This window comes from Channa argus, chromosome 2 (assembly GCF_033026475.1).
Source record: "Channa argus isolate prfri chromosome 2, Channa argus male v1.0, whole genome shotgun sequence".
NCBI classification, from domain to species: domain Eukaryota; kingdom Metazoa; phylum Chordata; class Actinopteri; order Anabantiformes; family Channidae; genus Channa; species Channa argus.
This window is the reverse complement of record NC_090198.1, coordinates 30,387,984-30,532,162: the sequence shown is the minus strand read 5'-3', so window position 1 is coordinate 30,532,162 and position 144,179 is coordinate 30,387,984. Positions and strand designations below refer to the sequence as shown.

General features: G+C 41.6%; 1 protein-coding gene across 6 annotated transcripts; it reads left to right on the top strand.

The window, feature by feature from the left end:
• Nucleotides 1–50,660: 50,660 nt before the first annotated feature.
• On the top strand, nt 50,661–127,620 carry large2 (LARGE xylosyl- and glucuronyltransferase 2). 6 transcript variants are annotated; one of them, XM_067491446.1, is made up of 16 exons: nt 50,662–51,483; nt 79,250–79,331; nt 109,053–109,265; nt 114,998–115,287; nt 116,735–116,817; nt 117,960–118,083; nt 119,146–119,317; nt 119,643–119,747; nt 119,872–119,984; nt 120,649–120,774; nt 121,504–121,659; nt 121,993–122,156; nt 122,962–123,240; nt 123,371–123,517; nt 123,710–123,905; nt 124,756–127,620. In XM_067491446.1, the coding sequence occupies exons 3-16, from the start codon at nt 109,166–109,168 to the stop codon at nt 124,951–124,953; spliced, it is 2,253 nt and encodes a 750-aa protein (XP_067347547.1). In that variant the 5' UTR covers nt 50,662–51,483; nt 79,250–79,331; nt 109,053–109,165; the 3' UTR covers nt 124,954–127,620. The 6 variants fall into 6 exon arrangements, with proteins under 6 accessions (XP_067347573.1, XP_067347547.1, XP_067347594.1 ...); XM_067491455.1 differs by lacking the exon at nt 50,662–51,483 and adding an exon at nt 53,289–53,502; XM_067491472.1 differs by lacking the exon at nt 79,250–79,331 and having other exon boundaries at nt 50,661–51,483.
• Nucleotides 127,621–144,179: the final 16,559 nt, after the last annotated feature.

The following is a 144,179-nucleotide window of genomic DNA, read 5'->3' as shown; positions in this document are numbered from 1 at the left end:
TCTTTTAGAGACTGTTGTTTGATTTTTTTTTTTTTTTTTTTTTTTTACCTTTGCTTGTTTTAATTGTTAAGCTAGTTTTGGTTTGGCTAGATTTGGTTTTCTGAGCTTTCTGAGTAAGTGTTGACTGAACTAGCGTGAGTTACACAGGGAGACCGAGATGAGTGAGGAGGGGGGATATCGGAGATGAGTGAGGAGGGGGGATATCGGATAAAGGCTATGTCTTGTTGTGTTTGGTCTCTGCTAGCTTGGTTCTGCCAGTGTTATGCTACTGTATGCTAACTTAGCCCAGTATTAGCTTGATTCATGCACCAAATGTTACAATTCCTTTGTTTAAAATAAATCACTTTTGTCCCGAATAAAGAGGAGGATTGAAATTGTGGCATTAGAAAAAAAAACAAGAATCGACAGTTTATTTGTAGTTGTAAACATATTTAGGGAGTTTTTACTCACTTTTTGTTTCTTCCCACAGTGTGATTCCTCTCTCCCACCACGTCTTTTCCAATTACATGAACATGGTCAATTATGCAAATTACGTGATGACGTCATTTAGACGTCTAGCGACTTTTAGGGCTTTTGTAGCCAGTAGCTCTGTGTTTGGTTAGTTATTGCTGGATTCAGTTGTTAGTTATCTCCACTAATGTTGTTAGTTAGCAAATACATGCTAATGTTTTAGGCATTTGGTAGCTTACTCCTGCTATTGGCAGCTATGAAAATATTGATGGATCCCTGTGTTTTTAGTAAATGCTGAATTGATGTTATATACATTACATGTCTGGTTGCTTTGGTTCGAAACTGGTGAGCCAGAATAACAACACGTAAAAACTGGACTGCCGTCTGTGCAAAATACATCATCAGTAATGTAATTGCTTTTAAATTCCCTTTTAATGATCTTAAAGGCATCAGCAGTATTATTGAATGTCACCTGAATCACATTATATGAGCCTGAATTGCAGCCTAATGGCTAAGAACCAAATTGCTCTATGTGCTGTGTGTTATGGGATTTTTTGCTCTGTGGACAAGTTAAGAAACTGATGTCCTGAACATTATGATAGGGAAACAAATACACCGCCCAAATGGACAATTTTAGTGTCCAAAGCTGCCTGTGTTATACATCTATCATATCAATTTTCTGCTGCAGCTCCTGATTCCTGTGCATCCACACAATTGTGATGTTGAGCTTCAGAGCAAAGCTTTGAAAGGAGTCTTGTCATCTTTTTATTTTATTTTTTTTTTTAATTTGAAGGACGATTTTGTGTTTCAAAATGACAGTTATCGTATCTGCAGTGTTCTGCTGCCTCTGAGTTTCTGCTCACCAGTAGTCAGGCTCTATGTTCTTCCTCTTTTCAACATCTTGCTCATGTTTTTGATTATTTCTAATGAAAACATTTTTTCCATCTTCAGTCAATCTGCCAGCATATTTATTATTGGCAGCGTGCTGTCTCATACCTGGGTACTGCATGTCTCAACCATTTCTAATTAAAATGTAGTGTTTTCAGTTAAACCTCCTGGACATAGACATCAAAGTAGCTAAGAAATACAAGGATTATCAAATATGACAAAAATAATGTCTTAAATAACATGTTGGTCCTAGTTAGCTGACATTCACACTGGACTATTGATGATGTGGGGAAGCTGTTATTTTTTCATTAGGGAAATGTTGGTTTAATCATAATATTTAGATGAGTGTCGCCTTCATCCCTGTTCTCATCTGTCTGATTTAATAGAAAACAAGCCTATGATTATCCAAAAAGCAATAGAACGAGCTTGTGCATCCATTAATTTTCTTTTATGTACAGGAGATAATATGACAGACACTAGCAGTACACAAGATGAGAAACTCTCTCACTGTTTGGAGACAGCAAGCTGACATTTTCGTTGGTTACACGGTGCTGCTGTTGTTTTTTTCCCTTGCGTGCACCCGTTTGGTATTTAAACTTCGATGACTCATTGTGAACTCGACTGTGCTGCTGCATGAGAAGATGTGCAATGAACAGTGTTATTTAAGTGTTTGACCTGCACAGACTAGTTCAGAACAGGCGATTTCCATCTTAAGGCCTTGTATTGTGATGACTGTGGTAAGTTGTGTATTATGAAAAATGATGCAAATCGGACATAAAACTTCAATTAGTTCTGCATTTTGGTTGTGATGTGGTTTTGGATTGGATCAGCTGCAGCGTCCAATCACTTACAGTGCAGATGTCTCGATTGGATATGAGTGCTTACATTTGACTACTTGCCGATACAGATTTCCAATGCAAGTACCAGAGCGTTGTGCTTGTAATATACAGTTGGAGACACAACGGAACACTAGCTGAGATTCATAAAGACTGGGGACGTCCCACTCAATCACTGTTTCCACCAATTGTCACAGATTTGTAGTCTCTGACAGTCTGGAGGAGGCACAGACCTGATGACAACGTGCAGAACAGCCGGGCTGTAATGACTTGAACTTCTCAGGTAAATTTGCAGTTGCCATGTGTTCTGGTACTAAACCAAACATTGCTTTAACTTTTACTTTTTGTTTGTTTTTTGCTAATATTATTAAAAATGTAAAAATATGTGTAAAAAAATTATTTTGTAAAAAAAAAAAAAAACAAGTGGCAGAGACTACGTTACTTATGGCCGTGACACATCACGTCTGGCTAAACTAGTGGCGATAAAGGCCAACTGCTGCTTTAAATCCCTTAAAGGTGCCGACAAGTGGCACTTGAAAATGCCACAAAGACGACGGAAGTCATAGAAAGAGTGACAGAGTCTGCAGAGCCTCAGTGGACGGGAACATGATTTGTATTTATATCGTTATATCGTTCTTGGTGACACTGATTGCTGCAGGTAAATATAACTTTGCAGTTGTACAGTGACAAAAACTGTGAAACTAACTGACTAACTTTTTCCAGAAACACGAAAAAAAATCTCACTGACTGAAAATTGTCAGACAATTATAAATCAAATGCACCAAGCCATATCTATGCCTTTATGTCCTCCTGTATTGATTTGTAAGTCCATAGGTATTTGTATTGTCCAATATAAAGTGGAAATTGTCCATTTAGACAATCTGGCAAAAACATATTTCAACTGTAAGATGCCTTTGTTTTCCAAAGCAAATAATGAATAAATAAGCTACTACAGTACAGTAAAAGTACTTCACAGATCTTACTGAGAAAAGTATGTTGTCCCCTGGGGTGATGGGGGGGTTAACAGTGGCATAATAGCAGTACTTGGATAAAGTTTTCACCAGTTCTGAGCTTAGCTCCAACTCAACGATCTCTGGCTGGCATGCAGTGCATTCTGGGATATAGCTCGCTAACGAAAGTCCACACAAGTCAGCTACCAAAGCATCTTCAATGCAACAGGCAGCGTAAAAACACTTCCCATGCTGTAATAAAGAACACAGGGACAGAGAAGTTAGCAGGATGCTAAAGCACATGAAAACACACTCAGTCATCTACAGATCTGTGACTAATCCAATGTCGTGAAACGTGTTTTAAACATGACGGATTATCTGCAGAAACTCCTCTTGATATTTTGTAGATGTTTTATGATAATAGCAGTAAATGAAAGTGCTACTGCAGCAACTAACAATCTGACCTTGTCTGGGTTTGTGTTCTTTCTGTCGGGATGCTATGGCTCAGGAGGTGAAGTGGATCATCAGCTAATGTCAGCTCCTCCTATTCACACGTCAAGGCACTGAACTCAACTTTCCCCCAGCGTCCACAAGGGCAGCTACACCATCACTGGTGTGTTGTGAATTAATAAAAGAGCATCAATGTAAGTTTAATCCTCCAGTTTCTGTTCTCATTCCTCTCCTTGCTGAACAATCATGAAACAAATTCATCAAGCCTTGAGATGAATGCAAGTTCTTTTGCTCTGGTTGACTTGTGATTTATCAGATAGTGATACAGAAATTCTGAAGCTTTGCTCATGAAAGTTACCACAGTGACAGTCATGCATTTCTCTGTGAAAGGTAAACGGCAGAAAGGTTGCATTTCATCTGCCACAATGAGAACTTGCATGTACAATATCTGACTAGACTTGACTTATTTCAGCCTTGCTCCTTGGACTGCGTCTTTGTTTTCTAAATGTCCTGTCATCCTGTGGACACTCTTGTTAAACATGGAGCTACATCCACTTCTTTTCACATAGCAGCCATTACCTTACCAGGCAAAATGGTGATAGTCGCGAATGATGAATGAACGATGACAATTGTGGTTACTGGAATGCAGCACCAGGCTAGAGAGACTGTTACTGTGAATTAAAGTCTTGAGGGACATTTGTCCATTTTAAGACCAGCCTAACACACCTTAGCCTGTTCCATCAGCCCAGAGCTACATGAACGAACACATCTCTTTTTCAAACTGACGTAATGTGATTCTCTGCTACACTGGAGGATTAGTCTGGATCAGTTACCTTTAATTGTCTTGTTTCTCTGTATGTTAGGATTCATATGCCTCTAATTGTGTTTCCAACCAGACTTTAACCAGCCTCTGGCCTGTGTTTAATCATTTTCCCTTTTTCAAACCTCTGCAGTCAGTGTGATCTGACCTTTGTCTTAACTTTTTGGGACATGTGGTAGCAAGACATGGCCAGGTCTCAAATTGGCATCACAGCTCATTCTCTCTGACACAGTTGTCCTGAAGGGGAGAGGGGTGTGGGTGGTGGGTGTGGGGGGGGGGCAGCAGTGGGCTAATTGGAGCTGAGCTATTTTCAGCTAAGGCAGCTAGTGCTAGTTTTGGCCTTTCATCATAAGCTGCATCTAATGTCAGCTGATGAAAGAGTGTGTCAGTGTCTCGATGGAGAGGGAGGATTAAGCTCAGAAAGGGACAGATAAGTGGAGAGAGTCTGTTTTTAGAGGAGCTGGATCCTGTGAGGACTTGGTGGGGTCAGGACCTGCTGGAGTACCCCTCTGATGCCATGAAGCAGAAAAAACATGTCAGTTAAGAAGTGAATTTAGAATAGTTTGGGTCTGTGTGGGGAAAAATAAAAAAATACTAAAAAAATACACATTGAGAATAAAAGTGAAAGAAATAAAATAGTTAGAATAAATAGTTACTTTGTCTAATTTAATCTAATTTACCTTCAACAACTTCAATGTTGCCAAACCCTCCTGCACTTAAGACACTAACTTTAGACATAACAGAAAAACAAATAGGAAAGATAAATGGGCATGAAAGATGTGAATCCTCCAAACCTCAGGTTCAGTATTTATGCTTTTGCCAGGGTTCAAGAGAAAAAAAGGGGAGAAACTGGACGGAACTCAGTCAGTCTTCCTCATGAAGGTATTTTAAAAAATGTTTCATAATTGTGACTGACGTTGACCGTTGGGCCGATCAACCTGCAGAGCGTCTGTGGTTACTGAACATTGGTCCACTGTGCTGTTTAGACAATGACTAAAACATTGGCAAGTTGGCGGAAACAGTCCTTCAGTGTAGTTTGTCCATTCTTTCTCTTGTCTTGAGCATTGTCCCAGGCGTTAGGCTGGACCTTTTCCGTGTTATCTCTGCACTGGACACACTGGACAGTACCTGTCTGACTTTCCACAACATACCTGTATAGTCAGGTATGTGTTCTATTGTGGTCTATTTTTCTTTAATGTCCTATGGTTTTCTTTTTTTATTGTTATTATGTGAAGCACTTGTGAGCTCTTACTTACTTTACACAGATGAAACCAATACCTGTCTTCTAAACTAAGCATGAATGCACTTTTCCCAAAATCTCTGACTCTACCTAAATGTTGTGAAGATTAGTCTTTGCAGAGTCACTCAGCAGTCAAGTCCTCCAGCTGATCCGTCCAGTCACCTTTTATTCTGACAGTTGATGTCATATCAGACTAAGAATGATAGATGCCTCTAACACAGTGACTCACCGCTCCATATCACTGCTGTCTCCTTGGACTGTGTGTGCAGTCTGTGGGTAGGCAGGGCTGCTTATACGTATAATGTCCTCTATGGGCACAGTAATAAGTGAAAAGGCGTATAAAGCAGGGGAGTGAGGAAATTGGATGAATGAAGAGCCCTTCATCTCTCTCCACACCTCCACTCAGATCTATCTTTCTGTCATCACTCTCAAACAAACTAATTCAATTACTGAAGCTGTGGAGGACTCACGCTGACCTTTTGACCACGGCTAAGGTCAAATAAAGTTAATCATCAGGTGAAGGCAAATGAGACTGTGTTTTTTACACTTATTTGTCATATATACACGAAATAAGAGCTTATTTTCCCTTTTGGAGCTCCTCACAGTATTGGATCTCCAAGTGACAAGACTCTGAAAAAGGCCACATTTCTCTAAAAAAGTGTTTGTAATAATTTTGAAATAACATACCAGTCATTTTTCTTAACTGTTAAAACTGCAAAACTGCCTCATTTACAAATACTATGAAATGTGATTGTCTGGATATTTTTTCCAATAAGAATTTGATGATATTTTCTAGACCAGTGGTCACCAACTCCTATTTAAACCACAACATGGTTTCGTATTACAATGAAAAAGCCTTATTTGTGGAGCCATCTTAGCAGAGACTTGTGGGTCCTTTGCCCTCTGCATCTTACTCAATAAACCATGGGAGCATTAAGTGTATTAGTATAAATGCTTAGGTTATGGTTAGTGTCCCTGGAGTGTCCAGTAGTGATGGCAAAGCGTAACTGTGGCATCAATATTCTGAAGCATCATTATCTGACACTGTGGGATGAGAACCTGTTGGAAAATACAGACATCTCTTGCCCCACAATTTCCTCCTCAGCCTGAAGATATAAAGCTAAACATCAACAGAGATAAAGGGGGTAAGAGGAGGAGGAAGCTAGTTCAGAATTCTGTAAAGTTGACGGAATGTGTTCAAAAATGAGTGGAAACACCAAAAATTCAACTTCAATTCAACTCCGTTTATATGATGCAAATACACGATAAAATAACCCTGAAGTGCTTTAAATAATAAAAATCAGGACTTCACTGATTTATAGAGAAACCCCAACAAATCCCCCTTGAGTAGCACTAAGGGACAGTGAAGAGGAAAAATGCCTTTTTTTGATGGGAGAAACCTTTTACAGAACCAGGCTCAGGATGAGCTGCCATCTGCCTCGACCGGTTGCGGTGAGCGGAGAGAGAAAAGAAAAGCAGAGGAACAAGCAGCAACAACAGAAGACCGAGCAGGCGGCAGAATGATGAACTGGAGTTTTTAGACAAGGATTTTATTCGTCACACTTCCAAATGGCAAATGGGTTTGGACCTGGACTGGGCATCATGTACAGTGACTGGGCCCCCTAGTCTAGACGAACAGAAAGAAGCTGACTTAAACAGTGAGGACACGTCTTCTTTCTACTGTGTCATCGATAGTTGTCAGTTTCTGCACCTTTTACTCTTTGCAGCCATCCCTCCCTCCTTCCCTCCCTCCTTCCCTCCCTCCCTCCCTCGTTCCCTCCCTCCCTCCCTCGTTCCCTCCCTCCCTCCCTCTCTTCTGTAGCCAAGGAGTGAAGCATGCTTTCACCTCTGGGAGCCGAACCTCTTTAGAGTGAGAGACACTTCTATTCCAGCTGAGCTAATAGGACATGCCATCATTGGGCTAAAACTGTGTGTGTGTGTGTGTGTGTGTGTGTGTGTTCCTCTGGTAAAGCTCCATATGACCTTACTGAACACTGCCTTTATATGACCATGTGTCTGTGATGCCTTTTCCTGCACCTCAGAGAAGGATAAACTTCATTTCAGTCATTAGACCATTGGATAAGATAAATTTTCCAGCCTGGATTGTGTTGGGCTGTGTGCAAGCTCACCCTCCCTAAGACGGACGCCTTCAAGGAGCCACATAACCAAGGCCCAATTTGACACAAATCCACAGAGCTTAGCATCAAAGCCAAAGTCATTTCCAAGCAGCGTCCCCTTCAAAGTCTCCATAAATGGAAGGAAGGAAAGCTCCAGGTTTTTAAGAGTCGGCCTCAGCAGTAAAAGTGCTGGAGGGGCTTAGTCCCTCCCTCCACCGCTACATGAATGTCCAAGAGTTGAATCATCCAACAACCTTCTCATGGCCCCCACCATGTACTCATCAGCAACTAATTGCTGCTCATTATTTCCAGCGACTCGAAAGGATTGAAAACATTTCTTCCTTTTCTTTTCTTCCCTTCTGGAGGAGCAGCAAAGGGTCATGGACATTCAGGTCGTTGTCCATGTGATGTCTCTTTCAGACTCAGCAATGAATGAAGAGGCACATGGAGATACATGTTTAGGTTTATGTGTACATGCAGTAAGTACCACTTAGTCCACCGTAGGCCACTGCACAGCACTGAATCACGGGAACTTGACTGGATAGAGATTGATGTTGCAGCTCATCTGCCGTCTATATTGAGTTGTTGCTTATTAAACCTGCTCGGTTTTCTTATTATAACGGAAAAACAGGTGTTAATCAAATAGTGGGTGTTTGTAATTAAATGTAAGCCACCACAAATAAGCTGTGACTGTAGCTTCGGGTATTTGCAGAGTGTTTCTGAAAGACTATTTAAATGCCATGAAAAGCCTTCTTTGGGTTTCAGGAGAGTGAAGTGCACTTTTGAGGTGATTATATAAGAAAGCGTTTTAATATTTCTTATTCTTCTGTTTTGAAGAAATATTAGCCAGAAGATTCTTTATTTGTACCATGTTACAGATACTTCGGCTCAATCCGGGAAAAACTGAAAACTGATTCGACTCCAGACAGAAATAGACAGAAGTGCTCCCTGAGTCTAAACTGTCACTAATGTTAGTTTAGCTCTGTGTCTCTCTCACGAGGCTGAATTACAGGCTATTTATAGCATCATGACCTGTGAGAGTGAAAACAAGCCTGGTCAACTTTATTTAAACACCATACAGCCACCCATCCATTCATCTATCCATCTTCAGCTCCTTATCTGGAGTTGGGTTCCAGGGGCAGTGGGTTCATTGAGGTGCTTTCGCATAAATCCCACTCATCAACAGTTCACGACTGATTCGATCGGTTGAATTTTAAATTACTATGATTGATGGAGTGACACATCATCACTTGGGGCCATCTTCCTGATGTATTCATAGATCTTTGTTGTTTCATCCTGGATAGTGGCTCTGACTATCACTGGTCCTCGGCCTCCTTCCTTCCAGTCCGCGTGCAGTCTGGATGCTGGATTTGGGGTGAACCCCCCCAATGCATTGTAAGGAGACTTCTTGTCATTATGTCAGTGGCCTCTATCTCCCCCTTTGGTTAGCTACATATACCAGCAGGTACCTGATGACTTCTCAGGACTTGCCTTACTTACAACTACAAAACTACAGCCCATCTCCTCTGTATATTTCAAAGCCTCCTGTAATTCATACCCACTGAACATCACCGGCATCAATTTCATTTCATTTCATAAGAATTTATTTTGAGTTTTGACAATAAATGAACATTTGTCATACATGTCATTGCATCTTTGTGCAATTTACAGTCAGTGTTCTACTATATGATACTTATGTCCTCTCAAATGAGACTGAGACAGAGTAGGCTGAAGACAAAGCTTCATGCAAAGATTTTCTCTTTTAATAAGCAAGGCTCAGTTGTCTAACTAGTAAGAGAATCTTTCTGTTCGATTAGTGAGCTGCAGTTCCTTCTTTGTTGTAGTTTGATAAAAACGAATGGCTGAAGTGTTGGCAGAGTGTAGCAGTCAGTCAGAGCAGAGCAGAGTGGACGGTAATATCGGAATCATTACTTGCCACTGGGAATGTAATTACATTACTGTAATTAGATGATGAGATAATGGGGAAACTGGACCAATGTTACTGGACCATATACAGACTGCGAGTGACCCACTGGCTTTAAACTTACATGTGTGTAAATCTCACGTCTGATGGTGGTGATGAAGAAGATGATGATTATTATTAATAGGTGTGAGAATAAGAAAAATCCCAAATGTAATAAAAGTGATACTTTAAAACAGCGACTCATCGAAACATATTGATTAAAATATTAATAAGATCATACAAAGTGATCTATTCTCTGATTATGTTTCCTTTCCTCACTGTGAGTCTGTAACCTTGATGCTTTGACTGTTGTTAGGTAACAGCTCTCTTAATTCACATTTCTCTCAAGCCAAAACTGATTTGCAGGTGCTCTGAGATGTGTTGTAATCCACAATACATCCATTATAGTGTCAAGAGGTAATTCATTAAAAACACCCAAACTGAGGACAATAAGAGAAGGTCGGTCAAATAAATACAAGGAGGACAGCGGACGTCCTCAAGGACTTGTCTCATTGTTTGAGTGCTGCCTCAGTTTCATCAATTGGTATTTACATGCATTTGAAAGCTCTTGTTGATTTGTAATGAGCCTAATTCTGTGCCTCATCCAACGCAGTTGTGAGGTCGCTGCGGCTCCATGGCAACTGGCCAGAGAAATTAGAGTTTCTGCATGAATGCAATTTGCAATCAGCTGTTTCCACTCTGAAAGAGAGAGCCGTCAACAGGGAGAGTTAGACAAAAAAATAAAAGTAAAAAAGGAAGTGGGAGGGACCAGCAATTGAGAACACCGCAGGCTCTGTTGTGAGCGTGGAGCTGCAAACCAGCTGCTGTGACATTTCTAAAGTTTGAGGTTATTTTTGCCGAATGTGGGCGTTTGTAAAAAGTCTAAAATACTGCTAGCAGCTCCTGGAGAATAAAACACAAAGGAAGAGATTTTTAGTGTTTTTAATATTTCTGCTTGCGGTTTGATGAGAGGACTGAGGCGGTGAAGCAAACGATGAATGTTGAGTCTTAGAAGCAAAGGAAAAGTAATGAGAAGTGGTTCAACGTGGCTTCTGCTAATTGCAGTGACGTTATCACTCCTCGTTGGCTCTGCGTGATTCTGTATCTCGGTTTTTTTTGTTGACGTCATCATCGTCCTACAGAACAATAAGAGATGACGTTTCCATGTAGTCTGTGTTCGAAGTCGACACCTCTGTTTGAGACTTCGAATAAGCTGCTGCATGCACTTTTCCTCTAGTGCCACCAGCAAGGTGACATTTGGGATTTCGAATGAAATGTAAAAGCTATTGAAGGTTCTTGAGCTCCAAACTCAGCCTTCAGTGTCTGTTTTAAGAATCAGGAGTTGAACCACTGACGACAAGGTTCATAGACGACTTCCAAAGTGAGCGACAGCTGTTTGCGACCTGGACTTTTTTCAGTGGTGGGTTTTAACACAAATGGAAGCCGTTTACTGACTTCAACAAATTTCAGATATTCAGTCACAACAATTAAAAACCAAAAACCTTGTATACTGCATATTCACTTGTGAGACATTCTGAAAAGGGAGTTGATTTTTCCGTTGAACACAAATCTAAAATGTTTGATTTGAAGCAGTCTGCTGACACGAGCCAACTCCAGACAGTGCTGCAAGTTTAATGCCAGTCATAATAGCGTCTTCTCTGGCCTCTCCATCTGTCCTTACTCACGGTGGATGTGCTGCTTCATGTGCACTTTGGTAAAAACAGCTTTTCTTAGAGGACAAATGGCTGTGGTGAAGCAGAGGGAGGATGATGCACATCTACACATGTGTAAATACTGATCCTGCAGATGTGCTCTCCGTCCCTCTGTATACACTCTCGCCTGCTGTCTGGATGGTTGTGTATACTGTGTGGGTTTCCTGTCTTGTTTCACAGGTGAGGGATTTGTGCCAGTGATGCTTCAGTAATCTGACAGCTCACATTAAATCATTCTGAAGTTTGTCTGCTGTTCACTCAGCCCAGGCAGGCTCACTTTCCACTGTCTGTTAACAGCCTCTGTGCTTCCCTTCTGTCTTTCTGACGGCCTGGTGTGGTCCACACTGTTTGTCCTCATTACACCAGCAGCTGATTCAATCAAAAGATAACACGTCAGTGGTACAGGGTGAATAACTAAGAACTGGCTAAAGCTTTTCCTTGTAGCTCTCTAAGCTGTCATCCTCACTGTCTTGGCTCTAAAGTCTGGTGACCTAGTTTATCAGCTGCTAGACATAACAGGAACTAGTGTTGACGTAAAGGTGCAAATACACCAAGCTTAAATTACAAAGTTTGTAAAATATTCTAACAAAAAGACACAAATTCCCCAATTGTTGCTCTTGTGGGGATTTGCTGCCCATCCTGTGGAGGCGGTTCTCAGATTCATTCATTCACCAGTTACTCCAACCGAATGTCTTTGCACCGTGGCAGGAAAGTGGAATATCTGGAGGAAACCAGTGCAGAAGAGCTTCACCAGATGCTTTTCTGGATGCTTTTCCACAGCCTGGCTTCACATGTTGATGCATGTATTCTTTTTAGAATAACATGGATTCATTTAAGCTTTTTTTGTTGTTGTTAATAGTTGCATTTAAGATTTATGATTTAAGATTTCCTGTTTGTTTGAATCACATTTCAACAACTCATCCTCCTTAGAAAATAACATCACTGTGAGCCTGTCAAACATCTCCATGATGACTGTGACCAGTGTGTTTTACCACAAAATCAGCTCATAATTTCCTCAACGGGTTGAAGTCAATGATGTGTTGCAACAGTTTGTTGAAACTTGAGTAAAACTGCATCCTAATGTTTCTGGATTCAGCCAAAGTTCTGTGGTTGAGGATTTCACACCAGAAATTCCTGCCCAACTTTCCTCCTCCTTAAATTTGATTCTACTTGTGTCCTTCATGAAGAGAGAAACCAGAGAATAACTCAGCTTTTGATCTTTAAAACATCAAATCAGTGTTGTCAGGGTGAGAAAGAAGAAGAAAAATCATTTCAGAGCTCGTTACTGAGCCTCAAGCTTTCTCTGCTGTCACATATTTGATTCCTTACTCAGATTTTTCTTCTTTCTTCTTTTCAAGGTGAAGCATGCAACAGCCTGTCCTTATTACATTCTTTTATTTTGGAAGTCACATGGAAATAAATGAAAATGACAGGAGAGAAACCGTAGAAAACTGCAGCACATGTGCCTGATCTATTCAACATTTGTTTGATTTTACGTTCACTTTCTTCACCAATGTGTTGATACTTATCCTGCTACTAGAAAAACTCAGTAGTAATGAAAAAACATCAACATCTCTGATGGTAAATTGTTCTGCACTGATCCCTCCTCTGCATGATAACCATACATCTCCAGTGTTACATCTTAAAAAATTAAAATCAATGCATCACCATTTCTGAGAAAGTAATCTTCTTTTAGAAGGTTACTGGTGACAACGTTGGCCTGCAAAGAAATTTACTATGGACTATTTGATGAGTGTGGAGAGAGATTCATCCTGCAAAGACATTGGATCCAAAGCCTTTACGCACTTCTCTGATGAATTACACAAAAATCAGTGAATGAAAGAATCTATGATGGAGCACTTTTGCACTAATTTGCCATGCGGCTGCATTCTGTCCACATTAAGGACATTCAGTGAGTGTCCAGATTGCAAAGGTTTTGCCCCCCAAGAAGCAGAAAAGTCTAATCTTGTTAATTTTGTATTTACTGAACTTTTAGTCTGACCTTTGATGAAAAGAAGCTTCTCTGCCTTATAAGGTTTGAGCCTGTTTCGGTTTTTAACTACAAAATGTGACCGTGAGCTAAACGGCTGCTTCACGATACAGAAAGGTATCTTTCATGGGAGCGTCACTGTGTTAACCAGACAATATTGCAAAGCTTTATCTCTCTGGGAAACTTTAATCTTTCTTCGGGGTTGTGTCCTTAACTGCATGGAAGCATTTCGTCCATCTCACTACTGGCATGTTACCTCAGATCCAGCACGGCAGCAATGCAGTTTTTTCTCCAGAAAAGTAGTTCTTGACAGCTGCAACTAATGGTGTGTTCATTGTTCATTTATTGTCTTTCAGGCGGGAGTAGGCTACAGAGGGATGTTTAAAAAGCCAACTTTTTGTGCAACACATCTGATACACCTGCGATAGTTTGGCTGATGTGGGAACCCTGAAACTTCTGTTTAAAATCCTCATCAATCCACTGTGCAGTTAAGCTGACGAGAGACACTGGTTGACACCGCTGGTCCAAATAGTGTTTTCAGCTGAAGGCGGAAATGTCCTACAACTGCCTGTGAATGGGCTTCTTCAGGAAGTGATGTCCCATCGGTAAGACAGCATCATCGATGTGGTGACGGCTGGAACACAAGAAATCCAACTGTTTTCAATGGTTTTCTTAATGATAACGCAGAGCTGTTGGCTCTACATCTACTCGTTCAACCTCCATCTGTTAGATCCTGTTCCCTGAGTTTAGTTTGTCTGTGTTTCCCCAGCTTTACGTCCTGTCTGTTTGTTGTTATAATATAACAATGGAAAACAGCAATATTATGGTTATTACAGGTATAAGCAGTAAATCTATGGAGGTAACAGCAGGACAGAACACATTTAACAAAGTGACACACCAAGTCCTGCAGTGATTACCTGGAAACACACATGATAATAACCATGAAACAGCTCTACAAATCCCAACTGTTTCTACTTAATGTCGTGTTAATACCATGTTGATTAAATTAGCACAGCGTTGTCTCAAATTGTAATTGTAACACCTTCTGTTTGTGTGCTGCTTTTAGAGGATTTGTATAGATGAACATTTAGCAAAAAGTCTTAAAGCACCTCTAAGAGGGTTTTGTTTTGGCTGCTATTTTAAAGCTGTGGAAGAAGGCAGAGTGTTTTATGTCCGGGGGGAGACTGCTCCAAAGGGCGGAGGGGGGGCAGCTTCTGTTTTTATGCTGTTGCCCTTCACTGAAAACGCAGCTCTTCTAAGACGGTGCTCTGAGGGGGAAAAAAACAAGCCCTGTCCAGCATATCTGCTGTTTCATCTTCCCAGCATCCCGCTTGGCACTGAATTATTAAAGTGACCAGTACTTTGGGTGAGAAACGGAGTAAATTTCCACTACTTTCTGGAAAACCACTTCCCCTTCAAGCCTACAGACACACAGATGAACTCTCCACCTGAAAGACTTTCCAAATGGGTTGTGTAGCGGAGCGCTCATGCAGAAGGCTGCAACGGTCGACATCGTCCTCCCCCGTCCTTCTGTCCACCCCCTGGTTCACTAAGCCGAGTCCAGCAGAGGCCAGGACACTTACATAAGCTGACATAGAGCACTCAGTACGCATTTAAACTCCACCTTACTGCCCTCTCTCCCTTCTAAGCCCCAGACTTTGTCTGTTGATATGTTTTATATGCTCCAGATCCTGGAGGTGCTGTAAACGACTCCACTAAGAACCTCAGCAGCATCTTTGTCCTGCACATAAAGATCCCAATGGGCCTCGTGGGAAAAGAAGGAGACATACAGCTGTGTGACTGCACACACTTTACTAGCTTAAGCCCTCGGATCTCTGTGGAGACAGATGTTGCTCTGAAAACCTGTTAAACAGTGCTGAGACGTCAGAAGATGGAGGCAATAAAAAAAGCTCTCACAAGTCCACATTCTTGTTATTATTGGTTTGTCCCAGTAAATGTGCAATTCCACCTTCAGGCGGAAACTGTACCTATGATGACAAACATGGGTGTAAGTGCATGTGTTCACACTGCAGTGAAAATTAGAGGCGTCTCATCCAGCACAGATCCTGGAAAAGCCGGAATCCTTCATAGCAGCTGTCCAGTCATAGAGTACGGTGCATATAATAATTAATATATCCTAATTTGTCATTGCACACAAGATACAACAAAATTAAATGAGCTTTACTTAAGGTGTCACACATCTAATACATGCAGCCCCTCACTTACCAGTAACCGGTGTTGAGGTGTCACTTGCAAAGCTTAAAATATTCGCCAGAGAATAAATAAAATATATGCAGTCAGTAAATAAAGCACAATATCTACAATTTGAAAAGCGTGAGAGGGGAGCTGAGAATGGATAGATTACTAAACAGGCCTATCTGGCACAGACCCAGGGGCCCTGAAGTTGCTGTATATATTTCTTGTTAAAGTCTCAAAATGACCAAAAAGATGCACAACAACTATAGAAAGATTCAAAATGGAGAAAAAGCTAAAAACAACCAACCGAAAGAGACTAAACAAATATGAAATTACCGCAATCAGGCTGAAAATAACAAGCTCAAATAGGGTTTTCATTTATTGTTGATAGAAAAATATTGATGCATTGATGCTGTAACACAAACTGGAGCCATCGTGCAGACATTGGAGGTAAATGAGGTGCAGTTGCATTTAGGTGCTGATAACAACAAACCTACAGTATGTGATTAAACTGTCTTTTGCCGTTTTCATGTGCGGGAAACAAAAGGTGCAGGTGTTTTGATCAAAGAGAAACCTGAGTAGAATTGGTGCAGAAAACTGTTTAGTGATGTATTATATTGGCACTACATCCAGAAACTGCTCTGATTTTATTCAGGAGAAAACATTTCTGTTTGTTTGGTTTGAGGCACAACACGTAACAAGGCAGAGATGCATCCTGGGACATCTGGATCTTATGGCGAGTCAAGCAGCTAATTAGAGCCTGACTAAAGCTGCAGCATGGAACTTCTGTCCTCCAGGCAGGATGAATTAGTCTTAAATGTCCTCACCATCATGGGAAAATCGGTCACAGGCAGCCAGGCTGACAATCCGTCACCCAAGTTCAGCTCAATATGTGTTTTTTTTTTAAAGGGAAGGGTCATGCTTGTGTTTCCTGTTCTGAATTGCATACATATGCACATATATGCCTGTCTTAGTCATATATGTCAAGGACACACGTGGTGCGTGGGCTGGGCTCCACCCACTGATCCACCGGGCCGCTTTAACAAAGCCCAGCTACTGCAATGCTGTTTGAAACACACACCTGGGATATGTCAGCGATGCACAAGTTGTTTTGTCTTCAGCGCAGTCAAGACAGTATATTGTTTTCATACACACACTTTTTTTTTTTTTACCAGCTTTAATTTAGTTTGCAAGAGATTATATTACAGTTAGAAAACGGAAAAACAGATTTAATTATTCCACCCACACAGACCAACTAGCCTCTTGCTGCATTAGATTACATTAGATTCAACAAAAATACAGTTAGCAAAATAATTTACATATGTACATGACTATGATTTGGATGGGTATGAATAACATGGCAATGCTCCAAAAATCAGTACACGGGGTTATATACAATGGGATATTGTGTAAAAATATACAATTGGTTTGGACAGTGAAATGAAGGAGGCTATTAAATACATATTAAACATATTATATACCATTACAACCCATGTGCAGGATTCATGTAAAGTTGCCTCAAATTTCAGCCAATAAGCAGCTACGTCCTGAAAACGCAAGCAACGTTTCTGACGTTAAAAAAACCTCCACTGTATAAACTATGCAGCTGTTCTCCAACGAGCTTCAGTCACGTCAGTAAAAAAGACTTTCTTTCAGTTTCTTGGCAGATTCGGCGGCACGGTGGTGGTAAAGAGGTTCAGTGGAACTTCATTATATCATCCATTCAATGAAGAACATCTATTGCATTAGAAGTTGCCTTTTTTTAAATTTCTTTTTTAGAACAATAGAACGTCGTCTTTAAGAAGCTGGCTGAGTGATCCTAGTGATTTAAGGACAGATCAGCAGACAAACGGTGACACTGAGAGAAACTCCTGTGACGAACTATCAAACTAAACCATGGACATTGAGCTGAGCTGAATTTGTCTGAAATCTGCTACTTTAAGGGTTGGTGTCAACATGCTGGTTGGTGATGTATCTGTGGCGGAAATGACACTGTCGCCTGTCGCTCCAATGTGTGTGTCATGACTCTGTCACACAGCTCAGGTGGTCACAGTGCGGTGGGAAGACCCTGTCAAATGACTGGTTAAACTTCAGTGTCATGTCCTTTGCAGCGTTTTGCATGCTGCTGCAAAAAGATCAAGATTAAAATAACGATGATTTCAGGGAAAAATAAAACAAAAATATAAGAAACACAACTCCAGAAGCTTTTCATTATTAAAACAGTGCGTGTTGTGTTGCCGTGTGTGTTAATGTCACATTTTGCTCTCCCTGTCAGGGTGGATTAGTGCTGCACTGCTGCCCCCCCCCCCCCCCCCCCCCACACACACACACACACACACACACACACACAGAGGAACACTGTGGATACTTCAAGCTTCAGTCTGACTGAATCCGAATTCTGAGGGACATGGTGGGACAGCAGGTGGACAGAGACGCAGGATGGTGCCTCTGCAGTGCAGGACACACCTCCTCCAGACTGGTCTAAGCCTCTAATTTAGGTTAGAATTCCATTCGTGTCTCATTTAGTTTCAGCTGATTAATCACTGTTAAGCCTCATTTAGTTCTTGTGTTTTGCAGCAAGTGCTGTTTCATTATTATCTTTAAGTATTTGTTGTTAGTGTGGAAGCAGGCTGTGGCCCCTGCAGCATGGTCCCATCATACTGGGTCACTGGTTTCATTTTCAGCTACAGTGAACCCATTTTAGGTGATTAAATCACATAAGGCTCATTCATTTTATAATGATCTCATTTAATCTTCAAACAATATTGGACCATGTGCCTGTGTGCACAGAGATGCATAAACATCTGTAACAGCATCTGTGTCGTAATCATCAAACTAAGCTGATTTCAAACTAACATTCCAGGGTAAAAAGGTCCTAAGACGACGGTTCAGAGGACAGTAGGACATTGAAGCAGTTTTAGATCAGCTAAATTATAAAATACATATTTTATGTAACATTGTAAACTTTTGTTTTTCTGTACTACTGAGAAATGCTTCATAAGGGGACGTCGAGTACTGCAAGAAAAAAGTAAAAAAGCAAAATTTGAGAGTTCAAAAGCTCAACGCTCTCAGTCAATAGTTGACTCTTTAATTAATATCTTGTGACTGACGTATGGAGGCATTTAATGGAAGCATTTATCAAAAGATTAGCCTCTGACTGGATTTAAAAAGTGCTGTGAAAATGGTCAGAAGAAGGATAAGAGTGCTGGAGAGCAGTTGCATCACAGAGGTCTGAGCAGCTGATTGGAGCTCGTCACTGACGGGAATAACTGGTGTAATTCCCTTTTATTCTGCCTCTCAGATAAGACTGAATAAATTTCGTTTCCCTACTCACCGAGCGGACGGCTGAGTTGTGAATGAAGCACTGAGCCTCGATAACTCAGTTCCTGCCCTGATCATTGTTTCTGTCCACTGGTGGGAAGATGAGGGTGAAAGGTTGGTAAAAGATTTTTTTCTGTAGATATTCACGGAAAACGAATGAGATGTCTTTGTGTGTTCAGACTTTCATTAATAAAACAGCAAAGTGGGGCTAAGCAAGGGGGCTCAGAGGGAAAGACTCAGTCTTTAAGTCATTATTGAAACAGGATGGTATTCCCTCCTGGTTAATGTGGAGATGTGATACATTTATTCTTTAAATACATTTTAATTTTACAAACAATTCCCCATAATGACAACGTGAAAGAAGTTTGTTTGAAATCGTTGCAGCTTTATTAAAAATAAACCACATGTACATCAGTATTCACTGCCTTTGCTTTTATTGAAGCCCCTTTAGCACCAATTACAGCCTCAAGTCTTCCTTAGTATGATGCTACAAGTTTGAGACACCTATTTTATTTCCCCCATTCTTCTTTGCAGTACCTCTCAGGCTCCATCATGTTGGATTTTTTTAGATCTGTTCAGAGATGTTCAGTCGGGTTCAAGTCTGGGCTCTGGCTCAAGGACATTCACAGAGTTGTCCCGGAGCAACTCCTTTGTTATCATGGCTGTGTTCTTAGGGTCGTTGTCCTGTTGAAAGATAAACCGTCGCCCCAGTCTGAGGTCCAGATGCTCTAGAACAGGTTTTCATCAAGGATGCATCAGTACATTGCTGCATTGATCTGTCCCTCGATCCTGACTGATGTTCTAGTTCCTGCCGCTGAAAATCCTCCCCACAGCCTGATGCTGCCACCACCATGCTTCACTGTAGGGACGGTGTTGGCCTGGGGGTGAGCGGTGCCTGGTTTCCTCCAGACATGATGCTTGACATTCAGGTCAAAGAGTTCAATCTTTCTTTTATCAGAACAGAGAATGTGGTTTCTGAATAAAGCCATTGTTTTCCCAAGTGGCTTTGTGTTGCAATTGTGAATATGTATAATAAACATAAACCCCTTTCAGACATGCAGTGGAATCCGACATTATCCTGACTTTTTGATGGTTAGGGTGTATGTGTGAATGAAAGTGTCCTACAAGCCTCCTAGTGCAATGTCGTATGTGCAGCTTGTGCTCTGTGCCGAATTGTTTGGAGGATTAAAAGCGATCGAGTGGGCGTGTTAATGATGTTTGTATCACTCAACTGTCGCTGTAGTTGAGTGATTGAACCTTTTTTTATCAGTCGCTCCGATGTGCTGTAAACAATCCGCCAAAATGATTTTTTTTTTTTTTGTACTCTCAACAGCCAACTACAATCATTGCAACGTGACACTACAAAACACTGGCTGCACACAGCGTTTGCTCATTGGTCCATAGTGAAGCCTGCTGCCTTGTGCTTCCTGTGATGGATGACACACGACACTGTAAAGAAGATGACCCTGTGAAGAACACGGTGGAGAGGGTGGCACATAAAAGCTGTAGCAATCCCCAGAGATAATTACATCATCGACCTATGATATGATACGTAGATAGCGTTTTTTTGGAGCAACTTCAGTTGGATGCTGTGTGACAGATGCTAATCATCAAAGCTAATCAAACAGCTGATAAGTATTTCACTGTACCTTAAGAACTTCTAAAGAAAATGAAGCAAACGCAAATCAATGGCTGCAGCAAATGCATTTGGAAACAACTGTCCAGTTGTTGCAGCATGTATATCATGTTTAAATGCGCCGTAAAGGTCAGAAAGTTTAGTTTTGTTGTTGAAATGGAAGCAGATGGTCCCAGCGGCACAGAGCAATGGAGCTAAGGAGCATGTTAGGATTTTATCTCAGCTGTTATTAAACCAAGAAAAACAAGTTTGCATTCAGTTTGCATTTGCTGGAGTGACATAGGCGAGTAATCATTTAGAATCTGATTGGATTTTTCCATATTCTTTATTATTAAAGGTACAAAACACAAAATGAAAAACAGGCACCGTAATCTGCACTGTTTGATTAAAACTCGTATCTCAGCTGTGTTAGTATGCAGGAGTTAAATATGAACACACATCGTGGTTATCAGCAGTGTCCCAGCCCAACAAGCTGAGACACTTCACATTCAGCCTGTTTGCTTGAATTAAATCTCAGTGTTATCTGTGGAGAGCAAGTTTCTAATCCACGTTGAGAAACAAATTAAAAACACTTAAGGTTAAAATCCAGCCTCTCTCTTAACACATCAGCCATAAATGAGCGAAAGTAATGGGCCAAAGTAACCCTTCAAACTGCATGTTCCCCATGTTGTGCTGCTGACAACGTCACCTGTGGCTGATCCTTCTTGTCATGTGCATGTAAAATATGATTCATTATGCAAAATGCCACAAGACACACGAGTTTTTATCACGTGAACTTACATGCGATTCGTGTTTTCTCATGTGATGTCTTACGTGCCAGATGCGAAAGGATATGATGCATATGAAATGATGTCTTTATATAAGAGGTGGTGTTTCTGCAAAAAGAAAGTTACAATTCTACATGTTACAGCAGTTAGTTTATGTTAGTGATCGTACTTTTATTTTTGTTTTTCTGTGGCTCCAACCAGAACCTGTCTGTTGTCTCACGGTGCTTCATTGGCATCAATTCTGATGACTCCTGAGACACGGCAGAAAAGTTGAGAGATTTTATTTTACATGAGCATCCAGGGATCTTAGTCTTTTTCTATATGGTTTAATTTATTTTTTCTTTTTAAAATACTGTCGAATACAATGCAACATTTCCGACGCACAAGCCTGATGTATAAGGAAAGGAGGTGTGTGGAGATGTGCTACAAACCTGAACTACAAACATACTGTCGGATTAAAGACAACTCTAGTGTGAAGCAGAATTTAACTCGAGGGCAGAGATTCGGCACCATTTTGTTCAGGTGCATCACCTTTGGCTACAGGAACTTGTCTGAGGAGAAACGACGTTTTTCTGTTTTGTGAGCTTTAGAAAGTCCATTTTAGTCTCTGTTCATTTAAAGCCTGTGCTTTTTGGTAAGATGTTGCTATATCTGATGAGCTTTTCAGCATTAGGGACGAAGCAAAGCTTGAATTGTGTTTTAAAATTGTGTATATCCAGAGCTTGGGACAGAAGAGCAGAGTTTTCCGCTCATGATCACTGTCATTATTATTGTCACCGATAGTTTAACGGCGTCTGTAAGTTCATGTGGGATTTGCACTTATATGTGCATGACGCAAATAACGTTTAGTGTTTCGTCTAGAAAGTTGTTCGGGCAGGTTGGCAAGGGGATATTAGAGGTTTTACTGCGTATGCTAAAACATTTGGTTATTTGTTTCTCATACAACATGAGACTTTAGGTTGATAAACTTCACAATAAAAGCTGCAGATATGTGTGTAGACATGTACAGAAGACATTCAGGTGTAGGTCACCTGTGCTTTGGATGCACTCAGTCCACGTGGCTACATCCAACCCTTCATTAGTAGGCGGGATCTTTGTGTGCAGCACTTGTTGTACCATATTTATATTGTTTAATGTGAAGGTGGAATTATTCAGTACATCACAGGGAAAAAACTAAAGAGTAGTTGTACCACCTCACTTTTCATTTTCAGTTTAGTTTGTTGTCACACCTTTAGATTTTAGATTGTGTGTTTACACCTGATACTAAGACGAATTCCCACTGTTAAATGTTCTTAACTGTGCCTGGCAACAGTTTTCGGATTTCTGAAACTGTTATTGCTGTTACATAAACCAAAGTTTTCCAACATAACTTTTTATATTTAATGACAGGTCAATATACAGGTGAAGATTATGACTGTTTGTGTTTTACCATCTGTGACATGAGACAAGATCACATCGCATTTCATGGCCGATTTATGCAGAAAACCAGGAAACGGTGGCTATGCTTTTTAACAGACACAAAGGATTTGGTCAGAAAGAAAAAAAATCCTGACCTGATGATGGCGCTGGATAAAATATCTTAGGACAGAGAACATCAGTGCAGACAGCCACTCCGATCCAGAGGAATTACCATAGTAATCAGGATTTATCCTTTGAGGAGTATTCTGAAGCAAACTTTATGCTAATTAGGCTTGTCATGTTGTGTCATCTCTGCAGCCATGGGTGGATGGGTACAGTAGATGGATGGATGGATGGATGGATGGATGGATGGAGATCCTCCTCCTGTTGGAGCACATGGCTAATGAATGCACTGTTGCTTTTCCACAGTCAGCACTTGCTGCAGTTTCTCCAGAGTCACTTCATTCACCGACCAAAACAAAGCAGACCTCCTCTCACAAATCCGTCTCACCTCCAGCTTGACTGCTCAAACCGTCAAAGAGCCAAATGAAAACTGCCCTAATGAATTCCACCTCTACAGTGTCATCATGATGACGTCCTCTCAATAAAAAAACTACTGGATTCGTACTCGCTGATATAGGAAGTTCCCTCCACACCTTGGTACTGCTCCCAGCTCATCCATGACAAACTGCACTGCACCGGTATTTTAACACAGGCATAAAAACTAGAAAAGGAAATCGTAGATGTTCACTGCAAAATGAGACTGAGCAGCCTACACACAGCAATTGTGCCAACAGAGCACAAAATCTGCATTTGTAGGATCCCACACAACGACAGCAGGATGGAGCAAAGGACCATAGCCTGAAAACACAAAGTACTAGACTTCACATAATGTTCCACAAGATTAACATGTGACAACTTTAATGCCCTCAGAGGTCATTTGAACCAACATCTCTCAAACGGATCAGTGTGAGTTTTGCTGCTTGATAAACCTGTTAAAACCCTTTTCTGTCATTCAGTTTGGATGTTGTGTTAAAAGGCCTGTGTCCTTTTTACTAAACTGGATTCTCCTCTTGATAAATGGATGTTTTCTATTAGAACCTACATAATTCTGAACAAAAGCTTTTGAAGTTGAAAGCCAGTGGTTTCTCAGAAAAAAGTACTTTTTCTTTTTTCTTTTTTTATATTGACTCTCTTCACGTAGTGATTCTGTGGTGGTCGTCCCAAAGCTGAATTAATCACCCTAAAAGCTTTGCAGAGGGAAAAAAGTGCAGCATTTAAATAATTGATCAAAAACCTCCAGTCTGACATTCTATGACCTGTGGTTCTGCAGCACATGTGGGAGTGTGCTGAGGTAACGCATCGGGTGATTAAAACATTATGACTTTAAAAGTGGAGCAAAGAGTCAGCTCAGATAGTCGTAAGGAGGAAAATGTTTCCGAGGCCACTGCAGCCGGCGGATACGTGTGTTGTTGGGTGAAACGCCTGAGCCCACACATTTGCATCATGCTCGACATTGGCAGTGTTTCCGCTTACTGCTGCAGTTCATACGTTACAATGAGTAACCTGAACTATGAGTGTTCAGTCTTCAGGCTTCGGAGCTTTTTCTGTGTTTGTGCTCAGCTTGTGAGGCATAAAGTGCAGCGGTAGGTACGGAAAACCGGAGAATTAGATTCTCTCGCTCTCCACACAGCCACAGAAATCAACGAAGAATTGTCTTTACTCCTGTTTAGTGTTTCTCATTCTGGAACCTGCATTAATGTCTGTATTTGTCTGCAAAAAACATTAAAATCACATTAGCCAGACCTGCAGCTGCAGTGCTTTTCATTCCACCAAGTCTTTAAAATTCTTCCGATAAATGTGCAGCCATCTGAGGTAAGCAAGAGTCAACCCTGCTGCTAGATTTTTCAAAATAAAAGAGCCATCTTTCATTTTCAAGAACTGAAATACCAGAACACTGATGCATATTTCTTTTCTCACTTATTTTGTCCATTGTCCATCCACAGATCAGTCTAATGTGAGTTTCCTTTTGGGAATATTTGCATTAAAAATCCCCTCAGTCGCCTCTTTTGCACAAAAGCCATCAAAAGCAGAGCTACTGGATCCCGCAGTATGACGGATAAAGGATAAAGTCAGTTTCTCATGCAGCAGGCGTCGAGAGAACAATTCAACGTGTTAAATGAACTCGCAGGTAGAACAATCAATCAGCTTTGACGCAGCTTCCTACACTGTCTGTGCAGCGGAAAAAGGATTTTCACATTTACTGATCTAAAACCAACTCAATATGATGATCGGTGAAGGTGGATGAATTAGGAGCGAACAGTAATTTCACACTCCAGTTCCACTCGGTCCTGGTGGCTATGTCTCGTCATGTGGCACAGAGAAAGTGAGTGCTGCTGCAGACTGGGGACACTGTCCTACGTGAAATAAGATACAATTCTGAAGTTTTGTGCAAATTGTACTTTTAGTCTTGGCTCAAAACAACGCACGTACATACTGAATAGCGGTTAGTGCACGGAAGAAAACAAAGCTGTGGTTTGACTCCTGCTTCCTACTGGCCACGTGTCCAAGTGTCCTTGGACAGGTCAGTGAAGCTCTAACTTGCAGCACCATGATTGTACAGTAGCAGCTGTCCACCACCAGTTTCCAGTCTGGATCAAAGGTAAAGGATGCGAGCTCGCTCACAGCTGCTGTCAGGATTCTCTTTCTCCGTGTGTTAAGTCCTGACTCTGCTCCTACAAATCTCCGCCTGCTCACGCTCGAATGCTCACTTAACAAACCGAGAAGCTCGAAGCTTTTGGTCTCGATATACTTTCAGACAGGACGGTTGTTTTAGTGCAGCTTTATGGTCCCACTTAGTTTGAATTTACAAACTAAATGTGCTGTGATATTTGACTTTTCGTATTTACCGCAGAACCAAAAAAGTGAAGATACTAAATTTAATACAGGACCATTTTATAACTTTTTAGTCTCCATATATAAATATTGCTTTCCATAGTTTATTCTCTGTCTCTGTTTGTTGTTTTTCTAGTTTTAATAAATGCACAACAGCAGCATGAATTTCCTCTGCAGTCCTTTTCAGAATGCTTCAAGTCCTGGGACAATTACAATATTTGTCTTTCTCGGGGTCCTTACACGGTCGTCCATCGTCTCCCGTAATAGCAGACTGTGTTTTTGTGGCTGGCGTGAGCAGAGGCGTGAGAAGATAACTTTGATGTTCAATGAAGCGCCTGCAGAGGTCTGTGCTGCAGGATTATCTCAAGGAAGCAGATTACTGTAACTGGGGACTGTAGGGAGGGAACAAAAGGTTCTTCTCTCTGTCAGAGTGGTGAATGGTGGTCAGTGAACACACACACACACACACACACACAAAGGAGGAAGTCAAAGGGAAAAGTCACTCTAAAGCCTTTTAACCCAGCTAATAAGCAGCCACTGTTCATGCTCAGTTGGTAACGGCAGTCATCCACGGACCACAGGGTCAGTGGTTCGATCCCCGGTCACGGCTATATGTCGATGTGTCTCTGGGCAAGACACTGAACTCCTAACAGCCCATTGTCCTCCCCAGCTGTGCAGTGCCAGTCCAAGCCCGGTAAAAATTAGAGCTCATACGTGGCTCTGTTAACATCAGAACTATACTGAGGATACTGAAGAAGTAGAGGACTGGAAATACGCAGTGTTGCCACTGTTACCTCATGTTTAGCCTCTGAATGAGTCAATAAAGACTTGATGTCAATCACTGATTTCACAGACAAGTTCAGAATGACAATACGTTATTCATCTGTGGCAAGATGTCAGTTTAAGGACTTACTGTCTTCTTCTTCTTCTTCTTTTCCTATCAGCTATTTCCTTTCAGGAGTCACCACAGCGAATCATGTGCCTCCATCTAACTCTATCCTCTGCATCATCTTCTCTCACACCAACTAACTTCATGTCCTCCCTCACTACATCCATAAATCTCCTCTTTGGTCTTCCTCTACACCTCCTGCCTGGCAGCTCCAACCTCAGCATCCTTCTACCGATATATTCACAGTTTCTCCTCTGAACATGTCCAAACCACCTCAATCTGGCCTCTCTGACTTTATCTCCAACACATCTAACATGAGCTGTCCCTCTGATGTCCTCATTCCTGATCCTGTCCATCCTCATCACACGCAAACAGAACCTCAACATCTTAAGCTCTGCTACCTCCAGCTCTGCCTCCTGTCTTTTCTACAGTGCCAATGTCTCTAAGCTGAACAACATCTCTGGTCTCACCACCGTCTTGAACACCTTTCCTTTCATTCTCGCTGATACTCTTTTATCACACAACACACCTGACACTTTTCTCCAACTGTCTCCAACCTCTTTTCCACACTCTCCGTTCCTCTGAACCCTTGATCCTAAGTATTCAAGGTTTTACTGTATTTTACTGAATTTTAAAATTTACCTTAGATTAAAAGTCTTCAAACAACGTTCCTAAAGTGATTGCTATTCTCAAACAGCCATTGAAAAACAGGTGTCATCTAACAATCAGGGTCTTCCTATAATTGGGGATCTTATACCCAGGCCAATATGATAATTTTGAAGTAGCCTTTACTGTGCTCCAGACCAGGTCTCGGACAATAATGTTTCATTACAACTGAAGTGCGTCACTGACATGTTTAGTTAGGTTCCCCCCAAACACGCATTTGTACATTAACGTCACTTTATCATTAGGTTACGAGGATGTGCGCGGACCTCTAACGCTGTGGGTCAGTGTGTTTTTATTACTTTACAATTTTTGTGCCTCAAATGACTGATAACACGCTGCATTTTACCAAAGACTGTGTCAGACCTGCAGATTTTACTGTAAACAACCTTCTTTTCGGTGCTAATACAAGGTGAACACTCACTGTGGATTCATTAACTCGACTTAATCACTGCTGCTGAGAAAGACAAGGTGGGGGCGGGTAAAACCACACACTAACAACAACAGCGATGCATCGGAGTGTAGGTAGGAATAACTGAATTATCTCCTAAACGCTCACTGTTTGCGCACTGAACTGTTCAAGTGGCAAATAGGTAACGATTTCTAATCGTTGGATTCGTTGTCAAGATTACGAACTGAGTCAGTGGATGAATTCCTAAGTGGTTTTGTGCTGCCTGGCTTCTCTTCAGTGAGCTGCAGTAAGCAGGCTCAGATTTATTTTGCGTCAACATCCTGAGTAACAGCTCACTGGTGCAGAAAGGAAAGTCTGATTCAATTAACCCAGAGTCAGAGATGACACACGATACAGCACTAAACAGAATCCATTCACTTCTCAACTTAAAGCAAATTATATTGTTAAGGGTCATAGAAAATGTGAGGTGACGATCGACGAGATGACGAAATGCTATTTCTGTCATCTCGTCAGTGCTTTTTTATTTTTATAAAGTAACGTTCCAGCTTCCTTCAGATTGTAAGATAATCTGTACGCAGAGTGGGAGAGGAGAGGATATCAATCTATGTATGGATATGACATTTCATTCAGTTCAGTTCAACTTTATAAATATAGTGCACATTAATAATAAAATCGTCTCATTGTGCTTTACATAATAAAGTCTAAACTATACGATGGTGGAGAGGAAAAACTCCTTTACGCAAAAACCAAATATATGGCAGGTCAGCAAAGCCAGTATCTGCTGGTTCCACGGAAGAGGAGCTTGATAGCTAAAGGCTCTGCCTCCCATTCTACTCTGGGAACCACAAGTCAACCTGAAGGAGACATATGATCTCTCTCTTACACATCATATTTCAGATTCACGTGACATGTCATCATATCAAATCGTATGATCCACTTTAGGACGATTACAAAAAACGGCCCTAAATGTTTAATCATCCACCATCACTGCTGCAATAGAGACTTAGCAATATAAGGAAAGCTACAGTAAAAACAGCTTAAACCATTTATTGCACAGGTGATTTATCAACATAAAACCGCAGGAAAATGCTTCTGAAACATGAAATTGTAAATTGTTTCCCCACCACTGTCACAGGTTACCGGGACAAACGCCTTCCAGTGTAATGACAGCGTTTGGAGAGACGCATCCTGAAGGACGTCTGCTTATTGAGGTGTGACAGTAACACAGCCCGACCTGCCCGCAGGCTTCAGTGGAATCACTTAGTGAAGCTGTTTTCAGCCTGGCCTGTGATCTTCACTTGTCTGTGTGAATGTGTGTGTCTGCTTAAGGCGTCTGACCAGTGAAGAGAGAGGTTTCCCTCCAAGCCTGTTTGAGATTCATAGCTTTAGAATTGGACTCTAAAGTGAAGGGCTTTTTAAAAGCACGCACAAATTCTCGCGCCTGTCTGGGTTGTATCCTCCGGGGACCAACGTAAAAGTTTGGGCTTTTCAGAGTTTGGCTTCTGAATTCAGGCACGACAACATCAAAAAGTGTGTGTGTGTTTTGTGTGTGTGTGTGTGTGTGTGTGTGTGTGTGTGTGGGGGGGGCTAAGAGACATCTGGATGTTACCTGAGAACCATTCCAAGCAGGGAGGACGCTAAATATTTCTGAGCTGTCTTCAGCCTTGGTGACGTGTGCACCTGTTGTTAATTAAAAACACTAACTCTGCTTCGCTGTCATTTCAGGTGTTTTCTTCTGCTACGTGAGGGACTGTGGACTTTTAACAACACAACGTCCTGGGGAGGAGGGGGAGTGGAAAGAGGGGACATTCGGACATGGTAACGCTGTCATGACACCGTTCTCCAAAACTACACGCTCTGCACATTCAAAGGACAAATCCAGCTGCAGGAGTGAGAAACAGTGGATGAGGTGATGTTAGTAATGACTGAAGCAGTCCACCAAGGGGGACAGTCTGACCCAGGGGTCAACAAAACATCTGACTTCGACACAGGACACTGCTGTTTGTTTGTGTTTCCTTCTGACAGTGCTGATTATTTTAACTTTAAAGTCAAGGTCATCGTTTATCCATGAAGACAAAGATTCATTATCAGCTTTGGAAGGTGCAAATGGGTGATGGTGTCCTGTTGATAGAAAACCCAACAACTCCTGATTATGTCAGTGGGACAGTAAATCCATTTATTTTCAGAAGGCGATGATAACAAGCGGCTAAATGAGACATTAACACAGGAACTAAGTGTTAAATGTTTTTTATGTCCTACATAGTTGGATAATAACGACACACTTTATCCGGTTACATGTGAGGTTTATCTGATTAGAAGATGAAGACAGGCAGCAGTAATTCCATAGCTGTCCTCTAACGGGAAGCTGTGTTGCTCTGCAGCCTGTCAGCACAGATCATATTTCACTGAAGCTCTACTCAGTGTAAGAAGCTATGAGCTGAAATCAATTTGCCTCCTTCCTTCTCTCCGGTCTTTTTATTATTGGTATCTGACCTAGTATGCAGCTATTGAGGATTCATTTGGAGCTTCAGTCGGATGAATGTTCTTCCTGTCCTGGTCTCTGTGTGTGTGGGAAGCTGCTGCTGGAGTTTGTGCCGCTCAGCCTGCAGCCTGCAGCCTGCAGCGTCTGTGCAAGCTGCAACTCCTGCATCCTTTCATGTTTGTGTCCCCTCAGCTTGTATTTTTCTCACATTTGTCTCTTACCTAATGAATGTCAGGTGTCTCTGACCCTTGAACTATATTTCTTAACAGTAAATTATTTATAGTTTCGCCATTCTGGCTCCAATCTGAAAGGAATGAACTTCAGTATTCGCTGTTATGATTCACAACCAATAGAAAATGAGTTATTGATTTACAGACATGTTGTCCAGTTGTTGTCTGAGGAAGGTTCAATTGACTTGACTGTGGAAGGTCAGTGAGAAGAGCTGAGAGGAGATGGTAGCTGAGGAATTTTCCATCAATATATGATCTATATGTGTTGGAGATATTCAAATATGTCATTAGTAATAGTAGTAAAATTAAACCGTGATAAGACTGCATGAAATGATCAGCGTCGATCTTATGAATTGTTGTGTAACTTAATTCAACCACTAATAACGTGAATGAGTGAAAGTATAAAGTGGAAGTGAGTAGAAATCCTTCTGTAAGTCAGTCCACTTGTGTGTCGCTGCTGTCAAACTAAAGGTTCTGACGACTCGTCTGTCTATGAGCAGCATGTGATCCCAGCTGGGATGAAGGAATCCAGCCTCCTTCACACAGCTCCCAGCTGTGTGTTTGTGGTTGTTTAGCGTGTCCTCGACAATGAGGCGCCGCTCTATCTTTTTGTGTTAAACAGTGATGCCTATGGTACCTGCTTATGTCAGTGATTGATGCAGTCGTAACCCAGACACCTTCATCTTTTAACCTAAAGCATTGACGTACTGTATGAAGTGAAACAGTTTTATAGGGAGGGACACAGAAATTATACTATGACGTGGACCTACACTTGGATGTGTACGTGGTTCTTTTATATTTGCACAACAGACTTACATGTCCACAAGAGGACAGTATTGCATTTAACAAACCTCAATTATCTGAAAATATAGAAAGAAAGCGGAAACCAAAATTAAATGCACATTATGGTTCTTTGGCAGGATGCTCTGCTGAGGTTTGGTCCACTGAACAGCAGTACAGAGCACAAAACTGCAATGACAGGAGAAAGAATACGAAGCCTGTCGAGTTCCCTTGTCTTCTGCAGTCATTGTTCAGATGAGGATGTGATGTATTTGATAGATATGGAAACTACAATGTTCTGTGCTTTCTTGTTATTGAATAAACCCATATTGATATAGGTTTATATATATATATAGGTATTTTGAGACGTGTCAAAGACCAAATGGGAAAATTGGAAAACTATTTCAGTTTTCAGTGTCCAACAATACAACATTAGAACATAACAAACAACATATACAAATATTATAAAAATCAATGTGAACATCTAAACATATATGAAATGTTTCGTTCTATATATCCCTTGTTTTTCTTTACGGTTCTTTTCCTGTCTCGATACCGACAGTATCCAATCAGCTTGGTTCATCTCAGTTGTTGAGATTTAGGAGGTTTGCACGGGGCCTCTGCGAGCCTCTGCCACCTTACAGTTACTCATAATTTCCTTCTCGGTGTGGGTCCACGTCGACGGCTACGTCTATGGACGAAGAAATGTGAATCAGCCTTTTCCCACAGTAGACTGGGGTTCGACTCCAGTGTGACAGAAAATGTTATTTAATGATGATTGTAACACAACGTGACACGTGCGGTTTCTATAGTAAGGAAGAACGTGCGTCACGCTGTCAGCGTTTGTAGTGATTTGTTGTTACGTAATTGGTCTTATAGCTTAACCTCACCGTGAAGCTGACGTGCAGAACCCCAACGCACGTTGTCACTTAACATAACGTGACCCTGAAGTTGTTTTGTTGTGTGACAAATGTCCAGTAATGACGTGAAAGTACAAGGATGTAAAAACGCAGTATAATTTGATGCCTTGGGAAACAGCATTATCTGACGCTGTGTTGGGTGGTTTTGTGTCTCTTCCTGTCATTTTGTGGTTTTATTTATTGCATTAGAGCCTCTCTGCCTGCATGTCTTTGAAATTCCAAACCCCAGTTTCCAACTTAAAGCTAACAAACACTAAAGAACTTCTGTTTAATACACGAAAGCTTCTTTTAAAAAAAAAATCCTATTTTAAATGTTAATTTTTAAAAGCAGAATAAAAAGTTTAGATTGATAAAAGTGAACTTTTCATGGCAGCACTCAAACCATTTAATCTTCAGAATCTTTCCCAAATATCTTTCAGTTCCACATTTTCCTCCACTTATCATAGTGTGTGTGTGTGTGTGTGTGTGTGTGTGTGTGTGTGTGTGTGTGTGTGTGTGGCTGGTGGAGAGCAGGCCCTGCGTTAAAAGCTTGTCTGATTACAGGCTGTCTCTGATGGCAGCAGCATCTTCAGGCTCTGACAGACTCGTAGCTGCACTGAGCCACAGAGCTCTTTTAAACAGCACGTGCTGCCAAACAGCTGGAGTCCGTGACTGAGGTATGCAGACACCTTCACTGCAGGAACCTTCAGAGAAACCTGTGGAAATGCTCACATCTCCACTACAACTCTATTAACACTCCTCATCAGTTTAGCTGTGCAGGTCTGCAGTCATGTGCAGAATTCTCACAGTCTTACCAATTAGTCTCACATCACAGGTGACTGAGCCCAAACATCCAGCCAGAGGCATCCAGAAAATGTAGAACAAGGGGTTCTGCAACAAATGATTTTACTCACAATGAGACATAATCTTAGGATTGTGAAGTCAGTCTGGGACAACAAAAGACACAGAGACAAGCAACAAGCAACAAGCAACAGAGACAAGACAGGCAACCTCCCCAAGAAGCTTTAAACAACCAACCCGCTGATTTAACTTATGTTTATTTTAATATGTAAAATTTGGTCTTGTTGAGCACTGACAAATTCTTTTGTTTCTGCCTTTTAAAAGTGACTATTAACTTGTGGATTTGTCTGCATAGACATTTGTTTTATATGTGAGTTAAAGGACAAATCCTGTTCAAAAATAACTCCAAGGTTCCTTGCAGTAGTACTGGAGGCCAGACTTATGCCATCTAGAGTAACGATATGGTTGGACAGTATATTTTTAGGCCCAAATACTCTGACCACAGTTTTGTCTAAGAAACTGTGGGACATCCAAGCCTGTATGTCTTGTGGACATGCTTGAAGGTTATAAGCAGATTTTTTTCATCTGGTTCCACAGATAGATATAGCTGGGTATCATCAGCATAGCAACGGAAATTTGGGGAATGTTTCTAATAATGTTGCCTAAAGGAGACATATATAAAGTAAAAAGTATTGGTCCTAACACAGAGCCTTGTGGAACTCCATAGCATAATATCAACAAAAGATTCAGAGAATCAGTAGGAATCTCTGTGGCCAAGGGACAAGGCTGAAGATCAAAACGTGATGCATGTGATCTTCAGGCCCACACTGCATTAAAAACAGGCCTGATTCTCTACTGGACATCACTGCATGGGCTCAGGAACACTTCCAGAAATCACTGTCTGTGAACACAGTTCACTGTATAATGTACAAATGTAAGTTAAAGCTGTAAAGCATGTAAAGAAAAAGCCACATGTGAACATGATCCAGAAACACCGTCATGTTCAATGGTCTGAGGCAAAATGGAAAACTGTTCTGTGATCAGATGAAACAAAATTGGAATTTATTTTTAGAAACCATGGTCGCCATGTTCTGCAGACTAAAGAGCAGAGGGACCATCCAGCTTGTTATCAGTGGACAGTTCAAAAACCTGCATCTCTGATGGTATGGAGGTGGATTAGTGCCTATTGTGAGGGCAGCTTACACATCTGGAAAGGTCCATCAATGCTGAAAAGTACATAGAGGATTTAGAGCAACATATGCTCCCATCCAGACAACGTCTCTTTCAGGGAAGACCTCGCAAATTTCAGCAAGACAAAGCTAAACCACATACTGCATCCATCACAATTCTATCAAATTCAAACTGAGTTCATATTTTCCATGAAATGTTTCAGCTTCAACATCTGATATGTTGGTGATGTTCAATTGTGATTAAAAATATGTGTTGATGAGATTTGTAAGTCATTGCATTCTGTTTTTATTTATGTTTTACACGTTGTCCCAACATTTTTTGGAATTGGGGTCGTACCTTAATATCACATTACTACATTTTTAACATTGCAATTACAAATCTACTGAATTTCAAAAGTGAACTTTCCAACACTGATAAAAAGATTTAGTTGCCACTAGTATGGGTCTGGATGTAGCAGAGAGTTTTCTGCAGGCTCAGATCTGTGTATTTGTACCTGTGCCCGTGATGCTTCCACTGTTGACTGGGCACATCTGCTCTACAGTAGATCTTCATACAGACAGATGTGGATTATCACGTCTCACCGGAGCAAAACCAACCTCATCAGGGAGAATAAACTCAGCTGAGAGCAAATAGAAATAAAGTGATTGTATTAGTAACTAAAGTGATGCACAAGCTCATGCCAAAAACTGTTTCAGCAGGGCTGTAACCATGGTAACTGCTGTAGCTATTAGCATCCATCTGCTATTGATCCTCTAACCAAAAATCAAAAAGTGTCTCACACTGTTGACAAAATGAATACTTGTGCATAAATTTCTTTAAAAAAAAGCCAACTTACCAAAAAAGCAGCAGCGTGTGTGATGGCTTGTTATTTAACTGTAATGTTCTTCCTCCTCCTCCTCCTCCTCCTGCTCTAAATGGAGCCTTTTGTTTGCTGCTCTCCTCCATCCGACTATGTGACAATACCATCGATTTATTTCTCTTTGCTAACTCTGGGCTCTAATGGCCTGTTGCTGCAATGAACATCTAGGGGGCTGAAACTGCAACGCTGCACTGCCTATTGATTAGCTGTATTCAAGAGGCTGATTGTTAGCTGCAAAAGAAAACTCACAGAGCAGTGAGCAAAGGCTGCAGGGTCACAAATACACACAGCACGCTGTCCGGTGACGACGTTGGGATGTTAAAGTGTTTCATGTTGGATGCGAGTCTATTGATGAGAGCACTGCTGTTTTTAAAGGTTACCAGTTAGCGAAGCACACCCTGACCCTGTTGACATGTGAAAACCCACCTGTGTAGACCTCTGACGTACAGGGTGTGAAGTATCTTAGTGGACTGTGAAAATGTGCTTAGAAACATTCAGTGATTTTGATCGTCATCCAGGGTTTGGGCAGATTGCATGTGTGTCCATGTGGGCTGTCCACACTGGAAGTGTACCACCATGCTTACAGTCCCGCTGAGTCTGTGGTGGGGGGGCGGGCTTCAGACCAGCAGAGAGACAGCCAGAGAAGTAGCGTGTTGGCTAATGCAGTGGTTTTCAGTTCTTCACCTCACAGTTATAGTGTTGTCACGTTTGTCTTTAACGTGGCAGCTTTCAGACACTGTCTCACTCTGACAGGACGAAGGTTGCAGCGTCTTCACTTGGGCGTGATTCAATGAAGGCCTAGAAACAAGCTACATTTTCTCATAGATTTGAAATGCAAGATTCAATGTGCACAATCTAGAGCAAACTTTAACGCACCTCCTCCTAAAATTCTTGTCGAGTCAGGAGACATCTCAACACTCACTGCCCGTAGGGTTAAAACTACAGCAACAACAACTTCATCTGTGTGTATGTGGCGACATCAGCATGTCTGCAGGTTGCTCAGTGGGAATTTGGCTGCATGTGCATCTAAAAAAAGCAAAAGCTGTGCAGGTTAAATGATGAAACTGAGTCAAAGGATCAACTGGCATTTTGAAAATGAGGTCACTGTCAGTGTAATGTGAAGAGAGCTGTTCAATGAGAGCTTCCTCCATAGGCTTTGTCTCTGTGTGAGCTCCTCTGACATTAGCTGTTATTATAGGCCTAATATTGCTTTGGTTTGTTGTGATATTCCCATATACTTTATCTATTCATGCTCTGGGTGGATCCATCAAACAATAAATGTGATGCTAAAATCAAACAAGCTTTTAAAGATCGATGCGGTTCGTTAGAACACGGCCAAAGCTGAATCAGCAGCGCTTTAAATCAGCAAAATACTTTGAACATTTTATCAATAAAACACTCAAATGAAAAATTAAACTGGACTAATACGAACCGTACAATCTCTGTTTCTGGCCAAAAAGAAACTGTCTCGGCATCATTCATTCAACCCCATTTCAGCTTCATTTAAGACATTTTCCTGGAGTAGGCAGATGCCCACGTAAGAAAAGTAGTCCTCAAACAGGGCTCATCTTACCTCACCGACTCATTCATTTGGCTCAATTTGCACAATAAAAGTCAGAATTTAGGACTCAGATCAGCCTAAGCCAGCACGACGCGGGAGTGAAAACATTCATTAGGCTTGTACAGGCCAGCGAGTCAACACCAAACCAAATATGGAGGATGATCTTTCACCCCACAAAGATTTGAGAGCAGTTAGATGAGGGAAGTCAGAACAAACAGAGAAAGAACTGACAGAGCAGTGTGTACATACAGAGCAAGTTCGTGTGTGCTGCAGAGTTTTGAACGAGCCTGCTGGGAGAGTGATGAGATCGGAGCTCCAGCTGCCTCCAGCATTAAGAACAACACATAATCCTCCCCTCCATGATTGGATGATTGCATATCAAACAAATCCCAGAGTCTCTAACCAGCGGAGATATGAAGGCAGCAGACAGATGAGGAACAGTTATAGACCCAGAAATACAGTGCTCCCTGCTTCTGGTAGTCAGGAAGAATGAGCCCAAAATGTAAATGTGCTTCTATGGAAGAAGAAGAGCACAACATAGAAAAGGTAGATTTGCAGTAGCAACACTTAATCACAAGATCGGTGAGCGGAGGCATTTACGTTTAGTTTTAGCCACAGAAAGTAATGAGTGTGATGCTAATTAGGCCAGAAAATAAATTGCTAGGCTGCAGAAACATGCAGCACACATTTTACTTTTCCCACATCTTTACCATTAGTGGAGCAGAAAAGAAAAAGTATCAAAGATTTGTCCTTTGTGTGGTGGTAATTTTAGGACACCTCAGCCTATAATAACAGATTTCATGCTGCAGTACGTGAAGGTTGTCAGGACACCAGTGGAGACATAAGAATGAATTGGTAAGTTTATTTTTGAACATGCTGTAGGAGGCTACACTATAAGATCATTACCTACTTTCATGTGATGCATAGTCATGAGAGTGGCGTCGATCTTCACACGATCCAAAAAACAAAACAAACTGTCCCAAAAATGTCAAAGTAGTGCTTCAACCTTCTAATGAACCCACTGCTCAGCTCCCACTGGTTTGCTGTTACCAGTGGAATGCCCCAGGGCTGCGTGCTTGGCCCACTTTTGTTGTCCCTCTGCATAAATAATTTAGGTCATAATGCAGATAGAACTTATGCTCCCTGTTATGCAGATGATATATTTTTATAACTCTCCCACAGCCACTTCGCAAACTGCATCTCAAACTCTACATTTCTAACTTCTATGGCTTCACTTCCAGGTTATAATGAAGATGTGACAGTTATGTTAGAGTTTGTTCCTTGCCGCAACTCTAACCAACACATGTGTATTCTAAATCAGGTTTCTGGTGCAGATCTGGCCTCCAACCCAAAGAAACAGCTCTGGTGTGATGGACGAACCTCGTTACTACAGCTCCTGCGTACATAATGTGATACTCACAGTCCAAAAAAGCATTTTCAGAAAAAAAATTTATTTATCAGGGCTATCGGGAGTCGATCACTTTGGTCCAATATTCTTTAGGAAACCCAGAGGTGTGGAGCTATTTTATTTTATCCCCATTCATGTGTGCATGAGGCTGAGAGACTTACATCAAGGAGCGTGAGACATGGGCTAGAAACCCGGGATTGTGTGGTTGCAGATAAAGATGGCGGACTACCAACCTCCACAGGAAGTAGTAGATACAGTATTACCTTGCTATGAAACTGGTTAGGGTTTAGCAATGAGGTCAAGAGGTTAGGGTTAGGGAACAGCATTGGTCAAGGTGACCTAAAAAACAATAACCTCTGTCGGTGGTTAAAAGTCGGCCATCTTGTCAGCACTTTCTAATCTCCGTCTGCAGGTACACGTCTCTTCCCAAAGTCATCCAAATCAGTCAGAGTGAGAAAGCTCGCTGAATTTATCAGCGATTGAGATTATTTCTAAATGACAAATTGTTGCTGGCAGGGCCTTCAAGATTAATTAGGGTTGACCCAGGTCATGTTCCTGTAAAACTGTTTAAGAGGGAGCTGATAACCCAGAATGCTTGTTATGAGACAACATCTCTCTTCACATTTGTTATTCTCCACCAGTGAGTGGAGTCCTGCGTGGTCGTGTACCTACCCATGAAGTTAATAAGAGACGAAGAGGAGGAGGAGGAGGGCTGATGAGGAAGACCGCTCCAGCGCACAGCTACAGAATCCACGCTGCTTCATCAGGGACGCTTTGCCACGCTGATGACACTTAGCCAATATTCTTCTTTCCCATTTACTGAAGCACTTTTCCTGCTGCCTCTGTAATGGCCGTGTGTTCCTTGATCCATCGCGTGGAAAAGTCAGAGCGTTTGTGAGTTTGTGTGTGTGATAATGTTTAAAAGTGTGTGCCGGGGCTTTCAGTGGAGGCATGTGACATTTCCCAAACTGGCGGAGCAGCAGAGGTGAACGGCTGCTGGGGTGTGACTTCCCAAAGTGTAGTTGTAATAAAGACCTGGGAGGACGGCTCGAGTCTGCTCCGACCTCCATTACTGTGTGATTGTTGGGGCCCGGGGAGTCGCTCCAGCAGCAATATCCCCTGTTGTAAAACGAGAAGGTCAACCAGCAAAGAAACTCCGACAAAGATGTAATAAACTTTTTCAACTTTTTCCTTTTTCTCCAGTAAAACAGGAAGTGGGGCCAAAAACACAGGAGAGCAGAGGACGGTGTACAGACTCTCAATAAGTATTTAATGTAGAGCTGAAATTAGTTATTTCTTTATAGATCAAGCTGATGATTATTGCAATTAATCAGTTTAACATATAAAAACCTGGAGCAGTCCAAAATATAAAGATTTTCCCTATACAGTGAAAGATCAGCATATCCTCACAGTTGAGAGACTCTGATAAATGACTTGAATAGTTTATTGATATTCACAAATTATGCTGATTAATTTTATGTTGCTTATTTTATCAGTTTACTGAATTCAAACCTCAGGTTCAGGGACCAAAAGTAAAATACATTCGAATCATTTCTGGCTGTTTTTCTCCTCTGTGTTGCAGCTACAGCATCGGCCCTGTTTGTGAGGACTGACAGAGACTATTTCTTCTGGCGTGTTGCCTTTTTTTCCCAATAGCTGACAGATGAGACAAGTGACGCTGGAAGTAAGTGGGTAAAATAATCGGAGAAGCAGTTTTATCAGCGTTCAATTTGCTGGTTTTCGAACTGTGAACTTGTAATATGTCCGATGGTCCCTCGGCTCTTTAGCATTAAGGACGCAGCGTCCATGATTTCACATGTGGACTCTTCAGACTAGTTTTCTCTGAAAGGCTCAGTTTCTCTGGGATACTCAATTAAGCTCTAGTGAGATGTCCACCAATATTATTTGCAATCAAAAATAGGTTTAAATGATTTGCTAATCTCATTATTATCTTCAATAACATTTTCCACAATGTCCTGACTTTTCTGGAAATGGGGTTTGACGTAAACCTTGTTAGACTGGGTCAACTGCAGGATCCAAAGAGCTGATGGCCTCATTCTCATTCTCACGCAAGCGAACTGAGCTAAACAAATTAGATTCAGCTTATTTAGTTATGATCCAAAAATGATCCAAATACTTATTGCTGTATCAATTGCAGTTTTGGGGATTTGAAATCAGTTGATCACAGTCTGATGTAGTGGTTTGTTCCCTAATGTGCTACGACTGTCACAGCGATGGGCTCTGAAGCTTCCGACTGAACCGCACCACTAAATGTCATTTTTCAATAATAGTCACTTTTCTTAAATATGAATCTACATGAGTAAAATAAACGTGTCCTCTTCACACACCACAGCATCTCTTCCTGTTCAGTCTGCTTCTTGTTATCTTGTCACTTCATTGTCCAGGCCCCTCCCCCACCCCCACCCCCGGCACCACCTGTTCCTCCAGAGCCCCTGCCTTCCTACTCTGGTGAGTTCTATTTTTCTTATTTTATTTCTGAATATTTTTATTGGGAGCAGATTAAACTGGCAGCTCTGTAATGAGATGCCATTTTACTGCAGCAGTAGGAGTCGCCATCTGCCTCCATCTGCTCTCTCATTCCACACCACCTACACACACACACACACACACACAATGATTCGGACACACAACCACATGTACATGCAAACACACACACAGACTCGCCCACACTATACATTGCACACAGCAGGCAGTAAATCAAATCACACAGCGCCACGTCCAGCAGGTGGAGAGGTCTTTCTGATCCGGTCTGCAGGTGGTTGCACCGACCACACTCCTTCATGACGGCCCACTGAGAGCGTTGGACAGAGGGAGGGACAGTCCAAGCAATGTTGGTGATCCACCTCCAGCCACTTGCTTCTGTCTCTGCTCAGTGTCCCTCCTCAGTCTCCACATCTCACACTTTCAGACTTTTGTTGCCCCCGTTCCAACTTCTGTAAACCTGTTGCTGGCATCAAATTCCAAATGAGCACATTGCTCAGTCACACTATATGCTAGCAAATCATTGCATTCTCCTTTCATTTGCATTTTACATAGCATGATACATGGGAACCGAGTCGCACCTGCAGCAAACGGGTCAGATCAAGTTTGCTTTAACATGACATGAGAAAAATTAATGACTTGAAAATGTTGTCGCTTGCATGAAAACACTGCATCTGTGTGTGAGTGCACACTGGTCACTGAGAGGCAGGTTGTATCATACGTTAGGTTACGGCGGCACCAAGCTGCTCACTGTCTAAAAAGATTTCACGTGACTGGAACTATTATGGGATGTGTACAGGGTGAAACTGGTGAATATTTTATGGTGAAGAAGTTCAGGAAGTCAAGTGCAGGTTTGTTGTCACAACTCTGGATGAATCCACATCCAGCAATAAGGAGGAAGGTGTTTGGGCTTTGGGGTTTTGTCCTCCATGTTCTTTTGCTCTTCCATAAGCAATGTATCCACACACACTCTTTTAAAAGGTTCAAATCTTGAGGCATTTTTTGGGGAAACTGGCCAAAAGTGCAAGTGTTGCTGTTGGGCACTAAAACCAAATCAGGAAGTGTTTCTTTAAATGAGTAAATCTGTGCGTGTTTTTTTTTTTTTTCCTTTCTCTATTTAGACCTGGAGAGATGAGAGTGGTCTGGGCAGGTTTCTGCACTCACATCTGTCCTCCTGAGGGAAAAGCTAATTGAAACTCTGCCTTTTAACCAAACCTGCTGTCAGTCAGCCCTGACCACTCGCCCACAACACAATAATAAAAGGAGCTGGTGCCAGGACAAACTCGTCTCTCAGCATTATTAAAATAAGAGCAAGCTTAGGTTCAACTGAACAGGGCTGTCAGGGCTGTTAACCCCTTTCACTGAGACGTCCGCAGCTCCCGGCTCTTTATTTTTAACATTTAACATCAAATGTTTTCTGCGGTCTCTATATGCTACTTGTGTATCTGAGCTGGATGGAGGAGTTTCAAGAAGAAAAAGAGGACGATGGATTAGAAGAGACTAGTGTTCTTCAATCCTGATTTCCAATGTCTGCTGGTTCTCACGTCAGACATCTAATCAGAGCTGAGGTGGAGCTGCGAATCCAGGTGAATGCAATTAACTTCCTGGTGGGAGAGAAAACCAACAAGACAGCTGCATCCAGAAATGAGCCCAACGTAAAATGCTTCAGCCGCCGAAAACAAAACTGCATCAAACAATTTGCCGCATGTTGATCCGTCTCCATCTTCAAGCCCGAGACGCAGACTTTTCCTGTCCACTCACATGCAACAATACCTGTCACTGGGAAAGACACAAGTTACTTCTCTGAGACATTTCGACACCTAAAAGCTCACATGGCTTTCAGCATTGGTTGTTTTCTGCTCATTTACGCAGAAAGTTAAGTCAGAGAAGAGAGGGGGGTCCAAAGTTTTAGGCTCAGTTCTTACCTAAACCACAAAAAATGGAAGCTGAGCAGAAAACACTGAGGATTCATGTTGGTGCCACATGGCTGTTATTCTTGCAGTTTAACACCAGAGAGATTTCAGAGTAGAGTAGAGTACACTGCATGTTGGACAGTCAATTGGCTTCACAAACGCTCTGCTCTCACCTTTTTTACCGTCTCATGTTGCTTTGTACCTGTTGAAAGTGACAGTCCAACATTCACATGCACTTCATGCAGTGATTGTTCTGCTGTGTTGGGTTTGTTTCCACTGTTTCAATATCAACTGCAAACCTACCAAGACATGACCGTCCACCTAAACTGACAAGGACACAAGGAGAACATTAATCAGAGACGCAGCCAAGAGGCCCATGGTGAGAGATGAGAATTAATCCTAAATATAATATATATAAGTGTACAACAAATTAACTGGACTGTATATTGGTGTATTGACCTTTTAGGCACAAACATGGTCTGTAAATGTACTGACTTATTGAGTCTGAGCTCTTCACCTGCTAAATATCCTACAAACAAAACAACATAAAATAAGAGACGCAAAATGTCCCTAGACAGGTGAGACAAAGATTCCCAGAAACAAAATGTCACCAAACCACAAATAGAAGACACAAAATGACCTCACCCAAGATCCAAAATGGCCACAAAGAGACACAGTGTCACAGTCCCTGTTTTTGGACTCTGGTTTGTTTAACTTTATTTCCTATTTCTGGCTTTTATTTTGTTAATCACCCTGCTCCACTTCCCTGTTAGGGTCCTTAGCGTTTTATTCCCCATTAACTCAGATTGTTTTCACCTGTGGACCCTGGTATTTATACCCATCTTTCCCCACCGCTCGCTGCCAGATCGTCTCCCCAGAGAACATACCTGTGAATGACGTTGACGGTGCCCCTCTGACGTCCAACCTGTTCCCTGTGTATTTTGGTCTGAGGTTTGGTTTCCTGTTCATTTCTGTGTTTAGTTTTGTTACCGGTTATCTCTGCGTGTTTGGCCCTGGTTTTATGTTTGAGTGTTCGTTTTTGTTTCTTTTAGTCTGAAATTGCTTAATGTTCTGTTCTTCTGTCTGCTTCCCCTTAGTTACTGAGTTTATTCCCTGCACTGTTATTTAGCTTATCATTTCCCTGCAGAGTGTTTAACTTGATGTTCTGTTTTACTTTAGTTATTGCTGCGTGTGTTTTCCCGTCGTCCTCACGGAGGGATTTTCTGTTGTTTGCTTTTCTTTAAATAAACCTTAATTTATTATAACCCCTTCACTTGCCGTCTCCTCCTTTTCGGTCCTACCAAAATTAAAGAAACATTAGAGAGAGAGTGACACACAGACTTTCTACAAAGAGATGTGAGGCAGCTTTAAAATAATAGCATCAATGCAAAGCCACACGAGGACCATGAAGAGACACAGAATGACCACAGAAACAATTGCTGCACCTTTTTTGGGATCATATTGTGTCTCTTTCATTTTGGGGATCTTGCTCCAGTAGTAGAGCGTCAGGGGGCTTTTCCATGTCTGTGCCCAGCAGCTCATTGTGTCATCTATTCATGGTTACAGGTAATTGTCTGCAGAAATAAAAAACTGTTCCTCAAGAATCATCATTCAGTCAAACAAAGACCAAATATTGAGATTTGTGCGACAAATAATGAATCAAAACAATCTCACATAGACTAGATCCATGTGGAACTAATGTGTGTTGTGTAAAAGACAAACAAATGGGGACTCAGAGACTTAGAGTCTCTTATCTTCAGCACCTCCATGAAAAAAGTTGTTCCATAACTCCACATTTAGCCTGTGTCGATCAGGCGCCAGGTACTTGTTGCTGAGAGCAGCAACAGAAGCTGGATTTCCAGGTGACACAGCTCGTATTCCCCACTCGTGTCATTTAAGATGGCAGACAGCAACGACAAAGAGATTTCCATGGCAACAACGTGCAGATATCCACACCGTCAGAAGCCCCGGCGTGGACGTTTCCAGGGCCGCCGTGTAATTTTCACACTGAATGAAAGTTTATTTTCTAACCTCAGGAGGCAGCTTGAGATCCTCCATCTCAGATTCCCCAACTGTCTTATGCAACTACACTGCAACTGTAGTTATACAGTGTGTAACTTTTTAATATTATATTTACTAGAAATTTGTTCCAAAAATGCATCTTACTGTGAAGCTGTGGATGTGTCCTGTGACGTAATGACCAAATGTTTTAAGGTTAGGCTCACACTTTTGAGCAATCAGAGAATTTAAACAATCTTTGCTTAATTAGCACGTTTCTGATTTGTAGTAAATGAATACGGGCTGTGCTGACGATGTCTTTGCTTGTCCCTGCTTTGCATAACCCTCACACCGCTGCACTCTGCACAGAACGTACATGCTGCAGTAGTTGGTCGTCGGCTTCAGTCTTTGCAGTGTGTTTAAGCGCCACGTTTTGTTCCAGATGAAGGTGACACAACAATCAACCTTTGTTGCCCCCAGTTATTTGGAGTCAGTCCACCATCTGCCCACTTTAACAATTTCCTGCAGAGGGTCCTAGTCGACCATCTTTGCTTGCAACAAGGTTCCCTCGAACCTTCAAGGTGTCACTTATGGCAAATCTCACTTAATAGGCTTCCAAGCTCCAAGCTCAGCGGGATTTACATGAAAACATAGAGATAACAATTAATTCAGAAAAAAAAACTACAATTTGACTTAAAACAAACTAACAGTAAAAAGTTTTTCGTTGTTCCTCCTTAGGGTGAAAATGTGCAAAGGAATTATACATGTTGGCATAAAAATTATGTGTAATAACATAAACACGTTGTTTATTTTGCAATTTAATTGCAAAAAATGTGATTAATCATAATCTGAAATTAATTAGGTCGGATCTTCTCTAAAGTTGGTATCTTACATGTCCTTCAGTCTTTGTCTCAGGGTAACTCCCCAGTTCTGGCAGAGGTGTGTGTGTGTGTGTGTGTGCGTTGGATGAATTATTGATGTGTGCGTCTGGCTCTTGACATGCGTCTGCCATTGGAGTTGGATTCTTTGATCGCAGGAACTTCCTATATTAAAAGTGGTTATTAAAGGCTCTACTGTGCCATCTGGCAGCTCATCAAATATTAAAGGTCTGAAGCAGCAGCAGCAGCATCACCAGTGCCCCCGCACATACACGTTTACGGTGAACACGTGAAGGGAATGTTGTGGGAAATTTTACTGTGATCTCAGAGACAATGAAGAGATGAGAGAGTTGACTGTAAGAAACAGGCAAACTGCACAAATTCCGTCTTTGCTTTAGTAAAACAAAACAAAACTTCTATTTATACAGTAATGCATGAAAAAATATTAATGCTAAAATCAGGGCTCAACAGGGTGAAATCTGTAAATTATATTTATGAGCACAAAGTAAAAAGCTTGTGATTCCTAAATCTCTTTATCAGCTTCTGTTTGAGCAGCACTTTGTGTGTTGTAATCTTTTCTCTGAGAAAATATCTGCATTTACATTTCTTCACTGAGCAATGTGAACATTAAACCGACTCTTTGTGGTGAAGTCAGCCATAAATAGCTGGATATAGCTTTTCTTGGCAATTTCAAAGTTTTAGTATCTGATTTTGTGTATTCTCTGGATAATTCTTTTGATGCTGAAGAAATTCTGATGACATTACCTGATAAAATAAAGTTCAATGATTCAAGTGACTTTCTGCTAAAGCTAAAGTTTGTGCATTTTGTTGGCATAACGTTATGACCATCTCCAATTCAGTGGCTCTGCCATGAACTCTACGAACAAAAGGTTATAATTTCTCAGTTTTTAGGTTGAAACTCGATCTACTACTTTAGGGGATCGATCAAAGTGGGAGGTGGAGTCGTGATCCTTTTGTGATTCCCTTCAAAGTTGCATCGTGTAGCTTTAATTTCCATTTAAAGGATTTGAACCTGCTACATGTCATATTTTTGTGAGGATGACTATTAATTTTTCATCTGGATTTTTGAAGTTCTTAAAAAAAGGCTTTAAATGTTTAAATACTGAATTAAAACATGTAAAAGTTTTAGGTGGAAAGAGGGGAAACTGCAGATAGAAGCATGCGTGTGTGTGGTTTACAGTAGCTGGTCGTCCAGCTGTCCTTAATGCATCTCATCTGACCTCTGACCCCACCACTAACACGCTCTCCCAACGATCAGCTGCCACACTGACAACTCTCATTACACACACAGACACAAACACACACACTCACATAGTGTGTGTGTGTCCAGAGAAGCTGTCATACTGCTGCTGTGACAGGCAGCACATATGGACTATTTGCATATGATGTCTCTTCTGAATCTTCAGCCTCACCTTGAATGTGTTCACATTTCTGTGTGTGTGTGGTTGAACGTGCTCACCTCAGAGTTGCAGCTCACTGAAAGTTGTCCTCATCTGATTTTTTTTTTTCATGCTCTTATGAAAACAACTTGTCTCTGAATTATTTATGATCTGCGGGTTTTTGGCTTCTCGAGCTGCCTCACCTTCTTCTCCATGAATTTAAAAAAATCTCTAGCTGTCTCTGTCTGTCTGCTTATTATAAGCTTTGTTTTTTTCAGGAGAACCTTCCTGAACATTAGTGTCTCTCTGTGGGAACCAGAGCAGCTCAGTCCACCCCAAACCCACCAGCTGACCACTGACACATAGCAGGATAATGTGGTGGTGATGTCACATCACACAATTGTTTTTACTCTTTAACACTCTGCAGTTTTCTTCACTGTTTTCTGCAATGTGGTATGTCATGCACAAAAAAGGACGTCCCCTTTACTGCATGTCTTATGTTTTGCAGAACTGAATCAGAAATGCGGCAGGATGCTTCAGCGTCACATAACATGAACCTGTAGAGAAGAGCTGCTTTACAACTTTGACACTAAGAAGGATCTGATGTACATCCTTCACCCACCTTCATACAAATGCACCAATGGGTCAGAAGTTGTCATTTGCCTATTTTGTTCTCTATTGTTCTTCATTATTTAAACCACCCTTCCAGATCCACAGCTAACTAATATGATAACAGCTCTGTTGTTGTCTGTGATTGACATGTGGTGAAACACCTCATTTGACTGATTAGAATCCTGAAACTTCATTTAGTTCCACTTCCTGACAAATACTTTAACACTTGTGGAAATAGAAGTAGAACGCAGGAAGACATGTACAACTTTAGTCATGGGTCTGAAAGTTCCTGCAATGACAAAGGTTAATAAACCTGTATCGTGGTTCTTCTTGCCTCATTTGTTTAAATTGTTTGTATTTTAATTATAGCTGACATTTTATTCATAAAGTATTTCAGGTTTCTCTAAATCCACCTTTACAAAACACCTGTCTTTTCCTGTGCATTCTATCAGCCTGTCAAAGCTGTTAACATAAATTAGCATTATTCATGAGCCTCACTCTGATTGGAAGCTGCTGGACCCACGGTAAGAGTGTGTATACAGTGAGGGTCAGATTCTGAGGACCTGCTGATACACATTTGAGACTTGAACAAGATGTGTCAGAGCAGATTGCGACTTATTCTTGCATATCCCCATGTGATGTCACAATGGGAGCAGCCTTAACATTGCTTAATCGCCAGGCCCAAGATTCCACACATGAAATAAAGACACAGTGGCGATGGAGCTCACTCATGTGACAGGGCTCCCATCAGCCCCTTAATCCGTCCATCTTTTTGTTCTTTTTGTTTTCCATGGTACCAGGTCTTTAAGGTTGTCCAGGCACAACCAGACTTTCTGAGTGCTGTGTTTCCCTGCTATGGAAACATTTATGTATTTTCAGTTTTTCACACGCACGGTGAATGTAGCAAAACACAAACTAATCCACAGGAATTTTGTGACACGTCAACTGTGACTCTGGTCAGTAGGGACAGTGGTGGTTAAGTGAGAAAACCACTTCTGACATTTGAACTGGTGGTTTGGTTTGTCATCCTGTGGTGGATGAACACGGGCTGCAAAGCAGCTATTTCCTCTGAAACAGACACAGAACAAGCTGGAGTCCTCTCGGTTTGTTCACGTGTACCACTGAACACCATGAGGTGACGCCACGTACTGATCGGAGACATTTCAGACTTGTGTATCTTTAGCGACCAAACTACTTTTCCCTCTGGAAATCATTAATAATCTGAGTTTGGGTCTCATCTGCTTGTTCTCTGTGTCACAAAGATCCAGGCTGAGAACACTAAACAGCACTTTCTCTCTCTTCTGATTCATTTGTCATAGTAACTGGATGATTCCGAGCTGAGTGAGGAGCTCCCATGTTAGAATTCTTCATAAACAGAAGATTTCCTGGCTGCTCTCACACTGCAGCAGCAAAGTGAAAAGTTGATCTTCTGTTTCTCTTCGACAGTCATTTGTCTGACTTTGAGTCACTTAATATTCACTAGATATATTCACTATATTATCTGCAGAAAACAAATGATTCTTTCTCCAAGCTTTTGAAGGGAAATGAAATATTGAGAGTAAATCACTGACCACGCTGTGTCACTTTAGCTAAATCTCCACAGCAGGAGGTTCGAACAAACAAAAATGAAAACTGATGTAAGCTCGGCTTTGTTTTCAAATGTAAAAGGTTGAAATGTCGGATACTTGCAGTATGTTTCCATATTTGAGTTTGGACGATGGCAGCAGACCTGTTAGTCTGTGATGAACTATCTTGTTCATTTCTGTCATAAAAGACAGTATTTGTATCTATTGTAGCAGAACTTGACTGAAGGAACTTTTCCACAAACTGTCTTGTAAGAATAAATGCAGTTTTCCTGCTTTCTGACTGCGAAGCTTCGTGTCTAAAAATCAGCCGCTTCAGAAATTGTTCAGACCTCTTCACTTACTTAACACAAAATAATTCATAATTATTTACCATTTGATGACAAAGTGACAACATATTTTTAATAGTATTTGTAAAAGTCTGAAAAATCAAAAGCTGAAATCTCTCATAGTATCTGGTGTAGTGACCTAAAGCCTGAGAACAAACTGAAGCAATGTACCTTTGTTTCAGGATCTCTGAGGATCTTTGTGCCTTGTTTGTCTCATCAGTTGGACTGTGCAGCGGACTCATGGGGATTCTGGTGTCCAGATACTCAACGATTAACTGTGCATGTAGTATCTGCAAGTATTCAAGTACTTGTACTGTAGCTTCATTTGCTCCAAAAGCAATTTGGATGATCCAAACATATTTTGGTGAAAATGAGATCGACAATCGCAAAAGTAAAGAAATAAAATCACAAAAGAGAAACACAGCAACTGTGCAGGGATTAAGATGTTTTTTAACCTGTTTGTCCAGATATTCAACACAAGGTTATTACGAAGTACTTTATCTTGGTGCTGTGGAGCTTCACAGTACATAATACACCCACACTCCTCTGACTGTGTACAGGGTAAAGAAAAAACCGTGGCGAACAAGTCAAATACCGTGTTTCCAGGTTTCCTCATTTGTGGAGACGCTTGTGGCCCGAAACAGAAGCTCACTGCCCAAAATGACACTTATTTTTTTTTTTTTATTGCAAAATGTTCCCATTGAAAACATGCAAGAAAAGCTTTCCCTCAAACAATACAACATGTGCTCACATTTTTTTCTTTCCATCAGTCACCACACAGGGGACAACAAAATGCAACATCCCATGGTGATTTTGTATCAGAGAGAACGAACCCTGCTGCTCGCTGCACCTGCTCTCTTTCTCAGATGACCTGTTGAAACACTGTAAAAAGAGATTTTCTTAAGAAACCTGTCTTCATTCATTCATGTGCACAGGTCTTTGACATGCAGGACCTACAGTGGACCAAACCAGACACCCAGTGTAGCACGACACGTGCAGACAAAGACTCACAGCACTGCAAAATGATAAAACACAAGCACATCAAAAAATGTAATACTTCATCCATTTGACGACACAGGACCAGCATTAAGAAACATGCTGCAAAATAAATAAATAAATCACAGCACAACACAACGGAAATGTCTCCATCTAGAAATCTAAATGTACATCACTTTTTAATGTCCCCCGGAACCATTGAGAGAACTGTCATACCAATGTTTCCAGGGCCCGCTGAAAAGTGACGGACTTTTAGATTTGCAGATGTATTTTTAGTTGAATTTTGCACCTGTGTTGTCGAATTGATGAAGTCATTTTTTAAACTGGCTTGTGTTTTGTCTATTTGCAGTGCTGTGAGCTCTTCTACACTTCACCCAAAGTGAGAAAGGATTCATTTTACAGCACTGCGTCAGACTTTATTGTTCTTCCATATTGTTCAAAGACAGAAAAGCTGAAGAACAAAATAAAAAGAAACCCAATGGAACTTATGGGTGAAATATCCCAAAAACTGAAATGAAGAAATGATATGAAATTACTCTGCAGGTTCTCACCATCTCTGATCCAGACCAACAGCAGCACAGAGGAGCATCTTGTATAGATGATAAGAACTGAAAGACTGGAGAGTTTACACATTTACATTCAGGTTCAGAATTGTCCAAATACTTTCTATGTAATTATTCATTTCAGTGTGATTTTCTTTAGTTGGAGTTTTGGGTCACTGAATGACGTGCGTGTTAGCTTGGTCTGAACATGAACTTTTGTCTTTGCAGGTTCTTGGGTTTTGAGCTACAGGTGCCGTGAAATCTCCTCAATACAAGGCTGAATATGTGGGACTGGCTCCTGCTGTGAAGCTCGGTCTTTGTCTGGGTCAGTCAGAGAGAGAGAGCTGTTCTGCTATTGGTTGGTCCTGTGAGGGGGGGAGGGGGGTGGAGCTTGTCCTGTTGGTGGCGAGCGGGGGGGTGCTGCTGCAGATTAGCTCAGTTTTCAGGAGGAGCTGGGCAGAGGAAGCAGACTGTGCGTTCACCTCCCAGCAAACCTGCACCCGACAGGAACGGGAGCGTCGAGAACCGCGACAGGATCTGGCACCAGGACCGTCCTCTCTCCTCCAACCCGGGCAGAGTGCACGGACTCCGGACTCCCTGCAGCATCTTTGCACGGTGTCTCAACCACCTGGTCTCGCTGCTCCGGACTGTGTGTGTCTCCGTATGTCTCTGTGTGTCTCCGTGTGTCTGTGCGCAGCTGATCCGCGGCGGCGTTTGCTTTCAGCTTTTAACGTGAGCGTCTCTGCGCGCAAAGACCGATTCCGGAGTCTGGACTGAGGACAATGGCACCTCCTGCTGCAGAGCTTTCCCTCTGAATCTGGATGGATTTTTGAATGCTTTCCACCCCCACTGGATTAGGGTATGGAGTGATTCACAGCTCAGAGCAACGCTGGAAGTTACACGTCCAGACCCACAGACAGACACAGGTGAGGGACATTTGTACTTTGTGAGTCTGTAGCGGGTTTGAATCTTCAGAGGAGCAGGACGCAGCTTTTAAACCTCGACTGAAAAATGAAGTGTGTGTGTGTGTGTGTGTGTGTGTGTGTGTGTGTGTGTGTGTGTGTGAGAGAGAGTCAGGTGCATGTGACCTGCGTGTTGGAAGAGCTACATACTTCTCCACTGAGCCGTGCTCAGACCCCCTCCCCCCTCCTCATGCTATTTTTTTCAAAATTTAAATTCAAACATCACAGCGAATAACAATTCACACGTGTGTGTATTAATAGTGCAGTACATCTAAAAGGTCATGACCCTGCTCCAATAAAGCCTGAACACACGGTCACACACATACAGCTGCTGCAGATGTGCTCATGAAGCCGACACCAGATAAATGCTCATCACAGTCTGTCAGAATTCCCAACATGTTGCATGTAGTGTCAGTGAAAACAGAAGCTCAGTCTCTATAGTCACAGAGGAGCAGAATAACCTGCAGATGTTATTAAAGACAAGAGAAGAGCTTCACACCCACAGTGACTTTATTTTACTAGTTTAAGTTTTGACGAACAGGAGAATTGTCTTCTGTCTCTGCTGCCCCCCCCTCAGCTGATCCACGTCGGACTTTAAGGGATGTTTGGCAGCTGTAGTCAGCAAACGCACGTTCATTTCCCGTCAGCAACCTCAGGTGTCGCCAAATCAGCCAGGAGTCAAATGCGAAGGAGTAAACTAGAGGAGGCAAATGGAATCGGATGAAAACAGGCACAGAGACCAGGGGGAGGGGGCTGAATCATAGCACTGAGTGGTCACATCAAATGTTTTAATGTTCAGCAGGGGATGAAGTTAGTGGACACTGTTACAGACGTCCTGGGTGTGTGTGTGTGTGTGTCTGTGTTCTGCATCCTCTCTCATCATGTTTGTCTTAAATGATTTACAATGAGCTTCACTGATCAAGGGCTTTGAAAAAACTGAAACCAGCAACACGAATACAGGGTAGCTGCCACAAAAGCCTGACTGAAGTTAGAAACGGGGGAAGAAACCAGCAGCCTCACAGTCTACGTTGTTAGGTTGTCAGACATGGATCATTCTCAGTCATGTCGAGGCGACTTGGGTTTTGAAAACACACGTGTGGCTCAAAAGCCAGTAGTCAGTAAACCTGTTTAGTCCAAAACCACATACTTGGTGGTTTCTTTTGAAGGACTCGTAGTGTGTTTGTGTCGAGGTCTGGTTTGGTTTCCACCAGCTCCTGGGAGAAATATCTGGCTGCAGCTGGTTTCGAACTTTTGTCGTGCTGTTTGGTGCAGTGCAGTCTGCAGGGGGTTCACCAGAGCTGGGTGCTAGGTCTCATTAGACCGACCACTATAAAATACCAAATACAACCGAGTTTTTATCTATTCTATCAAACGTTGGTTTTCTACGTTTTGGAGAATTGGATTCACAGTAATCAGGTCACAACAGTGGATGTAAACACACTGACTGTTAATCTCTGGGGTCCTGATGGAACAGCTGTTACTTCAGGCAGAAGTCCTGCATGGTTTGACATTCAATGGATGAAATGCGTCCTAGGTTTCCTCTTTGCATTGTGCTCAGATGAGCTTCAGGAAAATCTGCAGGAAATGCGTGCGATGCTTCTCATTTCCCTCTTTCAAAAAAAAAAAAGGAGGCGGGATGAACTCGTGTGCCCAATCTTTTATAGAGCAACATTTAAATATTTACCACTTTGTTAGAATATGTGCCAAAGTCCTGCACTGTGAGGAGCGAGGACCAAACCCCCACTTGTAGCACTTAGCACCGACTCCACACTGGGAAGAGCAAAATAACATTTAGGAAATGAGAAACATTTGCTTGGAAATCTCCTGCGTGTGCGATTGGATTTCCTGACGACTCACTCGAGTTCGGCTGCCGCTGAACCATTTCACCCTTCACCTCGAGCGCCTTATGTTAATGCTGCGTTGAGTGGGTTTGGTGGAGGGAGCCAGTGACGAGTGCCAGGGTGGTGTTCAAGCATGGAGACGGTATTTCAACCCGACCGATTACAGCACTGATATCTTAAGAGGCTTATGTTAAAGGGGAAATGCCACCAATTTAGTTTTAATAAAAGTTTAAAGTGTGTGTGTGTGTGTGTGTGTGTGTGTGTGTGTGTGCCACGCAGGGAGGAAGTTTCAGAGTTGCATTATGGGAAATGTAGTGTTCGGCTTATTTGGATTGGATTAGAAACTTAAAGGTCCCCTGTGTTCAATGTAAAATACTTAGGAATAAATATTTAATGAGATGCTGTAGGATGAAAGAGATATGAGATATGTTTTTCATTACAAGATACAAAGAGCAGTGAACGTTAAACTTAAAGCTTCTGTTAATAAGACACAAATAAAACCAACAATGTAAAACTTTCAGTGGGGACACATTAAATGTCCAAATGAATGTGGACATCCTCTTACTATTAATACTAAAGCATAGACATCTATTTTAGACCTCAGTGTGTGTGCTGATAATTTGTGCACAAAGTCAGCGGCCTAGAGAAATGAAGTAGTGTGTGTGGAAGAACTTGGCTGGTCTTCACCTGTGCACTGACCTGAAATGCAGACTGTAGATGCCTGCAGCAAGTTCAAACTCTGCTGGAGAAACAGAAACCAGGAGTGGAACACGCGTGATTAGATCACTGAGGTGCACGTGGAGCGTACCTGTCGTACCTTAGTGATGTAGAGAGGCCAGGTTTAAACCGAAATGATCCTGGACACGTGCTGACTCGCTCTGCAGTGTAACAGAGCAGATAATTACAGTGAACATGTGATTACACCTCGTTATCCATGGTCACTGCCATTGGTCAGAGATGCTGTGTGGCCCGTTACCGTGGTGATGGGTCCCCACAGCTGGGTAATTATTTATCAAGGAAGGGAAGAAGAGGAGCAGATGTTCCACATTTAATGTGCTGAATGATCGGAGCTTCAGGTGTGTGGCTCTTTTCAAATCCCAACTCAGGCGTTGACATGGATCTGAAATAAATGGAGAATTTCAGCTGATAATTGTCTTTTCCAAGCATCTTTCATAAAAGAGCAGAAAGCGCTCAGGAATGTGAGGGCAGCTCTGTGTGGTTTGAGCAAATATGTGAAATATTGTGCAAATATTATGAAGATGCTTTTAGCACCTTTGGGTGATTATTTTATTCCTCTGCTCCTGTGATATTATGAAACACATATTGTTGTGGGAGATGCTCTTCTTCTAGCTGGCAACGAAGTGATTGAAACTTTTATTATTTTGAGGTTTACGCAGTAATGAAAGTCGTTTTTAATGATGTTGGAATTGAGCACGTAACGAAAGCACCAGTTCAGTCTCTGAAGTTTGGAAAAGAAGGAAAGCGACGCTTCGTCCCACAGGTTTTAATGAATAACTGAGAGCAGCGCAGACGTTGGACTTCCTGTCCGTCTGTACAGCCACCTTCTCCGTCACAGCAGCAGCAAACTTTCCTTATTAACCTATTGAAGGCCCAGAGTGTCAAAGCAAAGCTAAATCATTTAGGAAATGGAGACCCCCAATTTAGAGGATTTACTGGTGGATTAAATAATAAATTCCTATTGTTTCTATTGTACAATTAAAATCCTGTATTTATTCAGTGACTTGTCGTCCTTGTTCTGTTCTTTCTGTCGAAAAAAGTATAAAGTTATACTGTTTGACTTGGACCTTTTCGTAATCTTGAAGAAGATCTACAGCTGATGGATTTTTGCAGAGGTTGTTGGATGAATGGTGGACGTGTGAAGTCCAACATGTTTGCTTCCAAACAGAGTGTGTGGGAGCTGCTGGACGGTGTCACGACAGAGACACAAGTCTCACTTTTTGTCGTTTCTTTCTCAGTTTTGTTTTTAAGGTGGACACCTGTCATCACACCAGATACAACTGGGAACACGAAAAAGCAGAATATGGCCTCATTAACCAAGCTCGGACTCTCTAATGAGCAGATGTTGTCGGGGAAACAAATTGAATATGTTGCAAAAATGTGTCCTCATTAAAGTGATTAAAACGGAATCCTGGAAGCATTAAATGTCTTTTACAGCATATTAGATGTTAGATATTAATAATACATATGTACATAAAACATAACGGCTGAAGACAGTTTCCTTTGATGCATCACGTTTGCTTTGCTGACAATGTGCATTATTTCTATTAAAGGCAAGTGGAGCTCTGAGCTTTCCAGAAAGTTCTTCACTAATATTCACATTTCTGCACTGTGTGTGTGTGTGTGTGTGTGTGTGTGTGTGTGTGTGTGTGTGTGTGATGTTCTTGTACGTCAGCATGTTGTAATGTTTCCAGGTTGAGTAGGTGCTATTATTACCAGAATAGAGATTATGTAAGTGCCATTTGGCTTCCAGCTGATGGTATCAGTTCAATACTGTATTGATCACTTGGAGGAAAGTGAAAATTTGGATCAGGTTTATGGTCCAGAGCTTTTAATGCCTAAAAGCTTTTAAGTCTTAGCTCCACGTATGTGATGCAAGAATAAAGATGTGAGTGAAGACAAACAGTGGAGCTGTTTTCACGTTGGCCTCATTTTGTCTTTGGTTCTTAAGGTGCTGCCTTGGTGTTTTTTAAGCATGAAAATGAATTTAGGAGCAGACTTGGACTGAAACCTGCATTTTTACTAAGAATTCTTCTACATCTGTATTGCTGGATACTTGTCACTGCTGCCTTCTAGCTGACATTTGTCTCTGCTCTGGTCTTACATGAGCTCCTCTCTTTTCAAAATATGATTGTTCAATATCTCCGCTAGATCCAGAGTAATATTAATGTCACAAGCTCTGCTGGGTGATTTTTAATGTGCTCTGCAGCTCATGTAGTTCAATGTAATAATGTATTTTTATTCTTTTGACCTTAAACTTTTGTAATACATAGCTTTTTTTTTTTTCGTCTTTGAGACGCCTTCTGCCACGTACAGTAATATACACAAAGGGTTTGTTCGATAAGACGATTAAAAATCCACTTTCACCACCTTTTGGAAGGACAAATGGGAAAATGAAAGTAACAACTGACAATTTGTCTCTCTCAGAAAGTGTTAAGTTCAGCTGTTCACACAAAAGCTGCCAAAAGAAGTTTGATGAATGAAAAGAGAAAAGGAAAAAGTCTGCAGTTTCCACCTTCATGCACCGGACTAATTGCTGGTTTTAAGAAGATTGAAAATTAAGGGCTGTTTCAGGTCTGTCAGGCTCGGTCATTCTCCAGTGTTGGAAACGCGAGTCGCACTAACTTGGACGTCGCCAGGGTCGGTGAGGTCTACATCAGGAGTTGGTGAAACCATGGCAACCTGATGAGAAGTGGGATGAATGGATGGATGGAAAAACCATCAAAGTAGTTCTAGTTTAAAAAGTCAGCAAATTCCAGTTCTTCATCTTACACATTACAAATTAAGTTCTCATAGCACCAATGATTTGCAACGTGTCAGATGAAGGAGAAAAAGCGACATTGATGATTTATAAAAATGGAACTCTAGCCTCAACTCTGCTTTTATACTTTGCTTAAAAAGGTTCAACGCATCTTGGAAAGGTGAAGGAATTAGAGTCTCCTACATTCAGTAAAAACATGAAATACTACTGTTTCTTGCAATTTGCACAATGGACTCTTATTTAAAACAGCAGGATTTAGCACAGACAAAACAGCATTTTTGGTAATCGCACCATATAAAATAAGCCACTGGAGGTGTTTTTTTTTGTTATTTATTTTTCTTTTAGAGAGGCTTATATAAAATTCTCCACTTTAGGTGGAGGCAATGAACTGAGCCCAGTTTCTCTGTCCAAACAGGACGGATCTATTGCAGTCTCGTTTTGTCAATGCGCTTTATGCAGTTCTGGACCTCACAAATGCACCCAGTACTTTCAGGACCAGCAGGTTGGCTAAAGCCATTTATTTATTTATTATTTAAAAATCCCCCGTTTCCTGTGGTCTAACTCATCACCTCTACTTCCACAATATCAGTCTCCAGGTTCTTAATAGATCCGGCAACATCTCGAGTAACATTGACAGTGTGCTGCTGAAACTAAAGTTTAATTTGACTTTTTCCATAATCCCACTGCACAAGATGCATAAACCCTTCTTCTGTTTAAAAGCAGCCCATAAATAACTAAGAGCCTCTTTACAGTTTAATCTTAAGTTAAAATAGTTAAAGTTCCAATATGCAACTTTTGGTCAAATATTTCTGAGCATTAAATAAGAGCAAAGAATGATCTGAAAAAACCAACTGGCATAATTTTTAAGTGATGTTTAAGACAGTAAAACCGGTCTAGTGGGGGTAAGGACATGATGTCCTCCCTTAGGTGGGACCATGTGTGCTGCCTGCAATTGTTGTGCATCCTTCTCTATACATTCACCAGGCCATGAGAAGAAACCAGCTGCTTAAGAGCTTGTTGGGAAGCTGAGTGAGGATCAGCCTGACTGCGATCTAGACGTTGATTTTCAGTGCAGGTAAAATCCCAATCCAAGAACAGTCCATCAGACCTTCTTCAAAACCAACTTTTTCTCTGTACCTTTAGTTCGAGCATGGATGTTAAACGTGGTCAAAACAAGCTTTGGCTAAAAGAAACCTCCCCTCTGTGATATGCTGGACCTCCAGGGAACGTGGAGAGAATGCTGTGGAGAAGAGGAAGCTGACGCCTCCACTCAGTGTGGTGTTATGGCTTAAAATCACTTCTCCTTCCCATTCGTTATTCCAGTCTGCTTCATTATCGGTGTGTATAAATAAAACACCAGTGCACTTCATTTTAGCAGTTTCAAACACTTTAAACTTCCCACTCGAAAAACATCCATGTTGAGTGAGATAAAAGAGAAAACAGTAAAAACAGCAAATGCGTTAAGGTGCAAATCAGTGCAGCCTTAGTCGCCATTACTGAGTTTAAGGACCAGTTTCCCTAATCTGAATATTTCCTGGACGATTGTTCCTCGTGATACCTGTCTGACGTATAAAACCCTTATCTGTCTGGAAAAAGTTCCTCCAGTTGGACTCACTTCATGCTTTGTTTCCTTGAGGAGAAACAAAGAGAACTGTCTCATAAGAGACACGTCACTCGTGTCTGACAGAACCTTTCTGTCTGTTCTTCCTCTTCCCACTTTCGCTTCACTGAATACACTTGGTTTTGTGCCTACGTTTCTGTTGTGGAACGTAAGCATCCTCATCTCGTCTCTAACATACGTTTTGGGAACTTTCACCTCACGCACTGCACCCGACTTACCTGACTGAATTGCAACATCTGTTTTCTCTGCTGAGGAACTCGGTTTACTTTTGTCGCTGGCTGCGTCAGCGGCATCACAGAAAAGAACAAACTATTAACTGTGATCCCAGTCTGGATCACTCTGTTACCTTTCTCTACCTGATCCAGCAAGAGAACAACAGCATTGTTCATGCGAGCAGCTGACTTTAGGCTCCCGTACAGCTAAGCTGACCTCCTCCACGCTGCACGGAAAACCAGCACCAACTTAGTGAAGCAACACTACATACATACAACACCATAACCAAATCTCCAAGCTGGTTCAGAATGACACAGCTAAGATCCTGACGGACTTCCACATACAGACTGATAAACTGGTAATGGCCAGTCAACCTGACATAGACGTTGTGGACACACAGAAGAACAAGGCTGTGGTGGTAGATGTACCAATACCAAGCGATACCATCAGGGAACATTAGAAGCTTGAGAAATGCCAAGGGCTGGGTGAAAGGTGAAGGTACAAGTGGTTCCTGTGATTATAGGAACACCGGCTCAATCAGATTCCAGGAACAACATCTGAGATCTCTGTCCAGAAGTGTGCAGTCCTAAGAACAGCTAAGATGCTGCGCAGGACCCTCAAGCTCCCAGGTGTCTGGTAGAGGTCTGGAGCTTGAAGAAAGGAAAATTAAAAAATGGGGAAAGCGCGGTGTCCACTCTAGAAAGGTCTCCAGTCTGTCAGCCATTCACACCTAATTATCCTGACATGCTTGTCTTTGGACTGTCGGAGGAAACGTGAACAAAAACCCACGCAAGTGCAGGGAGAACACGTAAACTCCACACAGAGAGGCTGCAGCCGGCAGGTAACTAATCACTCCACCACTTTGCCGCCTGTGTTTTCCTCATGAAATATAGAATGTAACAAAGTTCCAACTCTGGCTTCATTTCATCTCCACACAGTGAAATGAAATGAATTCTTTTTTTCTTTTTATCCTTTTAACCAGCTCCAACTCGCGTCTTTCTCTCCTGATCCTGACCTGCTGCTTTTTCCAGAACATTCAATGATGGGGTGTTGTGAACTGAGACTTCTCACTGAGAACTCTCTCAAAGTTTGGGATCCACATCGAGTGGACCTGGGACAGGCACAAACGGTAGAGGAGTCAGAGACAGATGGACGTAGTTTTGGTTTTTCAGTGAGACTAATTGCAGTCTCCTTTTTCTTTCCATTTGATCGTCTTCATCGCTGACCTCTCTACGAGCAGTAAGCAGCAGGGTGCCCGCTGATTCACACTAAGCTGAAATCCCAAAGGATATCAGCTGATTACCCCGTGGCTGTGTCCTCTTCCCCTTATTCCGTCCATCCATGCTCTCTCTGCTAATGGGTTCTCCATTAACCTCACCTGATGGCCGTGTGGGTAATTGCAGATTTATCTACGGCCCGTGGTTGCACACAATGAGACGTAAATAACGTGTTTGACCAAGCAGAAAGGGACATTAGCCGGCCGGGCCTGTGTCTTCTGTCTATAATGGAAGCTGCTGCCAGAAGCTCAAACTGTGACGTCCTGTACAGTTTTTTTTATTTATTTATTTTTATTCCTCCCGCCTCTGCTCTTCTGTTGTGTAAAAGGACGCCCAAAAATAAATTCAGTAGGGACTCTGATGTAGGTGGAGCGGACCACACTGTGCACCTCCATCGCTATCAGATGGAGGTTTTTCTCCACCCAGCTTTAACAAAGCGTTGACCCACATCCTGCAGGTGTCTTGTTTGTGCCGTTTAAAGGAGGTGGGCTGGAGATGTGGACACACTAAATGTACAAACACTGGTTCTGTGTGAAAATGGAGTTTGTCCACAAACTGGTGTGAGGTTTTTTTCTTGCTTAATTTTATTAATAAATCATTGAATTAATTAATGTTTGTATTTGCAGACTTCTCTGTTTATTACATATGAATCTTTTTCCTGAGTTGCTTTGTAGCTTTTTGTCCTCAGATTTTTTTTTTGTATGATTCTTCATCCTTAATACAGCTTTTGTTTATCTTAATTCACTCTGAAATTCTCAGCAGTCTTTCTTTGTTGGGCTGATTCATTTCTAAGAAATTAGCCGACGGGCCATCACATTAAAATCATTTACCAAATTCACTTTGATCCATTCCTTGTTTTCATGGTTTGTAGATTTCTCTGCTGGCTGAAGATGAGCCATCGCACCAATGGGTCCATAGGTAGATTTATGATTTGTTAGCGAGGACATTTGTACCAGGGATCTTGTGCAGATCAGCCACAACATTAACACCACCTGGCGGTTTATATATAAAATTATGATTGATTTTTTTATAAAAACATTATGAACTAATAAACGCTAATGTATCATTATAGCTTAACCACCTGTCAGAGCATAAAGTGGTGAAATCAGCTCAACCTTTGACCCTCATTTCTTTTAATTAATTACTGTACACGTTTTACCACGTGCTGGTTTTAAATACACATTTTCTTAGTGGAGTACTGTAAATGTAGATTATCAACGTTGTACTTTTAACTATGTAAATGGTTTGAAGTGCTACTTGTCGGGAATCTTTCAGGTCATTTGCACTTGATTATTGAGTCTGTGTACTTTTACTTCGTGTGTACAGAATGTATTACGTGTTGCCCTGTAGCTGCAGACTGCTCAGAGTGGTCCTGCTGAACCTGGTCCTCCATAGCAATATTAAGATCATCTGGCTTAATGTTGTGGCGGATTAGCATGTGTGTCAAAACCACCGCGGACAACAGGAGCTGGTCAGTGCAGGACATCAGTGCTTCAACAGTTCGATGAAAGAGCCGCATTTTATACATGGATGAGTGTGTGTCTCTGTCTCTCTCTGTCTCTGTCTCGCTCTCTGTCTCTTTGTGTGCTTCTTTTGTCAATGAGCTGTAATGATCCAGTTCTCAGATAAGTCCCACCACGGTGTAAAATGTTCTTCACACTCTACTGTACATGTATTTTACTTGCAGCAATTCACCGTCAAAAATTGGATTTTCAGTGTGAAATGAAAGTCCAAGGAGCTTTAGGAAGATGCACACAACCTCTTTAATCCAGCGTTAGAAATGCGTGGAGGGTGTTTCTGATGCCGTCCTGCATGCTGTTCGGGAGGACTCCTAATTCCACTTAAGATTAGCACAACGTCCCCGACTCAGCACAGGGACCTGTGGACACATCCACAGCACGTCTCTTCGATGCACAGTGTTATTATTCACCGGTTTTATTACTGTTTGTTTTTTCGTGTCAAATGTGCAGTTGTGAAGCCGGGGGATTCCAGGAACCAAAGAAACATAAGAGACTGTTAATATTTAATGCTGCCAAAGGCCACAGATAAAATAGGCTACTTAAAATGATGATGGTGCTTCTGTGGTGCCCAAGTGGTCCCTGCTTTAGCTCTGATCAGAGGCCATTATCGCGTCTCATCTGTGCGTTTCACTAAAAGGGAGAGTAGAAGAACATATTCATCGGATCGAGTAGCTCATGTTTCGTCCTGAAATGCGTGCAGGCGACCTCTGACCTGTGTGATCTGGTTTCAGCTCATTATGTGTTTGCTGTGTTTGTGTTTTCACTCCCTTATGGCTGAAAGCTGTTTTTTCAGATTTATGTTACTTAGGGTTAAACGTTAACAAGTGAGACAAACTGCTGTTAGGAGGCTGGTTTATCGCCACTTTCACTAAACACTTACACATGCTCCATTTTGATGTGTGCTTTGTCATGAAACTGTCGGCTGACAGGAGTTTTATTGTCATTTATTCAATCATGAGCTTGTGTTAAGAGCATTTTGGTGATTTTTAAAACGGGTCCACATCAGAGACTGATGGGAGCTTGGGAGAACTGCCAAATGAAATATGGAAATGCTTCCTTGTTCCTCTCAGGGGTCTGATGTTTTACGATTTTTATTTTAGCTTCACTGACATTTCAGCGATGGCTTCAAAGAAAATTCTGGATTTGGTTTCTGGAATTACAAAACCTGACGATTCCTAATGGATTATTGTTACTGTAGGTTTTTTTTTTTAAACAACATTGAGGCTGATTCATCTCCTGTAGACAAAGGTTAAACATCAAATGATAAATATTAGACAAACGTTAAGAATTTTGGATGTCAATACCTCAAATTTACAGTCTATCTGTAAACACATTAAACAACATAGAACTTGAATCTGGCATTATGTGAAATGGGCATCAGCTCAAATCCATGTTCTGTTAGGTTGAGCTCTAGTGATGGACACAGTCTAAAACCTCCAACTTTTCCCCTTTGAAGCCCTTTGTTGAATTGACAGTGTTTTGTGTGTGTGTGTGTGTGTGTGTGTGTGTGTGTGTGTGTTTACAGGCACCTTAGAAACCTGGTCACTGGAAATACCTGCAGCAGTATCCTGATTTCTCCTCCACCTCTGACTTATTTTGAAGCCGGGCTCACAGATTTTATACTGTACAGTTAAAAATGTGACAAGTGTTTTATGACTTTTCTTTTTGTGTGTGTGTTCGTGTTGCAGCCGAGTGACCGAAATAAAGGGGAAACACACACAACTAATCCAACACGGGAACCGTCGGAATTTAAAGAATCCTGACTGACTGTCTTGCTGCAGGATGAAGCTCCTCCACTTAGATTAGCAGACAAAATGTTTATCCACCTCCTAATTTGTTTTTCTTGCTGCCATCATGAGTTCATCACGATCAGTGAGCCTGTTCCAGGAACAGCCATGCAGCAAAAAAACGTTTGTGGATCATCTCTGGACTTTTTTATCAATTCCAACCTGACTTTTTCATTCTTCCTGTTGAGGATGGGTTTCATCTGCTCAGGAGGTTTTCTGCAGATGGTAGCTTGTGATACCTTCAGCTCTGTGGAAGTTGCTAATGTTACTGACTGTTGTTTTGGGATTTTTCTTCTCAGCTCTCATAAGTCTTTACTTTACTGCGCCATTTATTTATTTGGAAAATCTGATGTGCCACAGCAGCTTTGCCTAAATTTCTCAACTCCCTACATCGTGCCGATTTGTGATCATTGTTGAGCTGCACCAGAATGTTTTCTGAGCTTCATATCTTTCTGGCACATCTCCAGTCAGACTGTGCATTAGAGTCTTGAAGATCCAGAAAGATGATATTAGTGGGTATGTTTCTATCTAACTCTGGATAAATCTGCTGCATTGAATTTTAATTTGGTGGATCATGACAAACCAACATTTACCTGAGAATTTGTAGGATTGGGTTCCCCCTGTGTTCCATACCCGACATGTTGTCACCGGCAACAGGGGGATAAAGCTTGACCTGTGTCCTTCTTCTCTTCAGGTTAGTTGGTTGTGGAAAACAGAGCAATGTTGCTGCAGTGCTGATCGCTCTCAGCTCCAAGCTGCACGTGGGAGTCCAACTCTGATTTGGTTTCTTTTTATAGAGGACCCTGCTTTTTTCTTGTGTTCCTATTTCTGGTGTGTGTGTGTGTGTGTGTGTGTGTGTGTGTGTGTCTTGCAAAACCCCTCCAACTTTAACGTGACAGAAATCTAATGCTCTTACCGAGGAGAAATAAAACCATTACTGTCACACAGCAATAGGCCACAGCATTAGCACTGGTGGTCTTACTGCTGACATGAAGGACCAGGGTCAACATGTCCTCTCTGCAGCTCAGTACATGGTTAAACATGTACAATGATTATTAAAGACTCAGGGTCAGAGGTCACTGTTGGTGGAGCTGATTAACCACTTTATGTGCTGACAGGTGGTTATGATGGATCATCTTTTGTTAGTTTATAATGTTTTTTTCCTGAGTAAATTACATCTTGAGCCTGTTTCACATAAGTGATTTCAGTGCAGGGTCAGCGCACACAGGATTGAAACATGATAGAAAAGTGGGGCACACAGTGTTCACTTCACAGCACATCATGGCTTTGTCAACGCGCCTGTTTGTTCACTTTTAATCCTCATGACAATTCAGGACAGAGCAGCGTGCACACGTGAGCTCATGCACAGAAAGCAGACTTTGTACTAGGGGGGCTCACAGGAGAAAGTCTGGGATAATGTCAGGAGCATCTTACTCAGGCAATTCCTGGTCCACACAAACCAGGAATTTCAGGTTTGTAGTCCATGTGTGAAAGGTGCAATATTCTTATTATAGGTCGTATTAATGCTGCGGCTGATCGGTGGATTTGTCATGTGCAGTTGTGTTTTGACCTGATGTGATATACAAGCAGCGACGTCACAACTCTTCTTTTTTTGATAACTTTGTGGTAAATAGTTAGTCAACCAAATGTAGATGCACACAAAAATACATAAAGTCTGAATTAACTTTTGTCGTCTAGTTTCTTTCCCTGGTCCATTAACCAGGCCTGTTTATGCTGTTAAAATAGATCTAGTAGCCTGAACAAGTCTGCTGGTTTCTGTTAATGTTAATCCCTAATGGCACCCTGTTGCTGAAATTGGAGGCTCCGGTTGCACTTTAGCTACTTGAGTTTGTGTTAAGTGAAAGAAAAGAGTTGTTACGGTGACGAGGTCCTGGATTTTATCACACTAAAAGCCAGAATGAATAAATGAAAATAAAGCGAACGGGTGTTTAGTTGGACAATGTGGACCCTTAGCTGGACTGTGTTTTGTTTCAATTTGACAAATTACTTATCATTAAAAAAGATTCTGTTTATGTCTAGATTTAAATTAAAATAACAACAGAAGTGATCTCTAAACTGAGCGTTGTTAGTATTTTTAATCATGTGACCACATGGTTATGGCCTTTTTTTTAATACACTATAGGGGCGGTTGGTAAGGCAGTCGTACACGGACCACAGGGTCAGTGGTTTGATCCCCGGTCCCGGCTGTATGTCAGTGTTTCTGGCCATTACACAGCCCTTTCCCCTCCCCAGCTGTGCAGTGCCGTCCTGGTAGAAATTGGGGAGGGTTGTGTCAGGAAGAGCATCCGGCTTAAAAACTGTGCCAAATCAACATGCGGACAATGATCCACTGTGGCGACACTGAACTCACGGGATAAACCGAAAGGACAAAAATAAATAAAAGATTTCCATAAATTCCTGTGTATGGAAATCTTTCATTCATAGGAGAAAGTACAACATGAATTTTCTGTCCGTGTTTGTGGGGGGGGGGGGTTTGTTCTAATGGGCTGTGTCTAACCTGTAGCTTCTCAACATGATCCCTGCATTTAAATGGCCAAAGCAGGGGGGTGTTGGCCCTATGGGCAGATTGAGGGAGATGGAGGGGGATTCCTGCATGGCCACATGAATGAGGGATGAGTGAAGCGAGGTGTTGAGGGGGTGGGGGTGAGGTGTTTTAGCCCCAGGAGGCGTCAGCTCTCTTTTGTCCCCATCCTGATTGTCTTCGTATTCAGATCAGCTGTGGGCGTCAGCATAAGCAGATGGATCAGCGTGTCTGTGCACGATGAGCTGGATGTAGCTCTGACAGATGGGACGTTTCTCTGCTGATGCTCTACACATGCTCTTTTAGGTAAGACGGAAAGTTCGGTCCACTTGGGGGCTGCTCTTGTCTTGTTTTTTTTTTTTTTTTTCCCTCATCTGCCGTCGTTTTCAGGTTCCACATACAGACAGGCCGCAGCAAAAGTCTTTGGGGAAAAGCTTGAAGTGTCCCACACTTGTCTTTATCTGAGTAATCAAATGTTTTTACCTCTGGTCCTGCTGACAAGCTCATTTTTAGTGACTGGAAGTTTGAAGGATCACTGTCTGCATTTACACCCATTTAAGTAATTGGTTGCAGTAAAACCATGTTTACACTGAGCACATCAGTATCTAATTTGTCCTCTTCTGCCTTATTTTGGAAGCAAGGCTCATCATAGATGAGGCTCAAAAATCTGAGAACCAGATTTCTCTAACCCCAGTTATGGAGACCAGCAGATGTTCTGTGTTTGTGGACTCCTTCATGGACAGAGCACATGGCCGTGCTTGTTGTGCTGCATGCTACCATGTTACATTCTGTAATCAAAAAAGTTTGTCAGGAAGTGGTTAAAATGAAGATGATGATGATGGAGTCAATGCTTAAGGGCTAATTCCAGGACAAAGATAAAGATGTGTTCAACAGGCAGCAGCTGCAACAAGCCACAACATGATAAAATGACCTGGCTGCAAATAACTGAGGAAAAAGGAAGAAAAAATCAGAAGAGAGTGCGAATGCTGAGCTTTTTTTAAAAGAGAAATCAGAGGCTGTTGGCTGTAATAAAAGACATTACCTCCGCAAAAAACCCCAATTAAGACAAAAACACCACAAAGATTTGCGTTGTGCGTTTTATAGCAGCTGATTTAGAGCTTTGTTAACATGGTAAATGATGCTTCAATGAGCTACACATCACTTTCAGGCCTTCTGATCTATGTTTTCATTGATAATCGCACTTTCTGTTGGAATCACTGGTTTGGGGGGATTTTTTAGCAGCTTCCTGTTTGTCATAGCCGACACTTTAGACTGAGGGCTTAGAAGGAAAATGTTGCATTTGGTTCTGAAGAGTAAAGTACAATAGATTTGGTAATGAGGTGTGTGTGTGTGTGTGTACAGGATGCTTGTGAAGTCATTTCACTGTGTAAATCCTGACACAGGTGCTACTAGTTCGTGTTTACACAGCAAGATGTAGTCAGGACTACAGAACAAACCAGACCTATGGATGTTTGCTCATATGATTCACAGTCGTAGCGCAGTGAGGAACAGACAACCTCAATCATTTACTCAGGAATCTGTATCTGTAAAAATAATCCAAAACTCATCCTGACTTTACAGAACTCTGCCCTGTTTTTGTCTCGACCTTCTAGCTTTGCAGCACAGCTGCTCTCAAGTCAGCGGCTCTACAGTGCAGCTTTAAGGAGGATGTGAAAACCAAAGAGTGACTGTGAGTTCTCAGAGTTCAGACACTGATGTTGGCAAGATGGCAGAAACAGATTCATTAATCTCTGACTCTTTAGTTTATCATTAGCAGATGCACGTTGACCTTCAGCAGCAGCTGCACTTTCTGGTTAACATGAGGTCGGGTCTTTTCAGCTTCACTATTGAGTGTTAAATCTGTCAGTAACTCGTTAGTCCAAGTTCTCTCTGTAGCCGCTGTTTGTCCGGAGCCGAGCAAATAGTGTTTCTGCAGCTCGAGAAAACCCGGCACAGTGACTCATCTTGACCGGAGACGTCTGTTTTCAGAAGTCAAATTATACCAGTAATTCTTTCATATCATGTCAGTAGTTTAAAGTGAAACTTTTTGGAGCCTGAGAAATCAGATGCATCTACTCTGCTCCATGGATATGTGAGACCTGGTCTGATTAGTTCAAGGATGTTTTAAGTCCTCGCCTGAATCCCAGGAGTGGACTTGTCATCCTTCCAGCCTGTGTCTAACTCGAATCCTCTCTTCAATCCTACCGGAGCTGAACTTTGCTCCCAGCATGTCGTCATTGTCCAGTTGATTGACAGCTCCGCTCCTGACCAGAGCGTCCGCTCTGACAGCTGATGATTGAGCAGCTCGAGATGATGCTTTTGTGAGAGACGCAGCACTTTTTTCCTGGCTGCTTGTTTGCTTTGTTTCTAGTCTTGACACATGAGGAGGAAGTTTGGATAAGTAGCTGATATGATGTTTATGCCTGATATCACTCACACAGTTTATCTAATAACAGAGGAGGAGCAAATCATGAGACGTGTGAAACAGTTGTTTATATGATAAACATAGTTAAGTACAGTGAAAAAACAGACATGTATGAATATCTAAAATGGTTTGATTTGAATTCAAACACAGTTTCTATGCACTCTGCAATTCTAGTTTACTATTTGGCAGGAAATATTTTGTTGTTTAATTTTTTTTTAACTTAAATTCTATGATACATTTTTATTCCATTACATTTATCTGACAGCCGTCGTTGCTTTGCAGATTAAGATTTTGCAATTCCCAAAATGTTTTACAAATCTAGAAAAACCGAGACTTTTTTAAATTGTAATAAGAGCTGCAACCTGTGATTTGTTAATTAGCTGACAAGGGCAAAAAAAAAAAAAAAAGATCACGTACATTCAACAGTGGTTTCTCTAGAGTTACTGAATCTAATTCACTGTACATGATAAAATACCTAAATTCTTTGCAGCATTGAGAAATCTTATTTTTGAACAGATTATTAATTCTCTCATAAATTTTGACAGAAAATTGTGAGCTGGAACCTATTCAATTAACGAGTTACTCTGCTAATTTTGGAATTAGCCACAACAATGTTACGTGAATATTTTATTAACTTTTCATGCTTTTTTGGTGTGTGTGTGTGTGTGTGTGTGTGTGTGTGTGTGTGTGTGTTTCAGGCATCAAACTCTAAATAAATAGTTTTTCTTTTTTAATTTGACTGAACATTTATTTTTCAACAAAAGTACGAATCTAAACACACAGTCTATAAGACCTGAGTGAGTGTTTTTGACGGAGGAAAACTTCTGCTGAGTCAGGATGAAGCACTGACAGCAGAAACTGAGAACACAGACAGAGAGAGAGAGAACGAGTAGAAGAAAAGAGAGTTAAATATTTCAGGGAGCTGTTCCTTGCTCGTTAAGACATAGCAGGACTGAAGCGTTAGGAGGCAGCTGATCAGGGAAATATGTTTTGCATTAAACCAGATCCATATTTCTGACAACCTTCTTAGTACTAGATTATATTAGGCCATGATTTGACAGGACTAAGATCATCCTGACAACCTGCTGAGGTGTCTGAGTAACCACTGCTCTCTTGCTGTTGGACTTTGGATTGAATGGTTTCAAATAGCAGAAATACAAAAACTGATCAGACAACCAGCAGCACTGAGGAATCAAGCAGCCTTGTTGCTTTAATCCGGAATTTTCCTGTAAACGAGATCATTTACAGGTTATTACATAAACCTGACTGGTTACTTGAGTCCATTTTTAGCGCTGACTGATGCTTCTTCCCTGTACCTGAACACACCAGAGTGCAGTACATGAAGAACCAGTGTCTTTATGAAGCTGCAAACTAAACTTTGGAAAAGCCTTTTTCACGCTCTCACACGAACAACTGAATGTACAAGTATGCTGCTCTTTATATTTTTATAGCTCTGTGTGGGATGTGACTCAGGTCTCTGCTGTGTTCGAACACCTCTCTACCTTTGCTCCCACACATGCTGCTGTGTGTGTGTGTGTATAAGCAGGGAAATCTGTGTATGTGTGATGTGATTCGTGACTTATCTGTACGGACGCTGAAGCTCATTATCTTCGTTGTGCCGACGGAAGGCGCCATCACCTTGTTGGCAAAGCGGCGCGCTGCTAATGAACCCAAGGAGACGAGACGAGGCGTGGCCCCTGGACGAGCCGCTGCTTGGCTCGGTTAACGCTAACATCATTGGCCTGCAGGGTGGAGCAGAGATAAAAAGGAAGATAATGTTTTGGACTTTGGTGTAAAAGCGGAAACGCACTGAACATGAGCTGTTAATCTTGTTCATAAATAATGCAGGATCCATTTTCCAAATGCTCCTGAACTCAGCTCCCTGGGTGTGGGCTAATGGCGTGTGTGTGTGTGTGTGTGTGTGTGTGTGATATTTCTGTTTCGTGGCGTCTGACTGCCTTGAAACTGATCCTCAAACAGACTTAATCTCTTTGTGTCTGCTGCTCTAAGTTAAGTTTTCCTGTCAGCCTCTTTTTAGACAGAGTGCATCTCTGCGCTCTGATGCTCAGGATGATGAGGTGAAATTTTTTTCTGATGCCCAGAAAATTTAAATGCTGGTGTCCCTTTTCAAAATCCTGATCAAAGCACAAGCACCTCTGAAGGTCATTTCCAACTCATGCTGCCAAACATTTTTCAAACCCAGTGAACATTTATTTGAAAGTCTAGACATTATCCAGTTTTCAAATATAACAAATGTGTAGTATTTCAGTGTCTGTCTACGAGACAAAACATGGAGTTTAAAGCTTTGTTAAAGAGGAAACTAAAGGGGACAAATGTCCCTCTGTGGACAGATCAATGCAGCCGCTGACTGATGGAAAACAAATTTAAACCGTTAAAAATCTTATCACTGATCTGCATTGACGTGGCAGGACAGGAAACGGGAACGTAATGTGATGCAGTGCTGATATAAAAACACTCACTTCTGCATTCGTCGGTTTCTCCAGGCTTCATGATGGATTATCTCCTCTGCTGGGGTTGTTTTTTCACTCTGAGTGACAAATGGCAGAAAACAGTTTGTTCTGGAGGAGAAAAACAAGCTCTGACTGTGTGCAGGTGAAACTCAAAAAGCTCTTTATGTAATTCAAGACTTTCCAGTGGATGTTTGCACAGGTTGAGGAAAGAACAGTGGCGGCCTTAAGGTTGGAGAGACTGACAGTAAGCAGATACAAAGTAGATATGAGGCCGGTGTGAGGTGTTTACTTTTTGCTTGGCTGAGGGTTGGATATAAAAATAGATGTAAAACATGTTAGGTCAGGTCAAAGGTCGCGTAGGTTAGAGCTGGAGAATGGTGTCGCCTGCAACAGAGCCCAACAGATTTATAGCCTGCACGATTTATCGTGATACTGAGATTCTATGAAACCTTTTAGCACATTGTGCGCATTGACAATAAGCAAACAAAGTTGTAAATATTAGAAAATGCTTCTCCTCCTTCAGTTGGAGCAGATTTTACTAGGAGACAAGAACCTGCTAACTGACGCTAACGGTGCCTCGGTTTTGGCTGTGCTGTATTTAAACTGTCTGACATCACGGAAAGATAACTGGAGCAGTCGACATGACAACAGGCTCAATGAATGTGGATGGATGTAATTAATCACCAAATAAGTGACACAAATCTGCAAACAGCACAAGAGAACTGGACGATGAACTCAGGTGAATTATTTATTACTAAAGGTTTTCAATAAACCCTCCGGATTCCTCAGACGTGAACAGAAAATGGAGCCAACAACTTCTAGATAAACTTTACTCTTTAAGGACAAGGTGCCGTGCGTGCACATCAGAAACATCAGGCGGCCTGTGACAAACTACGTAGAACTATACTGAACGGAGAACCAGCAGCTAAACAAATGTGACAGTTCATTTGTGATCTGGGTGTTGGATCAGACGGTCGACATTTCGAAACATGGTTTAATTTTTGTTTCATTTTTTTAATCTTGAATTAATACATTTTGATAAATTATAGCAGGGGACAGATGACGTGTCTGGTCAGATTTGAACCGGAAACCTTGAGTTATGATCTGCACCTTGATCCACAGCTTTCAAGAATCAACATCTTTATCAGTCTTTTAAATGTGTTGGACAACATTTCTCAATGTCCATAAACAGGCTAGAAACCTTTTCTTGACTGCTGTGTTGTTTTTAATTTGCAGCCCAGATTAGAGTCTTTTAATTTGATTTACAACCATGGTAATTATTTTAACTACAGGTTACACTCTTACTTATTTTTCCATAAAACTGAATTAGGTTTTGGCAATTTGTAAAAATGCACGTTAGAGTTTATCAGAGCTCCGAATGATGTTGTGAACAAAACATTTAACTCAGTAATCAGTTCAGCATTAGTCAGCGTGCAGTTGTTGTAAAGCTTTTTACATACTTCTAAAGTTCCGTGCACTCTTTCAGTGTGACACCTCTAGAGACACGTCAGCGTAGCCTCAGCCTGAATTGTCTGTTATCTCACTTCCTGTTCTGTTGACCCAAAGATTGACTTTTCCTGGGCCAAAGGGAGAAAGCAAGATGCTGATTGACGAGGTTAATCTGTATGTAAATGTCAGAGCAGGTTGTTTACATCTGGTCTGTGTGTTCAGCCTGTGTGTGTGTGTGTGTGTGTGTGTGTGTGATGTGTGACTGCAACAGGAACGTGTTACACTCCACCTCAGTTTGTCTCTAGCCTGTCATTTGTTCACTTGGGCGTTTTTATTAGAAGCTGACACCAACTTCAGGAAAGCTTCCAGCAGGCAGACGCTCATAAGCAGCTCCGACAAACTAACTATCAAGTACAAATGTGTTTTATTTGAAAACACACTTTTAATTGTGGTAAAAGTACACAAACTTTATACTTAAGGGTGTTTGTCCTAAACAGTGTTTTACTACAAGTAGAACTTGAACTAGAATCCTTTACTGAGTACATCCTCTAAAATGTACTTTAAGTGCAAACGTGGCTTTACTACAGTAAGAGTGATTTCCAAAGTATTTAAACACTATTAAACTGGGCCATGCTGGTAACCTGGAGGTCCAGATTAGTTCCACGTGAGCCTTTTAGAATTAAAGTTTCTGCGGAAACCAAAAAAAACTGAGGACACTTGGACATGTAGCCAGAAGAAACATGTGGTGGACAGCTGCTCTACTAACTGGGCTACAGCCATCACATTCATTCTGTAAACTGCAAACAGCCTTTCTGTACCGTCATCATTTCTTATTTCAGTAGATTAATTCACATTGTGCATCTGCAGAGTGAATATACTGTATTACACTTAAATACAGTACTGGAAATTATGAGCAGGTGTTTGAAACTTTTCCTGTATCACCACCATTAAACCACTGCGGCCAGAATCAGCCTAATATGTGCCACTGTAAAATTCTTCAAGTTTGTCGATGTTTAGAGACATTTTCAGCTTTTGACTGATGTTTTCTTCACAATCACCTCTGTTACATTTGTTCGTCATCCTTTCCTCAAATCCTCTGACTGTTCAGGCTGTCGGATTGAAAGTGTGTAAGATGGGAGCAAAACATCAGAAATGTCATTAGGAACATTATGTTCTACGCAGGAGAGGCAGTGAAATCACATTCGGGATTCTCTCAGTCACACTCAGTTCCCTCTGCTGTGTTCTGGCACCCGGAGGAGCAGATGCGTGTCGAATCTGTTGAGGCTGCCAGGTTTGGTTTTAGGGTGTGGAACTGGGCCAAAGTGGGCCGAGAAGCGGTGCCAGCTGTGGGCCAGAGTTGGCAGCAGAGTCAGTCTGATGAACTCGGGTTGATTTGAATCATTCATCGTCACTGTGATGTGGCGAGCCAGGTTTAGATCAGCGCCCGGTGTCTGACGCAACATTAAGTCAAAGAGACAGAGGCCTTGTGCTAAAACCACGACTGCATGATTGTACTCAGCAGTTGCATATTTTGGGATTTTCTCTAGAGGCTCGAACCTGTTAACCAACAGCACACACAGCTGCTGTAGCAAACCTCAGGGGTGGAGACCAACATGTGATTGTGAAACTGAGGGGAGGCCTTTGTTGGCCCGAGGTTCAGCCAGTGAGCACTGGGAGTAGCACTGGTGTAGCTGGGAGCTGAGCGGAGGCAACGGAGCGCAGAGCGATGCTGTGATAACCTTATTATACTGCACCGCTCGCTCTGAAATACTCCGCCAGCTCCACCAGCAACTGAGGCAGCAGGGAGAGCGAATCTATGGGTTAATGGTGCATGTAGAGTGGATATCTGTGTGTGTGTGTTTGAGATAAAGATAACACAACACAGATACAAGTGGGATTACAAATGACCAGGAAATACTCAGCGTTATCTGCAGCACATTCACTTTTTAGCAGGGAAACATTTTCTGACCTGAACCTTTTTTACAGGAATCTGCGCAGTGAAAACTCAGATCCTCTAGAAACATCTGAATGTTTTCGCCTCAGAGGAAGTAAAGAATCACTTTGCTGCTTTCCCCTCCTTCATACCAAACAGGAGAAGACGTGTAGTGAAATCCCTTAACCCCCCGCGATCCCTCCTTCGTTCTCCCACCTCCAACCAAAGCCAAAATCCCTCCCAAGCTCCCCAGACTCATCTGGAAATCTGTCTTATCTCCGCTCCTCTTTTTCAGTTTTGCACCCAGCAGCAGCAGCAGCAGCAGCAACGTCCTCGTCTGTTTCAACTGTAGCGAGAAGCCAAGGCTTCAAAACCCGAATTCATCCCAACACCTAAGCCTCGGTGCCTGTGGATGCTTTCACACCAAACATGCTGAGAATGTTAGAGAAGGCCTGCAGCATTTTGCTGCCTCCATTTGTCCGCGGCACAGAGATTTGAACTCAACACAACAAACCTAAAATCTGTCTTTAGCTCAACAGAGTCACGCTTACAGCATGAAGAGGTAGAGGGGCAGTGGGACATATGTCGTTGTGAACCACAAAATGATAAAAAAAAAAATTTCTATCCCTGCGTCGTCTTATATTAGTTCCAGACTAGACAATATGTTGTGTCCGTGATGACTTGAGTCTTTTTAGTGCTGCATACGCTGACTGACTGTGTCACAGCAGAGTGAATAAGTCACCTCATGTCGATGCTCCTTCAAATGCAGCTTTCTTTCCCCTGGCAACCGCCTGGCAACTGAGGTGGGTGAACCCTCTGTGCCCTAACGTGTCTTTGTGTGGACACAGAACTTGAACAATGTAACAATACAAAGGTTAATAAAAAATAAATAAATGCCGGGAAATTGTGTAAAAGTACATGACGTTAGTGATGTTTTAGTTTAGCCATGGCCGATGATGCAAATCTCATTTCAGCCTATGCAGGACATGTCTTCATAGACGGTTTTCCCTGAAGGATGAGGCCTCTGAATTGAGCCACAGCTCTAGTTAATTATCGTTATGAATTCCTGCTACGACTTGGCTGATGGAGAAGAGGAAGAGTATTGCTATTCACTGAACTGATGCTGACAAATGTGGAGAACCACCGTTGTTGTTGTTGTTGTTGTTGTTATTTTTATTAATTATTACCACACAGGAAATTTACCAAACATAGTGAATAATGGTGATGTTATCAATCAGATCTTCGCCGTTTCATCCCTATCAGGTTAAAACATGGCTGTGCGGTGTCTGTGTGGCCGTAAGCGAAGCATTAAATTAACGTGGACCATCTCCGATGAGTGACAGCATAACGAGGCTTCAGAAACACGCTGCTACAGTTTGCTGTTCCCTTTAGAAAACGCAGTTACACACAGTTCCCAACTAAAAGCTTCAAAGCATCGCTCAGTCTGAAGTTCTGATGTTCTCTTTTCAGAACAAAGGAACTTTTAGAATTCAGCACAGATGACGTGTTCTCTTCACTTTGCAGCACCAACTTTCTTTCTGAACCGTTTGAATTGTGCATATATTTTTTTTACTGATTTGCAAAGCAGCCAAATCCAACACCAGACGACATGTTCAGACAGTGCAAAGCATCACTTGTCTTTCGTCCTTTTGGACATGTAAAGGTTGTGTTTAGCAGCTGTGTCAGACTCTTAAACCAACATGAAATGCAGATTTTAAAGGAAGCTGATCCTGATGTGAAACACAGTTTCCCCATCGTGATCTAAACACTAGCCCCTACTGTCTGTGGTGAGGGATTTTTTTTTTCTTCAATTGGAAAACAAATGTTCGTAAAGACTCCGCTGCTGACACCACTGCTATGCTAATGGATGCTTTTAGCTCAGCTGCTGATTAGCTGCATTAGCCAACAGTCTGCTTTGACTCGTGGCTGCCGTTTGTTGCTCCACTCGGCCGGTCGGAGTCATGATTTTTCCACGTGGCTCCACTTGACATGTTGAATCATTTTGAACTGCACCTGCAGTTTGATGACAGATGATTTCTCCTCCGTCATTCGTGTCACGTTGCTCAGAATAGATGATGCCAAAGTGCCGACTGCCAGATCTCGTTTGCAGCTGCAAACAGCTGCTAATTGGCATCAGTCCAATGTGACTCAGGTTTGTTGTGATGTGATAAACTCTGAGCTGCTGTTTTGTATGTGAGGTCCTTCATGTGTTTGAGCAGAACTGATGAATGTGTCACAGAAAGCTGAAGTGAGTGCGACTGGAATCCGGTTTGAAAATTCCAGTAAACGTGATGGTTCATGTTGGATCCTGATGATATTAATTCCGTAGGTGGAGTTTATCTGTTTGACTACGTGCTAATGTTTTTATCAGCATTTTTAGGCTTTTGAGTCAAAGAAATTGGAGCATTAACAGCTTCATACTTTTGTCATTACTGTCGATCCCTGCAGGATTTCACAGGACTTTATTTTTTCAAGGCAGCTTAAAATGCCTGATTCTTGCACAGACTTTACAGGACATGAATGAAATTAATCGGAGGGACTGATTAACCTAAGAGTATTATTAGTGATAAATATGAATCAGGCTTGTTCTGTTTGGAGCTCTGGACAGTTTGAAAACTGAGAACTTTAACTTTAACCTTTCAAATCTACATATACTGTACAAAAAGGTGAATTTCTTGATTCTGGATCAGATGGATTAATGATGACTTTGAATTTGTTGGTTCTGTACAGTTTGTCAGTGCAGTTACTCTGCATCTCTGCTTATGTGGTTACTGTACATTAATAATAGATTAACAGAAATCCCCTTCCCCAGCTTATTTTTAGCTGTGCCTTACTAATACTAAAGCCCTGGCCCACAATTCTTCAAATCTACCCTAAAAATCATAAACCCTGAAACTATCTTTGCTTGCTTTGATCCCTCCAAAAGGTTCTTCCCATGTTCGACAAACTCCACAGTCAAAAGTTTCAAATTAAAAGCTTCAGTCCACCACACAAGGACGGCAGGTTCAACTAAAAACCTTGTTAGCTCATATTAGCTGTAGATACATATTTTCCACAGAACAAGGCCTCCAGTCTAAGGGCTTCAGGAAAGGAACGGGAGGAAGGGTTACAGCTGTAATGAACACTTTGAGGTTGTGGTTCTCATCTTGGTAGGACTGACTCAGGTGACGGATTCTCAGCTTGATTCACATGTATATGAATGGCTTAAAGCTTTTGTCCGCCTTCCGGAATTAAATTCTTTTTTGTTTCTAGCTGAGAAACGCCTCCAGATGACATCATCACGGAGGTTTTTCAGTTTTTCACTGAGAGGTCTCCTCTGTTTTTCGGGAACACCTTGATCACACTGACACAGCTACACATTCACACCTGGAAGCTGCTCAGTATAACCACAGTCAGCCGGCAGGAGTTCAGGGCCTCGCTCAGGAAAACATGTTGCTTTGTCCCACCCACATTTAATCCTGCTGATCTGAGGACTGAGCCATCTTCTTTAACCTTTAGGCCACCACTGCCCCAAAATGCATTGTTATACATGGCCCCCCCCTGATGAGGAACATAGGAGCAAATTGGGGAAAAAAGACCTTCATTAATTGTGCAAAAAAAAACACTGATCTCAAACCGGTTTACGCCACGAAATTAAAATCCTTCAGGTGGTTTCCAGGTCTCTATACATTATATACAGATTATGTTACTGCAGAAAGCTGACAAGAACCTGTACAAGTGCACTGATCAGCTAGAGATTTCTTGATTTAGTCCCACCTCACCACCTTGCTGGCACGGGGATGTTTGTATATTTAGAAAACCTTTAAAAAAAAAACCCATTTAAGAAATGACTAATTTATTCCTCAGCGTGGGCCAGTGCTAAATTCCTTTAAAGCTTTACCGTGAGCAATAAAGAAAATCCCCTTCCTCTGTTCAGCACACAGTCCATGTGCACGTAACCTGATCAGAATCTGCCAATTTCATTCTGTTTCTGTCAACTAAGCTCAGAAGAGGAGAAAAGAGAGAGGAAATGCACACTTTCACAGTGGGGGAGGGGATGGATGGATGCCCCCCCCCCCCCCCCCCCCCCCAGGTCGTATCAAGCACAGATTTTAATGGCTGCTGTTGTTTCACACTACGAGCCAATCTGTCTGTTGTCCTGAAGCCATCTGAGGGCTGTTAGCACACGAACAACAGCAGCACTCCTGCCATCAGCTGCAGTAAAAACAGCCTGGGACCTCCCACGGTTATGGATGACTACAGCCTCCCCCCCCATTATGCTTGATGTGGATGTAGATTAGACCGTCGGCATGTGGGGTGATGGTTTGTTGGCGCTGGCTTCGATTGGGCTCCGGGGCAGAATTTTCCGGGATCTTTGACAGGCGTCGTGTCGCCTCCCCCTGTTCTATATGGCTGCAGAGACGAGCTGCCATCTGGACGGAGCACAGAAGTCGCCGGGGAGGACAAAATAAAGACAAGACTCTGGTTTCATGGAGTTCACTCCTCCTATCTGCCTCTCCGCCCCACAAGAGCCTGACCGCAGTGTTACTCCCCAAAAGTCAAGCAGAATGAGCTCTGCCTGCAGAATCACGATACTTTATCTCTGTAACTCTGTCGGACAAGTCAACACAAGCTCACTGATGTCGGTGACAAGGTCCGGATCATGGTCTGTGTTGTAGTTCATCCTTAAAACCAGCCGTTATGCTAAGCTAAGTTAAAGACATGACATAGACTGCAAGTTGATGAAACTGGAAACACATAATTGTATTTCCACAAAAATATGGAGTTGCAGTTAGTTGTTAAGCGTTAAAAGCTTTTAGCCACACGGATGCATCTTAGATTAATGGCTGCTGGTCTTTGGGTCTAGGACCACAGCTTTTTGGTGCACAGGGAGCGATGTTTATTAGCCTCCACAGATGAAGTCACCTCCAGCTCAGTAAACGCAACGTTTCCAGCTTCTGTGTTTGATTGACAGGTGAAGCAGGAAAACAGTGAAAGCTGCTGACGCAGAATACAAGCTGTAACATTAATAAAGCCTGTGGCTTCCTCTGCTGGTTGATGAACAGATCAGTTGATTGTCATTCTCATTAGATTTTGTTACATTTATCTGTTTCTGAGGTTTAGTCTTTACACTCCCATCCTCCTATACCCATCTACATTTTGTTTTTTCCAGACTGGACTTTTGCCCCCGAGATTCCCGTTGAAATAGTCGTCTGTGGCTGCTTCCCATCGCTCGTCCTTCCTCTGAGAATCTGGTGAGGAACAAATGCTTTTTCTTTCTTGCTGTGGATGTCACACTGTTTCCTCTTCACTTCCTGCTCTTCTGCTGTGTGTGTTTGTCTGTGTGTGTGTGTGTGTGTGTGTGTGTGTGTGTGTGTGTGTGTGTGTGTGTGTGTGTGTGTGTGGGCGTGGGGAGGATTTATTTTCGCTCCGGAAAATGATTGTATGCAACATCAGCATCAAGAAACAACCGCTATTAATTTCAGTTTGAGGCTCAGGGAAATAAACACAGGATGAACACGTGTGATATACAGAGCTTCATGTTCTGGTATTATTAATTAATATGAATTAATATACTGTAATGTATTACTTAGTTTTTTTCCTTTGGGTTCGGCTTGATGTGACCATAATTTCAGTGTTATTGCAGTGTTTGTGACATGACAGTGTTTCACCTGTTAAACTCCTCATACAACATCAAGACTCCTTCATGTTGATATGTTCACCAAACACGAGCTGATAACTGACCTGAGAATTTCTAATCATGATCCATTATTCATTGGCATCTAAACTCAATTGTTTAGATGCCAATGAATAATGGATCATGATTAGAAATTCTCAGGTCAGTTATCAGCTCGTGCAAAGCAAAACAAGTTATTTTTTTTTTCCTTTACTTTTCTTCTTCTTGTTTTTCTGCTGCAGCAGAAACTATAAATGCATGATTGAAGCATTTTGGTACAGATATATAGTCGTAAGCTCTCCGAAGATACTACACAGCATTTGATGGACAGATTGATGCTGTAAACACTCGGCTTTGTTGTTGTAAGCAGACGTACAGCTGTGATTGATTCTATCATTTACATGTGTTGTGTTACAACAGTCTCAGTTCCTAGAACCGTAGCTTCCCCTGGCTTGGTGCTTTCTTGGCAGAAGAATAAGCGAACACCATCACCATCCGCACTCACAAACCACCAGGTGATCAAAGTTTTCCGGCTTGTTAATGAAAATGTCACCAACTTTGAGACATCAGATTAGCTCAAACAGACTAGAGTTGATCAGAGTAAGTGAACAGAGCTTTCAAAGTCCAGTTTACGAACCCCTGGACTCCGGCTACCATTGAGCTATTTAAGATTTATTCATAGTACTTTTTAAAGAGAAAATGGCTTTAAAGAGAAGCACATGCACAGCATCTCCATCAGTTTCCTTCTGGCTGCATCATCCCCTCTCGATGTTCAATTTACACTTGGATTAAAAAATGGATTCAGCCGTTATTCCTCTTTTTCAAAACTCAGTCTACATAACGGGCTGCATGTGTGTTTGTGCTGCAGTTAGTGCATGAAAAGCTTTAGTTTCTGAGCTGCTGGGGTTTGGTTGCAGTTGTAGGTAAAGAAGAAGGAAGCAGGATTCAGTTTTCATCCTGATGAGTTAAGAGGCATCGTTGTGTGATTGGTCCTGTTTCACTCCCCCCACTGCAGCAGATTATTTGGGGTTTGGGAATCAATGGCCTCTGAAGGTTGTGCAGCACGAGAAAACTCCCCATCACAACACAGAAAACTGTTTATTAGCTGGAGGAAACTGTTTTACACACATATTCACTGGTGCAACCTTCATCTAATGCAGGATGTGTCATGCAGTTGTAGGTGGCCTCTGTAGGCGTTTCGCTCCCAGTTTGACTGAACATTTTTAACAAGAATTTTCCACGTGATGAGCCAGATGACGCCAAACCTGCACTTGAGTTTTCTTCCTGTAGTGTATTAATCCCAGTGCGCTCGGATATGGAGATTTGCATAATAAAAGGAAAGTGGGATCTATTTATTGTCATTGCAGGTGCTATAACGTTTGGCAACTCTCAAACGTTGAGGCTAAAACTTTAGGGCAGAGATTGGTGTTTAATCACGGCTATGTCAGTTTCATTGTTCACACACTTCCCTGCATAGTTTTTGTTTGTCTTGAGAAAAGGTCGTCCACAAGGGGCAGACTCGGACCTCATCATCACTGACCAACAGCATTTCTTTCTCATGACCTTCTGCTCTTCCACAGCATGAACAGAACTGTGGCAACGCTGGAAGACGTTAATGTTGAAATCACAGCAGAAAAAATGGCAATGACAACAGAAACGCTGGTGGTTGTGGACAGGCTCAAACCCCGCACCCCCCATTGTAGTGACCTGAAGCTGTTGTGCAGATAGTTCGGTAGTACCCCACCCGCAATATGCAGGATTATTTCCAGTTAATTTCCAACGCAACTAAATCAGCACAGGCTATGCAAGGGCGCCATTTTACTAAGGCGTACGCGTAGTTAACAAGAAGTAGATCTCGACCTCCAAAGTTCATGTGTGAAATGACTTTCGTGCAGTGGCGACACACAGTAACAGCTATGTTGTTATCAGCACCATAGCTATGGGCCAGTAGGTTCTGCACATAACAGAAAAGAAGTTATTGTTTGGTTTTGGCCCAAAAAACGGAAGGTTAGGGGAGAATCTGGGTTTCAGTTAAAATCCAGAAAAAACTTTGATTCAGACTATGAATCAGGAAACAATCCGTCTCATTTCAATGTCCTGTGCTTTGACGTCCAACTATCCACCCCCCAGGTCTTCACAGCCGCTGAATGTCACCTATGTTCCAACCCTCAGAAACATAGTACCAGTAGGTGACTTGCTGAACCATAACTATGGGTGAAATAATGATTGGTAACTCACCATTCCAGGGCATTAAAATGATCAAATCTGTTAGTCTGGAAAGATGAGGAAAACTGCGGCTTTATATCCCAAATGAAGTGAGTTGGTAAAGTGGCTTAGGTTCAGTCATTGCTGTAAAATACAATTCAATTCAGCTTATTTAGCACCAAATCCCGACAGTCATCTCAAAGCATTTTACACTGTAAGGTCATATTAAGGCACAAGTAATCAGAACCCATAAAGTGATATATAGTTCACTGTAATATTAGCATTTTCAGAAGAAATGATCTGAATTATGCTCAGACTGTTTACTTTTACTAAGCCTTTTTTACTCTATCGGTGTTGTGAAGTTGCAGTACTGCTGCTTTCAAGATCCAAATACTTCATCCACTCATTAGCCTACATCTGCTGTCATAGCTGGAGTCACTATTTTAGTCAGTATTTCTATGTGAAGATGCTTTTCCTTTGCAGCTCCTATTGGAAGAAAATTCCTTGTGATGTTTACTATATATTTTTGCTTCTCTGTACCCTACGAGCAGCGATGTTCATCGGTTATGGATGTTAGTTTGTCTGCAAGACAGCAGGTTCCATGTTATCTGGATTCTTAGATTGTCTGGGAGGACGTTCTGCCTCGAAGGCTAAAGTCAGGGAAGAAAATTGTTGTTAAAGTGCTGTTTTCCTGTCAGCTACATGTCTGACACATCGCTTCACCGTATGACGTCGGTTATTATCCACACAATCGTAGGAGTCTCTGCAAACATCAACCCAAATGCTTGAAATGCTGCTGATGCAGTTGTTTTTGTGGTGAAGACGGCCTCTTACTGAATACCAAGCAAAGTGCAGCTGCTCAGCTTTTCAGCACTTGAACCTCATACTAGCTTCTCTGTTTCATGCCTATTGTTCTGGACGACAGCAAAACTCTGACTGGACTTTATGCATTTTGTGAAGAAAGATGATTTCTAACTGTGCAGTGGCTTTTTGTGCCTTTTCTCTGAAATACTGGGACTGAACCAGACAGTAAATGTTAAGTTGTCTTTATCATATTATCAGTATAGTTTTATGTAGAGTGTGTTGATGATTTTGTTTTGAATTGACACTATATAAATAAAGTTAAATTGGATTGAAAGGAGGTTTGAAAGCTGTAGGACTAGAAAATACTGTTTGAGCTGTAGATGGTTAAATCAGTGTAACCCTGAATTACGACCCCGGAAATGTTACTCTGACACACACACACACACACACACACACACACACACACACACACACACACACACACACACAATGTTCTTCCCCACAACAGTTTCCAGTCACTTGAAATATCCAGAGGGCACTCGCATGCCTCGTCCTCCCCCCACCTAATCCCTTGACCTCTGACCCCTGCACTGCACGCTGCCTCAGGTAACAAACATTAGGGGTCATGTGATGTGCTGATAGGGTCAGCCAGGCCGGTGGGAGGCTTTGTATTTAATGAGGTTGTGTTCCCAGAAGAGGGAGGTTTTTCTGCCCTGGGGAGTGTCTGTCAGGGTTAGAGGTGGAATAAAACTCTAAATTAGAGACGGTGTGTGTGTGTGTGTGTGTGTGTGTGTGTGGACACATCAGGTTGGATCTTTAGATGAAATATCTGCACATTACTCTCATGTGCTCATAATGAAATGTTCCTGTTTCCTGCTGATGTCACAAACATGACTGATGACAGAACCCTTCAGCAGCTTCAGAAATCATAGTTGTCTACGGTTACTCTGTAAATTATGAGACTTATTAATAAACTGGAGAGCAGGTTTAGGTCAAGTGTAACTGTCTGTGGTGTATTTAGATGAAATGTTTTATCAAAGGATGTGGAAACAGCACAGAATGCAAACATGTTAACGGTGGCAGCAACACATTTGCAGTTTATGACCAAATGGCTCAAACTAATATTAATATGATGTGATTGCAACAATATAATAAAATATGAGTTCATCACTGATAGAAATGTTTATCCAATTAAAAAAGAATTTAAAAAAAAGGACATCAGCAGCTGAGTTTGCTGCACCCTCCCACCACACACACACACACACCCCTCCCTCCCACGGTGCCTCTCCTTCAGAAGGTAAATGATGGAGCTTTCCCACGAGGCCATTTACTGCGTTTGTTGTGACTGATGAAGAAATTAGCCGAGAAGATGAGGAGGGAAAAGTGACGAATGAAGATAGAGAGAGACAACATGTGATTCAAGCAGTGAAAAACTCTTATTACTGCATCTGCTACCACTGTCCACACACACACACACAGTCAGTCCTCCTCATCCCTTTGCTGTCAGAGAGATAAATCTCTGTTGGTGGATGGGAAGAAATGGAGTCCGGGCTTCACAGGGGAAATGAACTCAGAGCTATACTTAATCATTTACCTCCACAATCCCCTCCCCCGCCTCCGCTCTCTCTTCTTCCATAGCTCTCTCACCCGCTGGTTTGTGACATTTGAACCAAGCCAATTGACACAATTTCAAAATCTTAACTCTCGAAGCTGTTTGAGTTCACAGCAGCTTCCTCTGAGTCAAACTGGGACTGAGGTGAAATTCAGTTTCACGGCCTTTTATAAATCTCGCTGCTGCTGCTGCATAATTGGAGCGAAAATTGGACAAAATTGAACAGAACGTAAAAAGTTGGAGATGTGGGTTTGTGTCTATTTCCTCAGAAAAATAGTCGTGGTTTAAAATGAGATGTGTGCTGATCTCATTGCACAACAAGAACATTAGGATTGGAGCGTTTTTCAAATACCTACGTCACATTCAATGTCTGCATTTTAAAGCTGCAGCTGTTAGTTTTTAAGAAATGTTAAACTGAGCGAGCAGTGACGGTGACCAAAGTAATACTTAACAAACATTAGGTTGGACAAAACTGCACACATCCGCTTATACTGTCAAACCTCTAAAATCATTATCATTTTCTTCCATCTGATCCTAAAATATAAATGAAATGGATCCATTAGTTTTTGTATGTGCAAGATGCATGTTTAAGAATCCAAGCCCAGACGAGCCGAATGCAGATCTGTAAATCAGAAGACGGGTTTTTTTTTTTTTTACCTGTGCAGGATCAGCATCAATCAGGACGTGGCTGCATCCTGGACTGATGCGGCTTCATGTTTGACGGCAGTGTCCTGGGCAGACCCCAGACCAACGAGCGAGCGCTAATGTGTCAGTGAGAGAAATGGCAGCGTGTGACTCACCACATTAGCAGCAGCTCGACGAGTTTCCGCAGCATCAAAGTGCAATGAGCACGCAGACTGTGGCCATGAATAAAGATGCATCAGGAAAAGTCCAATCTGTAAGTTAATGTGTTTTCACATCTAACAGGCCACATGCTGCCTGAGACTAAACAGTGTAGACGTGTAAACCAAAAGAATCACGCAGTAAACAAAAGGATGCCCTCCTTTTTTTCCACGTCTCTACGGGTTCGATTTCTAATGATGACATGTTTTCCTCAAACTCTCAAATGTCATGAACTTTTGTGGCAACTCGTCAAGTGTTTCTTTCTTAGGTTCTGATTGCTACAGTTTGGTTTGGACTTGAGTCCTGATCTGTGGATGACCTATAAAGTTCTATATTTAGATCTGAGGTTGTACCCAGAGCAGCTCAGTAATGTGTGGTCAAACCCACCGTGAGCTTTAAACCTACTGAAGTGAATCCTGACTTTTACAGGAATGACCTGGGAAGATGTTCCGGTTCCCGCATATTTAAATCACACATATTTGACATTTATGAAAAAGATAATTTCCCGGCTTCTAGGTGGATCCTGGTCATTCTGTTGGTGGTCATGTGATGCATGTTGATGTCGTACGTGTCGTGTCCCTTTTTATGTAAATGTTATTCTTTAGCCACAGCTCAAAATAGTAATTTTGTGAGTTTTAATCGAAAACTGCGAGAGGTCAGAGTCAGACTGGCAAAGAAAGGAATAACAGAGACGAAGGTTTTTATTTAATTTTCTTATTTCAGCCAGGGACGAAACCTTAACTGGACCTTCTGAACTATTTGGGAATTCAGGAAAAACATCTCTGTGACCTTTAGAGTTTTGTCCTCCACATAACACAATACTATTTTCTGAGTCACTGTGGTTAAAGCCTTTGACACAGTTGACAGTAACTGCTTCATTATAGTCGGGGAATGATCAGGGTTAAGAGAAACTGACCAAGGACTGCTGGTACTTCCATAAAAGCAGTATTTCATGCTGCATTTTGGTTCTTACAACATACAGACAAATTGGAAAAACAACCAGATGTTAGACTTTTTTCTCTTTTCCATCTTTGTTTGAAGCTGGACTGAAAACCAGCAATAGGAAATGTGAGGGGAGACGACAAACTTGCATCACATGCTGATGTTGCAGTTCCAATGCTGCCCCTTCTCCACCCGGGTAGCTGGTGCCTAACGTCAAACAAAGTTATTCGCATTTCTGGCCCAAAACAGCAGAGTTTTGCTGAACAGCTAAATGACAGCAGATTTGCTTTACAGAGACGTTTTGTATTTTTAGAATTTTCCGAAGGGTTTTACTCTTAATCACCACCATTAGGAGCAAATGCAAAACTGTGCTGTCGTCTGATGTTCCAGAACAATTTTTCCCTCCTCGGAACAATAATTTGCACAGAACAAAATCTACTTCCAGTGCTGACTTTCTACTTTGTGTTTATGGAGAAGAGAGTATCAGGTTCTTGACTGAAAATTGTCAATATAATTATAGTTTGTCCAAATAGTTTTTTTTATCTACCTAATTGGGCATCTATGTATGAAATGGTTATTTCGACACAATACATACGATGTTTTGACCAAACCCTTTAATTTAAGTGTAATTTCAGCACATGTTGGTTGTCAGACTTGATGAAAGTTATGTCACCGTCCAGATATTTGTGGACCTCATTGCACCTTAGCATTTTGGCCAGTGGGTGTAAACCCAAATTCTGCTGCTGTGCTGTTGAAATTGACTGGTGCTCGTCCACAACATGAGAACAGTGTGGTGTTGTGTGTATCTGTGACTCGTTTAGCTTTCACATCACATAGCTGCAGCCTGCTGTGCTGGACGCCGTCCTGCTGCTGGTAGAGTCTGGTGCTGTGCTGTGTGTGTGTGTGTGTGTGTGTGTGTGTGTCCTATGCAGAGCGTGTCATGATGCTGTCTGGTCCTGTTATTGCTAACAACTGACAGCCGTGACGGCAGAGAGATCAGCAGAGAGCAGCTTATTAAGACGGGGGACAGGAAAGGGCTGCAGAGAGGGTTAACAGGGCAGCAGCAGCGTGTGCATTCAATATTGTGTGTGGTGTGGTGTTTTGCATGAATGCATCCCAGCCGCACTCTGTTGTGGCTGTTTGGACAAATCTGTAGCTGCTGAGCAGAAGCTAAAAAGGAAACTTCTGATTCTTTTTATTTAGCTCCTGTTAAACATTGCTGTTTTGTGTTTCTGATGTGATCCGTTGCTACGTTGTGTCAACACGCTGTGGTGAAAATGAGGTGCGCGAGTCCATCAGATTGAATTTCAATTTAAGCCTCCATTTGAATTTTACTTTCTTTGTCTGTGCACATATTATATCAGATTGAATCAGATTGTCACTTAGTTAGGTTCAGTTTTGGCAGCAATTTAAAAAAATAATTCATATTTACTGACAAACAATTTAAGGTGTGTTCCTAATCACAAACTGGCCATATTTACACCACAAATATTCTCCTTTCTCAAACTGTGAGCTGTCTAATATGACGGCTTTTTAATGATTTGTGCATCACAATCATTGGTTGTTGTCTAAATAAATGCAGCTGAAGTGCAAAGAACTTTTATTCTAAGCTCTGCTGAATAATAGTTATTAATAAATATTTTAGAGGACTGAGTAAAATCTGATGCATAACACGTCTCCGATGATTCCAAGGGATGAAACAGTGCAGCCGAAAGCAACACAGAGTCTAGTTTTTAAATATTTTAGTGTAAACTTCACAAAGTTTCAACCAAGTGTTGGAACCAGCCCACATACACACTTGTACAAATGTATTTGTGCGTCATGTCTCTGGACAACAACCAAAGTGTTGGGAAACCCAGACTGTTCCTACTCTCTGAAATAAAACTCAGACTGTAATTGTTGAAAACCTTTGCATGTTTGGTAGACGTGTGTGTGTGTGTGTGTGTGTGTAATCGGAGATGTCATTGTCTATGTAAGGAGATCAGGACTGTGTGTGGGCAGACGGAGTGACCCCGGAGCCTCACATCTCCGTGGTGTGTAAGTTTGGGTCAAGGAAAGAGCAGCTGGTAGGTTTTGTTGCCTGCAGGCTTTCATTCGGCCTCCACAGAGCTTCATCTGCAGCTCCGGCACATGATGGAGAGGAGATGGCCTCCGGGTCCACTGCGGTTTCCAGCAGCTTTCCTGCCAAAAACACTGAGGACATTCTCCACATTGACGTGCCATTTAATGACCGATGGTCGATTTATCAAACCGGGTTTTTGTTTCATTGACGTTTCTTCATGCATGTTCAGTATTGTGGCCTTTTTATGTTACATCTCAAAATAAGCTGTAGCTTCAGACATTTGTCCTGCACTAAAAAGTAATAAAAACCTGGTTACGCATGTCTCCCCGGCACCTACTGCACTTCACACCTTCTCCTTCGCACTTCCAGCCAGGCCTGATTTCTGCAGACGTCGGCCAACACGGAGTAAGGTTACCACTGTTCTCCAGTGGAACAGACGGGAACCAATAGCTTTCTTTTCACTTGTAAAAGTATTGGACGGATTAAAAATGGCAGCAAAGGTTAAATTTTCTGTGTTAAGGACAAGAACAGCTCAGTTAGATCAAACAGTGTTCCTGTCTGTGCCGGCTCATAATGACATGTGGCATTTAAGAAATCAACTACTGGAGGAATTCGACTGTAACCTGGTTACTGACAGACATGTAGACACAGACACTGTTGCAGCAGGGTGAAGGTGAGAGAGGAAGACAACTATAGACTTGAACATAGGCGAGAAACTCTCCATTTAAAGCAGTTCCTGTAAACGGGCTCCAGGATCTCATCCCCACAAACGGGGAAGAACAGTGGAAACAAAAGGGGGATTCATGTTGTGGTGCGTTGCAGTGGAAAAAGGCCTAAAGAGGACAATCTCCTATGCATTGCATCAACTTTGATTTCAAAAAATGTTTCTCTTGCTTTACAGTTTTTGTTTCCAGAGGGCTGCAGAGTTATTTCAAAAACAAGTTTGTGCAAGAGAGTTTTTTTCTTTTTTGAAGGCAGAAATCTCTGCAGCCGCCCGAGCAATCGTTGAGTCACAGGTATTGATCGACAACCGTGTAAACCCCTGCAGGTATGTTAAGTTACACTTGCTCTGCAGGACTTCAGCAGCGTGTGTTTTCACTCACAAACCAGCAGGTGAATGCACAACAGCTGACTTATAATAGATTCTCAGTGGAACCTCTGACCCTCTCTGCTGTCCTGAAGTGGACTTTGTGTATATGAATGTGCAGCGCGTGGGCAGCCGGAGCTCAGAGAAACAGACACAAGAGCCCCTCAGTGTGTGTGTGTGTGTGTGTGTGTGTGTGTGTGTGTGTGTGTGAGTCAATTGTCGTATTATTTATATAGTCAGTGTGTGTGGGCAGCACATAGCCAGAGGGCAGCACATGTTTACACTGATAGAGATGGGGTGAGATCTTCTGCAGTGGCATTAAATACTGATCCTCTGCTCTCTGAATTTAATCTAACTAAGTCATTCTTGTCCCTAAAACAGAAAATACCACCAACCTTCGGTGGTATTTTTATCAGAGCCCTAATTCGCTGTTTTAGGTTAGAAAATAAACACAAGAAAACTTGTTCCCGACTGTAAAATTGGTCAAATGTGGGAATTTCCATCCCAGCTCAGTGTCGGCGGGTGATTGTGTCCGACAGGTTTCCCTGGAAGCCAGAAGGAGAAGGTGTGAGGTGCAGCAGGTGCAAGGGGGGAACCAGACTCCTCACCTCTGCCCTCCAACGTCCACCGACTGCCATCACACTCACTATCCACCAGACTGTCTACAAGTTCACCGAGGAAACTCGAGCTCTTCACCTTTCCCCCCCTTCTCCTCTTGTTTATAAGCTACCAGCCTGCAGTAAAACCTGACCTTTGACCCCATAACAAGAAGGAAAGTGTGGCTGTTAAGTTCTCTATTCGTCTGGAGGCTGGTCACCTGATCCTCTCACAGCAACAGACAGCAGGTGATTTAAAAAAAAAAAAAAAAAAAGGGCAGTTTTTCTTGGAGTAAATTACAGGAAGAGCTGTCGAGCTGCTGCTCTCAGTTTGGTAATTTTTCTTATCTCAAAGGAGAAATGACTGGAGTTGCACCACTTTATTTCCTCTTTTGTGAATAATAAAAACAATTATGATACAAGAGAGATTAGTTTGTGTGTGTTGATCACAGCAGCTCTGCTGCAGCCGTGTGGGAGCTGTAGTTGTTAAAAGCACAACAAAAACAGCTTATGTCTTGGTTAAATGACCATTTCTGTCTTTCAGGTCCTTGTATACAAGTTTTATCATTTTTGCGAAGTCGTTTAAAAAGCCTGTTGGCTTTTATTCGTCTGCTGCTGTTCCAGACAGCAAATACTTTACACTGATATCCACATGGTCTGCGATTCTGTCTCCTAGAAATATATAGGTCCATAATGATCATGATCATGAGATGACTTTGTTGTGAATTGGCGCTATATAAATAAAGTTGAATTGAATTGAATTGAATTGAATGTCCATCAAGTCATGGACAAGTGGATAATGAAGGTTAAAATGGTTAACGTGTGCACAGATGGCATTGCCGTTTCTTTTTAGGCCCATGCACCTTGTGCCTAAAGTTAAAAGTGACATCAAGCATGAAGCAAAGTGCTATTAACTATTTTTCATTAACCTTGCGTCTACTTTTTGTTACTTAAACACCCACAGGCCTCGGCCTTGGTCCAGGGCCCTGACCCTCATACATAGATTAGCAGGTCAGCTGACGGATTGTTGACATTTTGACTTGATTCTGGATTTGTTTCGTCTGTGTGTAATTTGTTAAATAACTAGGGCAGCGTCTTAATCCAGCTTTGCCTATGTGATCTTGCATCTGTTTAGCAACATTCAAAGACCAGCTTTGAAATCTACTGCAAGACCAGCTCTGTGTACACACCCACCAACCAGCCCAACTACAGCTAAATGTGTTTGGCCAAACAACTTTGTAGTTGATCGATATATTGTCCAAGAGATGGGGCTGCAGTTGGAAAACCAATTAGTATAAAACACAAAATGTTGTGTATAATCCATCACAGTGAACATCAGGTCTCCACCACTTGTTGTCAAAGCAAAACAGTATTTGTCAGCATGTAGACCCCATTATATAATTGTACTACAAGTTGGAACAAAAATAGACGCAGACTTCATTTTCATTGTGATGTATTGCACAACTGAAGCAAGTCTGAAAAATGGCTGCCTGAAATAGGGGTGTAGGATTAAAGCATCATGTGGCACTGTCATGATTCACAAATGGGTCGATGTGATGTGAAGCACACGAGAAAACATGTGGTTTGAGGCATTTTTCTGTATTTTTTTATTAACAAATCCCATGTGGATTCGCAAACATACATTGATTTAACCCAATGCTCTGATGTCACCAATCTGTCTGTGGCTCTCGGCTCCAGGTCCACCAGTTGCTTTTGAAAGACATGTTTTTCAAAAAGCAATATTATCAAGTTAATTTTTTTTTTTTTTTTAAAGATTGAGTTAAAATAGTCCTTCTCAGCCCCCATGTAGCTCGTTTGTCTCCACAGGAGCGTTTGTTAAGATGGCGCCCTCGTGTAGAGAGGCGGGCGTCTGTTGAACCTACACAACTTTATGGCGACCACTGAATTGAAACTGTGCAAACAACAGTTTAGTTTAGAGACATCAGGGGGAGGTAATGATGGTAAACATGGATATGATGTTGGTAAAATTGTATTTGTTTAAATTCACTTATTTGTCGCATGATGTTAAAAGGTCCACAGATTTATACACGTTCAACTTTATTTCATAAGATGCTCAAATGAATGAAACTGCACTTAAAGCAAGTTGTTGCACTTACACTTATTAAATGGCTCCACAGCCAATGATTGACTTAATGGTTTAAAATGAATAATATCAAAGCAGCGCAGAGGCAGAGCACTTTAACAGGCCATTAGCACCAGAAACAGGGCAGGAACATACAGTAGTTGCTGTGCAGAGCTGAGCAAAAACAAGGTCATCATTATCTGTCATCTGTCAGCCTGTGTTTTCTCACTTTGTCTCTTTTATAAATGGACACCCAGCAGATCAAATACTGTCCTGCAAACTAATGGAGGAGAAAGCTGGGGACTCTTTCGTCTGTTGTTTCCCAGAGGTGAAGGTTGACTAAAGTAAGGTTGTGTTGGAAGTTACAGTGTAGCTTAAGACAGATCTGCTCTTCTACCATCTGCTACACTCCTCCACCCTCTGCACAGCTCTTCAGGTATTAGTCAGTATCACAGTTTACAGGTGGACCATGTGCAGATCGGAGGATATGTTTGATCACGGGAGGGAGGGATACTGAATAATGGCAGTACACCAAAATGAAGGAGGTTCACCTCATTACATGTCTTTTTTTCATGCTGCTGTGTGACAGCTTGACAAGCTGAGCTTCATTTCACAGCCTGAGTATGATAACAGCAATTTCTGTCCCTTTTTTGATGATGGTGACATGCTTGCATTTCACATGAGCCCACATTTGATCCATAAACCAGTGCTGTAGTGAGTATTTGTAGCAGTAGGATGGTGAATGTGGGATCGAGATTAAAAAAAATAGAGATTTATGGCACAGAGGAAGAAGATATTTCAGGCTGTGGATACACACCCAGTGTTGTGAGATGGAGGCGTCAATTGTTTCTGTTTGCAGTGGATTTTCTGATACGAAAAATAGTTGAGTGTGTGAAGTATGAAGTGCTCAGGTCCAACTATCTATTATAGAAAATACTTCTCTAAACTAAAATGGGCTTTTTAACCTGCAGGATCAAGTTTCTGCTCTTAAGTTGTATTTTTGACTGAGGCCAGAGGAACAACAGTGGATGGAACATGTTTTAAATGAGATTTGCAGTGAGATGGTGATTTTTTTCATCTTTTAATCAGCTGTAATTCACTAAAATAACTAAACTCCAGAATAAACAAAGTGAGGATCCAGGTACAAGTTGCGCAGAGCTCTGCTCACAGTTTACATTGCAGACAGTGATTCCAGATGTTCCTGACGGTGCTCAGGTGTATAGTTTCCCCTGAGGCCACGACTTCAGATAGTGTTTGTGTGACTCGTTTCCACAGAGCCTGAGATAAGAGCTGCAGAGTCGGTTCCCAGCCTCCCCGCTGATCCACTCCACTGATCCCTGCCTCTAATGAAGCATCCATCAGCGGAGCTTCGTTAACTCAGGCATGCAGCGTGCTCCAACTGGTTCCTGGCACAGCAACGCCAACAACTGTAGGTCTGCGTACTCTGTCATTACAGAGCGTTCAATCCCTCATCTAGCTTTAGTTAATATGGAAGCCAAGTCCTGCCTGCAGGCACAGGAAAGCAGAGAGCGAGGCAGAATGATTTCACTCAGAATGAAATCACAGGAACAGATACGTGGATACTGACCGCAGGTTCTTCAGGTGTGTTTAACTGCATACAAGTTCTACACTAAGCCAGAAAAAGGCCTGAAACTCAAAGTAGCAGTAAAAAGTGTGTTAGATGCTGCATGAATTTAAAAATTTGTGGTTCAGCTCAACATAGTTGGTTTAGAGACGTGGGAAGGAGCCCGGAAGTTCCGATCTGGAAGTGATGGTGTCTCTGCTTCCCTGCTTCTCTGCCGTGCTCTGCTGAATGTTACTGTCTACGACCAATTCATGGTTTATTTAGGATCATATATTATAGACAGCTGCATTTTAAATTAAACCCTCCCTCCTGAAAATTTGAACACCTTTGTTTACTCAAGTGTGCTGCTGCAGCCATGTTACATGAACTTATGTTAGCAGCACTAAGCCAGATGTTACTGTGACACAGACATCACTGACTGCATTTACGTGCAGTTAAGTAACCAGGTTACTCCGAGAAACTAGCACTTAAATGCCTGTAAATGCACTGAGTAAATCTGTCGAGTAGAAAGTAAGATGACCACTGATGAGCAAGCAAAAAAAAAAAAAGTATGGAAGTATTGTAAGTATCAGCAGTATTTAAACACCTTTTGGGTCACGAGGTTTGTTACTGTAAAAGTGAATTTGAGCCGCCATTTTTTTTTTTTACAGCTAAGTTTTGTTCTTGTTGATATTTGAAACGGTTAATAATCCGTTACCTACTGTCTCATTCTTATATGAAAAGCTCAATATTATAGTAGACTAGCGTAAAAAAAAAAATCCATAAAACTATACCACTTAAAGAAAACTTGCCTAATTTAAAATAAATCAAAATCCTATTTTTAACAATCCCCACACAGACACTAAAACTAACAATGAAGTGTCTGTATTTATATGAATGTCTGTCGGCCTGCAGCCTGGATTAGCTTGTTAGTCTGTCTGTAAATCTCCATTGATGAAAAACTATAAACACACACACACACACACACACACACCGCTCCACAGGGTGACTTCACAGCAAAACACTTGGTCGAGATATTAGGCAACGTTTGTGCTTCAATGTAAAAGCAGGTCGTTGTAGGTTTTAGTGTTTTTGAAAATAAAATGTATTAAAGACTGAGGAGACTAAAAATGACATGAACTGCTGGATTAATGAAGTGATTAAACAAGTTGTCAAATGCTACATAGTTTCAGGCTTTAGGTCAGACACACACACGCGTCTATGTTCAGTCCAAATGTTAGGTGGTAAAGTAACGTGGCCCAGTCACAACATGTTGGACCAGAGGCAGGTGGATTCAGTTTACAGGAAACAACATGTGCGCTGCACCCTGCACGACCCAGTTCAAAGACTTCTTTGTTTGCTCTCAAAGACTTTAACATTCCACAGCTCTCTCACTCTCTCTCACACACACACACGCACACACACACACACACACACACACAAAGCTCTTTTCTTCCATTCTTGACAATATGTAAGGTGACACTGCTCCTTTCTCCCTGCTATTCCTCCTCTTTCCACCTTTCTCCTCTCATATGTCTGATGGAGCTGAACTTGTTTTTAGAATAAGCCCGAGAAACTCAAGACAGGGGGCTGAAATCAGAGCTGTTCCCGCAGAGGTGGAGGCAATTTATGGCATGTTTGTGCTCAGGGAAGAGGAGGAGGAGCAGTGGGAAGAGAGCAGCAGACAGAAGGAAAGGAGGGCATGAGGCAGCGACAGAGGTTGAAGAACTGGGACAAAAGTTAGCTGAGGGAGACGGGAGCAGGAGAGCTCTGAAAAAGGAGGAGGATTAGATGTTCACTGTGCGCAGCTGAACTTGGATCCACGCGTTCAGTTCCCAATGAGTGCCGGAAAGAAACCGTCCAGGTAGGACGAGTGCAAAGGTTGCTGCTGCCGCTTGCTGGATCGCTTTGTGCCTGTGTGTTTTGTGAAAGCCCGTCTCTATAGCCGACGCTGTGTCAATCTGTTAGTTTAGATGAGGAAACCGCACAAGCAAGGATACAGGAGAAGCAGTGATCCGAGCAGAGCGTTTGTAGTGCAGATTAAACCCACCTCGGTTTCCCTTCAGCTTCTCGTCTCGTCAGGTTTCTGTCTGTTGAGTCATCAAAGCTTTTTTTTTTTCTTTAATATTCAGCTCTCGTGCGACTGATGACTTTAATTTATTCATTTGCCTTTGAGATGTCGTTACGAGATCATCTTCACACCTGTGCGCATCAATCTGCTGTAGGAGCTGGTGGTTTTCTGCACATGCAGCTTTAAACCTCATCCCCGGTATATTGAGATTTCTGGCTCATAGATTGAATAGAATGGAAGTTGGGGGGAAAAACATTACAAATATCAACAGATCCACATGGAAAGTAGTCCCAGGTGAAACTACAGTTCCTGAGGCATGGCTGAACATGCAACTGCCCAAATAGGATCACAAGGACGTTTAAGGAGTAGAGACTGCAGCTATTCTGTGTTTCACTTAGAGACCAAACCTTTGAAATGATATGTCAAGGAGATGTCAAGCTTAGAGCTTCATTATGAGTCTAAACAGAACTTTAGATTGAGTGTGTGGAGGATAGAAGAGAAGCCGTCTTCTGTCATGTTGGTCACTTTATCTCTCATATACCTTTTAGTATATTTTGCTATTTGCTACACATAAGATAGTTTATAACATGAAAAATGCAAAAAGAGTTCAAGAATAGTAATAGAATGTAGTAAAAGAAGGAAACGTGCCTCAGAAGTCAGAGATTTAAAAAAAGCAGTGACATCATTTTCCTATGGCAGAATCAAAACAGCAAAGCATGTGATATGATGTAATGCAGCTGCCAGTGTAACAGTGTTTCAAGGGGACAAACCAAACACTGACTGAAGAGAATTTTTCACCTTGAAGTAGCAGCTTGAATGTGGTGACGCTAAAGCCTCGAAGGCAGGGAGCAGGTAAAACTACAGACCTACTTTAACTGTGCATAGTAACATGTAAAGTGAACACATTCATAACTTCTAACCTGTGTTCAGGAGCATCCAAAGGTGGGTGCCTACAGAGATTTGAAGGGGGGGCTTCAAACTTCCCTCGCTTCTCTAGGTGGACTGTCAGGTATTTGAGTTTCCAAATGGATTTTAAAAAGCTGTATCCTGCGATCACTAAACTTCCAGCCTTAAATAGCTTTGTCCCATTACTTAAGCAGGAAAACCATTTGGGGAATATAAGCAGTAAAATGCTGTCATAACCAAAAATACATTTTTTGTTTCTCACCTGGAAGCTATGACCCATAGTTTTATAAACTAAACATCTAAATTAACTAAATTTCTAATTGTACAGCCTCATAACTTTCCGCTACTTGACGTGGCCATAGGTGACAAAGTGACACCACAGTCTCTCTCCATCTTGAAAAGGGAGGAAATTGGGGCTTGGGTGCATTTACATTGTTGCAGTTTGCCACTGAGTCTTACACATTGCTCCTTTAACTTAACTTACACTGAGGCAGAGAAATCTGATGGTTTAAGATGGCGACAAACATTCCCGTCTTCTAGAAGTGATCACTGCTGCACATTTTATTATAGTACACACATGGATTATGAGCCAGAACACTACTTATTTACTTGCACTGTAAATGCTGGCGCATGTCGACGTCACGTGACAACAAGATTAGATTGTGAGAAATCCCACCCGATAATGGCAGCAGAGGTCATATAAAAGCCTGCGAGGTGGATGACGTGTAAAGTAAAAAGACAGAGACGGACAAAGACAGGAGGACATTGTGTATCATTGTGAATTCCTGTCTGCGTCTGTGGGACTGCAGGGAAATGAAATGAAAAGGTCGCCTCTGGTCACAAACCCGCTAATCCCACCTCAGCTTACTCTGATAAATCACAAAGAAATACACTCGACCTCGCCGAGCAGACCAGCACGCCGACAATAGAGCAGATTAAGTCGAGCGCTCCTCTGTGACCTAAAGGAATCAAATTAAAATCGGAACAGGAGAATGAGGCTTACAGTGGATTGTTAGAGGAGCACAGGGGAGGACAGGATGTGTCCGAAAGGTTCCGATAATGAGAGTGAAAAGGCTGCTATGTTTGTGTGTTAGCATGCTGGTTAGTGTTAAACACAAAGCACAGTTGAGGCTGATGGCAGGTGTGTGATCATCGAATACTGGGCAAAAGGAAACGTTGAAATAAAAGGTCAGAGGATCAAAGTTACTACAGTTCATCATTTGGAACCTAATTTCATGGTCTTCAACCCTGTGCTTTTTCTATTATTCCTGTGCTGGAATAAAACCCAGAGCCCCAGATTTCCTGCAGCTTAAGTCACAAACTTCGGAAAACATGCACCTGAAAGGCTGAGGAGTGTTTTAAGTGTATGAGTGACACCACAGACCCAGAGTCAAAGGAACTTTGATTAAGGTTGGAGAAAGGTTGTGGTTGTGTGAAGTGTTTTTTACACTTTTTGCAGCCAAATCCCTGTTTTTTAATTTTGCTTGTTGTTGACTTCCTCACTCATTTTCCAAAAATGTTCACGTCTTTTTATTAGTGCATTTTTAACGCATCCCTTCACTTCCACTGAGAACGAAAGGTCTGTTTCCCCTAAAATGATGCTGCAGAGCTCTGATGCTGGTGGGTGGAAAGAGGGGCTGTAATGAGCAGAGCCGTGAAGCAGCAAGCGAGGATGGAAAACTAGGGCAGGAAGATGCTAAAACACGATACACAGCGACACTGCAGGGCAGAGGATGGAGAACAGCCGCACACGGCGGTTTTTCTGAAGGACGATGCTGATTAACAGCAGCAGGTTTGTGATGCAGAGCCTCAAAAGGATGAGAGCTGATTATACTCAGTCAGTCTGTGTCCTGTGTCCAACCAGGAACAAAGTTTGATTGTCTCTGATACCAGCACAACTTATGGGTTACTATGGAGCCAGTGTGACAGTCAGCACATCATCTCCTCTTGGACTGAGGTGTTTTTCTTTTGCCCTGCTACCGGGGATCAAACCCCGGCCTAATGAACGGACAGAACTACCAAAGGATCTGTTACTCTGCGCTAAATGTAAGGACCTAAAGTTTTTTGAGAGCAGTCAACTTCCCCGGATACACCGAAAAAAAAAAAAAAGCTCCGAAAGTCCCAGAGCTGCAGATCACTCACACGGGTCAATCAACGCAGCTTCTCTAAGCCCCGAAACCTTATTAATGGAGTAATAACTTTCACAATTATCACCAGTAATAATCATTAGAGGAACAGACTGAGACCATAATGACTCCTGGACTCAAATGCTTGACAGAGTATTTCTGGAAAGAAATTGGCACTTTTTGGGGGGTGAATTGGAGCCAGGGTGTTTTTGGAAGCAGCATCAATGGTATTGCACTTTGAAGGACAGATTCACAATTTTTAAAGTCTGTCCAGAAACAAAAGATGCTTTTAAAGGGGTCTCTGATGCTTTTCTAATTTAAAACACACTCCTGCTAACTTTGTTAGATGTCTTACACTGTGTTAACATGGACAAACCAAAGGGAATTTTCACATTAGAAAGACTTTAGCTTTGAAAGACGTTTTCCCACCTCAGCACCTGCTGAGGTGCTACAGACTGCGGATGTTGGAAAGGATCAATTCATGACATGTATCATTCATGACTGGCTTCAGCCTCCAACTGTAGCTGCTGAATGCTTCTTAATGTTTGGGGAAAAACTTTGAAGGAAAACTTCGGTCTGGCAAAGTTTGCGTGGATAAGAAAATGGCTATAAAGCAGCTCCGTTAAGCTGAAAGCGTTGGACGGCTTTGTGTTTGCTTTTCTGTCCTCGGGAAGCCTGCAGGTTCTGAAGGAGGCTGAACTGTTTTCAGTCCTTGTGTGGAACAAACACCATTAAAACAGGGGAAAAAACTAATGTGACGCTCCCCCGCTGGGCATGGAAACAGCTTAATTTAAATGATGGGAAGCTGGGAGGGATAATTAGATTACTGTATATAAACACTGTTGGGAATGTGTTTTTGGTGTGTGTGTGTGTGTGTGTGTGTGTGTGTGCGTGAGACAGTTTGCTGCAGATTTTCCTTATTTCCCATGACTGCTGTGCAAACAGGATCAGCCGTGGTGTTTTTCACAGATGTAAAGCGATGTGTAGTCGCACACATGCTCGTCCTTCTCCCAGGAAATCATAAGTGTGTTTTGTACATCAAGCAAACATGAAGGAGGAGGAGCGAGTTCTCTCGAGGGGGGGGTCAAAGCGCTTAACAGAGAGGAGAGGGGAGTTGATTACCCGTCCACGCTCTTATCACCGTCCTATAATGCAGGGAAGCGCCTGCTGATTATTCCCTTAATCAGGACTGTCCCCTCTGTGATTAGCTTGGTGCTAAAAAGCCCTTCAGTTTCAACAGGGACAAGGCCCAGAAGCACTGCACTATCATCCCCACCCAACCCCATTAAGCATTAACAACCCCAGGAGTCAGGAGGATGATCTGTTTCTCAGAGGGGGCTTTAGTTTAGTGCAAATCATTCATTTTGGAATATGAGCAAAAGACAATGTGAAATAAGGTGTTGGAGTTGAATGTATGGACATAAACAGCGGGTGGAGCTGTTTGCTGCAGTCAGGACATAAACATTAAGAGCTGATTGGAACATTTGAAGAGCTCCAGTTGAAGCTCAAACGATGGAAAACCGCTGAATGTACGATGTCGTGTCCATGTCCAGATCATCCTGATGAAGTAGCTCCACATTACTTAAACATCTAAAGAGCCTCGGACACGGTTTTGTCTTCTACTCACACGTCTCAGCACGTTACTGTAGCTAACATCACAGCATGCGTCAGCATGTGACCCTGGTGCCCTTCAGTCTGCGCCATCACCATGACTCGCCCCAGATGTGAGGCTTGAATGTGTCTCATGGAAAAGACGTTTGTAGCCGTAGATACAGAAGTGATACAGAACATCGTGACCCAGATTTTGAAATTCTGAAAAGTTTAATTTCACTTCACATTAAACTAGTAATTATTAATCTGCATTTGTTCTTACAAGACACAAATTATTCCGCAAGCCTCTATTGTAAAAAGATGAAGGCCGACCTGAGTTTTTACAACAGTTTATAACGCTCTGAGCTCTGGGTAGAGGGTGAAGGGCCAAGGCTGAAATGCAGTGCATGGTACCAGAATGCATCAGGTGCCACATTCTGCAAAGTGCGACACGCGTCTCTCAACATTAAGCCAAGGTGTCCAGTTCTCAAAGGAGCAGAGTTGGTTTTGCTGTGTGGCGACAGACCAGCAGGAAGTAGAAGAGAGGGATTGTAGATCTGGATGACGGGGGATCAGGTTGGAAAGTGCTGTTGAATTGAGTTAAAAGTTAAAAGTGGTCAAGGACCAGTAAGTGTGTGAAAAGTGATCTACTGCAGATAATTGATTAAAGCCAGGTTAAATCTTCAACGTTAAATTCTTGGATGTCGTGGGTCACATGATCTGGTTGACACATCAAACCTGTCTCAGTAAACAGATCGATAATGTTTCACTGTCTTGATTAGAGCTGGTCAACGCTGATCGTCATCTGCTGGATTTTGCATCTGCATCTTTTTTCATTAAAACATTTGTTCTCCTGGATGTTGAACTTTGAGTTGAATGGGTTTTCTTTTAAAGTTTCTACACCACAGACACAGTTACCTGAAATGATTAAAGTCTAACACGGACCGTTCTGGTAACTGATCGGTTTCATCATTCATTTGAAATAGACCCACACAGATCTACTATGTTTCCTCCCTGATCTCACTTCTTCACTTGATAAGGTCTGAGTTTAGACCCTGGAGCACGATGTCTCCATCCAGCTTCCAGCTTGGAATCTGATGAAGCCGATGCACAGATGTGCACAGTGGTGTGACGTGTTTTTTTTATTGTGTGATCAAAAATGAGACCTTTTGGATCATCTGGGGAGGTTTGATTGTGCAGCTGGTTAGTGAGAGCCTGCACTATTTGTGGCTGGATGAGGTTTAATGTCAAATGTTCCATTTACCTTATGATCTATTCGTACGTCAGTCTCTACTGTAATTTGTGGTGTTTTGCTTTTTATCAATACACTGAATTTTTTGGTGTATTTTTTTCATCCTGTTAGTGAAGCGTGAGGCTTCACTGTTGTTGCTATGGTTTCCTTCAGTGCAGTGTGCTGAACCTTGTGCACTGATTGAGAAAACGTGTGTGTATATGTATATATGTGTGTCTGTGCATATATCACACTTTTCTATTGAAAGTGGTGTTGAGCAGAAAAGAATACAGTCCATATTTGTAAAAGAAATTGAAAAATATGACAAGGAAACATTTGCTCTCATGTCAAAAAAACGAACTCTGTAAACGAAGTGTAGACATTTGATTTGAAACAAAAACAGCAGACTGCAAATTTGAGTAGCTTTCCTGACTTAAATCCGTTCCCTCTGCTCATCAACAGCATGTACTTAATACTAGTTGGTATGAAGCTGGAGCTAAGTCCGTTTCTTGCAGCGCTGCACTGCACGGTGCCCAGTCTGTTGGAAAGAGCGTCCAAGCATCCGGACGCAGTTCAGAAGCCTCACTGATTTACTGTGGTTACAAAGACCATTGGCTTTACATTGTTTGAGCTCAAGTTCCAAAAGTAACAATTACTTTTCGTTTTACTTCTTTTTAAAGAAAATTGTTTGTATGTTTTTAGCAAACGTATCCGATATTTATATATATATTATTAACAAAAATTCTAATTTGCAGGACAGTAGTTGTGTGTTACAGTATCGATCTGGTCAATACTATGTTGAAATGAAATGCTAAAATTTATATTTTGAATATCTATCCTAACCATGTAAAGTAAATTATCAAGTACTCTGTACAGTTTAACCTTACTTGTACCTCGCCAAATAAGCATCTAGTCCACTTTAAGGCTCTTTGCATGATTTTGTTTTTTTTGTTTTTTGTTTTTAAATGAAGTTAACTCATTAGAATTCACAGATGGTAAAGTTTGATCTGATTTCAAACACTTAATGTACTGACAGCTACTTCAAATATTATAACATTGGGGCAGCTGTAGCTCAGTAGATGGAGCCTGTCTGTAGCCTCATCCTAGTTCAACTCCTGGCCTCCCCTTGTGTCCTTGGACAAGACACTGACAGAACTGTGTAGTGCTTTGGAGAAAAGCATTGTATAAGCCGACCGTTTACCATTTCATATTTAACATTTATTAGTTGATAATAACCTTTATCTGCAAAGAATCACAGCTGTAAAATACATTTTTTCCCGAAGCAGAACTCAGATTTTAATAAATGTCGTTTCACATGTGTGGAGCATTACACCACATTGAGGATTCTTCAGGTTTTGACCTTCCCTCTGTGGGGACAAAGCAGACTATCAGTCCCAAATGTTTTCTGATCTCACTGGACTTTAGAGCCACACCTTCAGAAACTGTAACATGGACTAATTGGTGATGGAATAAAAGTTTTAAATTCTGCATGTCAGCGACTTGTCAGTGGAATTCTAAAAGATGACTTTCGGGTTGGCAAATAAATCACAAGACAGCTCTTTTAGAAAGTGCAGAAAGTGGCAGACTCCCTGTGGCTGGTGTATTATCCTTTAATTTACAGCTATTACACCAAGTTATTTGTTGGGCCTCCGCCCTGGTGCCTCCCACGCAGCCTCTGTCGTCCCTGCAGTGCTGTTCTCAGCTCCGAGTACACGACAGAGGAGGCTGTAAACCGCCGCAGTCCTCCAACGCTTCCTCCTCACATCGCTGGACGAGCCTTTTGTTTTTACGGCCACAATTAGATCTCAGAGGTGTAAGCGCTTTGTGCAGCTCCTGCAGAATCATCAAAAGCTGCCTATTAAGCTCCTCTTTAGTGGCACTGTCCCTCACTTTTATATCTTTGCTGGGGTTATGAATGTTGGAGGCTGAAAGGCCAATGCAGCTCCACATCCTGCGATTCAGCCTGGACCCTATGCATTTCCTCTTTTTTCTCATCTCTTGTGCTCATATCTCCTGTAACTCGCCTCGTTTTTACTTGCCTTATTTTCCTTTTCTGTCCTACCTCAGCTCCTCCATGTCTTTTCCTTCCACCCCCTCTTACTTCTTTTCATCCTCCCTCTGTTTGCTCTCCACCTCTCCTCTCTTTCCCCCCTCAGCATGTTTTATTGTCCTTAATGATAGGCAGTGCATACATCACCCTCACTAATTAACTCATAAATCATCTCGATGTGTTTGGAAAGTTTAGGCGTCTGGAAGAGAGTTGGAGCTGGATTTCAGCTCAGTGTTTAATCTGTATTCACAGTAGATAATTGTGGTTTGTAAAAAAACATATTGACTATCATGAACAACCCCAATTCCAAAAAAGTTGGGACGGTGTGTAAAACCTAAATAAAAGCAGAATGCAAGGATTTGCAAATATCATCAACCCATATTTTATTTACAATAGAACAGAAACAACATATCAGATGTTGAAACTGTCGAAGATATTTTTTAATTTGATGGCAGCAACACAACTCAAAAAAGTTGGAAGAGGGGAAAAAGGTCGGTAAAGGTCGGGTTTGTACTATCAAGTATTACTGTAAACGATAAATTCAGAATATTTCAGCACTTGGGCTTCTGGCCACAAAATATGACACAAGATTACAAAGTCCAACAGTCTCTCATTAAAGTCACACAAATGTCAGGTTCTCACTGCATTTTATAAAGCCCAAATGTCTGATCTGTACTTTATTACAGGACTGGTAAATTTAGATGATTAAAAATGAGCCTGGCTGATTTAAAGGTCAGGCCAATCCTCAAGAGGAATTTGTCTCTTTGGATCTAGGTATGAGTTTAAAGACGGACAGTACTAACCAAAGTACATCAACACATACCTCGTTTTGATCGATTCGAAAGCTGGTTTGGAGCCAGTTCTAAAGTTTGTAGCCGTTTGTCATGTTTCAACACCTAAAGAACCAGTCGACAAATAAAAGTTTCAGAGTGGCACCAACTCTTAACTCATCCTGAACCAAGAACCCCTGACATCAGGGCCTGGAGGGGGATTATCAGGACCAACGGGACCAATTAAAACTTTGTTAAAATGATTTGTTTTTGATTTCTTGTACTGGGGTTATATTTACAGATCGACTGTGATTGGTCACACCACTATGAGTCTCTTTTTTTTCTGCAACTAAAGTCCAAGAACCCGCCTCTGGGTTAAAAGTCCCTTCAGTGCATTGTAACTTGCATTTTCACACCAGGGCCAAAGCCCTTGAAGGTTTAAGCAAAATGTCCGCTTCACCATCCCAACTCTCTCCACTTTAACACTCGCTGCCTACTAATGTGTCTTTAGTCAAAATCTGCTGCAGCTATAATCTTTAGGACAGTTACTGCTTTTTGTAGTAAGCAAAACAAAATATTCTGATCTTTGTCTTTACGCACCACCTGGATCATGTAAATGGCTGAGAAAGGTCACCTCATTATCACATGTATCCTTAATATGTACCCTGTGGACTCCTGATAGGTGCAGTTTGCTCCTTCTTGAGCATAATTACAGGTGTGTTAATAGCTGATAACATTGGATGGACTAACGACTTTCATAAGTGCTGGTGAAAACACCTTTTAGATAACACAGGAAATCACAGAAACTTCAACTGCAATGTTCCTTTGACCCTGAAAGCTCGTGTCAGCTCAGCATCATCATTATTAGAGCTGAAAGTGTAACATTTATCAAGGTTTCCACCAAAGGACGCATTATGGTGCCATTAACATAAAAAATTAGCATTGCCTGTGTGGAAATTGTGTCCTTCTGGTGGAGAATGTCAAGGTTCATCCACGGACACGTCATGAGAAAATGGGCCCCCCGACACAGGCAGGTAAAAAGGCCCATAGGACCCCGAGGACTGAAAGACAAATGCGTTTAAATTGACTATGAATAAGCTGTCACATCTTTAGTAGCCATTTTGTGGTTATTTGGTTGTTTATCATCTGCTTTGGTTATTTTTTCTCTCTCTAGCTCCTTTTGTGTATCGTGTTCGACTATTTTTTTTTTTTTTTAAACCTTTGGTCATTTAATGTTTCATAATGGACCTATTTTGTCTCTTTACTGCCTTTTTATAGTCTCTGTCGACACTACCCATAGCTGAAGGCATTATGTTGTCTGGTCGTCTCTAAATACGTCCGTCCATCCATCTGAATGGCTTGAGGACCTTTTTTCAAGTTCCTTACAAACACACAACAAGAATAAGGATGAGCTATTAGATTGGAGGCTCAAAGGTCACGGTTACTGTAACATCTGACCCTATTCTTGTGATCGTGATTTCACCTCCAAAGAATTCCTTAGAAATTGGCACAAATATTCAACAGCACTAATGGATGAACTGATTAGATTTTTGAGTCAAAGGTCAAAGCTGAAGGTCACTGTGACCTCACAACGTGAACGTGATAACTCAGAACCAGCTTGAGGAAATGTTTTTTCCTGCAAATGTGTAAACTCAAGGATGAAATAATTTTGTTTGTTTTTTTTTTTTGTTTTTTGTCAATGTCAAAGGTCAAGTTGTCTGTAGCCCCACGTCCAACACAATCTTTTGAATGCAGTATCACAGGATCACTCTGAGGGAACTGAACTGGTTAGATTTTACATGTCAAAGGTCAAGGTCACTTGGTGACAACCACGATGCATCTTTAGGGTCTTTTATTCTCACTTTGTGTCAGTAGACCATTGTGTAATCCATCCATAGATTCATCCGTTGAATAACATAAATATCCCCAACACATTTCAAAGCAGTTGTTTCTTTCTCAGCAAGAATCACAACTCAGTCCCGCGAACTGTAGCGACTGGGTTGATGTTCTTCTGTTGATTTCAGCTGTTTCCAGTGTTCAGAGCTGTTTCTTCAAGTGCTGCAAGAGGTCACCTTCAGGTGCTGCAGGGGAAGCCTGCATGTCAGACATTGCTGTGCTGATTCAGCTGCTGAGGAGAGAAAAGCGCCTCGATGGCAGAAAGTCCTGACAGAGACATATGGGGCAGGAATGCGTCCTCGGTGTAAACACAGAGCTGAGGATCGTTATTAAAACCTACACTCACATTTATCCAGCAGCTGACGACACGTTGAAGTAGTCCTCTAACTACTTTAACTACAGCCTTGAGTTGTTCCTGTTTTTCCAAGCTGGTGAGACTGAAAGTCAAGGTCTTTGTCCTGACTCACCTCCCTGTCCTTTATTTGGACTTTGGATTATTTTGTTTAAACTTTGAAGGTTGACTCTGTTTTGTCTCTTCTTGTTGCTTGGGTTTTCCATCTTCTTTTCACTGTGTCGCCCAAATACTGTGGACACAGAGTGAATTAATTTGAGTTGACTCATGACTTTTTTTTGGAGGACATCCAGCCGGCTGAACATGCAATCATGTGAACAACCATACAACAAATATAACAAGTAAAGATCACATTAATGCATTAATAATTAATCCGACTGAAATGAAACAGAAAAGTCAAATACTACAAACAAAATAACCTTAGGAAAGTTTGTTTTCTTTAACTAAAACTTGCATAGATATTCCATAAATTATGATATGTGACAGACAATATGAACAATATGAACTATGATACAAAATAAATTTGTATTGGTGTCAGTTTTTTAAACTTACACTTGGATGTGAAAAAACTAATCAGAACAAATTTGCACAAATTGCAAACATGTTACACATTGTGTTTTTAACAAATGTGCAAGAGTGAACAATTCCTACATGTGAATTTAAAGTGTATCCAATAATATGACATAATTCGAATTTCACATTTTGTTACTCTATACTGAAGACAATTGGTAAATATTTTATGAAGAAGAAATTTCAGTGGTAGGTTTTTAGTTTTTTGCTGTTCGTACATTTAATAAACTTCTCATTTTTCAGTGTTTTGTTTCCTCTCAGCTGTTTTGATCCTGCCAGTGCTGAAAGTATCCAAGAAATCAACACAAGCAAATTGAAACTTGTTAATTCCGCTTTAAGTTTCCTTTTTCTTGCTCGGCTCTTTCCTGTTGGCTGTGCTCTTACTTCCTTTGGGCTTCTGTCTAATTAAAGTGGGATTAATGAATCACACTGTGAAACAAAGACACCTCGCGCTCTAACCAGGCTCAGCACTCTGAAGCAGACTGACAGGAGGGTGGTGTAGTCACAGCTTGTTCGGGGATTTCTCCTTTTCAGCTTTGCCATGTTTACATGACACAAATGTGACACTTATTGATTCCTCCTTTCACTTCAGTTCAGCCTCATTAGGCTCAGACAGAGTTGGGGATCATTTGATCTCATCTGCAAACCGGAAATGAGCAGCGGTGCATCATAAAATGCTGTTTACATCATTATTAGGTGTCGCAAGCACGGATTGGTTTTCTTTTCCCCACCGTTCAATGTTTCATACCTAAAACAAAAAAGAAACTTCATGTCCCGACTTTTGAAAATGATAGTTCTCACAATTTAGACACTAAACTGCAGTGTTCTTATTGTAAAACCGACATCAAGTAGACAAACTAATGGAACAGAGGACGGGTTGTTGAGGTGTTCGCCTCATCAATTTCTAATAGGTTGGAATTGAAATGCCTGTTTTGAAATTCATGTTTGCAATGTGATTTTAGTGAGACCCTTGGGGGCCTGGTGGCTCAATGGGTAGAGCATAAAGTTGGGATGCAGAAGACCACCCCAGCAGGGTTGGCCCCTCTGTTGGCCCCAGGGTTTGCCCCTCCCAACTACCAAGGACCACCATTTACTGTAAACTCTTCCTGCATTTTGTATGCAGGTAGGACTGGGCGATATCCAAGCAGTGCTACTTGGTACAACATGTTTGACCATGTTGGGAAGCAAAAGTCAAATTTGATGTTTTTAGTTTTGCAAGGAAGGTTGTCAAGCAAAGCCAGACATCCTAGAGAGGGACGGGGTTTCACAGTGGCCATGTAAATATGGGGATAAAGGTGTTGCACTCTGTTTCTCACCTGAAAAGTGATGGTGATACCTCAGCTGCACACGTTGCAGGCTGATGGCATATTGTGATCAACAGTTTGGCCTCCTCCTCCTCTTGGACTACACCAAACCACGTAACAACTGGCTCACTCCAATCCACATGAATTTATTGGCTCCTTTAACTTAGAAGTGGCTCAAATGCATTTAGTTGGAACATTTTTGCATTTTGATTGTGGCTTCTTTTGACACAAGAGGCTGAAATGTTCTGTTTTGTTCTGCTTACTTTGACTGTAATTATCTTTGGGTCTGTTTTGGATCAGATTATGGAAAATTCAGGACCAGAAGCTTAAGAAACCATGTGACTTGTATTGGACCCATGGACCCCTTTTGGGTCCCACATAAACAGCCACTTTGTTTTACTACTAAACATTATATCTGTGAGGATTTGTTTAGGTTCATCTGTAGCCAGTGTCTGTGCTCAGCCAAATTTAGTTTGGAGGTGAGATGCTCCATTCTTCCACAATGCTTGTGAAAATACTTGTTGCACAAAGTCAATAAGTGCTTGTTTAGTTCCAGATGGATACGTTATTACTTCAGTGGATTTCAGAAAATATTGCATTTCCATTTTCAACCTAATGGTCTCTGTCCTCCTCAGATGACAGGATGCTGCAAGGACCCAAGGAGGGACTAAGCCCTACTTGAACCCCTCCTTCCCCCTCCTGTCCCTTGTCCCCCGCCCCTCGCAGCCCTCAGCGCCACTGTCCCATCATGAACCTGCTCTGCCGAGGACGCTTAAAGCTGCTCTTGGTGTCTCTCACGGCCATCGTCCTGCTCACCTGGCTCTACCTGCTGGCTGGAAACCTGGAGAGTGAGTACAAGCAGATACATCAGAGTTACAGTACTGTGCATTATTGAGGAAAAACGGTCAAACTTTTCCTAGTACTCAGTAGAACCTGAGAATCCTCAGCATGTAATTTTCATGGATTTGAAAGTCAGAATCTGATTTTATATAAAAAAGATTGTAGCTGTGGTTTGGTTCAAATAGAGACACAGAGTCTAACCAGCAAGAACAGAAAGCCTCAATTATCAGTCCACTTTTTTGCAGCTCAGCTCGATTTCCCCTTAATCCAGCAATTAAGTGCAGCCTATTTTCTGTTTGGTTTGAATTTACATCTGACATCCCAGAGAGATCTACCAAGGCTACATCAGCAAGCCCCATTCAGCGCTTTTGTTTGGCTCACAACAGCCAGGGTCACTTCAGACAATTTTCTTTGCCACAGTGTTGCTATGTGTTTTTTTTTTTCTTCTTCCTAGAAGAGCTTTTATAACACACACACACACACACACACACACACACACACACACACACACACACACACACACACCAACTTGAGCTCGCACTGAGTCACAGTGGGTGTATAAGTAGTAATCAGACTATTAAACATATTCAGGTCTAAATACTTCAGGCTGAAACAAAAAACAAGCTTCCAGACGACCACAGTTTAAACACAGTTACATCTTAATTATTTTGGTTTCAGCTTCTAGATTTAAGATCAGCTTTATTTACATTTTTACAAATGCACACATAGCAGTGAACTCTTCAATATTAGCAGCAGCAACTTACAGTTGCAACCACAAGTTTGCACACATTCATTATGGAGATTGTCATGGCAACACTGAGCATGAAATGATATTTGACCACTTTTCTTGGCATGATTAGTGAAGCTCAGTTCGATTTTTTTGCTTCTTGTGGCAAAGAGTTTTAGGTACGGTCCACAAACAGTCCATCCTGAAAGTATTCACAGCACTTAAATTTTTCCACATTTTGTTATGTTACAGTCTTATTCCAAAATGGATTAAATTAATTATTTTCCTCACAGTTCTCCAAACAATGACAATATGAAAGAACTTTGTTTGAAATCTTTGCAAATTTACTAAAAATACAAAATGGGAAAAAAATCACATGTACATAAGTATTCGTGGCCATGATACTCAAACTTGAGCTCTGGGGAAGGATACAGGTCCCAATGAGCACAGTGGCCTCCAAGCCCTACATTTAAATTTAGTCATTTAACAGATGCTTTTATCCAAAACGACTTACAAGTGAGCTACAAGGTAGCAAGAATCTAAGTCAACGAGAAAACATCAAAGCAAAGTCCTATCAGAAAAGTGTTCACAGTTCACGAGATGCAGGTGCAAGAAAAAAAAAAATCTGTTAGTCAAGTAAAAGTACTACGCAGATTGATAATTATTGAAGTAAAAGTACTCCACTAAGAAAACAATGCATTTTAAACTCAGGTTATTTTAATTATGGCAAAACATGTACAGTAATTAACTAAAAATAATAAAGGTCAAAGGTGACTGTTGGTAAAAGTGGAGCTGATTTTAACCACTTTATGTGCTGAGAGGTGGTTAACACAAAATGTTCCTAATGTCTTTATAAAAACCACCATGTTACAAATACAATTAGTCATTTAGCTGATAATTGTATCCAACGTAACTAGCGGACACTAGTAAAGTCTTTATTGAAGTAGGATCTTTATTGTCCTGATCGCGCACGTTTACATTTCACACATTCACGTTACAATGAATTTATATTCTCTGCATTTAACCCATAACCCTGGGGGGAGCTGTGGGCACATCTATCTGACGTCACATGATGCAGTATAGAAAATGAAAGTTACCCAGCAGTATTTCAACAGCAACAGCATGTTGATGCATCTGAGACTGAAATATCATATAATCCTCTGTAGTTTAACAGACATTTTCATGTAACACCTGAGTAAAATGTCGAAATTAAAAGTTAAAAGTTAAAAGTGACCTTTTAATTGTACTGCAGCTTTTGTTAAGTTTATAGAAGTGATAATGCTTCTGAGTACTCCTTCTAGTACACTATATACTACATTTGGCTACATAGCTATAGTAAACAGGATACTTTAACACAGAAAATGTTGCAAACAACTAATTAAAAGCTTCTCTTCTTCCCGGCTCGTCACTGTTGTCACTGTGTTGAGCTTTCCCAGCATGCTTCACTTCGGCTGTGGCTCGGCTGCTACTCAATAGGCTCCGAGAGAAAGAAAGAGACAAAAAGACAAAGTAAGTTAGCGAGGAGGAAGGACCTAAACTCAGAGGAGGCGAACAGAAGTGAAGGATGGAGAGAGTCTGAATAAGAGGAGATGCAGTACACAACTTGCAAATTGAAAACATTTAAATTTGAAACCAGATTGTGTTTCCTTCGCGATGCTGCTGAACGGAGCGTCTGTGGTTAAACTGAGGGGAGAACAATCAAACAAATAACTGCTCTCTGTTGGTTGTGACTGTGAGAAGAACCATCACAGGAAATTAACTCAGCAGGTTTCACAAGAGCCTCGAGCGTCACAGCAAAACAGAGCTGTAGTTTTGTTGTACGTTTTGTTCCTCTGTGGATCTGTCATTAAACAGCCCCCTCATGTAACTGCTGGAATATTCCATCAACTACACACATGTGCATGAAGTTTGTGAACCATTTTAGAAAAAAAAAAGTTTATTGCCTCGTGAATAAAACATGGTCCGATTTTCTAAATCTAGATAAATGGGAAAGGCAAAAAACACTTTTACCAAGTTTTTACCATTATTAATATTTATGTATAGCAAAAGTATGTGAACCGCAGCAGAGGCCTTTAGTTTCCTAGATCTGGTTCCTTTTATTTATTGGTAGAAAATCTGGTCCAGTTTTAGATCATGTTTATGCAGAAAGAGAAAATTCTAAAGGTTTCAAAAACTTTTCAGTTCCAGTGTAGAGAAGATATTAGTTCAGGTAGAGTTTCCATTAATTTGAAGGTCAGAACTGCACCTTTCCGCCAAATGGCCCCCAAACTAAATCAGGAACTGTGAAGAATTTAAAATCCTTTCAACACTTTCATGTTTTTGTTTCCACTACATTTGATGAATTGCAGATATTAATATTAAATGAAAAGCTTCATCTTTTTTTTTTCAGTTTTCTTTTCTCACTCATTGACCCAGTTCAAAAGTCCTGATGGGCTCACACTTTACCATAAGTCCTTGAAAGATCAGAGTTGCCCAACTGTGAAATCACCAGCTGCTGGAGGTCGACAGACTTTCATAAAGTCCCTCGTCATGAAAGAACTGAAGACGGATCTGTCTTCTCTTGCTCTTCCTGAGATTTCCTATATTTTTCTCAAATTAGAGGACTTTTAGCAAGTTTGTGCTCATTTTATTTCAGAGTTTAAGGACAGAGGACACTGTTGTACAGACTGTGAAGGCCACTGAGGCGAATTTGTGATTTAGTTTAAAAGAAAGCTGCAATTACCTGAAATTATCTGCTGTAAAATAGAAACCGAAGTGGCATCAGTGAGGCCACAGACAAATCTGATCTAAATGTTGTTTTTTGGTTGTTGTTGTTGTTGTTGTTGTTTAATTCAGTTTGGACGGATTCAAAAATATTCTGACTTTGGTTGTGCCAACGTTTCAAATACGTGGAAATGTGAGCAGCATTGTTTTGGGCTATGCCATGTTAATCTGTGTGCAGGAATCCGTTGAATATTTCTTCCCCTGAGACTCATTCGTCTCCTTCACAAAGACGACTTGCAGTAGCACAACAACAAGCGAGTTTTTCTCGGTTATTGTTTCTTTCCTTGCTTCGCTTGCACCGTGTGTTTGAGATTGTCAACATGAAGTTATAAACAGATGGTAGCAGTTTGAAAATTGCTCTTTAACCAATGACAAGACAGTTACTGGTATATTTTCCCATTAGTTCTTGGACCATAGTGAGCTACTCTCATCTCTCAGAGCAGTAATGTTAAAAGGCCAGAAAAGTCTTTTCAGGGGCTTCGTTTTTATTGTCTCTTCCTAAGTTTCCAGTGACGTCACAGAGTCGTCGAATGTTGCTGAGCATCAGAGGGTCCAGTATGAGCCAGGGCTGGTTCATAAAAAGACCCTCAGACTGGTTTAGGAATCACAGACGTAACAATGTATGTTTAAATTAGGCTTCAAAAGCAATAACTTATTTGTTAAAAACAAAGGGTTTTCTTTACGGCCTTGAGTAACAATCCACACACACACACACACACACACTCACACACTCACACACACACAGACACACACACACTGCTCTGAGGTTGTTCACACCTTACTATGTCAGAAGAAGAGTGGTGGAGGAAGAGAAGAAGTGCGATGAGCCAATTTTCAAGTGTGAGACTCAGGAGAACAAGTCGCTCACAGATTCTCAGTGTGTTTGTACATCTAAGAGGATAAACATGACCACGCTGTGATTCGACAAAGTGAAGCCGGGTTTGGTTTGCAGCCACATTTATCTCACAGTTGTTCTTATTTTACTGAGTAACATCCTACAGTACATATGATTGTTGGGGATTGTCATCAGTTCTGCATGTTGTTGGTGCTATAGAGAAAATGTGAGGATGATCCAAGTTATTGTAATTTATCCTATTGGGAATTAAGCTGAGGAAATGTGTCACATTTAAATTTGGAAAAAAGTAGTTTTTATACTGTGGCCTTTCACCGCGCTCTGCCCAACCTTCAGGTTTTAGTCATTATCAAGTTACTGATAAAGCAGGACACACTGAAATTCTCTGATTTATTTATATATCTATTGGCACGTTGCTGCATTTCCCAACACATCAGTGAGATGAAGTGATAATGAGTGGAATTGTATTGAGCTGTCAGGAGGAAACTGGGTCACGCTAACCCTTGGTACACGTGTAGTGTTGGGGGAGTTTGCAGGGGAGGAGGACGATGATGTGCTACTGCTAACGGTGATGTCTAGTGATTGTAAGCAGGTGTGTTTCGTCATGGCAAAAATGACCATATCTGGTCTTAGACACCACAGGTGTAAAGAAGTTTCAACATCAGTACGTCTTTTAGGGTTTGATTATGTTGCAAGAGAGAAGAACATCGACAGAGTTTCAGTTCTCCATCCTATGCAGTTCTAAACTTCATACATCACACATTAGTTTTAGAAACTTCTGTTGGTGGGAGAACATTCTCCACCCTCAGGCTACTGCTCCCAGCACTTTTCTCCTTTTCTGGAAACCTTTTCCCTTTTCAGCACTTTGATAAGCACCTGTGAGCATGAAGTGACTCTGGGTCACTGCAGTGTGGGATGATCTGCTGTTAGACAATAACTGACCTTGGAGCAGTTCTGCAAACACTTCAAGACAAAACATGCATATGAGACAAAGTTTGAAGAACATACAATCTTTTAAACATTCTTCAAAAGTACACTTAGTACAAGTTGCTATTATAACAAGGTAAAATGCTGAGGATTAAATGTAATCATCATTTAATACTTGATTTTCCATCACAGTTTTCACACTCTGGTTTTACTGAGGACTCCTCAGCAAGTGAGACATATAGGGGACTGTCCCATTTCAGAGGGAGATGTTTCAACCATTACATCTTAAGACTGTGTTAGGGGAATTGAGGAAGCACTGAAAAACGAGGGGTAGGGGTATAAACTGTGAATTGGAGTTGGGCTACATGTGTGATGTAATGAAAGTGGTTGCAGAGTGAAGCTAGTTTATGTGGAAAAACCTTGTAAATTAGCTGCAGAATGGTATCAAACTTTTTCTGTCTCCACCTCAGATGGGCGCTCCCTCCTCCTGGCTCCCTGTCTGGCCGACACCCCTGCGGCCCAGGTCCTGGAGCGAGCAGTCCTCGAATCGCGGGTTCGAGAGGTGGAGGAAGAAAACCGGCAGATCCGGCTGCAGCTCAGCCAATCACAGGGCACCGCAGCCCAGTCGCCGGATGGTAATTATGGCAACCAGCAGTGGGGAGCTTCTGCGGACACGGGACCAGAGGACGGGGACAACACAGCGGAGGAGAAGAACAACCACACAGAGTGTCCCCGATCGCCCAGCGTCCAGAAGTGTGAGGTGAGGACAAGAAACATAACAGTGGAATCAGCAGAACTTAAGGTCATGTCCAGTTTTTTCTGTTGAGCATAAATACACTCTGAAATCATATAAAAAGCAACTTAATGTCTGACGTCTAATCGTGTCGTACTACAATCATGGAGTGAGTTTACATGGACTTATGTAACCAGGTTAGAGTCGGGTTTCTCGGGAAAGCTGAAGTGTCATGGAAACAGGAAAACTGGTTTCTGAAATCAGGGCAGGAGATTAGACAAACCTGGTTTTCCCAGGTGGACTTGTGTTGGAGAACGCAGATTTCATTGCCATGTAAATGTTTAACCTGGTTACTTAAGTGCATGTAGACACAGTCACTGATAAAATCGGGGAAGTCTGTGGGGCAGGTTTCGTTTTGCATCACTTTCTGCAGGAAGTGAGAAGCCGGCCTTACTCCTACTCCCTGGAGGTCGTTCTAGTAAAATGGTTCTTCTTGACCAGGGAAAGACTTCTTCCGTCATCTATCACAGCGCTTTTCTGTGACCTTCTGTGTTCCTGAACTCACCAGTGGGATTTTTCTTACGTTTAAGAATGAATCAAACTGCTGATTCCACGCCTGCTCGTTGGACCATATTCCGTTCATCATTCATTAACAGTTAGCAGCAACAATTTTCAAATTGTTCCAAAATTACCTCTAGATCCTTTTTAAGCCGACTTCATTGAACTAATGAGAGAATAACACACCTGTCAGTGAAAGAATGGTCCTAATACTTTTACGCCCCTAAAAGTAGAGAAAAGGTTTTCATTTCTACAAGGTTCATATATTTTGGCCAAACTCTCAAGTTAAAGCTGACAGTGGTGGCTTATCGAGGCAAATGCTAAAAATAGTCTCCGTCCACATACTTGGGCCTGACGATGTTGCTGTTTGTGCTAATCGTAATTTCTGCAGAGACCTGCACGACAAGCAGAAACACTGACTGTGTTTCTATCAGTGTTTCCCAAGCTGAGCAGCTCACAGCAGCACTTCATACAAACTAATCAATGAGGCCGAGCTAAAGGAAGTTTACAGGGACTAAAGTCTCAGAGAACACGCTGGCTCTTCACGCTTTTTCTTATTTCTTCTGCTGAAAAGCGAAAGAGCTAAAATCAGACACATTTGAGAGGCTAAATGTGAAAATTCACATCAGAGAGAGAAGCGAACGTCCTGTGTCCAAAATGAGAAACTGCTCAGAAACCAAGAAATAAGGTTTTTGCTTTTTTTGGCATCAGATTTTTGGACATGTGCAAAAATTGAGGTGTTAAGGCTAATAGTCGTGCTCACATGGAGACTTTACAAGTGCTAAAAACAGACAGACATGAGTTGCAGAGAGAAGGAAGCTGTGAACTTGTGATGAAAGTTGTCAGAGTGTAAAATTGTGGACGGCTGAACTGAAATGACTCTGAGCTGTTAAACTTTTTGACTCTGTCTCTACAGCTGATCCACGTAGCGTGTGTTTGTGCCGGTCACAACGCCAGCAGAGACGTGGTCACGCTGGTCAAGTCCGTCCTCTTTCACAGGTAAGTGTGTTCACGCTCAGTTTTCTCTTTGCTTTTCTCGCCGTCTGTTCCTCTTTCTCACTCTCTCCATCCCTCAAATTTTCCTCAACGCCAATTATTTCAATTCTTTGAAGAGGACGTTGAGGTTTCTAAGGATTTGTACCTTGAAAATCCTTGAATAGCAGCAGCCTGGAAGAAAATAATGACAGAAATATTCAGCTAATGTAAACCTGCCCTTTAATGAAATGTAAAAGTTGTGCTGTTAAACAGATAAACCCTCTGTGATCTTAGTAGACTTTTCATTTAAATGAAATGATAAAGCAGCTGTGTTGGTTTGTTGTTCTGTCCTCTGAAGACATGTTTGCGGCTGCTGTTGTATTTTTAAAGCCCAGGACTCGTTGGATTTATATGTTGAGGCACTTTCACTGTTTGAGGTCAGCAGAATATCTGAAAACAGCCCCAATCAGCTCCGCTCAAACTCTTTGGTTCTTCAGAGAGAAGCTTTTAAAGATTTAAACATTAATTATGATATTAGTTTCCCGTATTGGACTTAAGTCTATTTGATGTGTAGTTGCTTTGACAGTGAATTAGACGAGGATTTGTGGCACATTCAATAGTATTTGATTTCCTATTAAACTGCAAATGGACTCCGAGTGGTTGTTTCAAGCTGGACGACTGTGTGCGAAGGAGATTTTTCATAGTTTATTTGTGGCCTGAGCCTGTTACTCACTGGTCTGAGATGCAGCAGTATTTTATTAATATCACAGCCTTACACAATTATTATTAGCAGGATTATTATTAGTATCATTAGGAAGTTATGGACCTTTTTATTTAGGGGCCTAAAATACTCTGACCTGTAGGAGGGGGGTTAGATAAGCGATACAACTTTTGTGCTGCGAAGTGAAACACTTTTAAAACGTTGGGTGTGTCGGGAATGAAGTCTAATTAAAAAGAAACCGAGCTATAGACGCACTTTTGATTTTGAGCTTTTTGTTACAACTTATTGTACAAACCAGTAAAGTTTAAGTTGGTTGCACTTAAATGAGGACACTGGTGGTTTTAGACCAGACCAGCCTCAACCTGCCCAAACACTGAATGCAGGCTGATCCGAGGAATGAGTGTGAATCATAATTCGCTTTTTTTTTTTCCTTTCTGTTTCTCAGGAGAAATCCACTCCACTTTCATTTCATCACCGACACAGTGGCCAATCGTATCCTGAGTTCTCTGTTCCAGTCGTGGATGGTCCCGTCCGTGCAAGTCAGCTTCTACGATGCAGACGAACTCAAGGTAAGAGGACGCCCCGAAATCAAGCAGCATGTTGGTCCTCGTCCAAGTACATCCACATGTCCCAAGTTCCTGTTGTCTGTCAGGTCGCGCTGAGTCAAAGCTTGATCCTCTGTTCATCGTGTCAAAGCTGTGAGGAGATGAATAATGAGATGCAGCTAAGAGCAGGTTCACACAGCATCAAAGTGTGAGAGGCCACAGCCTGTGTCTGTATGTCCGGTCAGATCACACACCACGTTCTCCGACATCAGACGAGACTTAAAGCTCTGGGTTTGTTCAGGACGTGGACGAGGGTCCATCTTCACTTTGGCCTCGTTTTTATAGATAATGCTGCTTATAGAGCTGAGCACCATTTGTTTTTCCCACTTAAACTAAATTATGAGATACAGGATTTTTTTTAGTGCCTGTAGTAAAGATATATAGTAATAAAGTTCATCTCACAGTTATGAGCTGTACAACCCCTCATCAAAGAGAACCACACTGGACGAGCTGCTGTTTCTCGAAAGTCAAGTGACACTTGAGCACAAACACACTACATGATTTATTCGAACATCCAGTTGATGAATGTGCTCAGAGTGAGGAGAATGTAAGGAACAAGTGTGTGTGTGTGTGTGTGTGTGTGTGACTCCAATCTGAGTCTCCCTCAGTCACATTACAACATTCTCCTCCCTCACACTCTTTGTGCTCAACAATGAGTCTTTTGTGCCGGCAGACGCTTCGACCTGCAGCCCCACTTCTTCTCTTTCCATTAACCCACACTGCACCGGAGACAAACCGCTGTCACTCTAAGCCGATTACGTTTGCAGACGATGCACTTATGCAGATCCACTTACTCTGAATCGAGACAATTCATTAAAAGACAGTTTGCGGTTTCAGGAAAAAAATCACGTTGAGCTTTTGCCAAACGTGGTGAATGTTGATTTGTGTTAAACCGTATGTACAATGAACAACTCTGGATCCATCACCACCATGGACCATTCTGACTGTTCAGGTGTGTGTAAATATGTAGAAATTAAAGCAGCCACACAAAGATTCACTTCAGCAACACGTTTTTTGTCGTTTCAGTCCGAGGTGTCGTGGATCCCTAACAAGCACTACTCAGGTATTTACGGCTTGATGAAGCTGACGCTTACCAAAGCTTTGCCCTCCGACTTATCAAAGGTCATCGTCCTGGATACGGACATCACCTTCGCCACAGACATCGCTGAGCTATGGGGCATTTTTAAAAAGTTCACAGGTAAGATCTCAACTTTTTCAAATGGCTAAGACGACAACGATTCCTGAGCCAGTGCTGCGTAAATTTCAGCCTTGCAGAATGTCAGTTGTCAGATTCATGCGCTACCTACTGTATAGTTGAAGAATGGAACAGAATTGCCTGGAATTTCTGCAGATTCCCTCAGATTTTATGTATTGCACTGAGCTTATTTTTCAATGCTGTATCAAAAACGGATGCAACTGAACCGTGGTTAGTTTCACAGTGTGATCCAGATTTGAGGTGTTTGTCAAATAGGCAACATCCAAAGTAGCATTTCAGGATATTTCTTCTGATGGTTGTGTGGCAGATAAACAGGTGATAGGCCTGGTGGAGAACCAGAGTGACTGGTACCTTGGGAATCTGTGGAAAAACCACAAACCCTGGCCAGCGCTCGGACGAGGTTTCAACACAGGTAACTGGCATTTTTCTGGACGAATCCCGACCAAAGCTACTAATTTATGGGCAAGCGGATGCACTGCCTGGAGACACCACATACAGTTTCATTTGTAGCACACTGCACCTGTGCCTCCTTCCAGGGGTCATTCTTCTCTACTTGGAGCGACTGCGGCGAATCAGTTGGGAGCAGATGTGGAGGCTGACGGCAGAGAGGGAGCTAATGAGCATGCTCAGCACATCGCTGGCTGATCAGGTCCAAGGACAACACAAAAAACACTACTACAAACCTGGCCAATAGTTTTTAGTTTGTGTGAGAGTGATGACATCTTTACACCATGAAACATCAGTCACCCAGTAACACAGGTTTTGATGACGTCTGCTGATTAGGTACCGTTATGTGTGAACAGCTTAAGGGCATTTTATTTCTGAATAACCTACTCAAGTCATGTCTTTTTACATTTAATTAAGGCTAATCAATGAAAACTTTATATGGTGCTTTACAGAGAAGTGAGGAAGGTTCAGCAAACAAGGGCAATAAAACAGACAAATGCTCAGAGAGAAGGTTGAAACTAAACAAAAATAGATTCAAAGAATATATGAAACAAATCAATAGTGCACAAAATATTTGAATCAAACACCAGGCTTAAGAGATGGATGTCATGTTTTGCATTTCAAAACTTTTAATACTCTGCAGCTCAGATTCTGGTTAGACCCCAAAAAAAAAACACTTGTCATTGTTTTAATACAGTGCAGATGCATCAGTATCATCTCAAATGTACAGTAAGAAACCATCTGTTGTTGAGCTTTGACTGAACACACACACACACACACAATGCAGCCAGTCTTTGATGTGCGTGTCCTTGAAAATCCACAGTCAATCACTCTGATGCTGTAACTGTTGCGTTTCCACTGTGCAGGACATCTTCAACGCCTTCATAAAGCAGAACCCGGACCTGGTCCACCAGCTGCCCTGCTTCTGGAACGTCCAGCTGTCCGACCACACTCGCTCAGAGCAGTGCTACACCGAGGTGTCCGACCTCAAGGTACCTTCACTCACACACAAACAATTTCCTGCTGGAGGCAGAGAATCCTGCAGTGAGACACTTCAGAGCTACTACATCTGCTGCATAACTAAATATTGTTAATGCCAACGGTTAGAGATGCTTAAGTTCAATATGAATGCAATAAAATGTTAGCAGTAAATTGTACCTGATGTTAATGCACTAGAAAATTCCAGAAACTACGGGTTACGGGTCGTCTGGTCCTCTGCCCATTATGTCAATTCTGGCTGTATTACATTAAAAAAAACTCACCCTAACCCACAGCAATTTTTTTTTTAAGTTTGCCTTTCTTAAAAAGATAAAACCAGCAAACCTGCACCGTAACGTCTCCAGATAAACAAGTGTCCAACAGGATCAATAATATTTCATTTAAACCTAAATAGCAGAAATGTAACATGTTTGAACTGGAGGCACAGAAATGAAAATGTGCTTTACAGAATCATCACAGAGCATTTTTATCCAGATGTTGAGGTTATCACTCCCATCTGAGGATGTCATCAAATGTTTCCTTTACACTTAACTGAGTCGTCCTGTGGGTACTTCAAGATGTATGAATTGATGGGGTTTTAGTTTTGGCTGAAACAACCCCAGCAGATCTAATGGACCATCCAGACTGGAGCACGCAGTGTCCCGACATTTCTGGAAATGGGGTTGTAACATCAGAACAATCAGTAGAATTATTTCCAACTTACCTTTGTGATGTGGTTTCAGGTAATTCACTGGAATTCTCCGAAGAAGCTCCGTGTCAAGAACAAACACGTGGAGTTCTTCAGGAACCTCTACCTGACCTTTTTGGAGTACGATGGAAACCTACTGAGACGAGAGCTGTTCGGGTGCCCGAGTCAAGCCAGTCCAGAGAGCGTCCAGGTTACTTAGACTTACACACACACAATATTTGGAAGAATTTTTTTTTATTAAATTGTATTGGATATGGGAGTGGGGTTGCTATAGTAATACTGCTTCAGCTTGGGTTTGTTAAATGTTGATTATAGACCAAATTAATTTAATTGATGAGCTTACGCTTCAGTTTGTAGAAAGCTGAAATTAAAAGTGGAAGTTTGAACTAAGGAGAAAAAAATCTGATTAGTGTAAAATTGTCAGGACACAAGATGAAAACTATGATGTGAAGTGTTTGGATGCTTTGTGCACTTACTTTAAAAGATGTCCTCTGATCTTTGGCTGTGGTATTTGTCTCCTCAGCTGCAGACGGCTCTGGAGGAGCTGGACGAGGACGATCAGTGTTACGACTTCCGTCGGGAGCGTCTCACCGTTCACAGAGTGCACCTCTACTTCCTGCAGTACGAGTACACGCCCACAGAGGACGACACCGACATCACGCTGGTGGCGCAGCTGTCGATGGACAGGTACACAAGCAACACACTCTGCATCTGATTCTCCCTGAAACTGCACCTTGTCAGAAGTGCAGCTAGAATGGACTCACTTTTTAATTTGCTCGTATATCAGGCAAGAATGAGACGTGTCATTAAGCTTAATGCTGGAATCAGGACACTGTTTCTGACAGTTTGTCCACTGTTGACCTTAGAAACAGCACCTGAGAAAATGTCACCATTAGGTTCGATTAGCAGCTTTCGATCATATCACACAATCAAACAGGTGTGATCTGTAATTAATTTATGAGTTTTTGGCTTTAATCAACTTAAACATCTGAAATCACCTGCTGATGGAAACGTTCAGAACAGGTACAAATTCACTTTTGGCAGAAAAAGCTTTAGTCTAAGTCTGATCATGTTGTTGCAGATAAAAAAAATTAATGAGGATTTTGTATTCATTCTTAGTCTTTGAGAATTTGCTCTTTTTCTTTCTCCATTTATCCTGATAAGTATTTCTGTGGTTTAGACAGCTGCTGGTGGGACAGACAAGACCTCAAAGATCACAAACTGCCAACTATAGTGTGGAATTTACAGAAACAGCTATTTTGTAAATGGTATAATCAATTCCAGTTCCAGTTCTTCTTCTAAAATAAAACAGTAAAATTCTGTCTCTGCATTTAACCTATGGGCCGAGCTATCACTCAGTGTCTCACTCAGGTGGACCTGGTGTGTCGGCTGGGATTTGATCGTGCAGACATCTGCATCCCGCCCGACTGTTTAAGAACTGGTATCCCCAAAGTCCTAATCCCTGTCGTCTCCCTCTCTTTGCCGCCTTCAGGCTGCAGATGCTGGAGGCCATCTGTAAGCACTGGGAAGGCCCCATTAGTCTGGCGCTCTACATGTCAGATGCTGAGGCTCAGCAGTTCCTGCGCTACGCTCAGGCCTCCGAGGTCCTCAAAAACCGCAAGAACGTGGGGTACCACATTGTCTACAAGGAGGGCCAGTTCTACCCTGTAAACTTGGTGAGGAACGTGGCCCTGAAAAATGCCAACACACCATACGTGTTTCTGACTGATGTGGACTTCCTGCCCATGTACGGCCTCTATGATTACCTCAGGTAAGTGCCGCATACACACACACACACACACATCCGATGTCACTTTTAAAAACTTTTTTATAATTAGACTTTATTGGTGTAAACGCTGCTAGTTTTTACCTGTATCTCACCTTGTGTTTCGTCCCTGCAGAAAGTCTGTGGTGCAGCTGGACATGGCCCACAATAAGAAGGCTCTGGTGGTTCCAGCTTTCGAGACGCTTCGTTACCGTCTGTCCTTCCCCAAATCCAAAGCAGAGCTGCTCTCCATGCTGGACATGGGGAGTCTCTACACCTTCAGGTACTTGAATATAAATTAAAAACCAAAGCCTCTTTCACACCTAAGGTGGAATCTTGATCTTAGCATGTGTTTTATTACCCCCAGCCGGATTTTTCTACTATGAAAAATCAATCGTTTCTCTCATGAGAACACAAACATGTTGATTTGTGTCTATTGATTTTATGTCCATTTCACACTCACCTCCCCCTCCAGGTATCACGTGTGGCCCAAAGGTCACGCTCCTACCAACTACGCCAAATGGCGGACAGCCACCACACCTTATAAAGTGGAGTGGGAACCAGACTTCGAACCGTATGTTGTGGTGAGGCGAGACTGTCCGGAGTACGACCAGCGCTTTGTGGGCTTCGGCTGGAACAAGGTGTCTCATATCATGGAGTTGGATGCACAGGTACAAAAATGCACAGGTGTTTTAAAAACGCCTCTGGGATTTTCATTTGCTTTTAAAGGTTTGTGAACCCTTCAGGATTTAATGAAGTTCTCCATAAATTTAATCTTAAAACTCAAAGTCCTAAAACAAGATCCAGTTCAACAGTTAAGACATTAATTTATGACATCTTATCTTACATATTTGAGTGACAACTTTTAATTTGAAGCGGGTGTTTCAATGAATGCGTTGACAATCAACTGTGAGTGTGGGAGGTTCTGCCTTATTTAAAGAAAAGAAAATCAAATTTTCACTTTCCAAGTCTGATTTTGACAACACAGCTTTTGTTTAATTTGGTTCCAATTAGTTTAAAACCTGTGTGAATTTCTGCAGAAATAAAGAGTCGAGCTTTCAAGCACAACAGTAAATTTACTGTACATGTAAAATCGAGCATCACTTACTTTATCAGCTTAAAATTGAACTCTTTGTGGTGCCTCCTCCTCACAGCTGGGAGGTGAAACCCTTTTGAAAAGACAGAAAAAAAAGTTAACTGAGGGAGACGAGAAATAACTTAATGGAAACTGTTCGCTGTTGTAGACATAGGAAAGTCACAACACACCTGGTGGCTTCAACCAATGAACAAATCTTTTGGCTAAAGAAGTAAATTTAAATCATGCAAGTATTTGTATTTTTCCTCCCACACAACAGAGCCAACTTTCAGTAACCTTTCAGTGGTGTGGGAGTAAATATATTCTTGATACAGTTTTTGTGAAGGCATCATCATGGGGCAGTACAAAATTTCTTACTGAGATCGGATTTTTTTTTCAGTCATTTCCATGTTTGTTGCTCTCAACTTGTTTCTTTTTTTCTGCAGGAGTACGACATGATGGTCCTCCCCAACGCCTTCATGATCCACATGCCCCACGCTCCCAGCTTCGACATCTCCAAGTTCCGCTCCAGCTCGAGCTACCGCAACTGTCTGAACACCCTGAAGGATGAGTTTCACCAGGACCTGTCCAGGAAGTACGGCTCGGCTGCTCTGAAGTACCTCACTGCCCAGAGGAACATCTAAAAACAAAAACAAAAATCAGGACTGCTGAGAGCCGGCAAGTCCGTCGGTCCCTGAGGTCGACGAGCTTGGACGTGTAGTGAGAGACCACACATCGTATCGCCGCTGAGAGCGGATACGACGGTAAAGCTTTACAGCCCCTTTGAACGTTCTCGGGCTCCTGTGTATTGTTTCTCCAGTCAACTTCATCTGAAGGTGACTGAGGACGTGCCGAAAACTCAGAACAGGACAAACGCTGGATTTACTAGGCTGAAAGGGACGAAAGCGGAGTGGATCCCGATCGGACAGAGCTTTAAAGCCGGGAAAAGAACCATAATATCACAATCTGTTCTGACAATCAGGGCTTTTCCAGAAGACATGAAGTGTCCCCATGAACATTTAATGCAAGGACACCGCAGGATATTAGTTGTTCTGGAAGAACATGACATTAGGAGACCAGTCGAACTGGAGAGAACTTTAAACCTTATCACTTTCCATGATATTTAGTAAAATATTTATCTTTTTTTCTGCAGTATAAATCAAAACCAATGAATAATGAACACTGGCATTTACAACGTTTCAGTACAACTGCATAAGAGTCAGCTTTTCTTTTTTTTTTTTCACCTTTCTATATTTTCTGACCTCTTTAAAAGAAACATGAATAATTTCACCGTTTCCGTGGGCTTCAGGGATGTGCTTTGTTTATGAGTGTGATCCACCTGCATCATGCCGCACGTCTTCAACACGCTTTCACCTTCACCTCGTCTTTGACCTCACGTTTCCTGCATGTAAACTGTCGCACTACACGTTCTATTCACGTTCGAAAAAAGACCATTTGTTTATCACCCATTATCCTTCCCTGTGAGGAAAGCAAATCTATTAATGATAGCTGATGTATCATTACTGATTGGGACCAACCAACACTGACACTTCAGAATGAAGTTTGGTAATAATAATGCTTTAAGCTTTAAAATGAGATTGCAACAATACGGTGAAGGACAGGAGCCTTTATTTTAATTAGTTACTTGTGTTTTATGTTTTTGAGTTTATGTTTAATGGGTCTGATTCACTGGATATATGTGCCATCTACTGTACCACCCTTTCCCACAACACTATACAAGTCCAACTGAAATTACCAAATCGATATTTCTGCATTCAAAAGCCATTTTATTCAGTATTTTTTAACTAAAAGTACGATGATTCTTTGAGAAACGTGCAACATTAAGAAGTCATGGGAGAGAGAGCGTGTTCAGCCAATCAAACAGCTGCATTTTCACACAGAAAATTAATCAGGCATCAACAGGGGAATCAATAAAGTCAAGAGCAGAATCAATAACGGCTTTGTTGTCAGTGAAGTTCTATTAAGTATCAGCTAATTAGTGATGAATCATCCAGATTAATTAATGACAAGTAATTAACCAGGAACAACCATTTATGCTTTAAACACTGTTCAGTATCTCAATAAGCGAATAACACTAAAGGTCAAGAGGTTTCGTGACACCTTCAGGACCCCAGTCTCGTTTCCCTCTAATACAAATCTTTCAACAACCTGCAGCACACAACATGTCCAAGCTTCTCGATAAGGAGGCATAAGCTGCAGCTCAAATTCTGCAAATTCTACTGCAATTAAAATGGAGAGCAACGTTCTGATGCCTTGCAACAAACACGTGCTCGCATTAATGCTGCATGCACACAACCAAACACAATGGCAATTGTTTTCCCTTGTTGACTGCTTCACACGAGCTGTGTTAAGGTGTGGAAATACACATCACATACCTTTAAAGTATGAAACAAACCGCATACTTTTCTGTCCTGGTTGGTCAGTGAACACTTGGATGGACGTCCATAGATCCACAGCCTTGGGACGTGATGAAATTTACATCCAGGACACCTTAGTAAAGACAAAAAAAACGGAGCATGAATGGTCTTTGGTCAGTGGCAGTTGGTGTTTAATGCAAATTTGGATCCATGAAAAATTGTTATTGATGTATTTGTGTGTGTGTGTGTGTGTGTAACAAGTGGCACAGATGAGGAGGTGCACATTTTATTTCCTGTTGAATGTAGAATAATTTCAGTTGGACTGTACCTTCCTGATTTTATGGTTTTCATTGTTTGTAGAATGACAGTGGTGTTTCCTTGCTCTGTCTGTCCAACACATTAATCCAGTTGACTGTGTTGCCTTGAGTTTTAGTGTCGACCACAGTCCCGATGAGAATTCCTCATGGTTTTGAGTCAGACATTTGTTTTGCAGCTCCCCGTAATACACAGGAACTCCAGCTAAAAAGAAACGTTTAGTTTTCTTGTCAATCGTTCATCCTCACTTCCGTTTCTTTTAAAACCTACTTCACGATTTTCATTCATTCAAACCTACGTTTGGACAAAAGGCCTGAAGAAAAGAGCATTTAAAAACCGTGGGTTAATTTCCACTGCGTGGGGAGTGTCAGTGGTGGAGTTTGGTGAGGAGTGATTGTCAGCTGTGCCATGACGAGCCCCCCACCCCCTGCCTCCATACAATTCTTGTTGATTGTGGTAAATGCTAGTGCCTTTGCTGTATTGTGAAACTGGATATTGATTGTACTGTTGTACCGACAGGGCCTGGGCAACATCAGGCGCTCTATTTATTATTGTTGACTCAGATCAATCATATTTTTCTATGTAAGTGCTTTAAAATAAATTTGCCCTTTTTATGAATTTGTCCATGTATTTGGTTTTTTTCTGCACTGAGTTGAATTTTTTGCAGCACCCTCAGCAAATACAAACTTTTCTTCAGTTGCTGCAGTACGTCCACTGAAGCAGTGCTGTTTGGGGAATATTCAGACCTTGAGGTTTTTAAATTCTCACAACAACTACAGGGCAACAAACACATTGTGATATCCGGGAATTTATAATATTCATCAGGGTCAGTGGTTATCAGCCTGCGTGAACCTTCCATGTGTGGAACTGGTCGAGTGAAAAACAGACTGAATCATTTTAAATGAACACAAAAAGGTCCCAGGTTTACTGTTCAACCTCTTTAAATGCAAATTACAATAAATTAATTTTGTGTGGTATTTGCCCTGCAGTGTGCTGCTCACCCACTGACTATCTGAACAAAAGCAGCACTTTGTTTCTGGCTACATGTTTTTTAGTTTTTCTAATGAAACTGATAAAACACACGGAGCATTTAAGAATGCAAATATAGAAAATATTGTTTCTACAGAAAACACAACAGAAAGTAATCAGACTCCCTCTATAGGAGGATACACCATTACAAGTACCCGTTTGAATTCTTTACATACATGTAGTGAAAAATGTCCCTGTAGGTGTAAAAGTAGCAGAACTGCTGTCAGAAAATTATTCCTTTAAATACTTAAACACTACTGAACTTGAAGCTGTTGACGACATGAATGTACATCTGTGCTCCAGATTTGTTCCACATGTGCCTCAGAAATGATTTCTGCTGAAAGTGTTGAGGTCTTGTTCAGTTTAATTCGTGTACAGAAACAAGGAGAGAACCACTTCACAAACCTGATTTCTGACTTTGTACTATGAAATTGAAAAAACTCATTTAATAAATCTTTTAATAAGGACATCTACAGGAAAGTTAAACACAGGCTGTAGAAAAGAGTCACAGTAAAGTGTGATTGCACTATTGTTTTCCCCGCTGATGCATCGCAATTTATATTTTATGCAATTACTGTGAATTTAAATAGTTTCTAATTTTGTAACTTTTTAAATTGTGATCACAGGATCCATTCAGATTTTGGGGGGGCAGTTTAGTCCTGGTGTTGGTTCAATGACGACGCATACATTACAAAAAATGTACAGAGATGAAATTCAACCAAAGTGTGGAGGATGTGTGCTCATGATCCAAATGCATCACGTGGAGGAGCTTCATCATGCAGCAAGAAGATTCAAAACACATTGTCAAGGTTAAAGGTTTCAGATTGATTAAATCACAAGACCTCAACCCAACTGAACATGTATTTACATTTTAAATCTTGAGTGACAACAGACTGATGAAGGCATCTGATGCCTAGAATTCTCACGGTCTTCATTCTTTTCACCATATTTCTCACAGTATCCGTGCGCTTTGTTCAGGTTTCCCATGAAGGCTCGACTGTAAACCTCAACTTTACAGCTGATTTCTGTATTTGGCATGTTTGTACTTCTCATACTGGTCAAACGCTGTGAATAAAAGCGAAGCTTTACAACATGCAGCAGTGTCTGACCTTTAACCACAGTGCTGCTCCTCGGGGCTGAGAGTCTGTATGTGCAGCAGACCTTCCCTTCAACCTTGGCTCACGTTACATAGATGTAATGTCAGCTCTCCTCAGCAGGAAGACTTCCCTTTCGCTCCTCCAGGGTTCGTAGCAACTTATCAATTATTAGTCAGCCTCTCTGCATGTAGGCCAACTGCCCCCATATGTACAGTGTCACCAGACGTACTGCACATATGTAAATGAACTCACTGAAGACTCCACCAAACGGGCGGCATTTAAAAGCTCTTAGAGAACCACAGCTTGGAGCTATTTAATAGCCACACTGGGCCAAACATGCAAAAATAAATAAATGTATTCCCACAGAAAATGTTGATATGAATTTCTATTTTAGGAGAGTAAGAACCATGTTCACAGGAGATAAATATTTTTAACACTGGAGGACAACAACCAGGCACCTGGGTCTGTGTGCAGACCATCCCACTGGGCCCTCAAACCATAATCCAGTTTCTATAGGCTCAGTCTCTTGTGCAAACAACAGACCAGACAAGCTGTGATCCATGGAGCTGTACAAGCAAAAAGACAACAAGCACGACCCAAAAACAAAGCAGCGAATCTGCACCAGATTTAAAAGCAGCACAGAAAACTGAGCTGCTCTGTGCTAATGGTTCCTTCCACTTGTACTTGGAAGGTTCCAAGTCAGAAAGTTCATGTCGAACGCTACAGGAATTCATATCCAACTATAAACGTCAGGAATCTGAGCAACCCCGACCTCTAAGTCCAACATGGCCACTCTATTCTTAGTGCCATGGTTTCGTGTACTCATTGTATATCAGATTTCAACACTCAGTGGCCACTTTATTAGGTGCACCTGTACAATCTAATACAATCCAACAGAGCGGCTTTGACATGAATTCTACTTTCTCAGTTTTTAAGTTGAAACTGTCAGAAAGGTGACAATTCTGCTTTTGTCGGAGTCATACTGGACTGTATTATAAGACGAGGGGATTTTAAGGTGTTGGCCACCTCATCCATTTTAAATAGAGTGGCCAAAACATTAGAACCATTTCTTTATATATAATATACAGTATAAAGGTGTACCTAATAAAGTGGCAGTGGCAAGACACTGAACCCGCAACAGCCCATTCCCCTCCCCAGCTGTGCATTGCCGGTCCCAAGCCCAGCAGAAATTGGGGAGGGTTGCGTTGAGAAGGAGATCCGGCATAAAAACTGGGACAAATCAACATGTGGACAACGATCCGCTGTGGTGACACTGAACTCACAGGATAAGCAGAAAGGAGAAAACAATAAAAAATAAAAAACGTATTATATAGCGCTTTTCTTTTCAAAGCACTTTACACTGCTTCTTGTTTACCCATCCACACAGACCATCATTCACCAAGAGCAACTAACACAACATTTCTTTAGGGCACAAAGAGGATTTTTTTTCAGCACCACAGACTGTATCACATTGGGTCTTATTCTGATTCATAAATCATAGATCCTGATGGTCGAGAGTAGTCAGAGGTCACTGATTAGGTTTGGGGTGAAAAAAGGCCCTGAAAAAGTATTAATACCCATTGAACTTTTCCACATTTTGTTACGTTACGTTATAGACCAACACAAAGTGGGAAAATGATAAATGGTATTCAGTCCCCTTTACTCTGACACCAATAAGTAAAATCCATTGGAACCAACTGTCTTCAGAAGTCACCTAATCAGTAACTAGAGTCCACCTGTGTGTCATTTAATCTATAAATCCAGCTGTTCTGTGAAGCCCTCAGAGATTCAGTGAACAAACAACATCCTGAAGTCCAAGGGACACAGCAGACAGGTCAGAGATAAAGCTGTGGAGAACTTTAAAGCAGAGATAGGTTATTTAAAAATATCCCAAGCTTTGAACATCTCACTGAGCACTGTACAATCTATGATCTGAAAATGGAAAGACTTCAGCACAACTGCAAACCTACCAAGACCGTCCACCTAAACCGACAGGCCGGACAAGGAGAGTATCATTCAGAGAAGCAGTCAAGAGGCCCATGGTCACTCTGGAGGAGCTCAGAGATCCACAGCTCAGGTGGGAGAATCTGTCCACAGGACAACTATTTCTCGTGCACTGCACAAATCTGGCCTTTATAGCAGAGTGGAAAGAAGAAAGACATTGTTGGAAGAAAGACATAAGAAGTCCCCACAAGCCATGTGAGGGACACAGCAAACATGTGGAAGAAGGTTCTCTGGTCAGATGAAACCAAAATTTAACTTTTTGGCCTAAATGCAAAACGCTATGTGTGGCAGAAACCTAAGACTGCACCCTGAACACACCATCCCCACCGTGAAACATGGTGGTGGCAGCATCATGATGTAGAGATGCTTTTCTTCAGCAGGGACGGGGAAGCTGGTCAGAGTTGATGGGAAGATGGATGGAGCCAAATACATGACAAGCTTAGAAGAAACCTGTTAGAGTCTGCAAAAGACTTGAGACTGGGAGGAAGTTCACCTTCCAGCAGGACAATGACCCTAAACATACAGCCAGAGCTTCAATGAAATGGTTTAGATCAAAGCATATTGATTTGTTAGAACGACCCAGTCAAAGTCCAGACCTGAATCCAACTGAGAATCTGTGGCAAAACTTGAAAATAGCTGTTTACAGACGCTCTCCATCCAAGCTTACTGAGCTTGAGCTATTTTACAAAGAACAATGAGCAAAAGTTTCACTGTCTAGATGTGAAAAGCTGATAGAGACAAACCCCAAAAGACCTGCAGCTGTAATTGCAGCAAAATGTTCAAAGGTATCTGGACACACAAACACAAAGTTACTCGCCCTACAAAAAAACAGCAGGCAAGCGTCTCTGCTTTGTTTGTACAAAGTTATCAGGTGAAATCTCTGCACTCGAAAGTAGAACAGGTGGATCACAAAAACCAACAAAAGCATGAGAGATATTATTCATTCATTTACAATGTTGTTTAAATAATATAAATTAAACTATTCAAACTAAGTGCTAATAATAATGCTAAACTAATTTAGCTAGTGCATAATATTGCCAAGGTCAATGAGTAATAATTGTCATAATATTCACTAAAGTAGATTTGAAGGAGCCTAATCTACTGAAACAGTGATGGTGAGAAAATTTACTGCAGTGCTGTTCTATTTAAAGATTGACACAGAGGGTGGGAGGGTGGGAGGGTGGTTGGGTGGGGGCCCTGTCATGCTTTTTAGTCTTCCTAATGTTTGTAATGATCACCCTGGACTAAAGTATCAGATGCTGTGAGAACATAGCAGAAACATGATGCTACTCGGTCCGAAATCTAATAGAGGGTTTGTAATTCTTTCTGCCGTGTCAGCTTGTGCGATTATACAACTGCAAAAGGCCACAATTTAATTAAGCACAGTGGCTGCAGAAAAGACGATTTCACCTTTTATTGTTGCGACATTGAATCATGGTTAAATATGGCTACTTTGACTTTTACTTCCCTACATCGAAGAGGAAACATCTCTACTTTCTACATCTGTAACACAATCACATTACTTTACACATTTCAGAACAAACCATTTTTATGAAAATAAATCACTAGTAAGGAATCTCTCTTCTCTAAAAAAGGCTCAGACATAGTGTCAGTTCCTATTTCAGTTCAGTTCTTATTTGACACATTAGCAGAGATTTAACACTTTGGTGTGTTGTGGCCTGATCTGCATTCACTGCACACGATTGCACACAGCTAAAGCGAAACCCCCCCAGACTAATGGCCTATTTTCAGACGTGAAGCAGTGTTGGTCCACAGAAAAGAACAGGGAGGGCAAAAACATGTAAAATCACGTATTTACTTAGTTTTACTTTTTTAGCAATATCAGTGGATACTTACACTTTTACTACAGTACATTTTTGTTTGTGTATTCGTACTTTTACTTAAGAACTATTTTTGAGTATTTCAGACACCACTGATCAGATCTCTTTTTTTTTCAAATCTCTAATTATTTAAAAATATAAAACAAAAAATAGATAACTGCATAAAAATTCACTGCCCCAACCTCAAGCACCCCCCCTCCCCCTCCCAAAAATCATCTCGGTTGCAGCCAGTTGGTTGTCAAAGTCACACAGTTAAATGGAGGTCAGCTGAGTGCAGTGAAGGCGTTTAAATGATTCTAGTATAAATATATAAATACACATGTATCCGAAAGTTCCAGGTACAGGGATGAATACAGAAATCCATCATGAAGAAATGGAAGGAATATGACAAATAAGTACATTTGTGTAGAGCCGGTTGTCCTTAAGAAGGAGACAAGTGAGGGAGGCCACCAAGGCAACTCTGCCTGCTCTGAAGGAGCCAAAGTGTTTTATACCTTTACACCTTCAAGGACCACAATCAAAATTATGCTTAAACCCAGGCCTGCTGAAGAAGTGAGGACCAGATCAACTGTTCTTGTACCGAACCATCACCATGACCACTTTGTGTTCACCAACTAAAATGTAAAAGGGAATCACACACACACACACACACACACACACACACACACACCAGCTTTGTTGATTCTGCTCTGACATTTATTGGCACAGCCTGGAAATTGAATTGTCTCTTGTAGATGTGTTGTTTGAATAATGGCATCTGCCTCCAGTTTTCTGACACAAAGCGGAGCGTGGAAAACTTTATCTGCACAAACAACAGAGACGGCGATTATCAGCTCCTGCAAGCAACATTTGCAGCTGTAGCTCCATGTATGAACTGATGCACACACATGCACCTGAGGCTAACCTCTGGGCTAAACCTCAGGCTACGATCCAACATGTCCAAAGAAGATGCTCCGAGTATCAATGGTGTCTGCAGGCTTCAGACTCCAGAGATGAAAAACTGAAAGTATGACGTCAAGCCATTAAAGCAGTGTCATGCTTTGTCCCCTCGGCTCCGTGTGTGCAGTCAGTGTTTGACACTGAGGGTTGTTGGTTCAGCTCTGCCTCCTAAAAATGTCGGTACTCCACAACTGCCCAGGAACAAACATTTGATAGGAAACATAATCACGACCGGATTATGTTACCTATCAACATCTTTTCCACCAGAGTATGGTGCACTGAGGTCAGAGTCCAACTTCTGAAGATGGTCACATTAGGTTTAATCAGAAAACAACATGTCATCCAATAGCTCGGTTTGGACACTTTATCTCTTTTGTCACTGAGCAGAAACGAGTAAATCCGTAAATTTAAAAATTTAAAGCTACAGTCACTGTTGTGTAATATTTGATTAGTAGTAATTTCAGGAGGGGTTCCCCAGCTGCAGTGGAGGCATCAGGACTAACTCAGGTCCTTGCAGAGTGTTGTGGCCGTACATGTTGTATTTTTTGTTCCATTTGAGTTGTATTTTGTGTGAATGTTTTTGAATGAGTGAGAGTGTTTTTCTTGTTGTGTGGATCTGTGTGTTGGAGGTATAGGTGCCCTGCCTGATTGGCTGGATTGGGGGACAGCACTGCAAGCTGATTGGTCCATTCTACACTTCCTGAAGTTTAAAAAGTACGGTTCCCAACAGCCAGACTGGCTTCTCTGGCAGCAGCACCTGTCCTCTGTCCTTGGCCTCCAAACCTTTTTTAACATTTTTGAATTACTCCTCACCATCACCACCTTGTTAATACTATTGAAGCTATGTGGTTGAACTGCCATTTTCCTTTGACTGTTTTCTCTTATTTTCACATTAGGGAGTTAGGGTCTTTTTGTTGGTTTTTTTCTAGAGGCTATCTGGCACTTTCTTTGGGAAATAACTTATTTTGTTTATTATTTTAGCCTTGGTTCACTCTGAGTTATAGTGTCATGTTTTTGTATGACATTTTCTTTCATGGAAAATAAATGTCGTACTGTTTGAACATTTGGATCCTGGATTTTGGTTTGGGGACCTAAGAGGGAACAGCCTAATTATTCTTTGTATGTTGCACCCTGACCCCCTAGACAGGGGCGTAACAGAGTTTTTTTTTAAATCTGCCGGATTTATATAATGTAATACATTTTTGAACATAGCATTAATAACGCACAAAGTGGCATCGCGTTTGCAGTTTAGAAAATTCTTTTCAGGAGACTGGACTGGGCTTTGTAGCAGCATAACTTTATCTGAGAGGAAGGTTTTAAGCCTGGACTTAAGAGTAGAGAGGGTGTCTCCTTCCTGAATCTGCACTGGGAGCTGGTTCCACAGGAGAGGAGCTTGATAGCTAAAGGCTCTGCCTCCCATTCTACCTTGAGAAACTTCTGGGACTTCTACTGGAATAATCCAGCACTATGACGTCTTTAAGATACGATGGACCGTGATCATTTAGGGCTTTGTTTGTATGGATGAGACTTAAATTCTATCCTGGACGTAGCACAAGTGGCATATTGTAGCTTTAAGCTCACTTTGTGAGATATGCTGGGGTGTCAAAAACCAATAGCATCATTTTGTGCCCCAAGCAGCACAATTCATCACGTTTTGTTGCTCTGTTCTTTTCGCTCTCCACTTTCCACTCACCCCAACCGGTCGAGGCAGATGGCCGTCCACCCTGAGCCTGGTTCTGCTGGGGGTTTCTTCCGTTAAAAGGGAGTTTTTCTTCTCCACTGTTGCCTATGGCTTGTTCAAGGGGGAATTGTTGGGTTCCCTCTATACATCTTTGTAGTCCTAACTATATTCTGTAAAGTGCACTGAGATCACTTTGTTGTGAATTGGTCATATATAAATACGGTCTAAGTGAAGCCTCAAAGCATTTAAGTCATGTGTAAAAGTCATTTGAAACCACTAGAATTGTGCCTTTGTTGCCATGGAAACTCAGACGGTCTGTGGCAGTAAAATAGTGTCTCCTCAACTGCATAAACTTTACACACAGGTTTCTCAATTTATACAAATCAGCTTATAAAATAAAACTACACGTGGAAAATTGTGTTTTGCATCTATCAAATAAAAAAAAAAGAAAATTTACTCTATACTGAAGATGCCATCAACTAATGTGAACTGTATAAAACTTGCATTTTATTTGTTTGTACAAATGATAATATGACATGTCAAATGTTAGTGTCTCCAATTCAAACATAGTTGGGTCAAACGCCCCCTTTCCCCCCCGGGTCATAACAGCAGCAGTTTCTCACCTTCCATATCATGTCACTCCCTGAATCTTTGTCTGCTTCTCTGTCAGGATGATGTTTGGACTGTTGTTGAACTGTGTTGTGTTCAACTAAACTGCCTGAAATCTAAAAAGCTAAGATTCATATTTTTTAAAGTTACACACCCAATACTCACTGGTTGCTCTTCTTCTCTTTCTGGTCATAAAGAAAAACTCATCTCAAAACTATTTCAGTGTGAGTGACAGAGAGAAAAAATAAAGAAATTCATTCTCCAACTGAAACCAATTCAAATCTTTTGCAGACCGAGTCTGAGCTAAAAGATGATTTAAAATTATGAAGAACTGAGGGGAAAAAATTAATAGGGTAAAATATTAGCTTTACTTTTACACAAATGTAAGATTTACATACATTAGCTCTTAGTTAAAAACTAACATGAATCACTTTCTGTCTTTCTGAACTATTAGTGTCTCAGAAAACTTTCCCAACTTTCCTGTTCATCATTACAATGCGTGTTTGGCCTTCTGAACAAATTTTCCACCAAACTCTGTAGAATCTCCAGTTAACCTTAGGGCCAACCCTGAGGCTACAGCACAATATGCAAATTCATGACAGATGCTCCCGTATCAAACATGTCTGTAGACTCAGATGTTTGCAGTTTACTTCTTCAAAGAGAATAAAGCAGTAGTCAGCTTGAAACCACAGTGGATACAATAGACTCCAATGGTTTTCAGATTAGTTTTTATGGGCAGCATAAAGCTCTCTCACTCTCACTTTGCATGGAAAACCACCAGTTGAAGGAGTACATACATAGTACATTCATGCAGCGCACGAAGTCTCTAAGGCCACGTTTAGACTCTACTACGCCAAGTTTGGATATTTTGCTGAGATTACTTTTTGTATGGCTGTTCACATTAATGTGAAATATCAGTTTGAACTAGCCATCGCTCTAATGCACAGAAGAAGAAGGACGTGACGTCACAAGCCACCTCCTGGGGAAAAGTCCTGTGTCTTGTATCATCCACACACCTTCCCCCTTCCCAGGAGACTCTCTCTTCATTCTTTTCGTCATTGATTTAAGGCGTCAAATGTGTCCGTAATAAAGAAGAAAGGCCTCAGTTTAGTTCTAATGAACTAAACTGAAAGTTCCGAGCGTCAATCACTGACGCAAATGGGTTCTCTAAGCATCAGCGTGTAACGCAAAGGGACTGTACTAAGTGATGCTTTTTTTAAATCTCAGGAATGAGAACGGGGCTGGAAGTAAACATGGATGCATTTAAATCGAGCTTTTACGATTTCGTTTTTAAGTTGTTCTGCAGTGATGATGAGGAGAAGAATGATGCGAAAATGAGAGCAAAACTTTTTCACAGTGGCCTTTTGTTGAGTGATAGCTGCCACGTCTGGACAGATGTGTGTGTGTTCTATCCTACATTAACCGCCCAGTGTTGTGTTGGGTGTTTCCAGAGGACAACTTGTATCAGAGAGAAGAGGTGTTCTGAGATCATACTCATTGTAGCAATGTCGGAATTATTGATTTTTAAACTACTTTTTAAATACTATTGAACAGTTTGGAAAAAACTGTGCCAGATAAATAGGCTCTATTTGATGATTGGATATATCAAATATTTGATTGATGAATTAAATAAAAAAGTTGAATCACCCCATGAAAGGAAAAACAGTGTAGATGAGCCGACAGCATCCACAGACTTTCACACCTGACTCGTATCTCTGTCTCCATGTATTGACCCATTTTTATCAATATATCTAATTTCATTTGTGAACTTTTTCTGCCTTCTGCCTGATTATTTTGAATTAGTTTTTAACTGCTCAACAAGAAAACTTTGCTGATTTGACCAAAGGCTGAAGACTAAATAAAGCTACTAAATAAACAGGTCAGTTAGTGAAGAGAAGACATGAAAGTTGATCATTTTCACAAGTAACTTGTCAGAAATCAGGTTTGTGAAGTGGTTTTCTTCTCGAATCTTATAAGATTCGAGAAGAAAACCGTTTGCAATGGACACGAAACTTTATGGATCTGACAAATCTGGAGTACTTCCTTAGGCAAGCAGTTGGACTTGAGTACTGACTGTATTGTGTACTTCTACGACCTTCAGAAATATGAATATGCACCAGCCTCTATAAGATTTGATAAATATTAAATAATCACAGGTCACATTCCTAAGAAACAGGAGGATTTATTCCTGGAAGAAAATGAAAGATAAGAGCTGAAAGCTGCACCTTGATTTTACAGGACTCATCCCTGCCACTTTGATGGGTTTATCCAAGTTGCCTCCCGGTCCTGAGCCGGCTGCCGGGAGCTGTGGCCTCTGCTCTGGGCCGAGCAGGAGGGAGGTGATGGAGCCATCAGGGGACCCGGCCGAGCACAGGCCAATTATTAGTGTCAGAGCAGAGGCAGGATCGATGTGGCTCTAACAAAAACAACTCCCACCAGCAGCCCAGAGGACTCCTCCCCCTCCTCAGATCAATGGCAATAACCGCCCCCCTCTCTTTCTTCTCCCCTCCAGGAGCTCAATAAAGGGGAGGCCAACTCTCCATCTCTCTCAGCAGTGATTAGGCTCACAGAAGGAGCACACTGATGGATCCATCATATTTACTCAGGGGTGGTTATTGTCCTGCTGCTGTTTTATTGACTGCTGGCTTCTCCGGAGAGTTTGAGCTCTCTGTTGATAACACTAATCCGGGCCGGGGCCACGTAGACGTCACAGACAATGAAAAGACCACACTGTCAGCACACTGTAACCTAATGTGAAGAGTTGCAAGCTAATGGTTTAATTAAAGAGGCCTACAGGAGGCCTGGACACGATAGGGTCCAACATCTGCTTCTCTGGCCAGTAGTGTGATGAAACGTGAGTGGAGCAGCCATAAATAGGCAAATCAACAGAATAACACAAAGAAATAAGAAAAATCGAATGGTGAAGATTGCGGCCAGAAAGCAAAGCTCTAAGTTTACCAGTCAGTGTATGTTCCCCTAGCGGAGTAGGGCCAAGGGTCCTTCATCCCAAAAGGAGCCAGATGAGGTGGTTCTGCCATCTAATCAGAATACGTCCTCAGGAGATTTCCACTGGTGGTTTTCTGTGCATGCTCAATTGGTAGGAGGCAGAACCAGAACATGGAAGAGAGACTGACTGTCCTAGGCAGCATCTCCACGGAGGAAAACCCTGCTGAGGATGTCTGCACCACGTAAGCTGTTCTTTTCTGAGGTACCCTCATGTTTTTTATTGCAAACGTCAACTAAGGTCATTTTTAAAGCTGTGGTTTGCTTGCTCTTGTCTGAATTAGTGAACTAGTTTGTTAACTTGGTTCACTTTCCTTTCACACAGTGAAAAAAAAATAATCAAAGCGAAGCAAAATGCATCATCAGAAGTCACGAGGATCATCTGCTCACTGGGTCAACAGATGTGGGACGGGAAAACAAAACTAAAGACAACCGGACTAAAGTAGGGAGGTGTGGGACGAGGCATCTGCAGAAAATCTTTAAATTTTGCTCACATTTATTAAAATATTACGTACATTAAATTGTAATACTTATGCATCCACCTCTGAACCCTGAGGTCTCAATCCTGAGCATTTGAGGTAACCATGGTAAAACTTAGACAGGAGACACCACTGTCCATCTCATTCCTGTCTCAGAAAAATTACGCGTCTATACAAACACTTCTAAACTGCAAAGACAAATACATTTTATAGGAATCTAAGTTGCAACTAGATCAATATTGATTTACTGAGGATGTGTTGACAATTAACGTAAATGTCAAACACAGTGATACTGAACAGATCTACTCCCAGTATAATGTGCAGTCAGCAGTTCACTGAATACGGAGCTGTAAATTCTGATTTTGCATTATCACCAACAGCTGCAGAGACGCCCGGTGTTCATTTGCTCATCAGTAAAACGCGGAGCATTGTGTCATGGGACTGTTTGCAGAAAGCAGGCTGCAAACAGTGTAGTTGCAATTTACACACTCCACACTGAGACAGGCAGGTAATGCAATGTACTACATAATAAATAGGGAGTGACTGGGCTCAGCCGTTGTTGAAGTGCTGTCAGGGCAATAAATAGAGGACAGGTGGAGAATTTGGAGTTGCACACAGTGGGTGCTGGAATTTTTAACTTGCTTTTTGCCTTTGGATTAAAAAAATAATCAAATAATTCTTGGATTATTTTTCATTTTGTTTCTTAAAGGAAGATTATAACTTCACTTCACATGTTCATCATCACTAGTATGAGAACACTCCGAAGCTGGAAGTCTTCCATACTTTCTGAAAACAACATCAGTCATCATTAGGCTACTGCCTACGATGAAACAGCCACACAGATGTTCAACATAGCAGGATGCTGAGATATGAGCCCCGTCCTGAAGTGATGCTACTGAATACAAAAGAAAAAGACGCCACAAAGTGCAAATGACTAAAAAGAGTTCTCACTAAACGCAGCAAGATGTTTCATCATGACCGTGAAGTGTGTTAAACTGAGGAAATTCGGGGCTACATGAGCCTGCTGACCTGCACAGGTATGTTGGTTATTAATTAGAGGCAAACGCGTGCTAACATCACAGGACCTCTGACAAATTACATGATGAAGCATAAAAGCTGCAGAGACACAGGGAATATTATCCAATTTTGATGGTGCTCGGACTGATAATAAGGGTGAGAATCGCTGTAGGGCCGTTTAAATGTGGTTGGCAGAGAGAGTGCAACTAGGAATTTTCATTATTAAAATCCCAATTAATCTTTGAGTCTATAACATCAAAACCTTCTTGCTGAGCAGAAATGAAGCCCAAATATTCCATTTACAAAGATAAACGAAGCTGACGAGTAGCGAGTCTTTACCAGTTAATCCATTTACACTTAAAAACAATTTAATCTATCATCACAACACAAGCCAATTACTTTTCTTTTGATTGACTGAATTTATCGACTAATTGTTTCTGCTCAATTTGGCCATAATTCAGAGTTTATAATGCATTTTTTCACCATGAAAGACAAACTGCTGCCTACTTAAAGCTGAAGATAAATACCTAATTAGTTTATCGGTGATGTTTCAATTTACAAAGTTGCTTTAGAGCATTTTTCTTAAATTTCTAATTTAAGAAAACAGCTAATTTATTGTTTTCTGATTGTAATTGAGTTGAGACCTAAAACATGTAAATCTCAAAACGTTTTGTAATTCAACCAGTTAAATCTCTAGCTGCTGCATTGGTCACCTGCACTGGAGCATGTTAAGATCAGGAGTTCAGCTGATTTAAATGCAATCAAGACACTAAAAAAATAGGAGTGAAGCCACAGTGGCAGTAATGGAACTTAAAAGCTACAAAGTCCAGGAGGCAGATGGGTGGGAATACACTCAAACATACACCCATTAGTAACAAGTTTGAAAAATCATTAGAATTAAGTGAAAACAATGGAATTGTTTTTAAACTAGTGCTAATTATGAGTCCATTTCTAAAAATGCAGCTGACTGACAGCTACTGGAAGTTTGTGAGCATATGATTAGTGTAAGATCTGTTGTCTTTGTGTCACTTTGCTTTACATCCACAAGAACACAACAACTGGAGCTGGCTGAGTGCGATGGCATCTTCAGACCAATCATTTTACAAGTCCTGATTATTTAACAGCCTATAACCTGGATGAGTTTTAAAATGAAGGTAGGTCTGGTCTGAATAGGAGCACTGCGTGGTTAAAGGGCCTGGTCCGGTACAGAGCTTAATGCATGTGGGTGAAGCTTTGCATAGCGGAGCCCATGCAGGACTGATGGCAATGCAATGAAGAAAGTAAGAAATAAAAAAAATCAGCGTTTGGCTCACAATTAAAAAAAACAATAAAAAAAGTATGGAAGTTTTATAAAACACACTTTTTTCATAGCATCACAATGTTATTGGTGGAATATTTCAAACCGTGAGCCGGGGTCTTAAATTTCACCCAAACCACAAGCTTTTCTTAAAACACGAGCCTGAACATAAGCATGTTGGTGCTCTGCATTTATTAGTGTGACATGAAGATCTGGGGTATTTATTGAGTCTACTGGCAGGTGGAGCAGGGACCTGCTACACCAAGTCAAGGCTGCTGCTAACACATTAAAGCCAATGAATGATGTGGTAACATCCAAACAATCCCTTTGACTGTCCCAATAACGTACAGTGTGCTGGAGATAAAACAACCTAAAGATTCTATCTCCCTTTGACAGTGTTGATGCTTTTACTCTTGTTGTATTACAGGATGACATGAGACACCTGTAACTAAAATACTTTAATCTGATAACAAAAACAAATAAAACTAAAGAGTTTCAACATTTCAGCTCTGCTTCGGCCTTAGAAAGAGCATTTATAAGAGTTTGTGCATAATGAGGCCAAAACAGAAGAAGCAGTGTTTGCATTCCACAGACGTTCTGCTCACGTTGCAGCTCATCATATGACCCAGTCGTGACTCAGAATCACAGATGTCACTTTGTGAGCCAGTCTACAGGAACCAGCCCAACAGCACAATGGTACAGAATGTGCTCTAACGTAGTCAGGATTGTATGTACATTTACGATCCAGCAGCGACGCGCTTATCTGATCCCGCAATGCTTTTTAAACTTCTTTTACCAAACTTAGATTAAAAAAAAAACAAAAAACTTTTTACATGAAAATTAACTGCACATTTTACATGTTCGTTAATAATGTATTTCGCCCTCATCCTGCCCCCTGATGGGAGGATGGTGGAGCAGCCTCAGCAGCCAGCAGCTCATTTGTGACCTCACACGGCTCACTGAGGAGGCTGCAGAGGCGGTTAATGAGGGCGAAGGGGTGAACGCGCATTTACACAATGGATTCATTAGAGAGACACACTGCAGCATTTGGTAAATGAATCCCAACCAGCGCAGGCTCGGAATGTGTGTGCGCCCAGCGTGGCCCCAGGTCTCCAATTACAGAACAAACTTCTCATCTGGAAGAGAGGCCAAAACACCTGCTCACAACATCTGCTGAGCTCGCTGCATGAAGTTTGTGGAAATGCGAGGTGGGCGTGTGTTGCCTCAGTAGCTGCTCTAGAGGAACAGCAAGAAGTTCTTTGGCAACGTAAAGAGGTGAGAAAACGCAAAACAGGAACACGCAAAACTCACAGCAGGTCGCCACCATGGATTTTCAACATCGAGCTAAGCAAACAGGAACTGTCATGGATGGATGGGTTATTGGGTACAGAGGGAGGAAACTTTTTGGCTGTTCAGGGTCTGTTTGTGGTCATTTTGCAGATCTCTGCTCACATGTGGTTTAAGTCATTTTGTGTCTGCTCTGTCGTGTTTTGCCTGCTTTTGTTGCATATTGTCTTTTTGATCTCACACCATCTGTTTCATATACAAGGTGTTTATGGTCATTTCATCTTTTGAAGCAATTGTAAAGTGGGCATTTAGCAAGCAGGCAGAGTCTAACGTTGTCACTAAGCACGGCTGCTTTCTACCCTGCATAGCATGATTCCCACAAACCAGTTTTTTTTTTTACAGGCCAGACTGTTGCAGCTGATTTCACTGATAATTTTGGAACCTACCGTTTGTGTAGGTTCCAGGTGTAGAAGTATTTAACTATCAGTGACACGAACTGCAGGTTTGCAGATTAAAAAAACTTTATTAAGCTAATTTGTTTGCAAAATGTTTCTAATTAAAGCATCTGCAAACGTTCACAGAGAAACAGTTTGTGCTTTTCTTCCATTTGGTAAAGTAAAGTAAAGAGTGATGAATATTTACTGTTGTGTTTGAGCAACTCAAAGCCTGATGGCGGCAAAGTCATCGCTGACACTCAAGACGTAGAAGACTTCCAAGAAATAAAATAAGAGCACAGCTAAAAGATTTGTCAAAACCACCACACTTCAGCAAGAAGTCCTTCCAACAACATGACCACGGCCTTTACAGTCAACCAACCAGAACCAGCACACGGACGTTCCGATACTGTCCCATAAAGACATCGGTCACCATCAAACTGTGACATGTGATGTTTCA

Coding starts and splice junctions, on each gene's coding strand:
- large2 (XM_067491472.1), top strand. CDS start 109,166: ATGAACCTGCTCTGCCGAGGACGCTTAAAGCTGCTCTTGGTGTCTCTC. Junction 122,157..122,961: donor GCGCAGCTGTCGATGGACAG/GTACACAAGCAA, acceptor TGCCGCCTTCAG/GCTGCAGATGCTGGAGGCCA. Junction 123,518..123,709: donor GGGAGTCTCTACACCTTCAG/GTACTTGAATAT, acceptor CTCCCCCTCCAG/GTATCACGTGTGGCCCAAAG.